Source organism: Carassius auratus, unplaced genomic scaffold, assembly GCF_003368295.1.
Source record: "Carassius auratus strain Wakin unplaced genomic scaffold, ASM336829v1 scaf_tig00214186, whole genome shotgun sequence".
NCBI classification, from domain to species: domain Eukaryota; kingdom Metazoa; phylum Chordata; class Actinopteri; order Cypriniformes; family Cyprinidae; genus Carassius; species Carassius auratus.
In genome coordinates, this window is record NW_020527548.1 from 176,172 (window position 1) to 302,985 (window position 126,814).

The 126,814-nt window shown below is 37.8% G+C and overlaps 6 protein-coding genes across 16 annotated transcripts; 3 read left to right on the top strand and 3 right to left on the bottom strand.

The window, feature by feature from the left end:
- The first annotated feature begins 11,364 nt into the window (after positions 1–11,364).
- LOC113091461 (basic leucine zipper and W2 domain-containing protein 2-like) lies at positions 11,365–33,284 on the top strand. 4 transcript variants are annotated; one of them, XM_026257011.1, is made up of 12 exons: positions 11,365–11,417; positions 13,827–13,897; positions 15,483–15,659; positions 28,584–28,687; positions 29,362–29,427; positions 29,551–29,686; positions 29,772–29,881; positions 30,441–30,611; positions 30,778–30,924; positions 32,374–32,512; positions 32,594–32,716; positions 32,804–33,275. In XM_026257011.1, the coding sequence occupies exons 2-12, from the start codon at positions 13,834–13,836 to the stop codon at positions 32,830–32,832; spliced, it is 1,266 nt and encodes a 421-aa protein (XP_026112796.1). In that variant the 5' UTR covers positions 11,365–11,417; positions 13,827–13,833; the 3' UTR covers positions 32,833–33,275. The 4 variants fall into 4 exon arrangements, with proteins under 4 accessions (XP_026112796.1, XP_026112798.1, XP_026112799.1 ...); XM_026257012.1 differs by lacking the exon at positions 11,365–11,417 and adding an exon at positions 13,578–13,652 and having other exon boundaries at positions 32,804–33,276; XM_026257013.1 differs by lacking the exon at positions 15,483–15,659 and having other exon boundaries at positions 32,804–33,284.
- A 1,346-nt stretch (positions 33,285–34,630) lies between these two features.
- Positions 34,631–39,262, top strand: LOC113091455 (histone-binding protein RBBP4). The gene is made up of 12 exons (XM_026257003.1): positions 34,631–34,804; positions 35,471–35,618; positions 36,210–36,355; positions 36,467–36,640; positions 36,995–37,110; positions 37,237–37,397; positions 37,538–37,664; positions 37,769–37,846; positions 37,929–38,005; positions 38,109–38,166; positions 38,287–38,397; positions 38,604–39,262. Exons 1-12 carry the CDS (start codon positions 34,789–34,791, stop codon positions 38,664–38,666), a joined length of 1,275 nt encoding a protein of 424 aa, XP_026112788.1. The 5' UTR covers positions 34,631–34,788; the 3' UTR covers positions 38,667–39,262.
- Positions 39,263–40,942: 1,680 nt separating this feature from the next.
- Positions 40,943–47,098, bottom strand: LOC113091467 (syncoilin). The gene is made up of 5 exons (XM_026257019.1): positions 46,875–47,098; positions 45,119–45,881; positions 44,031–44,450; positions 43,830–43,954; positions 40,943–41,312 (listed from the first exon to the last, which is right to left on the bottom strand). Exons 2-5 carry the CDS (start codon positions 45,866–45,868, stop codon positions 41,255–41,257), a joined length of 1,353 nt encoding a protein of 450 aa, XP_026112804.1. The 5' UTR covers positions 45,869–45,881; positions 46,875–47,098; the 3' UTR covers positions 40,943–41,254.
- Positions 47,099–61,964: 14,866 nt separating this feature from the next.
- On the top strand, positions 61,965–98,930 carry LOC113091472 (uncharacterized protein KIAA1522 homolog). 5 transcript variants are annotated; one of them, XM_026257024.1, is made up of 8 exons: positions 61,965–62,177; positions 63,455–63,750; positions 92,118–92,273; positions 92,404–92,444; positions 92,776–92,902; positions 94,247–94,354; positions 94,447–98,007; positions 98,092–98,930. In XM_026257024.1, exons 2-7 carry the CDS (start codon positions 63,513–63,515, stop codon positions 97,974–97,976), a joined length of 4,200 nt encoding a protein of 1,399 aa, XP_026112809.1. In that variant the 5' UTR covers positions 61,965–62,177; positions 63,455–63,512; the 3' UTR covers positions 97,977–98,007; positions 98,092–98,930. The 5 variants fall into 5 exon arrangements, with proteins under 5 accessions (XP_026112809.1, XP_026112811.1, XP_026112813.1 ...); XM_026257026.1 differs by having other exon boundaries at positions 92,121–92,273; XM_026257028.1 differs by lacking the exons at positions 61,965–62,177; positions 63,455–63,750 and adding an exon at positions 76,148–76,819 and having other exon boundaries at positions 92,121–92,273.
- On the bottom strand, positions 98,486–105,508 carry LOC113091473 (tyrosine--tRNA ligase, cytoplasmic-like). 4 transcript variants are annotated; one of them, XM_026257032.1, is made up of 14 exons: positions 105,484–105,508; positions 105,126–105,196; positions 104,793–104,939; positions 104,504–104,679; positions 104,164–104,293; positions 103,498–103,578; positions 102,273–102,365; positions 101,292–101,427; positions 101,136–101,221; positions 100,900–101,035; positions 100,641–100,741; positions 100,366–100,559; positions 100,122–100,263; positions 98,486–100,033 (listed from the first exon to the last, which is right to left on the bottom strand). In XM_026257032.1, exons 2-14 carry the CDS (start codon positions 105,180–105,182, stop codon positions 99,923–99,925), a joined length of 1,590 nt encoding a protein of 529 aa, XP_026112817.1. In that variant the 5' UTR covers positions 105,183–105,196; positions 105,484–105,508; the 3' UTR covers positions 98,486–99,922. The 4 variants fall into 4 exon arrangements, with proteins under 4 accessions (XP_026112817.1, XP_026112818.1, XP_026112816.1 ...); XM_026257033.1 differs by having other exon boundaries at positions 105,126–105,193; positions 105,484–105,502; XM_026257031.1 differs by lacking the exon at positions 105,484–105,508 and adding an exon at positions 105,337–105,477 and having other exon boundaries at positions 105,126–105,193.
- Positions 105,509–106,900: 1,392 nt separating this feature from the next.
- LOC113091457 (sodium-dependent lysophosphatidylcholine symporter 1-B-like) lies at positions 106,901–120,322 on the bottom strand. The gene is made up of 15 exons (XM_026257005.1): positions 120,243–120,322; positions 120,016–120,144; positions 117,800–117,925; positions 116,109–116,233; positions 112,206–112,329; positions 112,024–112,102; positions 111,777–111,946; positions 111,591–111,681; positions 110,232–110,350; positions 109,972–110,055; positions 108,869–108,952; positions 108,623–108,735; positions 108,393–108,536; positions 107,961–108,137; positions 106,901–107,677 (listed from the first exon to the last, which is right to left on the bottom strand). The coding sequence occupies exons 2-15, from the start codon at positions 120,100–120,102 to the stop codon at positions 107,626–107,628; spliced, it is 1,575 nt and encodes a 524-aa protein (XP_026112790.1). The 5' UTR covers positions 120,103–120,144; positions 120,243–120,322; the 3' UTR covers positions 106,901–107,625.
- Between the last annotated feature and the right edge of the window lie 6,492 nt (positions 120,323–126,814).

A 126,814-nucleotide genomic window follows, 5' to 3' on the forward strand; every position in this document is an offset into this window, starting at 1 on the left:
CAGTAGTTACTATTATTGTTATTATTATTATTATTACATAGACTTCATATCACACACACACACACACACACACACACACACACACACACACACACACACACACACACACACACACATATATATATATATATATATATATATATATATATATATATATATATATATATATCACAACTCATATTGTATTGTTATTGTAGTGCTGGTTTTAGAAAAGTAGAAAACATCTATTGCGTAGCTCAGTTGATACATGTAAGCGAACACTGCAGTGCAACACTCTCAATCAGAGAGACGCTGTGCTGAGGATGTTGCGCTCTCAGATGTAAACAAGTTTTCAAGCGTATTTAGATCCTCTACATGTGAACCTGGTGCATTGACCTCTAGTGAGGGCTGTAAAGTACGGCATGCATGACAAAACCCATGAAACAGGATAGCCCTGAATTATTTTACCCCAAAATTATCCAAACAGGTGCCTCCGATGAGCTCACCAAATGAATGTGCATAACACAAACGACATGGAGGAAACACAAAAGCCCAATGCTCGCTTTCTTCCACCGAAAACGTGTCCCTCAAAAAGTGTCTAGTTTCACTCTCTCTTCAGGCATTTACGATAAATTCATTCCGCTTGGCCCCCAGCTACACTTCTTTGATTCGGACGAAAAAACACTTTAATATTGTGCTTTTTTTTTTTTTTTTTTTTTTTTTTAAGAAAAAATATATAGGCCCTATATTTCAAAAGCCACTGCTGTCAAAATGATCTCTTATTACCTAAAAAGCACTGTTAGTCATATTGGTAAGGGGGGCGGGGGGGGGGGGTATTGGGATCACTGAATATGCAACCTCAGGGCTTGAAAGAGGAATATCAAAGTCATGCGATACGATGCGGCATTCGCTAATTTCTGCATCTCAAAAACCGGATATTTGAGATAGTTCTTTCATGCACCTGTAATGACCGTGACATGCTCATAGATGGAGACAGGACAGGGATGAATCTCAGGGCAAACAGAGAGGTTACGGCACTGAGTTATGGGTATACTGACATGCGACGTGACAACTGTGTGTTAAATAGACCCTCGTTTGGCCTACAGGGTGAGATAGTCCCCTGAGATGAGGGGATGTGGAGACTGGGAACAAAGCGTTAAGGAACAGACAGAGCCGTCTATAGAATTCTGAGCGAGTGCCTTAGGATGTGTGCAACAGGACCAAGTGTGGGAAAGTCCACGGAGGAGATCCCTGCTCTCTCAAAACTCATCGTGTACTGCAGTTACGACACTGCAGATTAAACTGGACATTTTTCTAACATATTTTGAGAATATGTTAATAGTATATTCTGATTATGATTATGATGCAAATTTATTAAAAAAATGTTTTATTTTTGTTTCATTAGTTGATCATTATTGAAATCTTTTTATTTATTTATTTATTTTTTTTACCTGGAAGATGTTTATGTTGTTATAAACACAGTGATTCTACTAAATGAAGTATGTTTGTAATACATTCTAAGAAGTAAATAGTTTACAGCCTGCGGATGATAATATTGAGCTCACACTTGACCTTCAGAGGATGGACGCTGCCCTCTAGTGGAAAACTATTGAATTAAAATATATGCATTACAAGGCTATATTTCTTTATTTGATCAGTTTAGATAAAAATGAGCCTTCGGTATGAGCTATTTTAGAGGATCTACTTGAAAAGCAAATTATATTGGAAATAGGAAGCAGAATTTAAAAATCTGATGTTATGAAACAAGCAAAAATAGGGGGTGAAAATCTCAAAAACACTTAAAGGAATGGTTTACCCCAAAATGAAAATTTGCTGAATATTTACTCAGCTTCTGGTCATCCAAGATGTAGATGAAATTCGTTCTTCATTGAAACAGATCTGGATAAATTTAGCACTACATAATTTGCTCATCAGTGGATCCTCTGCAGTGAATGGGTGCCGTTGGAATGAGATTTCAAACTGCTGATAAAAACATCACAAGTACTCTGCATGATTCCAGTCCATCAGTAAATGACCTGTGAAGCAAAAGGCTTTGTGTTTGTAAGAAACAAATCTATCATTATGATATTTTAACAGTCTATAATCCATAGTAATGGATTATAGAAAAAAAGTTCATCCCCTTTTGTCCTTTCACATAAAAATCCACCAATGTATTTGTTTAGTACTATTTTAGTTTAGTTTTCCCTTGAAAACGGTGCTTGATCATTACTTATGTCTCTCCTGATTCAGATGAGATGACTTTTTCACTGAAACAGTCATTGGAGTTCTTACAAACATATCTTCTCACTTCACAAAATGGATTGAATTGATGGACTGGAGTTGTGGATTATTTGTGGATTGTTTCATCAGCTATTTTGTGATTTTTTTTGACCAGAGCCAGCTGAATGAAAGATACAAATAAAAAAGAAATTTCAGTATTCAGTGAATTAAAAAATATGAGTAAACATTTTATTCGTTTATTACTTTATTTTAGTGAGCAGAATGAGTACGTTTGGGCTAAATTATTTTTAACCGATGTTTTTAAACATAAGATCTATTCTCTCGTGACTTTGCAAATCTCAGAGTATTGCGTGAGTGGACTCTCTTCTCGTTGTGTTCCCGCTTTAGTCTGCAGAGAAATGCAAAATGGACAAAATGGATGTTCGTTGTTTTTTTAATAAACCCATAACCTAAAAGAGTGGAGAAAATGGTATATATGGTATGTAAATGTGGTCTGCCAGCACGTACCTCCCCCCAGGCAAAAATATGAAATTCTGCCTTTAGCTCTTTGGACTCTTTTGGGACGGCACCCATTCACTGTAGATGATCCACTGGTGAGCAATTGATGTAATGCTACATTTCTTTAAATTGGTCCACATGAAGAAAAAAAATCTACATCACAGATGGCCTGAGAGTGAGTACATTTTCAGGAAATTAGAATTTTTGGGGTAAATGATTCCTTTTAAGTGGAAGAGAAAAAATCTCAAAGTTTTTCTCTATGTCAACAGTTGCCCACAGTCAAAATAGGATGTCCACTGGTCAGAAGTTTGTCATGTTCTCTACATATCCAGTTTTCTGTGTGGTTCTTACACAGCTTAGAATAAGTATACAATCCAACACTTCTGTATCATGGTTTACAGTTTCCTATAAAATGCAGAGCACCAATCACAGCACAGCACGCTGAGGCTGAACTGTATTCCCAGGGGAATTCAACTGTACAAAGAAAAAAAACAACCAAAACATTTCTGTTTCTCAATCCTTTCCAGCATGAGGAGGATCTTCACAGTCCTCGGAGGTTTCACAGTAGTCATCAGAAGGACTGTGCTGAAGTGCACACTCTTGACAACCCCAGACAAAGAGCCAGCATGGAGCCGGCGGCGTTCACTACATCACTGTCATCAGCTGAGAGGAAACAGAAAGCACAAATGAAATATGCTTCATACTTCACTTCTGAAACTCTTATAAGGTAAAATAAAGAACAAAGCTTCTGTAGTATTGACCTTGGTTTTATCATCAGTCCTTAGTTCTTCACTGTCATGACCAAATCCACTGATAAGATCTGGTAAGATCTAACTCAAGCAAATCAAGCATTCCGTAACTAACCAATGACTTGCTAATATGCTAACACTTTACCATTGCTAGAGAGTTCCCTCTGTTTGGGTTGGCGGTTGAGTTGAGCATCTCTCTGTGGCACAGGGGTTTTTGCACTGCCTCTTATGGGTGAACCAGTGCAGCCTCTGTAACGTCTTCCCACAGTAGACCACCTGGAAAGAGAGGAGAGCATTATGGGAAAACAGTGTTTCAGCAACATGTAAAACTCCAATATAATGAGAAAAGGTCTTACTTCACAATATAAAATCATGATCTCATATAATGTAACTCACCAGTGCATTTTAAATTCACTTTTGAAGCTACAGATATCTTTTAATTTTAATTGTATTGCATTTCTAACATCAAAAGAAAAATTGGATTAGGTTGGTTTAGCCAAATTGTCAATGATCTGGGCTTCTTAATTCAAATGCTGTAGGTACAGGATGTGGAAAGTTACGTGCCTGAAGAGAAACCAAATACTAAATAGCAACTTAAAATCATTAGTATACTTTGTAGATGGTCAGTATGCGTGATTAACTGTAGAAAAATATAAGTTTGGCTTCAAAATGATAAAAAATGTCAATATTAACTGAATAAATGTTGACGGCAAGTCATGATTATTTAAGGAAAGAGGAAGCACATTATACCATTTTACAGAAGGAGCACTTCTTGTCAGCACCCCTCTCTCCACATGTAGCACAGTACTATGTCCATAGGCACCATCTGGCCCGTCAATGCCGGGGTCAGAACCGAGAAAGCTGTGGGGTCGTTCCCATGGTAACAACAATGAGATGTTAACAATGAGTTCACACATTTTTATCATTTGCCATCAGTCAGCAAGCTATTAACATCTTTACAGCCATTCAAAAGTTTGGTTTAGTGTGACCAAAAATGTGTAAAATAAATTAATACTGTGAAATAATATTATAATGTAAAATAACTGTTTTTGATTTGAATATTTTGTAAAATTTAATTTATTCCTGTGTTGCAAAGCTGAATTTTCAGCAGACATTAATCCAGTCTTCAGTGTCACCTTCAGAATTCATTCAAAGAAGCTGATTTGCAGCAACAAACATCTTTTATTCTTAAAAATAGCTTCATATTTTTGTTTAAACCGTAATACCCTTTTCTTTGATAAATAGAAAGTCCAACAGAATAGAATGTCTTTACGGTCACATTTGATCAATTTATGCATCCTTGCTGATTAAAAGTCTTAATTTCTTAAAAAAAAAATTTTTTTTTATCTGATTCCAATCGTTTAAACCGTAGTGTATAATCTTAAATATTTAATAAAAAAAAAAATGAAGTTAATTTGTAAAATAGTGATTATTATTGAATATTAACTATTAAAAATATATTAATTAAATATTAAAATATGCTATCTGATGATAATTAGTTGTATATTATATTATTAACAATATTATAAATCTTTTTATTATTATTATTATTTAATAAGTAATTCCACATAATATGACTCCTTAAAATAAAAAAAATTTGTATGAAAAAGCAGCCATCCGAGCAGCAGTTTGTCCTATAGATTTGACTAGATCTGTCTCTGATCTAAGATCATCTCCATTATTTCAGCATTACCTGTGGGAATAAAAGTGACAGTAAAGAAATTTCTTATATTAACATTACAAAATATTTATATTTTCAAATAAATGCTGTTCTTTCAAAGAATCCTGAAAAAAATTATCATGTTTTCCACAGAATGATTAAACAGAGCAACCATTTTCAGCATTTATTATGATGGGATTTAGGCAATAATGAGATTAAACTTTCCTAATGAAAACAACAATGCTTCATTCCCACTGATGTGATTAAGAGCATAATCATAGCCACTATAATCGTCATATAATATGTGACATATGCCAATTGTAATCACAATAAACAGCCATGTGAACATCTTACTGTGATTAATTCCTTACTCGGATTATTGGAAATAATCACAGTATTGGTGCACATGTAAATGTAGTGACTGATAATAAAAAGTAATGTTTCATGAGCAGCAAACCAACATATTAGAATTATTTCTGAAGGTGAATGTGACACTGAAGACTGGAGTAATGATGCTGAAAATTCAGTTTTAATTCAGGGGCAGCTTTTAAAAAAAAGGTATCATGTCAGTGAAACTTTTGTATCTTTAAACGTTAGATAAAATGAAACTTAGTAGCATTTACTATTGACATGAGTTTACCTGAGAGGCCAGTGAACATGAGCCCAGTATAACCATACTCATGCTCATTACAGTTGACATCAGCTCCGTGCTGCAGCTACAGTCTGCACAGGTCTGCTTTGCCCTTATAAGCCGCATGCATGAGAGTGGTCATGCCATACTGAAACGACATGAAATGGCTTTCAACAATTTTTTCGTCTGCATGACTAAAAAGGCGAATGACTTTCAGCCTCTTACAAATTGTAAAAATCCAAGAAATGTGTCTGTAGTATGGAGATTCTGGCAAAACACTGCCACTTGCTGAGAGTGACATGAGCTTGGTGAGTCATTATTTACATTTACATTTATTCATTTAGCTGACACCTTTATCCAAAGCGACTTACAATTGCTATATATGTCAGAGGTCGCACACCTCTGGAGCAACTAGAGGTTAAGTGTCTTGCTCAGGGACACGTTGGTGTCAACCGGTGGATTCGAACCCAGGTCTCTCCGACCAATGGCATGCATCTTATCCACTGCGCCAACACCACCCCATTATCTTTGTTGCTCCTTGGATGAATTCGAAAGACTGCGTTGGTGGCAGAGCGAACAAGCAGCACATCTGATTTTGACAGGTGGGATACACTTATCAACTGCTGTTTCCAATCATTCTGGCCCAAAAAGGACCTCAAGAAGTCTATAGGTTACATCTAGTGGACCACCTCCGCCACTCATGGGTCTCTGCCATATGCCTGAATATCAATGCATAACATATGCCATCACTTCACCAGACTACCAGCCACTCCACTTGTTTACATAAAGGCTGATTGTCACAAAACAACTAAATAACACAATATTTACAGGGTAAGCCCTGTATATGTAGTCAGACTGCAGTAAAATAGCATAAACATTAAGAAAAGTAACAATAAGTATGGGTTGTGTTTGGCCAGCCGCCCTATGTCTGATTTCATGTTTTGTTGTGTTCCAGCTTGGTGAACCCCAATGAGCCATAACTGGTGCTTAAATGGCCTGTAAATTACTACCCATATTCATCAACTTTATGATCTTATCTCATCCAGACAGTTAACACGCACGCTTGGATTGCTGAGGAGCTGGGTGGCCTCTTGCACATCACCTTTTGAGAAAACACAGAGTAGAGTTTACAATCTAAACATTAGGGATCATGGACAAAACATGATGATCCACCATTTTATTTCCATGAATGGTCTACATTCCCAACTGCTCTTTGTATAAAGACACTTAAAGTATATTGAAGGCATTTTCAAGTCAAGATTATGCAAGGATTCAGTAAAATACAGTACTGAAACAAACAGAAAGTTTAACTAAATTGGTTAGTTTATAGATGTGAATGACGTGAATGAATCTTACACGTCTGTATAACGTGAAATGGGTACTTGGATATATTTTGTTATGTTTTTGAAAGAAGTTTCAGCAAGGCTGCATTTATTTGATCAAAAATACAGTAAACACAGTAACATTGTGAAATATTTAAAATAACCGTTTTCTATCAGAATACGTTTTAAAATGTAATGTATTCCTGTGATGCAAAGCTGAATTCTTCTCAGCATCATTACTTTAGTCTTCAGTCACATGATACTTCAGAAATCATTCTAATTTGATGATTTGCTGCATAAGATTTTTTTCTGATTATTAACAGTATTAATTTTAAGCAGAAATATTAAGTAATACATGTTTACAGTATGGAGCCAAAAGAGTATCAATAAAGATAAATAAAGATAAATGCACACACTACATTCACATATGCACACACAGGATACACAAATGCACACAAAATTCACAAATACACATACAAAATTTTAAAAGCACAGAAGATTCACAAATACACACACAAAATTTAAAAAGCACAGAAGATTCACAAATGCATACAAAATTCAGAAATGCACACAAAATTCAGAAATACACACACAATTCAGAAATGCAAACAACATTTACAAATGCACTCAAGATTCACAAATGCACAGGACAAGACTCAGAAATGTATTTCTGATGCACAAACACATATATCTTGATTTACAAAACTGCTTGCGGTCTGTGAACTTCACTGCATTTGTGTGTGAATTTTGAGACTCCCCTGACTTGGCTGGACACACAAATGCATTTTTTTAAACAGGGAATGATCTGCAACCAATCAGATATCTCCCTTGTTTTAGCCAATCACAAGAATGCACCCCACATAGGGGATTGTTTACTTATAAGCTAATCAGCGAACGAACAATCCACTTTCCTCAGTGAACGATTCACTTTCCTCAAGCAGCGAACGACTCACTTTCCTCAGGGAACGACTCACTTACCTCACGCAACTGGCGACTCATTTTGCGCAGGCGGACACCCACTTTGCGCAGCAGGAGACTCACTTTCTGCAGCCAGAGAGTCACTTTCCTCTCGCAGCGAATGACTCACTTTCCTCATCGAACGATTCACTTTTCTCACGAGTCACGCAGCGAACGACTCACTTTCCTCACGAGTCACGCATCGAACGACTCACTTTCCTCAGCGAACGATTCACTTTCCTCACGAGTCACGCATCGAACGACTCACTTTCCCCAGCGAACGATTCACTTTCCTCATCGAACTATTCACTTTCCTCACGAGTCACGCAGCGAACGACTCACTTTCCTCACGCAGCGAAGTTGAGCGAACGATTCACTTTCCTCACAAAGCAATCAACTCACTTTCCTAAGCGAACGACTCACTTTCCTCACGCAGCTGGAGACCCACTTTGCACAGCCGGAGAGTCACTTTCCTCTCACAGCGGACCACTGACTCTCTCTTCATGTAGTGACCTTATATTGTAATTAATGTGACTTCTATATTGCATCCAAAATAATATTTAGATATATTTAAATATTCAAAAAGGTGTCAATTTTTTTTACTTTCATCAAAATATTTCAATATTTTACTGCAGTCACTGGGCTATATGTATTGAGACATTTAAAAAAAAAAAGAAGAAAAAAAATTACAATTGCATAAATAAGTTGGCTATAATATGCTGCACCACAGGCATATCGTGCTGTGTGAACGCGTTCATGTGATTGGCTTATAAGTAAACAATCCCCCACGTGGAGTGCGTTCTTGTGATTGGCTAAAAGAAGGGAGATATCTGATTGGTTGCTGATAATCCCCTGTTTAAAAAAAAAGCATTTGTGTGTCTAGCCGGAGCGGCAACCAGGGGGCAAGGAACTCGACCGGAAGTTGAAGTCGGGTGGGGCCTGCCATCTTTTAGCAGAACTTCACTTGCGTTAGCATTCCCATTGACTCCCATTCATTTTGGCGTCACTTTGACAGCGAATAACTTTACATCTGAGGCGTTTAAAGACTCCGTTTGTCCATTATTTATTTCTAAAGATACACGACAATGTATAAAGGGCTCCATTACCTTCTATGTTACATTATGGCCCCGTATAAACAGTTTTTGTAAAAAATAGGCTAACGATTGCATCATAACCACTCGTCTCTCTGTCGCATTACCGTACAGACAGGAGGAGAAGCTCGCAGGCAATTAACTTAATATAGTGTACTGGCGTTACATTTTAAAATACTATAGAAAATAATTAATCAGAATACTTACTCTTGCTCACTCACGACAAAGAACTCCCCGCTCTAGCTCGCCGTCTCTGCAAGATTAACGATGGCAGTTTGCACGCACAGCCACTTAGAAGATTTACATCTGTCAGACAGGTTGCTGACGTCGTCAAGCTTCGTTTGAGTCTGCGCGTCAGAAACGGAAGTGCTAAAAAACACTAAAAATGGGCTTCACTTGTCTCAATTGAGTTCCAATGGGGTTGCTGTATCCATTTCTTCTACTGTCTATGGCGGCAACCTCCCGCTCTCTCTCGTGAGGCCAATAAGGAAGTGACTAAAACTGCAATTCATCGACAGGCCGCTTGAGGCTGGCTGCAAAAGGGAGTCAGTCCCATAGACTCCACATGTTAAAATGGCCAACTTTACAGCAGAAAAAAACATGTTTACAGCCTGGTTCAAAAAATGATTATGGTCTATATTGCTAATTTTGCCCTTCATGACAACTGTTAGGGGGTTGCATTTTTTTAAAACTCATCCGTCTAAATTATATTAAGCCTTAAAGTTCTGCATAATTAAGGGCGTGGCCACTTGAGTGACAGGTGGATTGCCGCTGCTGACAATGCCGTCACACTAGGTGGGCGTGGCTTCAGCAATCAGCTCCTGCCTTTTTGCCCATTTTCGATTATGCGGGAGAGTCGCACGGTGACGCGCTGCCAAGATGGGCGACGATCCGCTCTACACACTTTAGGCTTCAAAACCGCTAATGAGGAGTCTATGGGTGACGTCACGGACACTACGTCCATATTTTTTTACAGTCTATGGTCGAGCCAAGTCAGAGGAGTCTCAAAATTCACACACAAATGCAGTGAAGTTCACAGACCGCAAGCAGTTCGTAAATCAAGATATATGTGTGTGTTCAACAGAAATACATTTCTGAATCTTGTCCTGTGCATTTGTGAATCTTGAGTGCATTTGTAAATGTTGTTTGCATTTCTGAATTGTGTTTGTATTTCTGAATTTTGTGTGCATTTCTGAATTATGTATGCATTTGTGAATCTTCTGTGCTTTTTAAATTTTGTGTGTGCATTTGTAAATTTTGTGCGCATTTGTGTATCCTGTTTGTGTATTTATGAATCATGTGTGTGCATGTATGAATCCTGTGTGTGCATATGTGAATGTAGTGTGTGCATTTATCTTTATTGAGACTCTTTTGGCTCCATAGTATGATCAGGAAAGGCCTTGTAACTAAACAAAAAGAAAACAAATGAATAAACATCCAACCAATTGAATAGGCTAATACACACAAACACACACACACACACACACACACACACACACACACACACACACACATATAGAAAGAGAGAGAGAGAGATTTGTTTTTGTGAAAAGTGGGGACATCCTATAGGCGCAATGGTTTTTATACTGTAAACTGTATATTCCATCGCCCTTCACCAACCCTACACCTAACCCTAACCCTCGCAGGAAACTTTGTGCATTTTTACTTTCTCAAAAAAAAAAAAAAAAAAAAAAAAAAAAAACTCATTCTGTATGATTTATAAGCGTTTTGAAAAATGGGGACATGGGTTATGTCCTCATAAGTCACCCTCTCCTTGTAATACCGGTGTCATACCCAAGTCACACACACACACACACACACAGAAGAAAACTGAACTTCCAGTACCTGCAGCCGCTACCTGTAACATCACTCTCTCTTCAGCTGTCAGATCATCTTTCCTTGCAGGGGTCAGAAAATGCTTCCTCAGAATAAATACATTATAATAAAGAACACAAAGTAAAAAAAAAGAAGAAAAAAAAGAAAAAAGAAAGCATTCTTGGTTCATACCACTTTGGAAATTAAAAGAGGGGTAGCGTGGAAATCGGAGTGACACGACGTGAAATAGACGTAAAGAATATTTTAGGATATAAACGTCTATTTCATTTTTAAAAACTGTATTGTAAAAACATGTTATTACTTTTTCATTCAAGAAATAATTAATGTCGCGAGAACTGTCCCCCTCTCACGAGTAGATCAGTCCAGCTGTACTTAACTTGCCTGCTCGAAGCCGTCGCGTGAGATACTGCGCGAAGCGGTGCTCGAGCTCATCACAGACAGAGTCACAGACAGGTAAATACAATCACAGGATGCGCAATGTACTGTTCGTGGCTGATTCTCTCGTGCTTCTTCTGAGCCTTTACTAATTTTGAAGCATAACCTGCTGGTCTCGAAAACTGCATGATTGATTTTAGAAGACAAATAAGCACATGTGCAAAAATGTTACATTTGTAAGCAGACGGAGGCATTTAACTAGTGATTAAGTCTTGCTTATTTATGAAACAGTGTTGTAAGTAATTTTAAGTACTTGTCTAAACAGGTCGATAGCTTGTGCCTTACACGAGCTCCCAAAAAAGAATTTAATACTTATCAAATCAAATAAAAGATATGCACCATATGTGTGTGTGCATATATATATATATATATATATATATATATATATATATATATATATATATATATATATATATATATATATATATATATATATATATATATATATATATGTGTGTGTGTGTGTGTGTGTGTGTGTGTGTGTGTGTGTGTATGTGTGTGTGTCTTTTAATCATAAAACATGAATGCACTTGAATTATATGCGTTAAGTATAGTGCAATATAGCGTATTTTTTATAGTAAAATATTATAGTGTATATATAATATTTATGTCTTGTCGTAGCTTCCGTCCTGTGTTGCGTCCCAGCAACTCGTTCTGACTTTGAAAGCAGGTTGCATTCTCTTTCAGGAATGCCATAGTCTGAGTGTTATTCTTGGCACTGACTGAAGCACTTATAAATTTGGACCTGCGACACTAGCACACAAAGACATAAGTGGATGTCATGGAACATAAACCTTCAGATATATGGCTGCACACACAAGTCTGAAGGAAAATGATCTTGTGGTTGCCAAGTGCAGTGTGATGTTTGTCCTTGTTTAATTGGTTTTATGACAAGGAGAAAAGTGTTGAAATCAAAGAGAGCTGTGTAGGATCGGCAGTGTTAACTGGAGAGTGATTGGGAGTGATTCTGATGGTTTGTAAGCCGCACTCACTCCTCGGGGACGGTTGTAATCGAATTAAAACCCGACTCTGACTTTTGACTCTCTGGAGTTTCTCACTGTGTTTCTTGTTTTCCAGCGACACTGGTACTAAGCGGTACTGTGGGGTGTTGTGCTCTGGACATCCTCCACTTGAGCTGATCTAAGAGCAGTTTACTGCATTGTCTGTTGTAATGGATTAGGGTTCGGTGACAATCAGCTAAATCATCCCCCTGTAGACTCATCCCTGGTGAACGTGGTTGTTGATATCATTTATAAATCACACTGGACTTGCACATGAGTACATATTGTTCAGAGCTGCGGGAAAAGGACTCAATGTTAGAAAAACACTGAGCCATGATGTACAATGCTGTATAAAAACATTTGTTCTGATTTCAATGAAATATCACTGTGAGTCACAAGTTCATGCAGCTTTGAGGACACATCAAGGCTATTCTTTGTGTGTTCTGAAATATAAAATATGCTCTGTTTAAAAGGAGGACCTTTTATATCTACAATACCTGTTATTGTAGAGTAGCATTACACAGCATGGGTGAGAATACTCACCTCATCTGAATGCTTATTTAGAAAAATATACCTTTTATATATAACTTTATTTAGAAATTAATATATGTCCCAATAATCTATCTGACCTGAGAAATACTCCTTGTAGTTTTTTTTTCTTCGTTCCTTTTTTTGTATTACTTTAAATTATTTTTAAATTAGATTTATTTAATATTTAAATCAGTCTAATTATTATATTGTATTGTATTGTATTGTATTGTATTATTAGAACATAAAGGAATAAAGGACATCAAGGAACTTTTTTGTTGTTATAGAGAACTCATTACAACTGCCTTTATTTACCCCATATTTTTTGTATATTCTTATCACAAGGCTAGACATCTTAACCCTCACTCAGTCAATAAGTTGTTGAGGCAGCTGATGGAAAATTATAATTTTGTTTGTGTATGTGTTTGCACGTGTGTATACTTTGTAAGTCTGCTTGTATTCACACACACACACACACACACACACAGGAGGCTGTAAGCTGTGATCAGACATTTCCTTGCTGTAATGCTACACGTGTCCCAGGCCTGAGTGACTGAAGTTTACACTGTCTGGGATGAGCCCCTCTATATTTAGCACAGGGCAGCGAAAAGCACTGTCTTTCTGCTGGAGCACTCACTGCATGGAGAGGACCTCTCAGCTGATGAGCTTTTAGATTGCAAGCTTTTTTTTTTTCTCCGTAGTACAGTGCGCTATTATAAACGAGGTGTGTGAGAGGAGGGTGTAGTGTAAAACACAGATTACTGGGTCAGGAGTTATTTCATTGTTTTGTCTTGTGGGGCTTTTTTAATAATGGCTCTGTCATAGCACACAAAATGTGTCATCTATGTTTTTGTTGCTGATTTGTATATATTTTATGTCTGTTTCTTTGCATGTGAAGGACTTTTATGAATACCAGTAAGCCACAGAAGCCAGTGCTTACAGGCCAGCGGTTTAAGACCAGAAAAAGGGGTGAGTCACTTTTTATCTCAGTATTACACATTACCTCATAAAAAAATAATTGTGGGCTTTACAAATGATCTTCTTTAAATTACGTAGACCTTCTTTAACAGTATAATTTAACTTAATTGTTAATACTCCGGGTAAAATGTGATTGGCATGATTGATTACTACGGAAAAAAAAAAAAAGGAAAAAAAAACTTGCATACATACACACACACACACACACACAACACACACACACCTTAGATGTGCACACATGTTGCAGACACTCTCTCAACAATGCAGTGGCCAGGGTCTCAATTCATGTTCCATTAATAGCTTGTTTGTGTGCTACTATGTACTTCATGTCCTACACAATACTGGTACCAGTGCAGACCCTCTGCTGTTCTGACCTTGATCTTGGTTCTTCAGTCTCCGATACACAGAAGTTAACAAATAGCCTACTGCAATAGCTGCAGCATTAGCTCCAGAAACAGAAAGTTTAGGGGCTCGTTATTTTTTCCAATAAAAGCTGTAAATTGGTTCACATTTACTCTCAGACATTTAAACATACAATACACAACTGTTCAAAACGTTCTGGTCAGAAATTTGTTTAATGATCACCAACTCTGTGAAATTATTATTATTATTTTTAGTAAAATCTTCAGCAGCATTCAGTGTCACGTGATGCTTCAGAAATCATTAACTGCTCAATAAATATTTCTTATTATCAATGTTGAAAACGTTGTGTTGCTTAATATTTTTTGTAAAAAAAAAAGTAGTATTTTTTTCTTAAAATAACTGAAAACTTAAAAGAACAGGATTTATTTGAAAAATAAATGTTTTGTAATATTATCTTTTCTTTAATAGTATCACATTACTTCTATAGTCCACTTTAGATGTAGATACGTCTTGCAGCTACAGTACGTCAACTAGCAGTCATCAGAGTATTAGTAGACGTCTGATTAATATCTGCTAAAACTTTATTTTGATGGTCCCCAACAGACATTCTACTGACTAGAAGTAACTTTGCAGGAACACATCAACTTATTCTACTAACCCTAACCCTAACCTAACAGTCTACTAATACTCTGATGAGAGTTTGTTGACATGTAGTTGCAAGTTACTAATTGTTATTGAAATATTACTACTATAAAAATAACAATTTAAATTAAGTGTTACCATTTTTCCTGTCACTTTTGGTAAGGGTTGTTATGATACAGTTGAAAGGTCAACAACTGTGACAAATGTGGAAGTGTTTTCAACAGGGCATTAGAGTTATGCTTCACTGGCTTGTGTGGTAGGTGTAACTGGCTCTTCAAATGTGAGATCTCACAGGAAGACGCTCAACATGCTCTTTAGTGTTTGCTAGAATCAGAATTCCTAGCCAGCAGCGAGGCAAGATAACTAATTTACATAATGGTAGGTACAGTATAAGTGCGGCTTGCATATTTCTGTTTGCGTAATCAAGTGTTCTACACAGATGGATACAAATGAAGGATCAACTCTAAATCATTTAAAGCATTATATTCAACATCATAAGTGGCTAATGTGAATCCTGTATCTCTGCTGGGGTAACCTTCACTGAGAGTCTTGTTTATTTTTTTGCTCTCAGATGAAAAGGAGAAGTTTGAGCCTACGGTTTTCCGAGACACTATTGTTCAAGGCCTCAACGAAGCAGGTGGTGATCTTGATGCTGTAGCCAAGTTTCTGGATGTCACTGGGTCGAGACTAGACTACCGCCGCTATGCCGACACCCTGTTTGACGTCCTCATGGCCGGGAGCATGCTTGGTAAGAAGCTTGCAGTACCTCCAGGCCATCAATTTACAAATCCCATTGATGGTTAAAGATAAGGACAGGAGGGAATAAACATCAAAATTTTACCCTATCTTAGTTGTCTCCTAGGAGCTGTCACAGCCAGTTGGAAATCTTCGGATCTTTTGCACATAAGCAGGCTGAGAGAGTGAGTAGGCGGCTTCACTGTGGGCCAGAAGCAGAGTGTTAAATTTGCTTGGAGCCGATATGGGAAGCCAGTGCAGAGAATGGCATATTATAAGGATTTTTGGAGTTGAATATGCATTTTGTGGGTTTAGAAAGATATGAATTTAAAGAATTGTAAAGCACATATGCTGGCAAATCAGACGGCACATAATTAGATTATATCAGTTTAACTTTAATTTAGTATTGAGCCTTGTTACCCACATAGTGTTACATTAATATAGAATGTAAAATTATATATAAATTTGATCATCCCCTTGGAAAGGACTCTTGCTGTTCAAAAAAGTATATGTTAAAAATATCTGTATATACCTCTGGATAAATCCAGTACATTGCATTAAATGGAAACATTTATGTAAAAAATTTAAATCCCTTTCAGAATGTTTCAAATAACTGCTGTTCACTAAAAAATATTAAGCAGCACATCTGTTTTCAACATTGATCATAATAATAATAATGTTTCTTGAGCAGCAAATCAGAATATTAGAATGATTTCTGAAGGATGAATACTAGAATAATGATGCTGAAAAATATTTTAAAATATATTCAAATAGAAAACATTTTGTGATAATTGTAAAACTATTTCAATTTGACTGTAAGCATAATAAACTTGCAATATTATTTTCAAATAATAATAACAAAATATAATTATAAATATATTGTTTTATTTTTTCTTTTAGAAATATGGCAAATTAAGCAAGTAAAATATGTTAAAATATTTGAAAATATTATTGCATAGTATTTTGGTGAAAATATGGCATCATATAAAAGACTAACAAAACTTCTGACAACCTGGAAAAAGAAAAACGTTGTACTTTGATTTCATTTAAATATTTTGAATATAGTCATTTTATATTGAATATAGTCAATTTAATGCATTCTGCTGTATGAGGTTGGTACAGCCCGGTAGGGGCGAGAACACGTCGGCAAATTTCGGCTGTAATTTCGTTAGATCAGTAAGTTGAGACAGCGAGAGGTGATCTCCTCCTGGGGCCAGGGCAAGGGATTGTGGTTTGACATTTGCCTCTGGCCCGGGATCATCCTCTCCGCCAATCACCGTTGCCAACATCACTGATTCCGCCTCATTCCATTTTTTGAAGAGGTTGAGGTGGTAGATCTGACGTGCCCCGTTCCTATCGGACCGTATTACCTCATAATCGAGATCTCCGACTTGTCGTGCGACCTCAAATGGTCCCTGCCACTTAGCCAATAACTTAGAGCTCGACGTGGGGAGTAATACAATTACTTTCTCTCCCAGTGCAAGTTTGCACAATCAAGTTCCCCTGTTATACAGCTGGCTTTGGTGGTCCTCGGCTTGTAACAAATTCTCCATTGATAGCCGCCCCAAAGTGTGGAGTTTTGTTCTCAAGTCCAGCACATACTGAATTTTGTTTTTGCCCTGAGATGGCCCCTCCTCCCAAGTTTCTCTCAGTACATCCAGCGCCCCTCGAGGCTGGCGGCTGTAGAGAAGCTCAAAGGGGGAAAACCCAGTGGAGGCTTGTGGGACCTCTCGCACAGTGAATAACAAGGGCTCTAGCCAGTTATTCCAATTCTTGCCATCTTCTTGAACGAATTTCCGGATCATGGATTTAGCATGCGATTAAATCGTTTGACCAGGCCATCAGTCTGTGGGTGATAGACGCTAGTTCGAATCGATTTAATGCTCAATAATCCATACAGTTCGCGTATCGTACGTGACATAAATGCCGTGCCCTGATCTCTTTCGGAACCCCCACCCGGGAGATTAGACGAAACAGGGCTATGGCTAATGACTAATGCAAAGCAATGTCCCCGTGCAGATCGCTCTAATGCGATCTGCACCACCTCCGCTGAATGATGGCCCTCTTCAGGTCGTCGAAGACCAGGAGGTTTGCCACCGATAGCTGTTGTTTGGCCACCTGAGACTCGCCCGAGAGCAGGGGGATCAGTCGTACTTGACATTGGTCGCAGGGGCCAGCCCCACGCTTCCACTGACTTTTTCTCTAGGAACACTTCTGGGTCGTCCTGCGGTCCCATTTTGTGGAGGGGTAGGTGAATGGGAACCGCGGGCGGTCCCGTAGCCTCGGCACAAACCTCCCGGTCGATCCAGCTCTGGAACCCCTCACGGTCCTCCTGCTGGGCTTGTAGGATGGTGTGGAACCGCCGCTCCTGATCAGTTCTCAAGTCCAGCAGGGCCTGATGTTGCTCTTGGTGCAGGGCCGCGAGGGATGAATTGACATCCGCAAATGGCGTATCTTCCCTTCCCGGGTTTTGGCACCAGTGTAGTACGTTCATAGGAGGAAAGGAAGAGGACAAGGGGTCAGATGGACTGCTGACAAGTTTTTAATAATAAAACAAAAAGTAATCTTTACTAACACCAACGGTGACTTTTATCATGACACTAGCGTGCACACTATCGCCAAATGCTTCCGGGTACCTCCTTCCGGTTCCAGTCAGCAGTCTGTCTCTATCTCGACTGCTTCTGTCTCTCCTGGTGTTTTATACTCTCTCCACGCCAATTACTGAAACAAGAAACAGGTGTTGATCGTTTTCGCCCAAACCACTCACTTACCGTTCATCTCCTGATTCTCTCTCCCGCTGCCGACTTCGCTAAACCACGCCTCCCCCGCCACATTCCGATTATCACAATTTACATTTAATGATGTTTAAATCATTGAGCGGGTATATAAGAAGCAACACAAGCAACTCGCATTCAAGTCTTCGCTGAGGAGCCGAGCCAGTGACCCGGCCGTTCAGCGGAACAGCGATGTGGCAAGGGGGCGTAACGTCCCTGTTCCCTCCTTCAGGGAACGAGGGTTACATACGTAACCAAGACATTCCCTTTCCGTCGGTCACGTTCGACGTTACGAATGGGGTCCCTTACAAAACGCCACATGGCTGACTTCCAGCGACCCGTGAGAGTGATAGCACCCTTTCGTGAGGCCAGCACGAGTGGGGGCCTATAGCTCACACAGAATAAACTGGGTGGCATATTCCAGCTGGACATATGCTAGCAGGCTGCCTGCCCATGGGAGGACTTACAGAAGGCAGGCATCTACCAAGGTGGTGATACATAAGAACTCTGAGGTACCTAGCCCGCAGGGTGGAAGTTTCAATGACAGAGCTGGCAAGGGGCTTGCCAAGGGAAAGACACATGCTGCGGAGAGACTTACTGTGGACATACACACGTGGGATTACCCAGAAAGGGGAATCACGACACATGGAGGCACCTAGTCCCACACATGGCTGACCAAAGGGCATGTACGCAAGTGCTGGACATCAACAGTGCTGGAGGAACCCAGGGTTCTGACTGAGGAACTCACATGAGGGAAATAGCACACACATTCAGTCCGCGGAGTGGAATGGCACAGCAAGCGTATTGACACCGAGCAGGTCCTTACTGGCCCGAAGGGGCGAGTACCCGGGAGGACATGGGCTCTACACGGTTCGTAAACTGAAAATGCCTGCAGGTCCCTGACCCTCTTCACCGAAGCCAAAGCCGTCAGGAGTGCAGTTTTCAAAGATAAAAACTTTAGCTCTACTGAGAGCAAGGGTTCGAAGGGAGCTCTCTGCAGTGCTGATAGAACCACTGCGAGGTCCCAAGAGGGGACTTGCTGAGGGCGAGGCGGATTGAGCCTCCATGCTCCTCTCAGGAACCTGATGATCAGATCGTGCCTCCCAAGAGACTTCAACAGGGTCATGGTGAGCCGAGATGGCAGCCACATAGACCTTGAGGGTGGAAGGAGACAGCCATCATTCCAACCCCTCCTGAAGAAAGGAAAGCACTGACCCAATCGGGCATTTCCAGGGGTCCTCACGCCGTGAAGAACACCAAGTGACGAAGAGGTTCCACTTCAAAGCATACGCATGTCTGGTGGACATGGCTCTAGCTGAAGTGATGGTAGCTACCACCTGTGGTGGCAAGATACCTAAACCTTCCGTGACCCGTCCAGAACCCACACATGTAGGTTCCACAGATCGGGACGTGGGTGCCAGAGGGTGCCCCGTCTCTGAGAAAGAAGGTCCTTCCTCAGAGGAATTGGCCAGGGAGGGGCTGTCGCAAGGAGTACATTTTCAGGGAACCAGGTCCAGCCGGGCCAAAAAGGCGCAACCACAGGACCTGCTCCTCGTCCTCCCTGATCTTGCACAACGTCTGTGCAAGAAGGCTCACTGGGGGAAACGCATACTTGCGCAGGCCCAGCGGCCAGCTGTGTGCCAGGACGTCCGTGCCGAGGGTGCCCTTGGTCAGGGAGTAAAACAACTGGCAGTGGGAATTTTCAAACAGGTCTACCTGAGCATCTCCGAAGTGTTCCCAAATCAGCTGAACCGACTGGGGGTGGAGTCTCCATTCCCCGGGGTGAGACTGCTGCCGTGAGAGCTCGTCGGCTGCACAATTGAGCCTGCCCGGAATGTGAATGGCACGAAGTGACCTCAGATGCTTGTGACTCCACAGGAGGAGATGGCGAGCGAGTTGCGACATGCGGCGGGAGCTAAGACCACCCTGACGGTTGATGTACGCTACGGTCACAGTGTTGTCCGTACGGACCAGAACGTGCTTGTCCTTCAGCAGGGCCCTGAAGCGGTGCAGAGCAAGACGTACTGCTAGAAACTCGAGGCAATTGACATGCCACTGAAGTCGGGGTCCTGTCCAGGAGCCTGACACAGCATGCCCGTTGCACATGGCACCCCAGCCCGTGGCAGAGGCATCTGTTGATACAACAACATGTCTGGACACTGGTTCTAGGGGCTCGCTGGCCCGTGGAAACGAGGGGTCCAACCACGGGGTGAAGTATCGGTTGGCAGGCCAGAGTGATGGTCACTCGGAGCATGCCCTGTTGCCATGCCCATTTCGGGACTCGGTCGCGAAGCCAGTGCTGAAGCGGTATCATATGGAGTAGCCCGAGCGGTATGACCGCCGCCGCAGATGCCATATGCCCCAGTAGCCTCTGAAACAGTTACAGTGGAACCGCTCTCTTGCCCTCGAATTGTCTCAGGCAATTCAGCAGTGACTGCGCACGCTCGTTCGTAAGCTGCGTAAACATGGCGACCGAGTCTATTTCCATACCGAGAAAGAGATCCTCTGCACAGGGGAGAGATTGCTCTTTTCCCAGTTGACCTGAAGATCCAGTCGGGCGAGATGTCTGAGCACCAGATCCCTGTGCTCGCACAACCGCTCTCGAGAGTGAGCTAGGATCAGCCAGTCGTCGAGGTAGTTGAGGATACGGACACCTTGTTCCCTGAGAGGAGCCAGGGCTCCCTCCACGACCTTCGTAAAGACGCGGGGAGACAGGGCCAACCCGAATGGGAGAACCTTGTACTGATATGCCTGCCCCCTCGAAAGCAAACCGAAGAAACTGTCCGTGTCGAGGAAGAAGGGAGACATGAAAGTACGCGTCCTTCAGGTCGATCGCTGCAAACGAATCCATCGGACGAATGCATTCGAAAATGCGCTTGGGCATTAGCATCTTGAACGGGAGTCTGTGCAGAGCTCGGTTCAAGGCACGCAGGTCCAGGATTGGCCGTAACCCACCTGTCTTCTTGGGTACTATGAAGTAAGGGCTGTAAAAGCCGGACTTCATGTCGGCTGGAGGGACCGGCTCTATCGCGCCCTTTGCCAGCAGGGTCGCGACCTCCGCGCGCATGACAGGGGCATCTTTACCCATTATCGTCGCGTGGACACCCTGAAACCTGGGGGGACGCCGGGCGAACTGAATCGCGTAGCCGAGCCTGAGCGTCCGGATGAGCCAGCGAGAAGGCCTGGGGAGCTCTAGCCAGGCTCCCAGGAACCAAACCAGTGGGGTCAAGGGGACTACAGGCGTACCCACAGTGGGGCAGCGTGGTGGAGTAGACAGCCCCGGCATGGGAGGCATAGCGTCCCTTAGCGGGGGCGGAGTGCGGGCACTCGTCTGACTCCAAGTGGCAAAGAGAGCATGAGAAGCCGAAGCGTTCTTGAGCCGTCTTTGCATGGAAACTGGCAAGGGGAGAGGGGAACGAGAGCGGCGAGGAAGCACGTCGCCAGCTGTCGTTCGTGGCCTCTTGGGACCCAGAGGTAGAGGAAACAGCTCTTTTAGTGAAGGTTTGGGTACCACCGGCCGCAGGGCCAGTGGCGGAACAAAAAGAAAACAAGAACAAAGCATTCACCCCCGGCCCTCCTCCGGGGGAAGGAATGGTCCTTGGCCTGGCGTTTAGCAGGTTTAGGGACAGAGACGGGTTGTGCCGCCCTTCTGCGGCCATCTCCTTGCTGCGGCTGAGGTGAAGGCTGCTGCTGTGGCCAGTGTTGTAGTCGAGTCACCAACTGTCGAGTCCGAGTCGAGTCTCAGTGTTCGAGTCCGAGTCCAAGTCCAAGTCACCAAAGAAGAGTCAGAGTCGAGTTCAAGTCGAGTCTCGAGTCCCGTATTGGAAAATTTTGTTAATTTTTTTGGGAAACAATAGCAACCAACTGAGTTGGTAGGCATTGAAGTACATTATATGAAGAAAACATCCTGAAATGTTTTCCTCAAAAACATAATTTAAGAAAAAACGACATAGATATCCTGGATGGTATTGGGAGGAGTAGCCTAAATGATTAGGACATTTTCATTTTTGTGTGATCTAATCCTTTAACACTGTATTATAGAAATACACTCGGTGTAAAAAGAAACGTGCATTTTACAGGACACTGTATTTTAAAGATACTTAAAACATAAAAATCAATACCATACGCCGAGAGGGAGAGAGAGAGGAGAGAGAGAGTGTGTGTGTGTGTGAGAGAGAGAGTGTGTGTGTGTGTGTGTGTGTGTGTGTGTGTGTGAGAGAGAGAGAGAGAGCGTTTGTGTGTGTGAGTGACCGATTGATTTAGCCTGAGTGCGTTTGTATGTGTTCAAGTGAATGTGTGTGTGTGACGGCACGCGACTGGTCAGAAAGAAACCTGTAACGATAAGGGCCGTTCACAAATCGCGTCTTTTGCGCACTCAAGTTCGTTATTTCCAATGTAGGCATACGGTATGCGCGCTCATAATGGAAGCGAAGCTCACGTTTTTCTCAGGCACATCCGCACCGCATCTAGTTAAAAACATCTCAACTTTTCAGAATGCCGCAATCGCACCGCGGTTCATGTGACAACAACTAATCAATCCAAGTATCCCAGAGTGCAGTCTGGATGATGGGGCGGGGCGACACGTTGGGGCGGGGCGACACGTGTCGCCCCGCCCACCTCAGCGGTTATTGGTTTATGATTAAGATGAGCTTATTGGTGTACAGATGAGTGACGATTTTACAGCTTATTGGTATAGAGAATTATGACGCTATTAGCAGGATTGGAATGCGGAAGTAGACACTAAGATGAATAAACTTTTAATATAAATTAAAAAGTGAATATACATGTTGTGTTTTTGCATTTATTGTTGCATTTCCGTAACATCCCGTATAAATACAAAGAGTTTTGGATTACGACGAACAGAATAAAAATAAATGGTCTACTCCCTCAATGGCTGTAGAGTAGACGCTACCTCGGCATTACTCGCTGGTTTGAAAATGACACGGCAATATTATGCGAAGTATGGTTATGTAGATAGTCATGGAGTACCTTGATTTATATATTCAAATAATATATACATACATATATATGTGTGTGTGTGTGTGTGTCGTGTGTGTAACAAATTGTCACCAGTCTCTGAACGTCACCAATAATATTCGGAACATTCCCTTGGCCCCTACGAAAATTTACTATGGTTCTGCTACAGTAACTATAGTAAAACTATGGTGTTTTTATAATTACAGCTCACAGTAATTAATGTGCCAACAAATATTTTTACTACAATAAATCCATGGTTACTTTTTGCAAGGAAGGAACTATACAGGTTCTAAAGAACTTGCCCAAAAACACTTGTTACTTTCTGTTATTTGTTTTCTGAACTGCACTACTGAAAACCTCATTAATCCTCACAATCCTGTCACAACTAAACTAAGAATCCATTATGAGCAATGCATAGCAAATCATGTTATCATCAAATATGAGAAACCTTAAAGAATGATAGACTGATGTAAATGACTGAAACCTGTTGTCATGAACGTGTTTTCCATAGCTTTTTTATTAAAACATTATACAGTGCAAAGTTTAACTTTAAATTACATCAATTAATAATCAAAACCAGTTATTTCCCTTCAATGAACTTAACACATGTGTTTCATGCCGCAAAAAAAAAAAAAGTCCTTGGAACAAAATCCTGTGTAAACAAAAGCCCAGAAGATCACCACGCCGGTCTCTTCCCTGTACCCTGGTGGGTTAAACTTGAAAAGGGCTCTGCACTGCAAGCGTTCCCTGATGCTGTACATCCGTCTGAACTCGTTCCGGTCAGGAGACAGGAGGACAATTCTTTCAGTTGGCCACAACTTATAGTGTAAAGACAAAATACATGAAAGATAATAATAATAATACAAAAAAAGTTTAACAGCCTTCTACTACAAAATTCAATTGGAGAATGAGCATTAAACGGGGAAATATTACTCTCTAGCCAGGCAAACTGTGCCGCTTTCCGAAAAACTTCGGAGCACAACCCTAAACCATCTGCAAACCAGAGAAAGTGTCAAATATGCAGAGTCACCCGCCGACAAAATAACTTCCCTGAGGATTTCCAGTGGAAGCTGTTGAATCAAAAACATACATAGGTTTATTTATATATGTATATAAAAGTTATTAAACATTATATAAACACTGAATACAGACAACCTTGCTTTAAACAAACTCTCATTAAAAACTCTATAGATTGTTGTCACAACTGCATACTCATTCTTTTATAATAACACTAATAAAATGTTAATATATACAGTACTGTGCAGAAGTATTAGTGTTAGTATTTTCACATTGAAAAAAAAACTGTTTTAAGCCAATTATTTATATCTTTTGCTGCTGTGTGTCAGTAGGATATATTATTTTACATTTCCACACATTCATTTTTCCATTAATTGTAATAATCCAGTGAGATATTTGTATATATATTTGTATGCACGATCCACATGAAGATCTTTTACATTGAATATAAATATTTCTATCTTATATGGTGAACAAAATCCACATTAGATCGCAAACAGAAGTTATTTAAAAAACTTGCTGCTGTCTGAAAATGAATTAAGCTGAAATGTTTTTAAATGTCCTTGATGCTGATGTTAACTGATAGTTATATATTAAATAATCCACAGTATTGACCAATATAGTACTTGGACATAATACCAATTTCACATCTGAACAACTATGTAGCTGTAATAACTAAAATACCTCTGCATGTACACACATATGTAATTATTAGTTCTTAATGAATGTAATAACCTGCTTTGCTGGACTCTGCCTGAAGACATGGTGAATGGTGAAGTTCCTCCCCTCAGTGGTTGAGCTCTAAAAGAACAAATGTCAAGAGGTAGGTATATTGCTAGATATAGTACAGAGTAATGTTTCATGTAGCAACATTCAAACAGCTACATACATTTGCGGAGTAAAGCTGTCCAGGAGAACAGAACACCACCACCTCCCGATCATGTCATCCTGAAAAATAATAATAATACACACAAAAATCATGCATGTCTGTTCAAATAACTTGACAAATGTGATGCCATACCTCTGTAAAATCGAACCTATGAACTAAAGCCATGTACAGAGTGTACGGTTACAATCCACAAAGAACAATAAAATGAGCAATTTATAACAATTATTAACAATAATTATTCAAATTGAACGTACCATGGATAAATAAATGATCGAACATCGCATTTCATATTATAAGATATTTACACAACCACTTTTACTCACCTCAAGCAATCAACGGAATAGCGTTATTACTCTGCTGCTGTAGTTGCCACCGTTCTGTTTGTTTCAACGCAAACTGCCCCTGCTGGCTCGGAGGAAAATGTCAAAGGCGGGGAAAACAAATATGGGCGGGGCGACACGTGTCGCTCCGCCTCGAAGTGTCGCCCCGCCCCATCGTCCAGACTGCACTCTGGGGTTACTCAATCAATCAGCTTCATCCTTTCCCGCAAGTGCCCGAGCGCTTTGGAGAAAAAGTAAAGTGAAAGTAAAATGAGTGATGTCAGTGAGTGTGTTGTCAAGCAAAGAGAGCGAGCGGTAGTAGTGTCTGTGAGGGAAAATAATAGATCCCGGACGGTCTTGGGCACGAAACAGGAAAAGTGTAACACCTTATATATATTTTTTTTATACATTTTTTAGTCAAAAACAATGTGATGAATGCTCAAGTACGATTTTATATATCCTCGAGTCCGAGTCCGAGTACGAGTCATCAGTCCGCGAGTCCAAGTCGAGTCACGAGTCCAGAGAATGGTTACTCAAGTCGGACTCGAGTCCGAGTCCAGGACTCGAGTACTCCATCACTGGCTGTGGCCGAGCGGGAGTGGAGGAGGCCGCAGGGGGGTGCCCTCAGCGACGAGCAGGTTGAGGTTGCGCCGCAGGGGGGTGGAAGCAGCAGTGGGCCACCGGGGCAGGATGTGTCTGATGTCCTCAGACTGCTTCTGGGCGGCAGAGAACTGCTGGGCAAAGCTCTCTACCGCGTCGCCGAAGAGGCCATCCTGGGAGACCGGGGAGTTGAGGAGCTGAGCCCGATCAGACTCCCTCATGTCTGTCAGGTTCAGCCATAGGTGGCGCTCCTGGACCACCAAAGTGGACATCACCTGACCCAAGGAGCACGCAGTGACCTTCGTCGCCCGGAGAGCGAGGTCGGTAGCAGTGCGTGCTTCCTGCAAAACCCCTGGGTCAGCACCGCCCTCGTGCAGCTGCCGGAGCAGCTTGGCCTGATAGACCTGAAGTGAGGCCATGGCATGCAGGGCAGAAGCGGCCTGGCCCGCAGCTCTGTAAGCCTTGGCCACAAGCGTGGATGAGAACTTACAGGCCTTGGAGGGCAGCTTGGGACCACCATGCCAAGCGGAGGCGCTCTGTGGACACAGTTGCATCGCAACAGAACGCTCCACCAGGGGAATCCCAGCATACACCTTGGCCGCCCTGCCATTGAGGGCAGTGAAGGCGGAGGAAGAACCAGAACGGTTTCGGGCAGTTAAAGGTGCCTTCCATGAACTAGTTACTTCCTGGTGCACTTACGGGAAGAAAGGAACCAGAGGGGGGTGCTGGCGATCCCGAAGGGGGCAACGCAGCCAAACCCTCATCTCCCGAGGACTCAAGCCCGCCTTGTGATGCGGCGATCGACATACGGTCCTCTTCACGAGCCCCGAATGAGATGTCAGGAGCCTGAGAGGGTCCAGCAAACTCATCTGGGAACTCAACCGGCTGCGGCGTATTTGAGGGGGGTGTGGCCCGAGGAGGTTCGCTCGTCGGGGAAGCCCACACAGTAACCCTCAGATCACCCTGGCCACCAGCCGAAGTAGCCCTCTTACGAGAAGAAGAGCTAGAACGGGGTGTGGCAGAGGGGACTCTATACCTTTTAAGGTAATCGAGTCTCGATCTCAACGCCGAGATGGTCGTGTCCCCACAATGAGAACATGAGCCATCCACGAACGCAGTCTCAGCGTGCTGGAAGCCCAGACACGTGACACAGCGATCGTGACCATCACGAGGAGCAATATATCGACCGCACCCAGAAACACACGGGCGAAATTACATCTTTAAAAAGACGTAAATTGGCCCGTATCTCTTTTGTGAGACAAATTGTCTCTTTTAGGGGTGTTGAAGCGCTCAGGGGAACGCGGGAGCTGTCACAAGAAACCCAGACGAACCGCTGAATCGCGCCGTCACACCAACACCAGCTTTTGCTTGTAACACTCTGGTGATTGCAGCAAGCGATGTGCTCGGCTCCGAAGTGAAAGCTTGAATGCGAGTTGCTCGCATTGCTCCTTATATACCCGCTCTGCGGGGCGGAGTTCACAATGCAAATTCCGGAGACCAAAGTACTTTGTGTACCATTGGCTCGTTTTGTACCACTCGAAGGTGATTGGGCTCTCGGGATGAGATCCCATTCGTAACGTCGAACGTGACCGACTGAAAGGGAACAAGGTGTTTGCAAGTTTCTCTGGAGAATATTTTATGAATGAACACAGAACTGGAAATAATATGAGGAGGGAGTTAAAACTATATTTCAGAACACAAAGGTTTGTGAATGCTAAAGAGTTAGAATTTTTCTTCAACTCTTATATTTTTTCCATCATGTCTTCTAAGGTGCTCTGTACAAAATCCAGTTTAGTGATTTTTGTTTTTTTGTTTTTTTTTTTATGGTAAGATGGGAAGCATTACATTGACCGATCAGTGGCTCAACACTGTAATCCAGAACAAATCTCTCAAGGGGATCTGAAGTTAACTATGTATGGCATTAACCCGGACACCTGCGGATTACTCCGTGAAACCATGACCTATTTTGGGGTGGAATCAATGCTGTGGTTCAATTTCATTCCCTATTTGTTTAAATGGTTTTTAAATGTATCTACTCTGTAGTACAAAGGTTAATGCTCTTTGAACTTGACCTGCACTACATAACTTCTCTTTATACATAAAGCTGTACAGCATAATACTGTACATAATGCATTATACATAAATAAAACTAAACATTGCAAACATAGCATATGATGTATATGGAATGATGTATTCTGGTATAATTGTTGTGTTGTTGTATAGCTGATTGCTGTGCTGCTGTCTCTATCATAGCTGTGCAGTAGGCGGTGACATTTTCATGAGAAGAGGTTAACAATGACAGCACTGTGCTCTCAAAGGATTTACAGCATTAACCTGTAACCTCACTTTCCCTCTCCCAGCTCCCGGGGGAACACGTATTGATGATGGGGACAAGACCAAGGTGACGGAGCACTGTATGTTCAAGACAGAGGAAAACCACACTGCTGTCCGCAGCTATGCTCAGGTGAACAATGAGATGCTTCTGTATATGAAAAATGAGCAGCTGATACCAAAGTGGGGGAAGGCAGGGGAATCCTGTTTCAAAATTGCATTAGATGAACTTATTCCTAAATCCTCTGGGTGGAACCAGTATGTCAATCATACTGTGTCATTTTGAAATAATCCCTTGGATTACAGTGTCTCTCCATCACCAGAGTTTCTTGTGTCCAGGGTTTTGCTTTTGTCATACCTTGAGGAATAAAATTTGATTTGAATTTAGTTTTAAAGGACTTTGATTTATTAGGCTATAATTAGGGATCTAAATAATACATATATGTGTGTATGTCTTAGTTATTTGGTTATATCTAAAAAAAAATTCTATAGTAAAATATAATTTCACCTCTCGCGGCTGTAGACGGTAATGTGAACTCTTGGTTCTTGGTTTTAAATAAATGCGACTGATAGTCCAGTGCGACTTATATATGTTTTTTTTCCTCGTCATGACGTATTTTTGGACTGATGCGACTTATACTCAGGTGCGACTTATAGTCCGAAAAATACGGTATATACTGTAATATACAGTATATATTTTTGTTGTTGTTGTTTTTTTTAAGGTTGTTGTTGTATCATACAATATTATATGCCCCCTTTAAAAACACCTTGATGCTGTGACTCATCAGTGATTATGTCTATATACAGGTGTTCAATAAACTTATCAGAAGGTACAAATATCTGGAGAAGGCTTTTGAGGAGGAAATCAAAAAGGTAAATAATGTTGCTGATATTCCTGCTATTATCATTAACGTGTTTTACTGTGGAGGGTGTTCCACATAGGTTGATATTGATATATACTGTCTGTTCTGATCCATATGTCTTCTTCCCTCTTAGCTTCTTCTCTTCCTGAAGGCCTTCACTGAGTCTGAGCAGACCAAACTAGCCATGCTAACAGGCATCCTGTTGGCCAACGGCACACAGCCACCATCTATCCTCACCAGCCTCTTCAGTGATAACCTTGTCAAAGAAGGTTTGTGCCATAAGTCTTCTTCTTGAAGTGAACTGTAGGGAAATAAACACATAAATTAAAATTCATTTGATTATCTGCTTCGTAGGAATATCAGCTTCTTTTGCAGTGAAGATGTTTAAAGCTTGGATAGCAGAGAAGGATGCCAATGCAGTGACATCGGCCCTTAGAAAAGCCAACCTGGATAAGAAACTCCTGGTATGACTGTTGATGCTCATCTGTTGTGTTACAGTCTAGATCAGCACTTCTCAAAGTCAATCTGGAAAATGAGTATTTTAATTATTTAAAAATCGCACTATTGACACACTTCACCTACTCAATCTTAAAGCTGCAGTCGGTAACTTTTGACGCTCTAGCGGGAGCGGTAAGAGAAACAACCAATCAGAGCTGCGTTACGTAGCTTTTTTATGTGTTCAAAGTATACAAAATGTATATAATAAGCGAGTACACCATGAATCCATTTTACAAACCGTGTTTTTAGCCTGTCCTGAATCACTAGGGTACACCTATAATAAGTGTTATATTCAGACTATTTTAGATTGCTTCGGGGGCACCGTGGCGGAGTAACCCAGTACCTTTGTGATTCTTCATAGACATAAACAGAGAGAAGTAGCTCCGGCTACAATGTCCTTCCGCAAGACGCAAGCAGTTCTGTTTATTAACCGCTAGAGCGTCAAAAGTTACCGACTGCAGCTTTAAAGGTTCTTCTGCGGTTCTCCTGTAGTTAATCTAATTGTGTGGTCTGCTCTGACTTCAGGAACTCTTTCCTGCCCATAAGCAGAATGTGGAGCACTTCTCAACGTACTTCATTGAGGCAGGACTGAAAGAGCTGTCAGACTTCCTGCGCACACAGCAGTCTCTGGGCACACGCAAGGAACTTCAGAAAGAGCTGCAGGAGCGCCTGTCACAGCAGTGTCCCATCAGAGAGGTGAATCATTCACACATTAAACATTATAGAGAAGTGCTTATTAACTGCTTTTGCTTCCAGACTGAGACTGTATAATGGTCTTTATCGACTGACACAGTACCAAAATCATGTATTATACAATAAGTCCTTAAAATGTTTCATATGCTCTGATGTGAATTGTGCTTAGATTGTGGTGTATGTGAAAGAGGAGATGAAGAAGAATGATCTTCAGGAGCAGGCTGTGATTGGCTTACTGTGGAGCTGCCTCATGAATGCTGTTGAATGGAATAAGAAAGAGGAGCTGGTCACCGAACAGGCCCTCAGACACCTGAAGGCACAGTACACCTAGACTTTGTAATATCACATCGATAGCAGTAATGCTTATATTCTCTATATTATTTTAGTAATTAGATTATTTTGTCATGTCTGCTGTTCTGTCATCAGTAAATCACTTCAGTTATAGTTGAAGCTGTCTACACTGGAAGAGTTTGTTAAAACGGGTGACAGCATGCTGACAAACAGCTTGTCATTTTCAAGTGTGATATTGCGTTCGTACAACAGTTTGATGGCACAAATGTGTAATAATATATGAAAAACAACAACAGAGTGTATTTACAAACCCTCGTTTGTCCGGAACTACTTACTTTCCTCCACGGATTCAAATCTCAGCTTGACAGTTTAACAGCTGAGCAATAATGTGAGAAATCTCATGCTTCTAAACCAATCAGATTTAAGAACCAGACCATATATATATATATATATATATATATATATATATATATATATATATATATATATATATATATATATATATATATATATATATATATATATATGCAAACGAATTGAATGTCTATGAACTGTTGTAACATGTGTGTGACCCTGGACCACAAAACTTAAGTGTCAATTTTTGAAATTGAGGTTTATACAGCATCCGAAATCTGAATAAATAAGTTTTCCATTGATGTATGGTTCATTAGGATCAGACAATATTAGGCCGAGATACAACTATTTGAGAATCTGGAATCTGAGGGTGCAAAAAAATCTAAATATTGAGAAAATCACCTTTGAAGTTGTTCAAATGAATTCTTAGCAATGCATATCACTAAACAAAAATTAAGTTCTGATATATTTACGGTAGGAAATTTACAAAATATACTTATGAAACATGATCTTTACTTAATATCCTAATAATTTTTGACATAAAAGAAAAATCATAAATTTTGACCCATACAATGTTTTTTTGGTTATTGCTGAAAATATACCCCGGCGACTTAGTTTTGTGGTCTAGGGTCACACATATATCTGTGTGTGTGTGTGTACACGCAACACAAATGATGTTAATATTTATAATATCTTAATATCTTTTAAGCCTTAAAAATCCAGCAGTTAAGATTTGCCATGTATTAATAAAGAATATATAAAGCTGTGCGATAATATAATATAATATTTTTGGATGGATGATGTAACAATCAAGATTGAGATTTTAGTTTTTAATTCGCCATGTGGTGATATTGAGAATAATAAAACCTGTGAGGTTCTTTTGTTATATAAAGACATATTTCTACTACTGCATTTCTGTTGACAGTAAAATTGTTTCTTTTGAAAGGATTCAGTTTTTTCAAGTTTCTGCTGCTGAAGTGTAGTATTTGCAGCTGATTGGTCCATGGTTTATGTAGGCAGCCTCAAGCCATTGCAACATATCATGTGCTTCCAGTGTAGATCTGTGTTAGAGAGCGAGACAGTGATGCTGGAAGGATAATGATTATTGTTTCTCCTGTAGCACTATGCACCTCTCCTGGCTGTGTTCAGTACTCAGGGCCAATCAGAGCTGGTCTTACTGCTCAAGATTCAGGAGTACTGCTACGATAACATCCACTTCATGAAATCCTTCTCCAAAATAGTGGTGCTCTTCTACAAAGGTACCCATGTCCCACCTGATCAGTGTTTTAATGATATATTATATGCAATGTAAGATATGGTGTGTGTTTCTCACTCCACAGCTGATGTCCTTAGTGAGGAAGCTATTTTGAAATGGTACAAAGATGCCCACGCTGCCAAAGGAAAAAGTGTATTTCTGGAGCAAATGAAGAAATTTGTGGAGTGGCTTCACAACGCGGAGGAAGGTGAAGAATTATTTCGGATAAAAGTATCCTCTGCCAAACAAAATGTAAATCTCAAGAACATTATTTTTTAAATTTTCTCTCCCACAGAGTCTGAATCAGAGGGGGAAGATGACTAATATTTGTAGGATCCTGAAGATTTTATGGATTTTACACTGTGGCCAGCTTTTTAGTGCATATTTAGGCTTTTTGTCATTACATTTGTGTCCAGATGGACGAGTCGCATACTGCACACTGAAGCCCAATCCAGGGAAAAGCTTCTGAGCTCTATATAAAGAGTGCAGGGAGCTACATATAGACAGCCTTTAATAACAAACACTGTAACGTGGATTTTATATTAATGCCGTTCAGGTACTGAGTTGGCACACATGAGTTTCCTGCGACTGATTTTCATTTGAACAAACACATGTATATGTCGTATGGGACTGCTTTGAATTTTTTATGAATAAAAGGTGTTTTATATGTACTGTAGTTCGAGAAATTGTCTCTTTTAATTTTCTGAATCATCTCTATCTCTTCATTTTTAAGTCACTTTAGATATAGGTGTCTTCCAAATCAATAAATCGAAATGTCTTTTACAGACCTGCCTTTTTATGTTGATTATGACTCTATTAAGTCTGTTTAGTTCTGCAAATTACTCTCACTCACATATTGATTTGTGTGTTTTCAACATTAACATGAAGAAAAGAACTTTAATTTCATCATCGAGTTGGTAGATATTTAATTGACTTTATAAATAAAGTCAGAAGAAAGAAACATATATTGTAATTTTTTTTTTTTGCCCCAAATAAGAACATTTCCCTTCAGTTGTCAAATGACCAGAAGATTGTTGTTAACAGAGGTGTAAGTTTTTGAGTAATTGTAATTATTTACTGTACTTGGGTATCTTTTTGGATCCTATGTAGTTTTAATTAGCATCATAGATATTTGCTAATTCACTACATTTTTGAATAGGTATCTGTACTCTGCTCCACTACGTTTGTAATGAGTGTTGCAATTACACATTACATTTTGCATGGCACCTAGATTTTTCCGCAGCAGTCTATTTCTGCTACTAAGGAAGTGATATCGCCAACTACAGGGCACTGAAAGTACTATCTTTTGTGCATTTTGCCCTCACCCAAAGTTGTCAACAAGGCTGCTTCTCGTGAATGTTAGTTCTCTAGTAACGAAATGAAGCAAAAACCATAGACCGTAAAAAACAAAACCAAAAAAACACGGTCATCCAGTGCGAGTATGCGTTGACTTTTTTATTTTAATTTTTAATTTTTTATTTACATATTATTATTATTATTATTATTATTATTATGGTTATTATTTTACATTTGTTTATATCCATAAATCCACTATACTAAAGATACCTTTTTTGAAGGTTTTTGAGGTTTATTTTGGTTTATGAGTTTTTTTTATATCTCTTTGATTAATGCATCTTTGAACCTATATTTAGTCAAAGTAAAATACTTAAGTACTGTTAAAATCAGATACTCCGAAACTTTTACTCAAGTTGTCTTGAAATTGGTGACTTGTAGTGGAGTAATTTTTTTATATAAGTAGGAATATAAATACTGTGTGTATGTATGTGTATGTGTGTGTGTGTAACTAAATTTAAATAAATAATAATAAATTTAAATAAATATTAATAATAACAATTATTGTATGTTTGTATTATCCATCATTCTTAACTGCAATTCTCATTAGAGTTGCAATACTGTTACAAAGTAATATGTAAATAAATACTATACAAATGTAAAATCATATACAAATACTGTATACTGTACTTTTGTAAATACTACACACACACACATCATTTTTATTTTCTTTCAGTGTGTGGATCCTGCTGACAGGTTTTATTTTGTGGCGTGGTGTCAGCAGAGGGCAGTGTAGTGGCTGCAGTGTGTGAGCGGCTCTTCTTCTCCTCTCCGTGCGTGCTCTGCTGCTGTGTGTCGGTCCGTGTTGGCGCGAACGTGCACGCCGGCGCGAGACAAAGAGCCTCCTGATTTACACTCCAGTGGAAACTACACCGGTCTCCTGTTATCGGCAACGTTTACGAGCAGAAAGCTGTATTTCGAGTCGTTATGGCTGATAAAGAAGGTGAGTGTGGGTTCACGGCACTCGGCGTGCTCTGGTTTAGCGGCTGCTGAGGTAGTTGTTGATGTGAATTCAGCGCAGGCCGAGTCCCGCCATAACGACACAGTCCTGCTAACGTTAACTACATCAGTAACTTAGAGTTTAAATATTAGAGCTTATCATGAGCACAGATTAGCTGTTTTTAGACATGAAAGTATTATTTTTATGATGGTAATATTTTAGTAAGTATCTAAACTACTTAGTTATTTAGTTAAATTAGCGCCGAATTAGCTGCGGCTAGTTTGTTTGGCTTTTAAGTTGAAGCGTGTGAATGTGGGACGCGTCGCTTTATTTCAGGAAGCTTTCAGTATTGATTTGGATTTTTATTTTGTGTGTGTTGCAAACTGGTAATGAAAATATTTGTCAGTTTGCACCTAATTTATAGTTGAGGGGTTTCCATTACATTTTCGGCAATACTGGTTTGCATCTTTATCTTCCTGTAGATTTTACGTTAAATGTACCAACGTTATAGATTAGACGGAAAGCCATTTATTATTGTACAGCAGTTGTGGAGTAAAAAAAAACTTCCTGGTCTTACGTATTTAAGCTGTTATTTTTTTTAGTAACGTTACCTTTGTTGAAGGCGTTTTGACAGATCTCATCTCGTTTTCCCGCCCCTTTTTAATACAGCTGCATTTGATGACGCAGTGGAGGAAAGGGTCATAAATGAAGAATATAAAATATGGAAGAAAAACACACCGTTTCTGTATGATCTGGTGATGACCCACGCGCTGGAGTGGCCCAGTCTTACTGCCCAGTGGTTGCCAGATGTCACCAGGTAACACCTTCACATTTACAGTACAGACATCAGCTTTGAAATGGGACCGAGTCGAATGATTGTTTGATAATTGGTTAATTGAAAGAGAAATCCAAGATTGTTTATTAAAATATTTTGGAATTAATTATTTACAAATTTGTTGTTCCACATCGTGCCCAATGGTGTATCCTTACAAATAAGGATAAAACCTTTAAAAAACGACACACACATGTGTCAAACTACATGGCAAGGCAATGCAAGCCGTGTCAAACTATAAGCTTTAGTTTGAATCACTTAATGTAGTGCTTTCTCATGTTTAAGATCAGTTGGGTTCTCCAGTTTTACTGCAGCAGCTAACTGTGTCCTCCTCGGCTGTTTTCCAGATGTTTTATCCATAAAAATGAAGCCTTTAATTTATTGCTTTAGTAGGTGTTGCTCTACATGATCTTTTCAACATGTTTGATGGGCTTTTTCCCCATCCCTTTTCAACTTTTTTTTAATAGTTTGTGATGTCATGATAATGGAATCAGGTTTGCTGCTTTAATAATGCAAGCTGAATATTGTGTTTATAAAGGTCAGTGTAGATAAGCACTCTTGTCACCTGTTTCACAGACCTGAAGGGAAGGATTTTAGCGTGCACCGCCTGGTTCTCGGCACTCATACCTCTGATGAGCAGAATCACCTGGTTATCGCCAGTGTCCAGCTGCCCAATGATGACGCCCAGTTTGATGCCTCACATTATGACAGCGAAAAAGGAGGTGAGTGGCTTATATATATATGATGTTCTGATCATAAACTAAATTGTGACTGCATCGTCTCCACCTGTGTACTCATCTCATGTTGTCACACCTGATTCTGTTTGTTCACAGAATTTGGTGGTTTTGGCTCAGTGAGTGGCAAGATAGAGATTGAGATCAAGATTAATCATGAGGGAGAAGTGAACAGGGCTCGCTACATGCCACAGAACCCCTGCATCATTGCCACCAAGACCCCCACTAGTGATGTGCTGGTCTTTGACTACACCAAACACCCCTCCAAACCTGGTATGAGCAATTCTGGGAACTTTGTCACTTGCAGCTCAATGTATGTAGCAGCATTGCTTGAAAAGCGATTAGTTTGAAGACGGGTTTTATTTATTTATTTTTTTACTTTTTAAAGTTTAAACATGCAAGCATAATAGCTGAAATATTGCACACTGCTTAAAGCACTGCACCACAAATAAAGTACAGGTTTAACCACACAAGTCAACTAGTTGTTTAAATGTAGTTAAACATGATATAATGGGAGACTTAACATTTCATTTCCAAGCTACTTGCCAACTCAGTGTTTGTGTCATATGTTGATAATATTTCCCTCTAAATTTGTGCTCTCTGTGTTCCCTTCCTGTGGTCCTGGAGACCCCTCTGGAGAGTGCACTCCTGACCTGCGACTGAGGGGGCATCAGAAAGAAGGATATGGTCTGTCCTGGAACCCCAACCTGAGTGGCTGTCTACTGAGTGCATCTGATGATCACGTAAGACATTTGTATATGGAGACCACAGCTCTATATTTGCAAACATGATGGGGTTTCAGGTGTTAATTTTTTTTTGTTTTTAATTCAGCCAAAACTAAATGTTCAAGTTCTTCTGTTTTTCTGCAGACAATCTGTCTGTGGGACATCAGCACAGTACCAAAGGAGGGAAAAATAGTGGACGCTAAGACCATTTTCACTGGTCACACTGCTGTAGTGGAGGACGTGTCTTGGCATCTGCTTCACGAGTCTCTCTTTGGGTCTGTTGCAGATGACCAGAAGCTTATGATGTAAGTACTTTGTCTTCCTGTGTGTTTTTGTGATCTGAATGTCTTTAGCACAACATGTCACTTAACAAGGCATGTAGCATCTATAACTGTGGCTATGTAATGTGAGCAATATTTTAATCTGGTATTTCCCCTTCCTTTAGCTGGGACACACGCTCCAATAACACATCTAAACCCAGTCATGCAGTAGATGCCCACACTGCAGAGGTCAACTGTTTGTCCTTCAACCCCTACAGTGAGTTCATTCTGGCCACCGGTTCTGCTGACAAGGTGAGAACTACACTGAGCAACTGTTTCTGTTACACCTGTGAACACTTAGTAAATGTGCTTCTATATTTAGACCTCTGAATTGTGCTTTTGTTTTTCTCCCACAGACTGTTGCATTGTGGGATTTGCGAAACCTGAAGCTGAAACTTCACTCATTTGAATCGCACAAAGATGAAATCTTCCAGGTACCGAATCCCTTCCTGCCATGATTTGGATGAAATTAAAGATAAAAGAGTGTGATTACATGAACTATAAATGTGTCCACAGGTTCAGTGGTCACCCCATAATGAGACCATCCTGGCCTCTAGTGGAACAGACAGGCGACTCAATGTCTGGGACCTCAGGTGGGTTCTCATTTATATTTTACTCACTACTACCGCTGAAATGTCAAATACTTAATTAGTAGTATCTTTTCACATTCATGAGAATTCCTTGTTTTTCCTGCAGTAAAATCGGTGAGGAACAGTCACCAGAAGATGCAGAGGATGGACCTCCAGAGCTGCTGGTGAGTAGTCATGGTGTACAGTTTTTAATTTAATTATATGTACATGTATGTATTTTGAGAAAATATTGTGCTTTTCTCTGTGGTCATGTTTTTCACATTTTATAAAAAACAAACAAACAGTTTATCCATGGAGGCCATACAGCCAAGATTTCTGACTTCTCCTGGAATCCAAATGAACCGTGGGTGATTTGCTCCGTGTCTGAGGACAACATCATGCAAGTCTGGCAGATGGTAAGGACACTCAGCTTTTAAGCCTATTTCTTAAAATTTAGATTTTTCTGTCAGCTTCTCTGCATTAAATAAACATCAGCTCACTCATGATGCAGCCTGCTTTATTTCCTTTAAGTGTGACCAATAAATGTAGTTGTTGGAGGAAAAATTAGTTTGTACAAAAATTTGCTCTGTTTTACATGTATACTTTTTATCTATTTCTGTAGGCAGAGAACATCTACAATGACGAGGACCCAGAGGGGGCAGCAGACACTGAGGTTCAGGGATAAAATGACTCTTTACACCACCCCACTCTCAGCATAAGACAAAACTCTTCTAAAAACTGTCTGTCTACACTCAAGTGAAGAACATAAGTGCTCTCCCCTAAGTAATGGAAATGGAATAATTGAATATTTCCCCACCAGGCATTTTCTACTGTTTATAGAGTATTTTTCTAAGAAAAATGTCAGTTAATCCTTGATCAGTATCAGAATGTGAGACAAATGACCCTTCTCATCCCTTACCACCATTGTCTCCTGAGGATTTCCATGCAGTTTAAGTATACTTAAAGTATAACTTAATCATAAAAGTATATACAGGTGGGTAGTATGTTGTGACCAGAGTGCAGTGATACAATATTGATGTTCAGTAGATTTTTTTTTTTTTTTTAACTTGTCCTACAAATGCAATTTCCATTCAAATATCCATTTATTTCATTACTAGATGTATTGATAACTTAAGCTCTTATGTACTCTTTTTACTTTGAGCTTCATGTATCAGTCAGGTGGTGTTTGTCTTTTTAATATTGTGACTTTTCAATGTTTTTCTCCTGTATGTCCATACCGTTGTACATAACATTATGAATAAACCGTTTTTGTTGATAAAATTGTTGACACAGCTTTTGTAAGATTTATTTTATTTTAAAAACAGTATAGATATTTTATGTAAATTATCAAGTCCCAAAATATGAGAAACTATGCTTAAACTAAGCAGCAGAAAGTGATTTTTACCGTGGCCCACTTAAAGCATCTCCAAAACTGTAGCTCTTGTGGGATGTTCCTGGTCTGCAGTAGTGCATATCTATCAAAAGTGCTCCAAGGAAGGAACAGTGGTGAACCATCAACAGGGTCATGGGTGGTCAAGCCTCATTGATGCATGTGGGGCACAAAGGCTGGCCCGTGGTCCGATCCAACTGACAAGCTACTCTATCTCAAATTGCTCAAGGAGTTAATGCTGGTTCTGATGGAAAGGTGCATCACCGTTTGTTGCATATGGGGCTGCATAGCTTCAGATCAGTCATAGTGCCCATGCAGACCTCTGTCCACCACCAAAAGCACCGACAATGGGCAAGTAAGTGTCAGAACCAGACCACTGAGCAATGGAAGATGATGGCCTATCTGATGAATCTAGTTTTTTCCTTTACATCACGTGGATGGCTGGGTGCATGTGTGTCGCTTACCCGGGGAACACATGGCACCAGTTTGCACTTTGGGAAGAAGGCAAGCTAGCCGAGGCAGTGTTATGCTTTGAGCAATGTTCTGCTGGGAAACCTTGGGTCCTGCCATTCATATGGATGTTATTTTGAAATGTACCAACTACCTAAGCAGTGTTGCAGACCATGTACATGGAAACTGTGTTTCCTTATGGCTATGGTCTCTTTCAGCAGGATAATGTGCCCTGCCACAAAATGAAAATGGTTCAGGAATGGTTTGAGGAGCACCAGGTGGTGACTTGGCCTACAAATTCCCCAGATCTCAATCCAATCGCTGAACAGATAAGTTCGATCTATGGAGGCCCCACCTCACTACATTGCTACATTTCATATGTAAAGTGCAAGTTAGTAATTTGTATATGATTGCTTCTAGACTGATCATCAAATTTAATTAGTCTGTCTTCAGCAATAGTTATAAATATAATGTTAGCTGAACTAAATCAAGCTCGAAATGAAAGCAGTAGCTCATAGGATAAAAGATAGTAGGGACTTCAGGACGGGTCTATCATACACCCTTCCTCCTTCATGTCCATGTCCAGAACTTGCAGCACATCCCTCGTTCTCAAAAGTGACCACAAAAAGATTGAATTGATGTAGAAATGACAATAAATTTTGCCTGACCACTTGTAATTGTTTCACATGAGAAAGCCAAAAAAACAGAGACTGAACAAAAGCCTCAACAAATACCTTTTATTTAATTTATTTTTGTCATTGCCCATATTCTATTGTTCACATTTGATTCTCCAAAATGTCTTGAAATAGCAAATTATTCAGTCTTAAAAGCAAAAAATAAAATAAAAAATGCATGCTCCCTGTCACACTGACAAGAGTGTTTATCTATTCACAACTAGGTACGACTCCTATAAACAATTTCAAATTTGTACTGGTTTATCTCTGATCTTATTAACAAGACACATCAAATCAACAAAGCACTTATTTAATTTTCTCTTAGTCCGTCTAAATGTTTTCATGCTGTAGGGATGTTTATAGAGCTCTCCTACAGTGCCCATAGAAGTCCTTGTTTTGCTCACTTTCCTTACTCATAAAAGAAAGCACTTAGTTCACAAGCACCACTTGATATATGAGCTTTATTCCCTCTTATACACGCATCAAAAACAGTGTTTTAAGAACATTCTGAGCTATGCAATTTCTTAGATAAAGATAGGAATATCTGACACAATTGGTCCTTGCTGTTCAGAGTGCTCTTTTAAATCTAATTTGACCTTTGAAAAAAGAAACCTGTTGTGCATCTTCAGTAAATTGAGGATACTGTTTTGGCGATTGACTATTAATGAAAAAGAAGACAAGCAGTTTCTTGAAAACTATGAAAATATATCAAAATAATTTTACATAAACTTATAAGACAATAAAACTAACATTAGTTAATTAGGTTTTTTCCACCTCCACACTGTTCTCTTGCTTGCAGGAGCCCTCTACATGCTCTCTGTAAAACAGTAGGCATAAAATAAATACAGATGTGCAGTCCAGGGCTGGCGCAAGCTCAACTGCCAGTCTAGGCAAAACACTTCACAGTCACAATTAAACACAATCTAGGAGCACGTGGAAGACTGAAGATTTAGCTTATTGATACATCATTTCCACTTACATAAAAAAACATACACAAGCATTTCACATGGGACCTGCACTATGGAGCAAAGTTACGGACTGATAAATTGTCGATATGAGTGCAATAATTCCAAATGAATGTCCAATAAAATAAAAATAAAAAATTCAGCTGTCTACTGCTTAGTTTGACTATAGCAATTAGTAGAAGTAAATTGTCTCTCCACACTGAAAGTGGAAATCCGGTTCAATCAGGCCAATAGCGGGCGATGTCACTTTGTAAAGAAACTACATGCCTTTCATCTGAAATGTAAATTTGTTCTGAATTATATACAGGCATATGATATTTACATATTTAACTGACCATATTTTAATTAAAGAATTGTCATAAAATGCTTTCACTTTAGTACATGTGTCGGTCATATAATTAGAATATCATCAAAAAGTTGTTTTCACTAATTCCATTCAAAAAGTGAAACTTGTATATTATATTAATTCATTACACACACACTGATATATTTAAAAAAAAATCTTGTAATTTTGATTATTATAACTGACAACTAAGGAAAATCCCAAATTCATTATCTCAGAATATTAGAATATTGTGAAAAGGTTCAATATTGAAGAAACCTGGTGCCACAATCTAATCAGCTAATTAACTCAAAACTCCTGCAAAAGCCTTTAAATGGTCTCTCAGTCTAGTTCTGTAGGCTACACAACTTTGGGGAAGACTGCTGACTTGACAGTTGTCCAAAAGACGACCATTGACACCTTGCACAAGGAGGGCAAGACACAAAAGGTCATTGCAAAAGAGATTTGCTGTTCACAGAGCTCTGTGTCCAAGCACATTAATAGAGAGGCGAAGGGAAGGAAAAGATGTGGTAGAAAAAAAGTGTACAAGCAATAGGGATAACCGCACCCTGGAGAGGATTGTGAAACAAAACTCATTCAAAAATATGGGGGAGATCCCACAAAGTGTGGACTGCAGCTTGAGTCAGTGCTTCAAGAACCACTACGCACAGACGTATGTAAGACATGGGTTTCAACTGTTGCATTCCTTGTGTCATGCCTCTCTTGAACAACAGACAGCGCCAGAAGCATCTAAAGACAAAAAGGACTGGACTGCTGCTGAGTGGTCCAAAGTTATGTTCTCTGATGAAAGTAAATTTTGCATTTCCTTTGGAAATCAGGGTCCCAGAGTCTGGAGGAAGAGAGGAGAAGCACACAATCCACGTTGCTTGACGTCCAGTGTAAAGTTTCCACAGTCAGTGATGGTTTGGGGTGCCATGTCTTCTGCTGGTATTGGTACACTGTGTTTTCTGAGGTCCAAGGTTAACACAGCCGTATACCAGGAAGTTTTAGTGCACTTCATGCTTCCTGATGCTGACCATCTTTATGGAGATGCGGATTTCATTTTCCAACAGGACTTGGCACCTGCACACAATGCCAAAGCTACCAGTACCTGGTTTAAGGACCATGGTATCCCTGTTTTTAATAGGCCTGCAAACTCGCCTGACCTTAACCCCATAGAAAATCTGGGGTATTATAAAGAGGAAGATGCGATATGTCAGACCTAACAATGCAGAAGAGCTGAAGGCCACTATCAGAGCAACCTGGGCTCTCATAAAACCTGAGCAGTGCCACAGACTGATCGACTCCATGCCACGTCGCATTGCTGCAGTAATTCAGGCAAAAGAAGCCCCAAGTATTGAGTGCTGTACATGCTCATACTTTTCATGTTCATACTTTTCAGTTGATCAAGATTTCTAAAAATCCTTTCTTTGTATTGGTCTTCAAATATATTCTAATTTTCTGAGATACTGAATTTGGGATTTTGTCAGTTTAGTTGTCAGTTATAAACATCAAAATTAAAAGAAATAAACATTTGAAATATATCAGTCTGTGTGTAATGAATGAATATAATATAAAAGTTTCACTTTTTGAATGGAATTAGTGAAATAAATAAACTTTTTGATGATATTCTAATTATATGACCAGCATCTGTAGCTTATTGGTTTTTAATGAAAAGTGAAGATGTACATCTATTTAATTGAATTACTAAATAATAACCATAATGAGTTACAGTAAATAATAGATAAAAATGTGGGGTCATTTTACCCCAGGGGGATCTTTGCCCTTCTTAGCCTATATATATTTTTTTTATATTTAGTATAGTAAACTTTTGGACTAATGACATATCATTGTGGGTGCGGCTATCCAATATAGTGCTAGAGATCTTGCAACTTGTTGCAGCTGGTTATGGATAGGATACATTAACATAGACATTTATTTTAGAAAATAGTTTTTATCACTTGATACACACATGGTGTTAGTATTTTCTCCTTAAATTACTTTGCAGTGTCAAAAAAACCCTTTTTGAAGAAGTGTCTGCACTCGCCTGTAGAACAACAGCTCTTCGGCCATGTTGTTTTTCAGCATATCCAACTCTTCTGTCTTCTTTATCTGGACCTTGAGCTCAGTTTTCAGTTCTCTGATGTTCTCCTCCAAGGCATCAACTGTCTCCTGAAAATAAAAAAAGAACATTAAACTCCAATAACTTGAAATCTAAAATGATCTAAAATCAGTGAACATTACTCACCCGATATTGTTCCACATTTTCATTCCTCTGTCTCTCCATTAGTCGGATCCTCTCCTCCAGACAAGACCTCTGGAGTCTCAGCATCTGCTCCTCTTCTCTCAGCGGTCCTAACTGAGCCCTCAGCTCCTGGCATTGCCCTTTAGCCTTACTGAGGGAATCCATGGTGGCCTCCCGTCTCTTCAGCAGAGACACTAACCGGGGCTCGTAAAACTCTTCCAGAGCTTTGATCCCACCCTGCAGGTACTGCTGGAGGTCACAAGAAGCCCGGCGGCCTTGAGTCACATAAGAGCGGTTCTTTCTCTTGCTGGATTCTTGAGTGACGTTCAGTTGCTTTTGCAGTTCTTGCAGGCTGCTTTGGTGATGTGAATGGATGTTGGCTATCTCCTCAGTCAGCTTAACAGCAAGATCCTTCAGCTCCTCCTGAGCCAGAGGGTTTTGAATTTAGTTAGAGTGGATTTAACACCCATTTATCACAACTGATGTCACATGAACAACAGGGACGGAGTAACTTAAACCATATGATTATCTATGACATTTGTTTTACAAAAGTTCTGCTGGCTACCTAAAATAATCTGATTAACAAATTTTGTTTTTCAGAAAAACAATCAAAACCAATGTTTCCCCACGTATACTATAAAAAATGGTGTAGGAACTCAGAAACAGTTAATTACAAAGAATACAATGTAGAAAGTAAAATGTGGATTAAAATTGAGTAATAAAATCATGTTTTATTTATTTTATTATATATTATATAATAATAATAATTATATATAATTATTGAGTTTTCTGTACAATTTCCAATAATGGCTGAAATTTTCTAAGGAAAAAAATTTAATGAAAAAATATGTAAGATAAATTTATACTGAGCGAAAGAGAGAAAATTAAAGAATTAAATTCATTAAAAAAAAAGATAATTTTTTTTGTTTTAGGGCCATTGAGAATGTTAACAGAGCAAATATCTACTGGCCATCTACTGCTAGACAGTTCTAAACTACTTGTGTAAATCCTCTTTGTAATCGGTATTAAAAAATCCTTTAGCAGGATTTTACATCTTTTCTGTTTCAATGTACTTGTTCACTTGACACTACCTGAGCTTGGTTTAGCTGCTCCACCTGTATCGTCTGTAATTCAAGCTCTACTTGTCTCTGTGCACCGTCTCGGGCCGCTGTAAACAGGTGTCTCTTAGTTTTTTGAGTCTCCTCCTGCAGGCTCTGTCTTTCCAGCCTGACTTTGGACAGGAGGCGATGTTCTTCCACCAGAGCCTCCCTCACAGTTTGCAGCTCTTGGGCCATGGGCTCCTCGAGCTCAAGAAGCTCCTGAACCAACGCATTCCTTCTGCGCTCCAACTGGCCCACTTCCTCAATACAGCTCTCGAATGCTTCTCTGAGTTTTTGTATTTCCATGGTGGCAGACAACTCAGGCCTTGCCTCGACAGGGCTGGGAACAGCGCAATCTTCGACCTCCAACACAGCTTGCTCTTTGTCAGGAAGGCACGTCTCTCCGAACTTATTTGTGTTTGTGAATCCATTCTTGTCCAATTGGTTTTCTGTTTCTGAAAATAACTCCAGTGGTGCAGTAGTTGGATGCATGGCATCAAAAACATCTAATTGTGCCAACATCTGTTGCATAAGTCCATTAAACTCGGCTTGAAAAGCTTCTCTGCATTTTACTGAATAAGGCATGGATTCTCCCGGAAGAGTTAGAGCAGCCTCAATCTCTTCCAAGCAATCTTCAAAGTAGTCTTCATCTTCCTCCTCAATAAATAAGGGTTCAAACGTTTCATCTTTCTCAGATGGAGACCCATAAGCTGGCTCAAAGTTCATTTCTTGATCCTCCATTTTATATGTTGACCTATAGGGTGAACATTGTTTGAATAATCAGAACTAAACTACAGCATGTAGTTTGTATTACTTTTACAAACACCAAACTCATTGATCACTATTATTAACACATCTTGTGGTTAGCCATCAAGTTCATTTTATAGTTCATGTCTGTTATGCAGTGTGAACTGTGAATCCTGAGGGACCAAAAGATGATGAGAAGAAATCTGAAGCGAATGCGTCAGTGAGAGACAGCTGCATAAACTTGTCGAACAGCTGACTGATCATGAACACACTCAAACACAGGGTTCATTTGAAAAGCTTAGATTAACATCTGCGAGTGGTCCTTTGATCAATTATAAAGAACATGTAAACATTTGTACATGCATGCTCTTGCATGTTGCAAACATGACGTGAATAAAATGTAAAAGTTTCTACAGATGGATCGTCTGCATCTTCATCAAAATGCTGTCAATCACCAAAAAGAAATGTGTGCACATAAACTTGCCTGAACCCTGTGATTTAAGCATCTAGAAATGTCCATCTACTGTCTTTCTTTTAGAAAGTATACTGGTATTTCTTATGCCAGACTCAATGGGACACAGAGCAGCTGTTGAACTGGCAGCAAGTACAGACAGAAAACATTCCACCAGTGGCAGTGATCTCAAAATCCCCATCATGAACAACTGCTCATTCCTTCGACATGTTTACTCAAGCATGCTAAATGACATATTAGCAGTTTCACAAGTTGTTTTGAAGTAACTCATAACTGTAATCAAGTGAAAATAAATGTACATTTGTCTTCAGTTAACTAATTTCCTCCGACTTTCCTTTCCAGAAATCCTCGCCAAAAGTAGAAACAGAGAAAGAATAACCACGAAAACACTGCAGTGACTGAGTAGGTAGTGATATGACAAGTCTAAAGATGTATCTAGAGCTAGGATTCTGTGCCCACGTAAATATTCTAAAATCAAAAGCATCTGAGAAAATAACTGTTAGCTCATATATAAATGCATCAACCCACCTCAACTCAGATAACAAGGTTCCAGGACAACCATGAAGTGAACCCAAAGCAAAGAGCTGGTAGCCAACTGAACAGGAGATTTAGGACAGTGGTCGTCTGGCCTCTCTCTGACTGAGTTTAAACATATGCCTCTGGTCTCTCAGGCAACGTTTAATCTGTTTACATTTATTAATAAACAGAAGGGGGAAGAAATATGAGCTTGTACAGCACAGGCACCAACTCAAGCTAATCAGGAATCATGAGGTCCTCTGGGAGGTGTGACCTGCTCTCAGGAACCAATAGGATAGCAAAGAGCAAATTTTATGCAAATAGCTATAATCAGTATCCAGTGGGAGGAAAGTGTAAGGTCTGCACATGGACATGACAGCAAAAGAATCCAAGCAGGGTGGGCGCCCTAGTGAAAAAATAGTATACTTAAGCACAATTTATTTGTATGTACTTTAGTTTAACTAAATGTATTTGTGGCACACTATAAATTGGTGTACTTAAAGTCTGTTAAATTAGAACAACTAATTTTGTACTAAATGCATTTTAGTTATGCCAAACCAGTACTCAAGTACAACTAAATGTTTAATAAATATACTTGTTTGTGCTAAAGTGGAACTATTTTAAGTATACTTAAGTACACTTTAAATATCTTTTCTTGTATTTAAGTTTTGAAAAGCAGAATTCTCTCAGCATAAACTTCAAATGTATTTTGCTGACATTACAATTACACTGTAAGAGTGTTCAACACACATAACAATTATACTAATAACAAATTAAGATCATACTATCCTTTACTTTTAGTAACTTTAAACTGCACTGCAATGGCATTCAAAGTAAACTTGAAGTATGCTAATAACATCATTATATTGTGTGCTTTTAATGCAAATAAAGAATCTATATTAATTATGGCACAGTTCTACAATTAAACTTTTACTAACATTCCCAGCATGCAGCAAACTCACCCGGAAAACATCAGTGACACACTGGTCCCAGACATTTGAACAATACTACATACGGGATTCGAACTCAGGTCACTGAGACACATGCGCACTCGCTTTATCAGATGCGATCATGAAATAAATATATTTTAAATACAATGAAGTATTTTTATTTTTCATAGGGCGCACAAGAGTGGCATGCAGTCCAGCAGGGGAACTGGGAGATGCTTGTGAAAAGTTGTCAATACTTTTGTGGTTTCCTCAATGACACTGACCTACATTCAGGAATGACCTGAAAGTCGGGCTCTCATCAAGCATGGACACGATTGAAATCAATTGGGAACTGAAAGCTCCAAGAGAGACATTTTAGACGAGATATGAGGAGTGAGTGTTTGTTTAGAAGAGCCAACGGCTCCAAATTCCCACCATGCCTGCACATTTTCTTAGCTGCTATAAATAGACATTGCAGATCTAAATAGATGTTTCACAGATCAGTAAAGTTGGTAGATATTTTGAGGCAGCTAGTTTCAACAAATTAATAGATTGGTGCTGTATTAAGGTTTAACAATATTGGTTTATTCCAAATTAATCTCTTGGGGTTTTAAAAACAATAAATCTGAGAAAGCTATGGAGTGGGTAACACGTTAGAATACTGTTCTGTCCTTAATGAATAACTACACAAGAACAAATGACTAATGCACTGTTAACATTCTAGTACCTGATATTAATAGCAAGAAACTGAAATGAATTAGCTTAGTTCAGCTACTCAGTACTGTTTTCTTTTTATATATCTGCCAGAAAACTACTCAGAACGACTTTATACAGGTTCATAATTAATGCAAAAAATGCAAAATGTATAATTAATTCTAAAGTAAAGGTCATGGTAACCCACTGACGATGACTCAAGTGTTGAAAATTATGATAACTCTTTCATTTTAACTGAAGTCATTGTAAGCTTTTGAGATATTTGTAAGGCTTTGATTCAAGTGTTACTACATCTTTCTGCAGGAATCACTTATTATTTGGATCAGTATTCTAAATTGAAGATCATGATAACCTGCTAGTAAAATAAATAAATAAATAAATAAAAAAGTACAAAAGCTGTCACTGGTGCAGTAACTTTTCAAAAGGTACACTTTTGTATCTTTTAGGTACAGATAGGTACAAAGTTATGCCTTTTGAAAAGGTACTGCCCCAGTGGCAGCTTTTGTACCTTTTTTCTCAGAGTGCACAGTAGCGATTGACATTTTAACACTCAGTAAACTTTACGTACCATGTAGAAATCTTTGTGTCTAAATTTAGTTTATGCCTGGTTATGCATGGAATTAAAAACATTATTCAGAGTAAGGATTATTGTGAAAGCCCCTAAGACATAAGAAGGAGAAATCTTGGAGTGGTGAAAAAGATTTCTGTAGTGACTGGTCTGCTGAGTTAAATGGGATACATGTCTAGGGGCTTTCCTGTAATTGAACGCCTACATTTTAAAACTCTGTTTCTCTTAGAACCACAAGGAGGCGCTATACAACATCTTTTCCTAAGTTGACAGATGTAGGTGTTTCTGCATTTTCTTTATGAATGTTGTCTTGGCTAGAATTAGTCATCTGATTAGAACTGATTAGAAGATAACATTTCTAACATTACATCTAGAAGCTTTTTCGAACTATGTTGATGCCCATAAACTCAAGGCTCTCTCTTACAGAAATACAGGGTAACAATAATAAGCCCCCTCTTAGGAATGCAGAGGTACTTGGGTAATAAAGCAGTGTCGAGTGATGCTGAGCTGACTGAACTTGGTAATGACCATTCAAAAATAGTGTCCATTAGCTTCATTCACTCTGAATAGATCAGCTTCTTAAATGTATTTGTTAAAAAAAAAGAGTAATCATTATAATGAATCTAGCCTTCGCAAACACTGCTAATAATTCCAAATAGTGTAAAAAATAATCCCAAGCTTTTCCCTGTTTGGCTTTGTAAGTGAATAAACACTGTTACCATTGGGGTTGGATTCTGCAATTCACATACTTCCACACAAGAGAAAGACTTTAAGCAGCTATTCACTTATAAACTCTATGTATGGTTTTGATTGTATTTTGCATTGTATTATGTCAGTGACTACTCACCTGTTTTTCATCAATAATTTCCTTTTTTCTATTTTTATGAAACCGGAAAGGATGGCTGTGAGCCTCTGGTCTAGGGGTGTTCTGGAAAGTTAAATATTTTGGTATGCCGCTTCACATCCAGTGTTCGACTAAAAGGTCACTTACTGCTCTACAGGGCTTTGCTGCGTCAATATGTGTAGCACATCAGTACATACAGTAAGGTTCAAAAGACCAAAAACAGAAGTACAAGTACACATGGTCAGTTTTTCCAATTTGGACAAATGATTAGAGACAACCTAGAAATAATGCAGAATCAGTATTTGTTTTACATTATAGTTACATTATATTACATTATAATAAATCCTGTATTTTCTTTTGGACTTTTAGAAGTATTGTTTCATACCGCTTCTGAATAAAGTTTCACAGTTTTACAAAATATACCCAGTTTGCCAGGGTTTATCATGCTCAGAAGACCTGGATGGAAGATTTAATCCCAAAGCTCCATTATAATGATGACTGTGATCTGTATGTTAAAGCTATAGAGGATTTTTGAAGTATACTGTATTGTTTTACTTGGTATTTGCATGACTACTTTTTCTGCTGTTCACATCTCAGCTCAGGGTATTCAGTTCAATTCACATGTATTTGCATAACACAAATATTCTTGTAAATATTCGCTAGTGGTGGGCTGGGGACTATAATGTTGTTATCAACCAGTCAGTGTTTCCATGACATCATCGTCATTGAGCAACTCCCAATACAACAAAATGTCATCGGTTAGCTTCACTGTAGGCCTCATATATCCAGTAGAAGGCAAAATATTACTTGTCCATGCTGTAGATGTTTGTGCTTAGCCGGTCGAACAATGCTGTATTAAATGAAATTAACAACCCGTGACTTATTTTGAATTCCGTGAGTGCGATTTTTATTTTTGGTCAGAGTTTCATTATCATGAAAGGCTTTGGAGAGCTATAACTCTGGGGAATATCTGCCTGTGGTGCCAGATGAGAACTGTGATTTTCTTAGATTGTGTTGTTAATGGAAACTCTTAAGTTTGTTCTAAAAAGACCATCTTAAAGAAAATATTTGCTTACATCAAAGAACATTTTAAGATCGACTGACACTGCCTGATCAAAATATGCTTTTCACAAAGACATGTATCACTCTATGGCTCTTCAAAACAACGTTGACGCTTTAGTATCTTGAAAAGGAAAGATGGTTGTGATAAACAGCCTTCATTGTCTGAAAATAACAACCTGAACTGCCACGACAACATTCTCAAACATCAGATAACTCTCTCACGATAATGTTTTGTGTGGGATAAAACTGAAACAAATCCACCTGCCAAGTAAATGGCCCTCCATAGTGTTCCTTTTAAGCTTCACATATCATTTTGATCTAAAAAAAAAAAAAAAAAAGATCACAAAAACACATCTGCCAGACCACTGGGTTTTATGATGAGGACAATAGTGCATTAAATGCAGACATATAATTTAAGTTATATTAAAAATATTGAAATACTTTGGGTCTCAGTAATAGAAAAACATGGCAGGCTAAAAAGCTCAGCTGGTAAGTAACCATAAATGGACCAAAGTCAAAGAATGTTGCAGATGAGCAGATCAGTGTGATCTGGAGAGATTTATGCTCACTGTCTCTGCTTTCAACTGGTCTTCTCAATTTATTTCAGTGGATGTGGATGAGGTCATCTCTCCTGATGGTCAGCTATGATCAAAAACAATCTGCTAGGATTTTAGTGCAGCTGTTTTCATTGCAGTGATAAAATGGCTCATGACAACTGATGTTTTTTCTGCCTTGACAGTGATTGTGTAAGAGGGAATTCGAGAGAAAGGGTCAGTCAGATCAGCCCCCTGACACCTGAATCAGAAAGAGGAGTATCAAATGAGATGAAAGGTTTTAACTCAAATGAAAAGAGAGATTAGAGTTGATGGGATTTTATAAAAACAGCAGACACTTAACATTCCACATACTTGATATGAAAGATGTTGAGTTGATAATGACGTGTTTTTGACTTTGAAATTCTCAAACAGTTGTATATGACACATTTGCACTTGGGCATCTTTGAAAATGTGAATTATACCCCTTACGAAAGGAAAATATATTTACCAATATATTTCTTAAAATATATTGTGATATATTCTAATATATTATTTTCCCTTTTTATTTTCTGATATTTAATATATTTGAATACATTTAATAATATATTGATGATACATATATTATAATATATATATAAATATATTGCAAAATATACAAATGATTGCCGCTTTCAATATATTGCAATATATTGGAAAAAATAAATATAAGAATATATGCCTAATATATTACATGATATTTTCCAATATACTGCAATATATTTTTGTTTCATAAGGGACTACTTATCCGTGTGTAGGGAAAGTCAACTGCGTAAGCTTAGAGAATATTGTACACACAGCGGTCCATTTGTGAGAAATACACACAGCAGCATCTAAGGTCAAAACAAATAGCTCCTCTGACTGGGATGACAATCATCTGTTCATAGACTGAACAAATAAATAAATAATAACAAAACAGTTAGACTCATGTTTATATGTTGACAGTTTTCCATGGATCTTGATTTCACAGCAATAGCTGCTTGTCTGAATTGCGTGGAATATTTTTTTTAAATTTTGCAATGGTTTCTAAAAAGGGTCTTCATGCACCAAAACAATATACTCATGTCCATCACAGATCTCCTTAATCATGTACATTTATTCAGTTCACTATGTGGCTACAAATACAGATGATGTTCAAACACAAATACTAAAATTAAGAAAATGTATTGCTCTTTCAATGGGTCAGAAATTAACTGATGTCCACTAGCCTACAAGAGGGTTTAAGACCACAAAAGCGGTCTATAACATAAACACAGAATTGGCAAATGAAGCAGAAGTCTGCAAACTACTGCAAAGCAAACAATCCTTTCAGACTCCTGACCTCTGGATGTACATGCAACACGCAACGATTGGGTAACTGTGTAATGTATGTATGTATATATGAGATTCCAACAAACCTACAAGATAAAATTATTTAAATGATCAGTATTTCATACCATAAGTGGAGGTTGTGTGCAGTCATTATTGCAAACTCCAAAACCAAACCATGGGATTATTTCAGGAAACCAGCATATGGATCCAGCAAAGCATAAATGGAAAACAGAATGGAAAGAGTGACAAACAGATGTGTCCAAGTGTTTACTGGGATGCTCAACCACATAATGCACAGAGGAGCAATGAAAAGTCAAAGCCTGGGAATATTCTATCCACTTTCTCCCTAGATTTTGTGCATCTGCATACTGACAACTCCACTCTGAGTTGTCATAGACCTCCAGTGTTTAAAAGAACGTACTGTGTGTTCAAAATTCTTTAGTGCAGGCCGTAATTAAACTCTCCAAAACTCTGCACATTTTTCCAGGCTCTTATTTTTAGGTCTGAGAAGAAACACTGACATAAAAACAATGATTGCTATCCTTTCTTTCCTTTTTTTTTTTTTTTTTTTTTTTTGGTATTGTTGTTGTTGTTTTATTTAGTTTTTTGTTTTTGTGCATTTTGGGATCTTAAATAGAGTTGGAAAAAAGAGAGAGACCAAACATCATGTCTGGACCTGTGCCTGTGTCTGAACAGAGCAAACAGGACGAAAAGATAATGAATTAGCTTATCTGACCTCTCTCGAAGACCGTAAACTCAACAAATAACGGACAAGGAAGAAGAAGACAAACGAACAATAAATATTTATTGACAATAATATCTCTGTAATAGTTTCAAGGCTTAGGCTGAATGTATCTGTGCAGTTCCAGCTTTTTTGTCTTTAGTAGACATTGATTTCAGACACATATTTCTGATTGTCTGCTGTGGCAGATGTTATGAATAGAGTGGCGTTATGAAGCTCTTTTGTGTTCTGCCTTCAAGCAGTGGTTTCTCATCACAGCCACATTTCTGTGAGTCACTGGTTTGGCTCTGCAGGCATATACCGCCTCAGACTCGGAGCATCCAGCCAGATGTGCTCCTCCAACCTGGAAGTGGTCGGAAGGCTTGAAATCTTGCTTGCACATGCTTGTGAACATGGAAGTTGTTCCCAATATGCTTTGCAGATCATTATCCTATTACCGTTTTGGCCAAATGAATTTTATGTTGCTGTAGCTTGCATAACAATTTTGACAAGAGTATCAGTTGTTAGGGACTTTTTTTTAAGTATCAAAAAAGTTAAACAGTTGGAATATTTGACTCTTTTTCTTACTAAAATTAAAAAAGGAGATAATTTCACATTTCAGTGTTTAAAGGGTGCAAGTTAAAACCTACTATACAGGATTTTGTCAAAGTATCTGAAACTTCAAAATGACACACTCATCTTTAACAAGGATGGAGGATTCATGCTGGACTGTTTGGGAAACAGTCTGTAGACCTGTTTTGACCAGCCACTGGAAGAATGGTGAATTAATTGAGTGCTAGGAAAATGTTAAATCTGTAATGCTCTGGTAGCTTGGCACATCAGTGCCTTATTACAGACAGAGGCATGAAGGCACGGAAACCTCTAGATCAAAGTCTTAATCACAGGCCAGATTGCATAATTAAAACTCTCCATGCATTTCATTGTGGAGCACGGCTTGATGAAGGAGATAAAAAAAAAAAAAAATGTGGACACTTACCAAGATGTACTTTTACCATGATTCTTGTGATAATTAGTGTGCACTGACACTAGTCTCTTTAGGGTTAACGCTGTGGTACTAGAGCACCCACGTGGAGCCTGCTGGGGTTTTGCTGGACTGCATATGTGTAACAAAAGATTACAATGCATTATAGTTTATTGTCTGTACTTTCACTGTTGTTTATGTCTTAAACTCAAAAATTGTAATTCTGTCACAGAATCACAGCTTTCTTTTATCCGTGGAACAACACAATAGTTGTGGAATATTTTAGAATATTTAAAAAAATCTTTATACCGCTTCAGCATTTGGTCACTGTATTATTCTGCTATAGAAAAGAGCAGCATGAACATTCTTCAAAGTATCTAATTTTGTTTTCCACAAATATAATTGTGGAACAATAGAAAGATGAGTAAATAACACAACAAAGTTTTTGTGTGTGGATAATTATGTCATTGTTGTTGTACAGCTTGGATTGTGGGGTTCTATGCTATGTCCTCTGCTCATATGTGATCGGTTTGTGCAATTGTGTGCAGCTTGGTGGCACAGAAGGAAATCCAGTCTGCAAAGGATAAAGATAGCGAGAAAGGGATAATAGAATGCAGGGAGAGGAGGTCTTAACCCAGTCTACAGGCGGGACTTCCTGACTGTTGCCTCAGCTCACATCCATGAAAATGGTGGAATATTTATGGAAAGCACCCCTGTAAAAGGGGCTTTTTTGTTGTTGTAATTGCATATATGCTAGAGGGATTTAAAGAGAAAATGACAATAAAAAACGGGTGACAAATATAAATTTTTCTGGTTTAAAGAATTTATTTTGACGATTTTGTTGTTTTGGTAACCTATAACTGTTTGCTGTTTTATATTTAATGAATTACTGTTATATGCGAAGCTCATATTTTTTCAAAGCATTTTCATGAATTATTAAGCAAAATATTTCATAATGGAGCTGTAAAGCCGTCTAAAGCCTTGTACATCATTTTTTTCAGTTCGATTAACTTTTGGATATGTGCTACCAACATATTTCTCTGGATGGAGTTTGCTCCATGTAAAAAATAAAAAATAAAAATAAAACACTTTACGTCACATCCTTTCTTGCAAACTCATTTGACCAATTGGATTAAAAAGGTGAATCATTTGCAAATCTGGCCTCACTACTTCTGATTGACTTGATTGTCTAAATATTATCAAAAAAAAAAAAAAAAAACATTATGACAATCTTCATTGACATATAAGGAGTTACTAGTAATGTTTTAGTGGGGCACAGCAGTATTTTTACTGTGGCTCATTCAAGATTATAACCTTTTTATTAAGTTTGGTTATTCTGCACCAAGTTTTAAAGTTTTACAGCTTTTAAATATTTTAATCTCATCACATGAACTTTGCAGCCTGAGAAGACACGGATGGAGGAAAATAACTGTAAATAAGGCCTTTAAAACCCCAGAACAGCCACAAATGCTGGCTGGTTTGTAGACAGTGTCCAACTGTGCTATACTTGTTAGGATATTCATCACAGATGGTTGATGATTACAGCAGCCAGGACAGGAACCCAAGGGAACTGTTTGATTCCTAGTTAAACAATAAATCTCAACACAGTCTCAATCGCAATTCGCAAGTATTTTACATTTTGGCAAATTGGTGGCTAATTTGTATGAATTTGTATGGTTATGTTTAGGGGTGGACTTTCTTGTATACTTTTTTTTCCTAAAAATCATACTTTTTCGTTTGTTGGGATCGTATAAATTAATACAAAATCACCACCTCATAAAATAGTTTTCCCATGAGATCTGGTTGAATAACTCTCATACTGTACATCAATTTTAATGGTTTGTTCAATGGATGCTAGATGGAAGCAATTGTCTTTTTTAGCCATACTGCATATCAAAACGAACTCATCCCTTTATATACAACAAAGCTACTAACATTATCACCTGTATGATAAATTCCTCGTGCTTTTCTAATTTGAAAATAATTTTTGATTAAAACTAAAAATCTTTTTTTTTTTTTCAAACCTTGAGAAAGACTTGATTTATCTAGCTGGGAATGAGGAAATGTAAATTTTTTCCAATGATCAAAATATCTGGCAAGGCTGAATTAGTGATGAATGATTGTGTATAGTAATATTCAAAATATGCCCACAGATTAAGCTCCATACTTTTACAAAAAAAAAAAAAAAAAAAAAACTGAGGCTTTTGTGAAGGCAAGAGATTGACTGTTTTTCTACGTAGTTGCTACAGCAACATTTAAACATTTCAATGTGTTCGTAGGGACTGAGTTTAAGTCTGACTCACAGTAACCCCACCCAATCCCCTACAAGTCTTCCCTCTCTCTCTCTCTCTCTCTCTCTCTCTCTCTTTCTCTCTCTCTACAAAACATAGGTTGCTTACAGATCATCCGTGTCATGTTTTAACCTTGCTTTAAGTGACAAATGAACTCTGTGGTTCTGCAATAGTTAATAATCATGTCTGTTTCAGTCTGTGGTTGGCTGTGAGCATGTATCTTCAGTCCATGACCCTTGATATAAGAGATCCAGATTGTGATCCCTAGATAGTGCTGGTTTACTGGATCATAGCTGGTCCAACCCAGTACGAGGAAGGAGGCCAAGGGATGAAGTTCTGCATCTGTGCTTTTCAAAGCAGAAAGAAAGTTAAACACACTTTGAGAATAAGCAGGCTTGTGTCAACAGAGCATATTGAGTGGTCTGGGGACATATCCTGTCACACATGTCTCCCTTATCTCTGTTTACGGTTACTAAATTTTCCTGTTAATGGCCATGGCATGGTGGAAAATACATCAACAATACATTAAACATAGTTCATGAAAGGTTGTTCCAGACAACAAGGCTTTATTTCTTTGCAGAGTCTGAAATAATACTGTCATTTTAGAGACACTCAGAGGTCTCCCTTTAGGCTTCAGACAAAAGGAACTCTTTGGATCGTTTGTCAGACTGTAGAGTAAACATTGACAGAACGCTTTGACACATCTCTGAAGAATCCCACAGGACGAATTAAGAGCCCCACAGTTTCACAGTCACATATATGAATGAATCAGGTGGCAGAGCACATTCATTCAAGAATGATATGATTAAAGCAAAGACTAAAAATATCTCATATATAGACTAAAATATAATGCTATCTTTTTTTAAAGGGGGGGTGAAATGCTCGTTTTCACTCAATATCCTGTTAATCTTGAGTACCTATAGAGTAGTACTGCATCCTTCATAACTCCAAAAAGTCTTTAGTTTTATTATATTCATAAGAGAAAGATAGTCTGTACCGATTTTTCCCGGAAAAACATGACAGGCTGGAGGCGTGACGTGTGGGCGGAGCTAAAGAATCACGAGCGCGAGTAGGCTTTTGCGTTGAAGCTGTGACACAGATCCAGAGGCTGAAATTTAACAAGAGCAGCATCAGCAAACGACGTCTCTATGTGGTATGTACTAAAACTGTATATATTTGCTTAGCGGTTTTGGAAAATGACTAAGTTCCACTTTATGTCGTCTTTTTTTTTTTTTTTTTTTAAGCTGTACATGTGTAAAGTGCAGTTTGATGCCAACATCGCATGTTGTTTACTTGATGTGCTTATGAGCTTAAGTAAGTTAAGTAAGTTGATGTGCTAAGTTAACAACACAGAGATATTTGAAGCAGTTTTACTCACCGCATGCGGTTCCAGCACACAATCGTGACCCTTTTTCGTTGGGACTGCATTATCCTTAAGAAATGAACGATGTGCAAACCCGGCGTCAAACTGGGCCTTGTTTGTAAAACAAGCATCTTCGAAATGCAGGGAACAAACAAAAACACTTGCACAACTCTGTTGATGCTCTGTAAAAAATAAACTCCATCCACTGGTCCCTTAATGCTGTTTTTTTTTTTTTGGTAATCTGTGCAGGGTTGTCTTGCCCTGGCAACCAAAAACACACTTCTGTGACATTTCGCGACGCTCTCGCTCTGATCAGTGAACGTCTGTTGTGCTCTCAGTGCTCTGGGAGCGCGCACTCTTCCGGCAGAAGAGCCCTTAGGACCCATATAAGGAAATTATGCTCCATCTAACGTCACACAGAGCCATACTCGGAAAAAACTTTCCGAAACTTGTGACAAACTGGAAGGAGTATTTTTGGAACAGAAATACTCCTTCAAACGTACAACTTAATTTTTGAAACTTTGTCCATGTTTAGCATGGGAATCCAACTCTTTAACAGTGTAAAAAACTCAGTATGCATGAAATAGCATTTCACCCCCCCCCCCCCCCTTTAAGTATTATAGATAAGTCAAGTCAAATCAAGTCACCTTTATTTATATAGCGCTTTAAACAAAAAAGATTGCGTCAAAGCAACTGAACAACATTAATTAGGAAAACCGTTTGTCAATAATGCAAAATGACAGTTAAAGGCAGTTCATCAATGAATTCAGTGATGTCATCATCTCAGTTCAGTTTAAATAGTAACCGTGCAATCATTTGCAATTAAGTCAACGATATCGCTGTAAATGAAGTGACCCCAACTAAGCAAGTCAGAGGCGACAGTGGCAAGGAACCGAAACTCCATCGGTGACCGAATGGAGAAAAAAGCTTGGGAGAAACCAGGCTCATTCGGGGGGCCAGTTCTCCTCTGACGAAACCAGCTGTTCAATTCCAGGCTGCAGCAAAGTTAGATTGTGCACAAGAATCATCTGTTTCCTATGGTCTTGTCCTGGTGGTCATCTGAGACAAGGTCTTTACAGGGGATCTGTATCTGGGGCTCTAGTTGTCCTGGTCTCCGCTGTCTTTCCGGGCAACAGAGGTCCTTTCTAGGTGCTGATCCACCATCTGGTCTGGATACGTACTGAATCTGGGTGACTGCAGTGACCCTCTGATCTGGATACAGACTGGATCTGGTGTCTACGGTGAACTCGGAATAAGAGAGAAACAGAAAAATATTAGCGTAGATGCCATTCTTCTGATGATGTAGCAAGTACATCGGGTGTTATGAGAAGTGTCCCCAGTTCTGGTTTACTTAATTAATGCAGCCTAAAAATCCTTTAACGGATTTGGATATTAGAGGCATATTAGTGTGTTATGTGTATGCCAGGTTAAAGAGATGGGTCTTTAATCTAGATTTAAACTGCAAGAGTGTGTCTGCCTCCCGAACACTGTAGGGTGCTCATAAACACATGGATTACCATTTCTGCCTTTGACATTGAGAGCATAGGCCGTAATTTAGATACATATTTGAGATGGAAAAATTCAGTTTTACAAATGCTAGAAACGTGGCTTTCTAAGGAAAGATTGCAATCAAATAGCAACACCTAGGTTCCTAACTGACGTCGAAAAATTGACAGAGCACTGAGAGCAGCCATCAAGCCATCTTAGACAGCGTTCCAATTTATTACATGCAGAGTTTTTAGGTCCTATAATTAACACCTCTGTTTTTTTTTCAGAATTTAGCCGTAAGAAATTACTCGTCATCCAGTTTTTTATATCGACTATGCATTCCATTATTTTTTCAAATGTGTATGTTTCGCTGGGCCGTGAAGAAATATAGAGCTGAGTATCATCAGCATAACAGTGAAAGTTAACACTGTGTTTACTAATGATATCTCCCAAGGGTAACATGTAAATCGTGAAGAGTAACAGCCCTAGTACTGAGCCTTGAGGTACTCCATACTGCACTTGTGATCTATATGATACCTCTTCATTCACTGCTACGAATTGATGGTGGTCATATAAGTATGATTTAAACCATGCTAATGCACTTCCATTAATGCCAAAAAATAAATAAATTCATAATTTTTTATATATTTATTTTAAAATGTAATTTCTTCCTGTGACACAAAGCATCACTACTCCAGTCTTCAGTGCAACATGATCTTTCAGAAATCATTCTAATGTTGTGATTTTCTGCTCAAGAAATATTTATTATCAATGTCGAAACAGTTGTACTGCTTTATATTTTTGTGGAAGCTTTTTTTTTTCAGGATTCTTAAAAACTTAAAAGAACAGAATTTATTTTAAATAGACATATTTTGTAACACTATGAAGGGCATTATTGTTTTGATCATTTTAATGCATCATCACTTCATTTAAAAAGCAGAATTCTCATTTGTAATTGTTGTTTCTGAATAAAATATATGCTCAAACATTAGAATACAGAGCCTGCACAATGAACATGAAACCATTCGCAACAGACAGGAAACATCATCTCAGAAGATGTTGTCAGAGCAGCAACGTTCATATCTCTGTGTTAGCTCACCATCAGCCAGGATTTAAAATGAAACCAGATGATCCTGGTTCCCACGGGACATGACATCACCATTAGTTCTGCTATTCTTAGTCTACTTTCTGTGGCTTCTCTGTGCTGTGAAAGAACGAAAATAGTGAATTCATGGCAAGCAAGCCCTCAAAGTTCAAGGGAAAATTCTCTAGAGGGCGAAGCACCATCATAGTTTAAAGAAATATTCTGTACTTTAAGGACACAAATCCCTGCACATACCCTCATCTAACCGTTGCCACTGCTTACCAGACCACATTTAAAGGTAGACAGGTTCCCCAAAGTATTTTGACTTTTGTAATTTGGCCACTCTCTAAAATGTATGGATGTCACTATATTAGCTACACAAAAAATATACAAAATAACCTATAAGATACAAATATAAAAGCATATAAAAATCGGTCGTAGAAAGATTCTAACAGCTGACCTGAAGATAATGATGATTTTAGTGGATGTGTGAAGTCGCATTCCTTCATGTTCACACAGTTGTCCTCTCGGAGAAACCTAGTGTTATAGATACTTGTCTTATTTTTGAACAGTATTGTTTTATTATATATTTTTTTTTAAAATCAGTTTTAATGGTTTACTAGCATGTGGCTGAAATCTCCAAATACTTCTAGGAGGCAAAAAGAGGACATTTTTTCCATGTTTCTATGCTTTGGTTTATTTCTTTATTTTTAGCCTCACTTTCATAGCTACTAGAGTCCACATGCCTCTAAGCCTGTCAGTCATGTCAGAAACAAGCTACATCTCAGGTTTCAGAGCCCATAAATTACCTGTAGCTCAAAATAAATGTGTTGCATATGCAGCGTTTGTCTGTTTTTCATGTTGAAAACAATGATCAGCCCTTTACCATCATGTCAGTTCTTCGAAAACCAAAGCCAGCAACCTCTTTAGGGAACAGGTTGGTGTCTCTCCAACACCTCTGATTAGGATGAGATACTAAGTTAACAAAAACCAATGAGTGGACATGGAAGAGAATCAGGAGGAGTGGATGTCTAAGGGGGATAAGTAAAGGTGGAGAGGAGTGAAATGATGTGTACAATGTGGTGAGAGCGTGAGAGAGAGAGAGAGAGAGAGAGAGAGAGAGAGGAGGAGGAGGAGAGAGGAGAGAGTCGGGGAGGGAGGGACAAGCCAGCTTGTTACTTTGAAATAGTTGGGTGGAATACACGTGTGAACTGCAGTTCCTCTCTGCACTGCGCTGAATGGTGAACTGGAGACAGGACAAGAGGGGGAGGACTGACCAGTATGGAGCTCCACTCACCCAAAAAGAGCTGAATAAACAGTACAACACAGCACTGCAGCAAAGACAAGAGCCACACTGTGAAACACAGGCAAAAGGACGCAAGAAAGGTACACTCTTGTGTTTTTATGTGCTTGTGTGTGTAGCCAAATAAAATGTGTTTGGGAATGTGACGACTGTTTTGAGTTGCACATTGTAGTTGTGTAAGGTAGTGTGTGTTGCTACATCCAGAGATTTGGTTGCTGTCGAATTACAGTACTGAGGTGTCCAAAAGATTGAGAAAGAGATTGAGAAATTGAGAGAGAAATACAGAATACGTCCAGCTCTTGAGTTGGATATAGTGGAGTTTACTTTTGCATATTTTCTCAGAGGGAGAGGAACTGCACTGCCTGCTTTTGCATGAGGTAGCATGTCCTCCACCCCTACACCCCATACACTTTTTTACTTTTGTTTTGTCTCTTATACCTTCAGTTTTCGCACCATAAGATTAGAAGGCTTGGCGAAAATAAAATATTTTCAGGTATAGACGCTATACATTTGAGTGTGAATTCTGAAATGGGACTTGCAAGTACCTGATACAAAACACACGTCAGGCATCTTTGGAGAGGGAGTAATTGTAACTTTGCTCGGATTTCCCTGTTTCTATGGGTACTAAGAGTTAAACTGAAATATACACAGTAGCTGAAGTGACTGCTGACTTCTGGCCATTTCTCGTATTACACAGAAGTGTAGCGTAATGCTAATGAAAACGTTGAAAATGTTGTGGGTTCGGTTTCAGTTTGTGCCTCCAGATACAGGTTGGACTAGAACAATTGTACTGCAATTTGATTTTGATAACTCAACTAATTAATAAAAAGATGGTGACTGGGATTCTGCCTAGTATAGGGCATTTTCCTGGATCAACATACTGGAAAAACATTTTTGGAACAGATTTTGGGTTAGGAGAGCGGATTAAACATGGACTGAACATTATTAAAAATCTGTCTTTGTTAGATTTTATAGGTAGGTAATAGTTAGGATTTAAAAACAAGGTTTTTTATTTGTTAGAAAAAAATATTTTAAAACTGCTGAGCTGCTTATTGATATTTGGAAGAACATTCAGTCACCACATCAAAATCATGTGGTGCAAACAACATTCAAAAACAGCATAAAAACTGGATATTATATCGCCTTCTTGACGGTCTTTCAAGGTCAATAAGTCTTTTAAAATATCAAATGATTTGATATAATTGTATGACAATGTAAGTTCAGGTTGTAAAATGTCATGTAGTGCAAACATCAGTTTTTCAAAACTACAGTATATAAAACGTTTTAAGCTATACTTTCCCAGTATTGCTTTAAGGAATTTAGATGTTAATGTTCCTCTCTTCTCTCTCTTGATGTTAAGGCAGGTGTTTTGAGTGGAATACGAGAGCAGTCAGAGATCAGTGGTCGTTGGTCTCAGGATGTCCAGGAGCAGCTCTGCAGGGGATCTGGTGCCCAAAGACATTACTGAGATCTTAGCCCTGCAGCAGGCCAGTAAGAAGAAACAGGGTTCATCCTTGGGCCGGGCTTTCAGCTGGTTGAAGGGCAGCAAACGCAAGAGGAGTCTCAGTAATGGGAATAGCAGGTCAGGAGGTCCATGTGGACGTTCTGGAGAGAGCACTACAGCCAAACAGATTCATGCCAGTGGTGACTCAAAAGGTAAGTGAAAACTCCTTGCTTGCTTCAGTACTTATAAATGCAGTGTATTTATAACCTGTTGGAATGCAAATTAGCGGGTTTGGATTAGTTGATGCTAATCAAAGATGCATGATTTTGACCTTTAAGCAGGGAAAATATATCTTTATATGAATGATCAATATATTAAATGATTTAACAATAATATATTGTGTTAATATATTACAATATACTGAATGATACATAAGGAATTAGCACCTTCCTTTATTGAAAAATATTTGAGAATATATAGTATATGTGACAAAATATGTCTGCCCTAAATTAATATTTCTATTATTTATTTATTTTCAAAACACATGAAATAACACTTTTTTTTAGCTAATTTTAAGATGTACTCCCCTTTAAAGGTCAGAAGCAAAGCATGTTGGGAACTAGAAATCTGATGTAACTCAATCTGTGAATGTTTGTATACATCTGTGTACATTCACATTTAGATGGGAACATGTATGTGCAATATATGTGCACAGTAAAGGATGAAACTTTATAAAATATCCATATAATGCTATTTTTGTCTTCATTTCTAAAAAAAAAAAAATGTATGCATCAATATATAGCCATACATGGTCAATGCATATATGTATATACTGAAAAGTATGTTGAAAAATATTAGCACTAGTTTCCCATTTATGGAAATGTATTATGTAATATATCACATTATGGTTTGCAGTATATTCCTATAATTTTTTTTCTTTTTACTGTAAAGTGATACTATGGATGAAAAGTTTTCAAAGTACCGTTTGGTTTTAGCCATGCATGTTCTCTGGTGCCAGTCTGTCCAAACCTGGAACATGGAATTTCTTTTTGTTTCATGCCTTTCTACTTTACACCAGCTATTGGGTTCAACTTTTCTACTGCAAAGACAACGTTGATGTGCTCTGATGTGTCTCTGATGTGACATCAGTTTGAATGCGACATAATAATAATTGTCATACTCAGTACTGTATCATCCAGCCACTGTGGGAAAGTGAATTACTCCAATATGGCAGGATAAATATACAAGGTCCTGTTGCTAATGTTGGATGTTGTTAATCAAAGTTGCAACATGTGTACCTGTTTGATCTGTTTGGCCCACAACATGCTAGAACACAGCAGTCACCTAGCAACCACTCAAAACGTCTTAGCAATGCCCTAGCAACACCCAAAGGAAACAACCACAACAAGCAACACCCTACAATGAAACAAAAACCTATCAACCAGTTAATGCTACCAACCACAGAACTTCATGGGACACCCTAGCAGCACACTAAAGCCCAGTTCACACCACCAGAGGATTTTTCTCTCTATGTTTCTAGACTCTGTACTGTAAATACACTTGTGGGCATTGCTAGTGCTGTCTAATGTTATTGGTGGACAGCACATCTGGGCATATCTTTAAAAAATTCAATCACAAACTTTATATAATACAGGTAAACCTAAGATGTCATTCTAATCTGACTCAGAATTAGACTTCAAATAAATAAAAGCAATAGCATTCTGGTGTTGGTGAGTGTTGTTTTATAAACTACAGCAGCGCTCAGTGCATTAAATTCTTAACCAGTACTAAACTCAAACCATCAATGTATGAATCAAACTCACTAATATAGTGTCAACTGTCAACAGTGTCTTTTCCATGTATTATTTTTAATACCCGTGCAACAACAAATAATATAAAACAAATCGCTCCAGAACTCTGTCCGGTGTGAACGGGGCTTAACAAGTCATAACTTCCCAGCAATGCCCCAGCAACCATCCAAGGCAAGCTAGTAAAGTCCTAACACTGCACTTAAGCAAAAACCTAGAAACCACCTAGAAAAACCTAAGCAACACCCAGAACTTCTTAGGAACACCCTAGCAACATTTCAAAAGCTAGCAACACTCTAACAACCACCCACTCTTAATGAAAAACCTTGCAACCAGAAATTTGAGGAAACAACCTATCAATGCTTTAGCAATCAACTAGCAACACCATAGCAACTATCCAAAAGGAGGTAGAGACACCCTATAATCAACACACAAAACCCACAATAACTCCCTATCAGCTGTCTTAGAAATAAAGTTCGAGAGAGATGGGCTGTAACTGGACTCTGCATGAAGGCCTCCAGCAGGAGGACTCAGGATCTCTGCCATATGGCTTCTGCTCATAAGTCCCTATGTGGAAGATTGTAAGAACAATATTGGACACTACATTCAGCTTTATATCCCCAGCGTTTCTACTAAGTGGTCTTGGGAAAGTATTGCAAAGCCAGTCCCTGAGGTCCTCTTAAGACACTGACTTCTTAAAACCTGCTGAACCACTTTTATGTATAGAGGTCCAACCATAAGAGCAGAAGACTATGTAAAAAAGACTCAGATTCTGGATTTTTCTCTTCCTGCCCCCACAAGTCTCACACTCCCTCTGTTACACTGAAAAAGCATGTAAACTTTGAGTTGCCAAGAGTCTGCGAGTTAACAGACAAGTGGGACTTTAGCTGGACATACACCGAGAATAACATGACATACAGAGTCTTCGAGTCTCATGTTCTCTCTTTCTTTAGACTCCATGATTTGAGAGGGAGACAAAGTCAATGTGTGGAAAGGGCTGAGAGATGAGACACATGCTGTTTTATTGAAAGATGACAGATTTGTTTCTGAAATGCTTTGTAATATTACATCCTTTTCCTTGCCTGAAAATCTCTTTTTTATCTGTTTTCAGTCTCCAACCCCCAAAAAGTACATTTAATTTTAATGAATGGGTAGTTGTAGTGTATTTCGTATCTTAAAAGTATTTTTTTTATGTAATCAGTTTTAATATTGTGTCATGCTTTACAGAAGTCACTAAAACACATAATTATTTATCATTACATTTAAATTAATATATGTTAAATGTACTAAATTACACCATCATTGCATGTCTTATTACAAATATATTTAAATACACAAAATACAAGTTTCAATAGAAATTATATATGTTTTAGTTACCATACTTGTTAGTACTTTCAACAGTAAACTTTATTCACATTTCAGAGAAAACAGAGTAAAATTATATATAAATGTGTACTTAAGTCCTACATAAGTGACTTAAAAAACACTGACTAGTGCAAAGCAAACAAACAAAACAAAAACTAAAAAAACACTCTATAAAGTTCGACTGATTAATTTAATATTAATTTAATCTAAAATACATTTTAATTTAATTGAAATTAAAATACATTTAAGTGTCCAAAGCCATTAAATTCAGTTTGCATTTAAGTGTATTGTTGTAAAGTGTTTAATTGCAATATTAAAAAGTTACATCTTTTACAGAGGATGGTGTGAGTGGTGCTTCTCTGTGCTTGGTTGATAGCACACATTGCTTTCAACAGTTTCTAGGGTGTTGTGTGTAGATCTTATAGGGCATTGCTAGATGGTTACATGAAGGCCCACGAGACTCTATGATATTCCCGTCTATATACAACTCAGGTTCTTCTTCAATCCAAGTCTTTAGGATTTGGGACACGCTGCTTCTTGTGGGCCCTTCCATGAACAAATCAGGTTGGCTGTCCTAATTCAGGACATTTCTGGGCTTCGCAGCTCAGTAGTGCAGCACTAACTCCTTGCGTCACCCGTCTGACTGAGCTCAGCCTCTGTCTACCCCCCACCCTCCAGTCAGAGGGCTCTATCAGGTCCGGAAGCTTTTTGAGGGGTGAGATCACCGTGCATGGGATTCCCTCTAATGCAAAACATTGATCCTTTATCACTCGAGTGAAAGTGGGGAAAACACAGAGCTGCGTCTCAATTTAACCAAAGTAAAAGCTGTGGGTCTTTGGCCATGTGGACATGTAAACTCTCTTAAAGAATAAATGTATTATAATTTCCATTAATATTAAATACAATTAGCTAAATGTAAGAGTAAAAAAGAAAATCTATAGATTAAATACATTTTAAAAGTAGCAAAAATAAGTAATAAAAGTATGGTTAAACACTTAATGTGACCATCATAATGTATCAAAATGTTTTTTTTTTTTTTTTTTTTTTTATTAAAATCAATACATAACAGTTCCTGTAGTTTAAAAAAAATATGGGATTCTTATCACAAGCATATTAGAAATAAGACAAAAGTGAAGACAGCGGCAGATTTTGCTTATCTGGTCATTCTTATTGTGGAGGCCAGACATCTGTTACCGATGATCTCGAATGCCAACACAGAATGATGACTTGTGGTCAAACAGAGGACGGTTGGATGAAACGTGAGCTTCCTGTAATAGATCTGAAATAAAGAACATGTGAATGTTTAATGGCATTTGGAAACACAAAAGAATAGAGTGACAAAAGACAGCAATTTAATGTTCTGAACGCTTCCCTGCCCAGAGAACAGTTAAAGAGCACAAGAGGTCAGAATGGAAAACTGTGATAGACATTAGGGTTAAACGGTCTTTCAGAGTAAAGGCATATGATGACAGGTTTAATAAGAAGAAGTATATTTTGTGTTGCTAAGAAGATTGTGAAGATAAGCAGGCCTTTACAAAATATACAGCCACCGAATTCCAGAGTAAACTTTGCAGATTTCCACAGAACTGGAACACCAGTCATTCAAGTTCAACACATGCATGATCATTTAATGAATATATTTGCTCATCAGAAAGTTTTTTTTAGCAGTACTTGATTTTGATTGGTCAGTTTTAGCATTTTGAAATCAAATATTTGTATTTAGTGACCACTAAATGAACTCTCGATTCTGGCTGACATACAGTACATTTACATTACAGTTGAAAATCACTTTGCCTTATTGTTTCCAAACCAGTAACAACATCTTTGTACGGTTTGTAAGTTGTATTTTGACTCACAAAATCGTTTTAGTGCACTGGAATGCTGAATATATTATTAAATATGAATGTACTCTGAGGTGTAATTTCCATGGTTCGTGTCATGGCCGCGTTACTAACTCAGGTGTACATTAATAATCAATTAGTTTACAGTCAATTATTGCAATCAAAAAAAAAAAAAAAAAGAGTCTAGTATTATTAGCTGCATTCAACACATTTTACAACATTGAACGTCTCAGTTCTCAATTTTTTCTCGTAGAAAATGTGGTGAAAGGTGTGTATTAATCTGAATAATAATAAGAACAGAGAATATTAACCTGAAAAATAATCTGGGGAATAATACCCACATTTACATGACTTTACAAACACACGCGCGCACACACACACACACACACACACACACGCACACACACACACGTTGTGGTTTTCATTATGTAACTCACAGTAATGAATACTCCTATTGACATGTTTGTTTCACTGTTTACTCCAACAAAAAACTTGCCCTCTCTCCCCTCTTCCAGCCTGTGCATGAACACAACCAGGCAACTCTCTGACAGCTTATGAACGGCCTCTCACTACCATCTTCATTTACATAAGAAAGCATTAAGTCTTTATCTTATTACCAGGAACCTGTCAGGGAGACTAACGCACACTTCTCCCACACTTCGTTTAAAGTCAAGATAAGTGGGCTAAATCAAAGTCACTAATCCGTTTGCAGTAAGATATAGCTTCAATACTTTTCTTACTACTGAACCTTTTACACTGACTGTTTAATGTCTCCTGTGGCCGTGATGTTAGTGTGGTGAAACAAGGACACTCTGACTGCAGTAATGGATCAAATTGCAGTTTAGAGCTCCAGAGAGAAAGTACAGGAATAAGGAGAGTCTAAAAGAAGCTGCCAAGGTCACGAACAAGTTCGCTGACCTCAGTCTGGGTCATGATGGTTACACCCAACTGTCCGACAAACACACACAAGCTCAACAAGGGGTGCTGACACACCCACACTCTGCTGCTTTCAAACCAGATAACAGTGTGGGGACATTTCCTGTTGTCATGGCAGCCAGCACATGACCTCTTGACCTTCTTAACTCTTCATTTACATCTATTAATACCATTGAAGGTGGAATACACCATTGTGTATGTTAGCACAGCAGTACGAGTTAAAGAGATACTTCTGTAATGTGAATGGAACTTGATATTATTTTGTTGCTTTTCATATTCATCTTGATGTATATCATTTAAAAAAAAAAAACATTAAATTATTGCTGTAAGCTTTATTATTTTGGCTTTAAAGGGGTAGCTCACCAATGAAAGCATCATTTACTTGCTTAAAGTAAATGCCCTTAAAATGACCCACTCCCTGATCTGAACTTGGGAGCTGATTGAGATGCACCCTATGACATGGTGGCACTCCATAATTTTCATGTCAAACATTCATATTGGTGTGAACAGTCCTTTACTCCACATAGCTGTACAGTTCCATAACAATAAAAGGAAAGTTATTTCAGTGGTAGAAAAACTTATTTTGTGAAATATTACCAAGACAGCATTTTTTTATTTTTAATAATGTGCACTGAAGAGTTGTGCACCACAAAACCAAGAACATAAAGTAAACAAGATAAATTAGGATTCCATGTTGACGTAATAAAACCGACTGATAGCAAAAGCTTTCATAAAACGATGATGGAATTTGTTCATACCCAGAGGTGGGTAGTAACGAGTTACATTTACTTCGTTACATTTACTTGAGTAATTTTTCGGGGTAACTAATACTTTTCGGAGTATATTTAAAGATGGGTACTTTATACTCTTACTTGAGTACATTTTTTGGGGAAAATCTGTACTTTTACTTCGTTACTGTGGGCGACGCCCCTCTCGTTACTTTATCTTAATGCAATAAATGCTTCAGTTTATTCCAAACGCGCCGTCTACTTTTCTCTGGACAATGAGCGATGCCCATTCGCGAATGATTCATTCTTTTGAGTCAACTCTGTTCAAAGGCTTGATCAAACCAATTGGCAAACGAGTGAATTGGTTCATGAATCAGTTTGATTGAGTCGTTCAGTTCCATGCTGCACGCGCTGAGCGTCTGAAGCGGTTCACTCAGAGTTGTAACGTTTAAGAATATTAGCAGCGTTGAAAACGGGGCTATGGAACTGCACTGAATTGAAAGCTAATCTGCAAAGGCTATTATTTGCTTGCGATGAAGATCCTTATTAGATGAACGCGTGCTGTCTACTGTTTAACAGGTAATAACTTGGGCTACATTCGATTACAGTACACTATACCACTGTGACATTAGTTTGTTGTACGTGTGTGGCTTATAACAGGTTGAATGCAGCTTCCAAAAGACAAAGAATAGCCGATTAAGATTTTATTAATTTTAATACAATCACACCAGTGCGAGTACGTTCAGCAAGTCATATCATGAGCTGCTAAATTCAGATCTGTGATCGCTTGCTGGCGCTGAGCCAGAGACAGACGCGTTTTTACAGCGCTGCGCATTAACCAATCACACACGGTTCTGTTGAGCTTTTGAATGCAATCAGGCCAATCAGAGGTGTTCAGATGAGTCATCGCTGAAATGCCGGTGCTTCCTTCACTCGCTCACTGACTGAATACCTCTTTCTGCCGAATTCTCTCGTCAGAAACAACAAAGTGCAGATGTGTGTACGAATCTATAATTAAGATATTGATTTCACAGTGTTAACAGTTTCAGTGATTTTAATGGTAGTTTCTGAGAGTGAATGAAATCTAGACTGTCAGTGAAAATTATGTTTAATAATGTAAATGTTATTTGCTCTCTTTCTGAACAATGAAAGATTAGTAGCAATATTTATATCACATTAACTTTCAATGTTAAATTCACATTTAAAATAAAGTCAGTCGTATTAAAAATATGTTATGGCATGACACCTATATTTGTTACTTAAATAAACAGACAGGGTTTTATACTAAATTACATAAATTGGATTAAAGGCTGATGAAATATATACATTTATACACACACACACATACATTACATACATTTTTTGTCTATATATCTATATAAAAAAAGGCTCCGTATATATGACCCAAAGTAACTAGTAACTAACTACTTGAGTAGATTTTTTATCCGATACTCTTTTACTCTTACTCAAGTAACTATTCAAGACTAGTACTTTTACTTTTACTTGAGTAAATATTTCTAGAATTACTTTTACTTTTACTTGAGTAAAGTTTTTGGGTACTCTACCCACCTCTGTTCATACCCTTGCGAAAGTTAAAATGACAGTTAACCGTGCTGGATTGCAGAAGCATTAAGGAAGTATCGACATGTCAAAAAGCTGTGCGTCATCACTCAGAGACAAACATCACACTAAAGGCATGAATGATGAAAGAATTCATTTAGCTTTTGTTATTAAGCACAACACCTTTAGCTTTCCACCGACAGCCTTCTCACACCTTGAGTTTTGCTTTGTCTCCTTCCACCTAGTTGATGCTGAGATAAAATTATTCTGAGTCTCTTTTGATTTCTTATAATGGATCTTGACTCATCATCTCGCCTTGACCTTGAGTCTCTTCTGCCTCTTCTAGCCTCTTCATAACTCTGTGAGCGGCATGCTAGGAATGAAGACAGAGAACAATGAACACATAGATGTACTATGAAGGTTTAGGCTGTGCTACTTCTAAGATTAGCTTTTCCTTCTTTTATAACCTGCAAATAATACTTGTCCTGAACAATTAAAAATGGAGGAAACAATGTTTAAACAATCTGAAAAGACAAACAGTTCCTTCTAAGAGAAAGTGAATTACATGTAGGCTGGCACTGAGGAAACTGGCCCTGCTGCCAAGTGTTGGAGGAATGCAGGTGGATGGAATTCGACTTGATGTTTGGATTAAACCCCTCATTCCAGGTTAGCAATATCCCAGCAAATCCAGAACAATTGCAGATTTGTGGAAGAGAAAACTGCCAACCTAAAGAAAATGTTCTCAGTATGGTTTTGTTTTTTTGGAGCCGTTTTGTGCTCTTAAGAATAGTGAGAACAGCAGGTTTGAGTCACTGGCCAGTGGTCTAATAATGCATGAGCTTGCCAAGGTGTGTTCATCTTCAGCCACTAGAGGGCAATGTGGAACAAAACGCTTATTTCCCTCCACAGTATTGACGTGCTGTGACAAAATATATATTTATTCTTAACAAACAGAACATAATTTTACATTTTACAATGTGTCTGTGTGATTTACTTGTCCGAGATAGTAAGTTATTGAAGAGTGAAAGCAAAACGCTTTACTTGCATTTCAATGCATTTTGATGGCTGTTGATTAATTTTACCAGTGAGGTAGCCTATAGAAGCGATGCTAACTAAATGGGCCAATACTAATCGGCCTATCTCAGCAATAAGATACATATGAATAATAACTGTTGTCCAGGATTTGAAAATATTCCAGTCTTCTGCTAGAAAATATAGTACCTGAACAATAATAAAATGTTATTCTATGGGTGCTATATGGTGATATACACAGTGGCTGGTGGATCAGTATTTTGTTTGTTACTATAGTGGAGGAATTGTATAATTAAGCTATTTGGGGGAAGCTACTGTATTTGGTTCAGAAAATTAGAAAAGAAAACAACATTATTTTTTTTAGGGCTGTCTGCATGTTGAATATTATGATGATGATTGAACTTAAAAAAAATGCTTTAGCATTATATTTATTTTGAAAAATACTAAATAATGAAAAAATAGAACATTACTTTTAAACTCAAAGATTAGATTTAAATTTAAGATTAACTGGATAAATTAAATTGTTTTCAGATCAAACAGATTTATGGTGATTCAAAGCAATTTGAATAAATGCATTTTGAAAATATGATGATTTAATCAAATAGATGCAAATAGTTAATCATAATCTATGACATGATTGTTTCGAGTGCAGAAACCTTACCCATTTTTCACTGGTTTCATAAAGCTCTATAAATAATGAAATTCAGTATGTAAAACAACATTTAAAAAAAATTTGAGAAAAGCAAGTTTTTAGCTGCGAGAAAGTTTCTTACAAAAAAACTGAAGTGTGACATAAAAACAACTGACACACTTTAGTCACTTCAGCAGTGATGAATGAAGCAGGTGGCAGCTAGGAAGCCAGTAATATCACTATACCTTCAGGGCATTATATTCCTGTCAGGTGAAAGTCCTCACTTCACATCACAAGTCTCTAAAATAGCGTAGCGTGTCCCAGAGCACATTCACAGGTTCAGGAGAGGAAGAATCAACAGAATTCAGATGAGCTGAATCACATGGGAAGAACGGTGGTGTGAGTCTAATGCAGAGCCAAATAAAGCCAGCATTGATTTATACAACATTATTATCCATTAATCTTTGATGATGCCCTCTGAAAGCTTCTTGCGGTATTCAGACTACTTCTAAGTGTCTGTAGGTTGATATATGATGTACTTGTCTTAGTCAAACCTGATATTAAACCTGAGGCTGTTCTTTGTCCAAACATGAGAGTGATGTTGAATGTTTTGTCCTTCTGTAATGATAGTAGTTTAAGAACTGGTCTTTTTAGTGGAGAATGATAACCTGTGCTAGTTGACTTGCTTCATTGTGTTTGTGAATAACAAATGATGTAATATGGATAATGTTTCAGAAGAGGAGTGTTTCAGTTTGACATGCAATGCATAAGCCATGAATCTGGCTGATTGAAATGGCCGTCACAGGTTTTGTTACAATACTGTTCCGTTGCATGACTCATAAAGTGTTTCCCCTGCCAAGTTACAAGAGGATAGCGTAATTCCCAGGAATCCATTATCTTTGGGTCTGCTTATGCCGGGGCCTCCTGTGTCTTCTGTCTGTTTTAGATTAACAATGATTTGAATACTTTCAGTATTTATAAAGCCTGGACTCTTGATTACAGCGAGAGGAGGATGGAGGAGTGGAAACAAGGAAAGGGGAGGCCCAACTTGTACCTGGAAAAGGTCAAAAACATTCCTAAAATCTCCAGTGGGCATTCCTTTTCTTCCAGATCATTACGTAGTGTATGAATTAACGTTCTAAAGTTTTAGTTACAGCTGTGTCACACACAAATACTAAATATTTAGCATTTAAACATAAAGGGTTACATCATAATATATATATATATATATATATATATATATATATATATATATATATATATATATATATATATATATATATATATATATATATATATATATTAAAGTGTGCATAAAGACTGTTAACTGTAATCACTTTAATTAACAGGAAAATCAACATGACACTGTCTTAAAGCCACCAAATCCATATTTATATTCTGTATATTCAGCATCTCCCAGCAGTGTTATTTTGGCATCATATTGTGATTATATTGTTCTTAATATTTTTCTTTATTTTTAATACTTTCTGTTTTTATTTTAAGTTAAATTTTTTAGAAGCTTAGTTGTGTTTTTGCTTTTATTATTATTAGTATTTTTTAAAATATATTTTTAATACATTTTCATTTCATATTTAGATTTAGTTATTTTAGTACATCAAGTAAAGCTAAATGAAAAGAAATGGTGCCTTCACGACTAACTGAATAAATAAAAAAATATTTGATTATATTCAGTTAAAGTTTTATTTATGTATTTATTTATTTAACTATAATAAGCCTGACTTTATATATATATATATATATATATATATATATATATATATATATATATATATATATATATACATGTACATGTACAGTATAACAAAGGGATACTGTTTTTGTAAATTAATTGTAAATATGTAATTCATTTAATTGCTATTCGTAAAAAATAGGAATAGCAGTTTATACATCATATGTTGATTGCACATTTCCTTCAATGTATGTTTATTTGAAAGGTACAGTTAGAGCAGCTGAAACAGGCTGTATCCTGCCATCAATGCACTTCTCGGTATAGATCAGAGTCAAATGAAATATTAGGTTACCTGATAGAGAGAAACAGTAAAAGACAGCGTGAAAGCCAGTAAGCTGGGGGAGAGAAACTTGGAAACACAAGAAGAGTGAGACACAAGAGGACTGCTCCAGAAATAGGACAAAGAAAGAGATGCTGGTGGAAAAAAGAATAGTGGGTAAAATATGCAGGGTTCTTGCTATATCCGTGGTTGAGATGGGATGAGGTTTGAGGCTTGCACTGTGCAGCAGTTGAAGTTGTTTATGTCTGGTGTAGAGATTGAATTACATGCCTACAGCTGTAATATATCAAGAGATATCATCTATGTTTCCTCATACTGTATGTGGAATATAAGATGTAAAAAGTCATGACTATTATCCCGGTCAAGTTTTTACACACACAATAATAAAAAAAATGTTTTAAATATATAAACAAAATTTATTTCATTTTTTTATGGAGAATTTTATGTTTATTTTAGGAGAATTACAATATGTCGACAGCTAAGCACGTTCTCTCCAAACTGTCAGTACATCAGTGAAATAAAAAAAAGCAATTTAATTCATATAACATAGTAATAATAAAATAAAAAATAAAAAAAAACATTAAAAATTTAACCGTCGCATTTTGTCTTTAGGCTAAGGCTACTGAGGGCATGCAAATAAGCTTCATTTTCCAGTATTTCTTTGGACAATTCTTAACAGCTTTTATAAAATTCACCCAACTATGGTTTAGGAAACCTTGTCATTGGGATTCAGTGGATAAAGGCAAAGGGAAAAAAAGCAGGAATTCATGCAAACAGAGGTATGAACTGCCTAAAGGGAGATCTATAAAGCATAAAAAGTGGGTAACAATACAGTATATATTCAAATATGTGAATCCTGATAGTTAAACTGCATCCATTAAACAAGTGTGAGTGCTTTAATGTGTGTTTGTGTGTGTGTGAGTGGCTGAAGCAAGCACGTATCCCTCCTTCCTCACATTCCAAGTGGCTGGAGTGAGCTGTGACTGATCATCTCTGAGAGCGGTGCGGTCTGAACAACAGAGGCGAGGCGATGAGGGAGGGTCTTACACACACACACACACACACACAGCAGAGACCGGGACATCTCTGTCCCTGCTGCAGCAGCTGGAGTGCTGAACGGGAACAGGAGTATACAGGCATTGGGAGGAGGAAGAGAGAGAGCGGTGAAGCAAGGGTCCATATGTGACAGTCCGGTGGATTTGAGGAGTCTAGTGCCTTTGGGCCCTGAGATCAATGCAATGGGGAACTCTAACAGCAAGAAGAAAACCCAGGCTAACATTACCAGCAGTCACCGCACTAACAAAGTAAAGTCCATCTGGCACTTTAGACATGTGGATAAATATAAAACAGGTAGGAAAAGATGAAAATGCTGCATTTTGCAATTCATAAAGTGTTTTGTATTGCCCAGCTTAGATACTCAGAATAAGTTGTCTGGCCGTGCTTTACTTCTTTAGATTTAGATTGATAAGTGTGCTGATTTGAGATTGGGTGTTGATTGATTTCAAATGTGATATGGACAAAAAGTACTGTGATGGCATCATGTTATCAGATGGTAATAGCATGGTACTTTGAGATATACCATAGTGCTGAATAAAATACATGGTACTTAAAAGTATTTCATAGTCTTCATTTTGAATCAGGGTTATTATCATTAACTAAAACTGAAACTGAAACCATTCTGCATTACTTGAAATCATGTCAAAGACTATGACAGTATTTGAGACAGTGGCTGAAATGATCAGAGATGTAATAAATAATAATAATAATAATAATAATCTGTCATTTCTAATGCCTACACGTGTCCAACAGTTTTTGATGGATTTCTGTTAATGTGGGAATCCGGAATCCTGAGAGATCTGAGAGATCTAGGTGTCTCTTCCTGTGTTCCAGTGAGTTGTTTCAATGGCTGGGAAGATTTGGGAGTGGGATTGAACCGGAAAATGCTGTATACCCATCAAAAATCTATCATTTACGGCTTGTTATCCTCAAATTCCCTGCAATCACGGTTCTGTTATTAAGCGTCCAGACTCTCTGTTTTGTGCAACCTCTTATTTTCCATTGCGCACTACAGAGGAGGTATTTGACGAAATGTTTGGTATTAATGTGCAATAATGGTATTGCTGTATCTGCAAGCTTCTGTGACTTCAAGCTTTGTATGTTTGCGTTGCTTTGAGACAGTCAGTTCTCTGTCATTTAAAAGCACAGGGGAATGTCAGTGCTGAGACACTGGACGGAAAATAAAAAAAAATCAAAAGTGTACGCCAAAAAGAGCTGATGTTTTCAGAGATGAACAAATCTCCTGTCGAACACACCCCTTTCATCTTTGTCTTGGTTATGTCGTAATAAAAAATAAGATGCCTATCCTCAAGTGGATTTCACTAATCTTACTTGCTTTGTAAGGCACCTCACCTTTCATGCGACACAAAGACTCCTACAGCAAAATATCACTGTAGAGAAAATGGGAAGAGGAAATTTGCCTATTAGCAGTAATTTCATTTGTGCATGCATGGCGCATTATGTCCAAATACTAAGACGTCTCCTTTCTAAACATAAAGAAAAAAATATATATAATATTTTCCTAGAGGATGAAAGCGTTTTTTGTTGTTGTTGTTTTTTTATCATTTCAATGATAATAAAGACAACAAGTACAATAAAAAGATATTGTGCATTATGGAAATGAACTAGATAATTTTAATGAAAACAAATCCACCATTCTATTTTGCAGCATGGAAGAAAGCTTTAAACACTTGAGACATCATATTAATTAGACGCTATAATAACTAGAAGAATAACAAAGAGCAGTAAATGGTAAAAAATATTGGTGCTACTAACCAGTGTGTTCATGATTATACTATAGCTCAGCAGGCACCTTGATATCAATTTGACGTCAAATATTAGTCAAGACTTGATCAAGATGCTGTAACATCATTTTAAATTCAGTTTAGATGCAATTTCTTCCAGTGGTAATTGGGGGAAAATTGGATTTTAATCCTACACTGAAATTGGTTTAATATATATCTAGGCCAATATGTTTGACATTCAATTTACATCAAATCAAAAGTCATTTTGACTTCAATTTGATTTGACCTGTTTTTAACATCAGTTTTGATGTCAAACTGATGTCTTTTCAACATCAATTGCCCACAGCGGGCATAGTGGATAGATTTTGTACAGGTATAACACTGGAAGCCTTGCATATTCAAGTCGAAAATTAGTCTGTTCTTTCATTAAAAAATAAGGGTTATTCTGTAAATACTCAATCTCCTTTACTGACTAGTTCATCAGTGTGCAAGGTATTTTTCAATCCAAGTGAAAAAGTAGTCAGATTCAAGCGTATAGATGTTTTTATTTTTCTTTGTTTCTTTTTTTCTGTTGATCAAATTATTTCAGACCTCTTCCAACCCAATCTGAATTAATTCAGACTAAGCTCAATTAGCAGTGTGTTTCCCAAAAGCTTCATTAGCAAACTCTGGTCACAAATAGCATTGTTACCAACATACTTGGTTCAGTGTTTCCCAAAACCATAGTTTAAATGAACATTCACAAGCAGAATTGGAAGCTTACATGGAGCATACACACTTGACTGTGGTTGGAATCATAGTTTCTTGTTAGCATGACATGAAATTAATAGATCATGCATATTCTGTATCGTTCATTCCATTTAAATATCCATTTTAATCTACATATGTTAGTGTGTCAACAGTTTTCGAAGAGTTAATGTGTAAGTTATTAGTGTGTGAGGGAGCCCCGTAAGATCTAAGAATGACAGAGGTGTGGCCATGTTACTATGGATTGGGGAAACAATCAAGGTTAGTTGGATAGTTTCTCCAGCAACGCATCATACTATGGTAGTTAATCAGCTAATTGCATAGGTGTTTACATCAAGGCTTTTCAGTATGATTAAGCAATAAATATAAAAATTTGGGGGTGCATTTAATGGTATTTAATGGTATAATAAGTAAAACTGATTGATTCATTCAGTTTAATATTCCCAACCAATGGGATTAACATACTCATTACTGTTCACATATATACACATTCTGTGCATGTCCTCATTTTAGCCCACCACCTCCCCAGCACCACCTGCCTAGATCTGCAAAGGGGGATCTTCCTTTTTGTAGCAGCAGCAGCATGTTTCCTTTCATTTTCTTTTAGCAGAACTGTAGCAAACAGTGTAGCAGCAGATTTAGTTTGCCAAGACCAAACCTACGCACAAAATCGATGAAACCGTGTAAAAATGAGCACTGACTGTGGAGCAAAGGTTTGAACGCTATAATACAGCATTGAGCGACTGTTGACTCTTCCTTGGATTGTCTTCATGCATAGCTTTACTCATTCATCGAGCTGTTTATTCAGAAGAGCTGAATCTGAATGCATTCCAGCATACCAGTCTCTCTTCTCACACGTGACTGGGCAGAATACACAACAGAGGGGTCGGCCCCTGTGGCAGCAGTGCTGCATACGTGTGTCCAACGGTCTATAGCGGTTTACATATTTACAGCAAAATAAGTGTTCTTTTAGCTGAGCTCCACCTTGTGTGCAGGAAACTATTCAACCAAAGATGCTCAAGGTCCTTGAGACATAAGTGATGTTAGAGATTGATAGATGGACGTTGGATAAAGGAGAATGTGTTCTCCTCACTTCATCAGTGCCTGAGCTGCAGGAATCGTGCACTGGAGAATCATGGCTCACGGTATGTTAGATCTCTCTTCAGGGTCACGTGAACGATGATTAACACTGGACATAACTCTGACATATCGCACATCCCAGTGAACAAGGCTACAGTTCAAGTGACATTGGGGGAGGGTCAGCAGACTGCTGCAGGAAGCAGGAACTGAAAGAAAGGCTGAGCTATTGACCTTTCTCCTGATAATACACCTGTCAGTGCTGCTACGGTGGAACATGTTTTGTAGAGATTTGTCAGGCATCTTAGAGAAGACAACACACATTGCATTAGTTTGCTCAACAAATATTTATGCATCTATGATGAATGTTCAACTAGAGTCGATGTATCGTTGTTTCATATAAATCCAGCAGGGAATCTTTACAGAACATTCTGCATAGGTTCATACAATGCAGTATATTTTCTTTAGATGTTCTTTTTTTTTCTTTAGATGGCTTATTACCACTTAATTTCACCATAAACAAAAGCTAAATTGATGAAAGCTAAATTATGATTATGATTCTAAAGAAAAGATTCTTCTTTCTTAAGAAAAAACTAAAACATTTTGTTAATCAGTTTAATTTAGTATTAATAAAGACTTCTGTGGTCCTTAAATGTTTACTGTGACATCTTTTTAAAAGATGCATCATATTTTCATCATAATTACAGTACATACAAACCCCAGAATAATTTAATCAGTCAGTAAAGCCAGTCAGTATGTGTTCTGCATATCAGTACTCTGGTGTCGAGCGAAAATACTATTTAAACACATTTGATGAGTGTCATTTGCTTTTAGACAAACTTAACAAAACAGGTTTAAAACTTGAAACCATGATTTTCGATATGAACACTTCAAATAAATAAATGACATATGCCACTCGTGGGTTAAAATGAACACTGAAATGACAGACTTCACTTTTAATATGCATGACATCTATGTGCTTTTTATGCAGATGAGGGTGAGAAACGTTGATGTGAGAGTTTGTGTCCTTGTTTATGATCAAATGTCACAATGTCCCTTTCACATCAGAAATATCACATCATATCTTCTGAACAATACAAAAAAAAGCTGACCTTCAGGAAACTCTAGAGAGGGAAGAAAGCAGAAGTACAGCTGAAGAATAAAGGAAGAGCGGGTGTGCTTTTGTTTGGGAAATCCTCTTACTCTGGCAGTGCTGTTATAGCCTGTTATTCTGCAGAAACTCTGTGTGTGGTCCAAACTGAATGCTCATCAGGACCCAGTCTCATTTTTAATTTCATTTTAGCAGTCAAAACAAGTTTGAAAAGAGTTTGTGTCATACTCCTGAAATAACTTGCGATGCTTACACAATAGACATAAGATTTTGTGTGACTGTCTTTATTTCCTGAAACCTACAATTGAATTTATAGCAGCAGTGGATAGTAACAATTTAAATAAAGCTAAAAGTTCCTAAAAAAATACAACCCACATTAAGTGCTGCTTGACTTCTATCTCCCAGTTACATTTGAACAAGATCAGACAAAATATAACAAAATATTGAAAATTGCTAATGTATTAAAACTTACCAACAGCATAACAAAGCAGCCCATTCGTTAAAATATCTGGACTACTATACTGAATCACAATAAAGAGATAAGTCACCCAAAATGAAAAGTCTGTCATAATTGACTCGACTTGAATAATCCCAGCAGATTTGTACTATTCGGTGTTCAAACTTTGCAACTGTTAAAGACAAAACACGGTGAGAAGCCACTCGGATGTAGTAATGAATAATTCCATACCAACAGACTGAAGTGGGCGAGGTATTACATTTTTTATTATCCCATGAGCAGCACTCAACTAATCCCTTTAAATTCTGTGACTGGCGTAGGTGTGTGCACATCCTTCGCCCTTTGAAGTTTCAGTTAAAAGTGCTTCAATCAAGCACAGTCCAATGAGAGTTATAGAACAGCAGGATAGTCTGTGTCAGCGGAGGGAAATCCTCTCATACTCCAAATAGACATAGGTAACAGTTTAAATGTTAAAAGACCTCAGGATTGGATTTGTTCTCAGACTGGCAAGGGTTCCTCAGTTCCCTTTATTATTTGGAGTTGCAACTGAAAGAACCCGCCAAATGTTGTTTCAAGAATCCCTGCCAATGTCAATCTGTTTTCTGAACTAAGATAGTTATTTCATATCATTCAGAAATGTGTTTTAACTGGAGTTTTGTTTCTATTGCCCTCATCTAGAAGGTACAGTAGCACTAGGAGAAATAGAAAAGGGCCCAATGTAAAGCCATTGTGACTGAATGTAATAGTGCCTGGTTCATTCATTTCCTCCATAATAGATAAATTGATTTACTATATTACAGGCAAAGAGACAACACTAAAGCCATCTTTTACACTTTTCAACCAACAAATATCATACAAATATGGGAGCTTGGATAAAATGAAGTTCTACAACACCGAAAAATTTGCATATAATGGGACAGTTCACTGAAAAATTTTCTGCAGAACACAAAAATATATTCCGAGCCGATGTTTCACCTGTTTTTGCCCAAAGTCCAAAACACTGGCCCCCAATTAAATGCATAGTAATAGGAGTGTTGTAATAGCCTATAGATTGTGACCCAACTTCATCTTTGTCAAACACTGATTTGAGTCCACAAATTGTGATGAATCACAGTTTTTCACTTGATGCGACGACACTGTCTTCAGCCTTGAGAGTGCTTTGATGCTAGTTCTGTTAATGAAGTAGGTCATTATGCTGAAGTTGTGCTGAATTAGCATTCACTCTGTGTAAGAAAGCACACTTGATAATGCACTGCTGCTTTATCCTAACACACTGAGGGCAGGTGCTATTTTTCTTCTTTTGTGCAGCATTAAGGTTTTAATGAAATTGTATGAAATATTCACATATCCTGCAGACAAACTATAATTAAGCAGGCATATCACCAGGCTTGACACTGCATATTTCTGCAATGAATTCTCAAGGCTATAGAAGGCAGCTTGTATTGACTGGATAGTGTTTCAATGATAGCAGTACAGTGGCTTCTGTATATGTGTCAGAGGAGAGCATGTGTGTTACAGTGAGACTGCAGTAAAGTACATGTGATGTGTTTATCCTAATGCATGCTAAGATAAAATTATTAAAGCAGTATGGGAGATTTCTGTAGCCTATCAATTCAGAAGCCTCTGTTGTCCAAGCAGCATTAGTTAAAACTACGTTTACTGCATTTTGCAAATACCTTTCTGGATGGCTGTCTCCTCCACTCATAGTAATTATAGTAACTACTGTAACTAGGGTTAGGGTTGAATTCAGCTAACAGTCGTCTGATGGTTAACCAAAAAAATGAAGTTTCATGCTCATGTTGTTTCAAATGTGTTTGATTTCTTTCCTCCATGGAACACAAAAGAATATGTATTTTGAAGATGTTTTTTGCTGTTAATTTCCATACAGTGAAATTATGTTTTGTGACCATTTACAACAGGCCAGCTTTGCATTAAGCAGCTAACAAACTCTGCAAAAACCTTTTAATTTTGTGTTCTGATAAAGAGAGAATGTCGTACAGGTTTAGAGAAAAACATGATGAATATGATAACAATTTGTGGTGAACTATCCCGAACTCGTTGCATGGTGGAATTTATTTATTTATTATGATTTTTTTTATTTATTTGCTGTTTAACAACAAACACAGATTTGGCATTTAACTCTCAGTACTAACGTAACAACATGTAGTGTCTGTTTTCAGAAAACCTCTGTCTGTTCTGTATCAGAATCACACCATGTCCATTAGCATACACAGAACTGCTCTTTGTGTTATTAGCTTGTTAAAGTAACACACACACACACACACACACCAATAAGGGAGCTGTTTTTGATTTGTAACTGCTCTTAAATCAAATTCTGCTCAATCAAAAATTAACAGCTCTGTATAGGCTCAAGTTTATGTAATGTCACTGAGTCACAAGACTGATGTTAGTTCAGAGCATATATACCATATGACAGACTCCAGATACTCTATACTTACTTCCTAATTTCCCTAATGAAGTCAATATGTGATGTGATTTAGTGTCCGTGCTGAATTGTGATGATCTTCAACTTCAGTTCACTAAAATGCTGCTGATGATGGTCTTCTTCGGGTTGTCAAAGTCAGCCGTATTTATGTCACAGCAGTAATCCAGGTGGCATCTTTGCCTGTCATTCTGTCTAACAAATTAGACAGCTCAAGACATGAGCAACTCACTTACAGCTTCTGCTTCTTGTGACAAATTTAGCTCGGTAGCACCTGACAGGGAAAACTGCATGGACTGTGTCAGTTGATTACAAGCCACCATTGCCATTGTTTGCAGTCATTTCTTAAAATCAATAGTGAAAGTGTCTTTATGTGGTCGTATTGAACAGGGTTTGCCTTGTTTTAGGAAAGGATGGTAACTGACAAATGGAATGCTGATAACATTTTCACAGAATTTAGTGAGGTAATATAGCACACATCCCCCATATCAATCTCACATTAGAATAATACCAAAGAAATGTCCAAACTTATCAACTAGCTGGAAGCACATACATAGTATTTTTCCATTTCCTGACAGCTTTCCATTGTCCTATAACTTAAAAAAGGATGTTAATCAAATTGCTGACAAATTTAATGGCCAAATGTTTAGATGGAGTTTCATTCGATGGAACTTAACAATAATGCAGTTTGATGTGCATTGATGCAACTAGTTAGTAGGGATGATTGGACCTTAATATTAAGTGTTACCAAACAGCCACATTTCTGTAGCTGAAAACCATTCATTGTTAGTTCATGTTAATTCACAGTTCATTAACTAATGTTAACAAGCACAGCTTCTGAGTTTAATAATGCATTGGTAAACAAGATTAATAAATGCTGTAGAAGTATTGTTCAATCTTAGTTCACTAAAGTAGTTAACTAATATCAACTAATGAACCTTATTGTAAAGTGTTAAAAAAATAGCTTCTTTTGTATTCAACAGAAGAAAAACCCATACAGGTTTAGAACAACTTAAGGGTGAATAAATGATGACGGAATTTAAAATGTTTACTCAGTATTTATATCTCATATACAGGCAGCAGTTTGTTAATGGGAGGTGTACCATTACGTTTCTAAGCAAACTAAAAAAAAAAAAAAAAATCAAAACAAAACAAACTTAGAAATGATTGTGCACTCATGCAGTGTTTCATTTTGAAATATAATTTCAGCAAGATGTGACAAGTTGGTCTGTTTTCTGTCAGTGGGGTCAAAGGTTAAATGATGGTTATAAAGCCTTGGGTAAGAACCTGTTCAGCTCCAATATCTAACACAACTGTTCACAGAAAGGAAATAATACATGTTTTGTTAAAAACCCTACAGGCCTAGTGATAGCAGACAAAATAATTGTGTTTTTAGTTACCAAACTATTAGCAATGAATGTTTTTTAGTTGTTGCAAGACGCTTCCCCTTGGGCAAAAAACATGACAGTAAGGTTTGAAAGAAACTGCTTATTGTGCTTTGAGCTCAATTTAATTAATGTAATCATTATATCATGGAAAGAAGCGTGTTTCACCCACAGAGCCATGCACAGGTCATGCATCCTGTTTTTCAGTATGTAAAGAATGTGGATTTTCAGAATATATAATGTGCATAGATGGCATGAGGATCTACTTTCACTGTGAGCTGTTAATTTTTTGTTCAAAAATAGCAATGCAACTTCTAGCTACTTTTCAGGCCACAATAAAAGCATCAAAACATTTAAATGCATTGAAAATCAGAGGGCACACAGACTGTTATGTTTATGTGAATATGAGTAGCTCACAGAGCTTGAGCGTTGAGGCTTGGATAGCTCTCCTCACGGTCCACAACAGCCTTCTGTGGTGTTAAAGAATAAAAATACCACTGAACTCAAATCCCTCTCAGAGTTTTTGCATTCAGCATGCATTTGATTTAACCACAGTGGAAGGATATTCACTATAATGTTTACATGTTTTTGGTTACTTTCTGTCTCTTTCTTTGCCTTTCTTGGAAACGCTTGGAAGTTTTGACCACAGACAGCATTGCATAGCATTCCCAACTCCTAGATCCTAGATTAAATCCCTGGCAGGGATATTGAAATCACTTCATAAAAATCATGTTGAGAGAATGTTTTCTGAACTTCTGAATGAATAAAAATAAATTATATGAAAGACTCAGATTCAGCCTCACAATGATGTGTGCAGTATAATCCTGCCCTGTATTTATCGTGACAATGGAATTGACATTGTTTTGGTCAAAACGGCATGTTGCCTGGAGATGTTTTCACTAGTGAATGATCAGATGTGATAAAGAGAGAGAAAGCCTTTGCTCAGGGTCACACTCTACTAACAAACACTGAAAACTGATAAAAAGTCTCCCACCATTAAAAAAAAAACAGTCTTTATAAGCAAATAGGTTAAAGGCCATGCCAAGTCAAAAAAGTTAGATGGATAAGAATAAGGATATGTAAATGGTCTGTGTTTATGTTTATGGTTAATGAAGAAAGATTTTAAATATATTGCACTTCCATAAAGATTGATTCAAAGGTTACAGACTTGGACTTGTATTTTGATTTAATCTGGTGATTCAACAACCCTCCCAACACAATATTTAATTTTATATAATTCATTATAATACACCTCATAAAGAGACAGAATAGTGGCCAGATTGAGATCCAGTGAATATAAATAACAGGAGCATGAGCAAAATACACACATAAACGCTGTTATTGCTTTTATGCAATAAACAGAAACAGAAGGTGCTTTTATTTGCATGGCCTAATTTTACCTCAACATTTAGTCACCGTAGGGTGCCTTAAACCACCATTCACACAGATAGTTATAGTATCTGTTTGAAAAGAATATTTACGTCTTCTATAAACAAAGTAAATGAATCCATCTTCTTGTATATTAATGAACCCAGGTTACTGGAAAAATGTGCCTGTGGTGACATTTCTTCAAAATGGTCATGTTGCTTCTTGATAAAACATTAAAGCTTTATCGTGTTTGAAAATAAGGTACCGTCATCACTAAGCCCTACCCTATATCTAACTGATAGTGCTAACAAAAGCAGGTTTGCTGAACCAACCGTACCATTTTAGATCACTTCTCCAAGTCTTTGAGCGAGTGTTGTGGCGTGTTTCATGGGACTCATACCTGCTACTCTATATTGCATGTTCATTGTGTACCGGGTGAGCTTCGAAGCAAGTTTACTACATTAGAAAAGCTGTAAATATTGAGTTATGAAAATTAGACTGATGTTTGGGATGAGAGCAATATACACTAAATAGATTTTCTGAAATCAAATATTCCATATCTTATTAGGAATATATAAACCTATTAATTTGCCACTACACTAATAACCCATGCATCAGTTTGTATATGAGAGGCTTGGGTGGGGATTTTGAGCCAGATTTTTAAAAAATCATGGAATCCTGATCTTTTTTTATTAAATGCTTTGTTCGAAAGGTGTTCTTGTGCTGCGTTTCTTTAAAACAAAAGTCACTTGATTTGCTATTTTGGGATCTATTGCAGTGCCGTAGTTATACCTTTTAAGCAAACTTTATGTGCCACCATTTCTGTGGCCATTGTAAATTTAGTACGGAAGACTGAGTGTCTGGAAGAATGAGAGCGATCCTAAAACATCATAACAGCTGCATAATAAACCCTGCAAGCTTCTCAACCCTCATGCTATTATTAGTAAGTATTGATGGAGCTTTCAGGCAGGGATTACTTTGCATAGTGTTTTTTTTTAGAAGATTTATAGATGCTTCAAGGGACTTGTAAACACTGATAGATGCAGAACTCCAACACAGACGAGAAAATAAACTTGTCTTTTGCTTCCTGGCACTAATGACTTGAGGTGGTGCACTGCAGGGTGCTCTAAAATTAACCAGATGATGAGGAGGGGAGGGGAGGGGAGCAGAGCCGAGGAAAAATGCCTCATCATCTCCTGAGACACTGAAAAGACGCCCTTACATCAGTATCATCTCCTCCAGTCGTTTGGTCAGATTCCTTGAAAACAACACAGAGGCAGTTTTATCAGAGAAACCCATTGTCAGAACGGGAGATTTGGGTCTGATATCCAGGGCAGGACTCTGTTAGTCACACTTAACCAACTAAAGCAGGGGTTGCATATAAAAAATACATATAATTCAACAATTGACACACTTGTTGGCAAAGGTCAAACTAATGCTGTAGTTGTATAACAGTAACAAAGAATGATCGTGTCTAAACATTTATACAACTTTTATGGAAGATTTCAAATGACTAACATGCATTGTTTGTTTGAAGCTTACCTGTGATCATTCCCAAATGCAGTCACTGAAAAATGTGGAGAACTAAGCTCAAACAACTGTAAGGTACATAAACCTTCTATTGGTGTTTATTGGTGATGTTGAAAGCCCCGGGACAAAATTATCCCTCGTTTATAAGTAACTGTATTAGCACATAGTCTCAGTGGGTGTAGGATAGAAATATTTAAGGGATATTGTAATTTTCAAATTTGCATTGTTCTCACACCTACAAACTATACAATATGCATGTGCATCTATTGTATATATGTACACACAAAGTCACATAGACACAAAAACGTTTGATTTAAATGAGGACAGTGATCTGAGAGAACGTTGAGAATAGTTCTGGGTTGTGAGAACAAGTTGACTTTATGGGAAAATCAGAGCAACAACTTCTGAACTAAAAATGTTCCTTTATCCAGCTGCAGTCGAAAAACTATTTATATGTTTATTGGTGAGTTGCATCAAACACGCCTGTAGATATATTATTATATATATATATATATATATATATATATATATATATATATATAAAATAAAGATTAAATAAAAATAAATAATTTACATAATAAAAATAAAATAAAAATTAAAGCTAAACAAAAATATTTGATTTTGTTTTATAATAATAAAAGTTAACTTTGCTAATGGACCGAATTGTTAATAACCAAGTAAACTGAGTGTTCAGGTTATGCTTCTGTAAGTAAGCATAAAATGACCTACATTTCATTTGCCTTCTGTGCATCTAGGAATACAAAAGTGTGAAGAAACTCAAGGGTCTGGTGGTGGTTTAAAGGCATGCATCAACTCTCATCTCACACCATGTGCCAGATGGTGTCTTTTGGCTCCCCTGATAGATATTAATAGGATTTCTGGAGTTGGACAACAGGCAGTTGATAGACTGGATGCAATTTGAATGACAGACTGGAAAAAGAAAAAGATCTATGGGATTAATTTTTTTTTTTTTTTATATCAACTGATTAGAAACATAATAGCACACCTTTCAACCATCTTAAAGAGATATGATTTATGCATGCAGATGTGGTGAATCTCTGTTCAAAGCTAAGAATGGGAAGTTTGCCAGCCGAAATAGTGACCTTTATATCTCGGTTGGAAGTCTCAGCCAACTCCACTTGAATCTCTATTCAGTGCCAAAACCAGTGACTGTGAAGCGAGTGTAGACATGGGACGTCTGATAAATGGTTTAATGGTAAAACACTGCTGCACCCCTGCAGAGGTACATGAAACATACCAAGTAGTAATTATGTTACTCTAAACCTGAAATAATCAATTGAAGCTAATGTTTCTGACATCTGCTATTCTTGCTCATCTCTTTGTGCAATAGCTCATGTAACACACCAATAATAGTAAACCATTTAGATTAAGTATTTGATTCTAGACACAGTCCCTATATGTTTATAACAAATGATTGAAGTCTATATTTATTTTATTATTCATAATGTTTACTATGGGTCATGGAGCATATGCCCTTATCTGAGTAAGGCATGTTTCCAAGCAGGGGTTTAGGGGTGGCAGATTAGTGTCATGGCCAATCTCAAATTCAGTTGGTGTACAACACAATGGAGGAAAACAGCCAACGCGTTGGGGGACAGCACTCTGTAAGATGCTGACAAAAGCCGGGGTAAGGGGGAGGAGAAATTAGGAGGGGTGGGAAAGATCGGGGCAGCTGCAGGATTGGTGGCACACAGTGTCATTGTGTCTGACCTGGTTATCCTTCATGAGAGACAGCTAGTTGACATCAGTTAGTCTGCAGCCACAGAAGTGGACAGTCTGTCATGATGCTGCTTAGGAAAGACTTTATCTCTTATCATTCAAGTAAAAGACATCTTTAAACTACAGTGATCTCTGCCTGCACTGTCATCTCAAGACAGATATGGTGGTCTTCATAAGAAAAAACATTCAATCTCTGTTGTCGATATTTAAGAAGAAGGGTGAGTAGTTTCAAGAATTTATAGGCAATTATTCATATTCAAGATAGTGTCAATATATTGTCTCTCCGATGTGAATATATATATATATATATATATATATATATATATATATATATATATATATATGTTTTCTGTGTTCACCTTCCTGTATCTGTAACAAGTGCCTTCTCTTTGCTTAAAATGTTGACAAAACTGAGGGACTTTTGCAATGAAATGCTCATTATGACGTTAACAGTGTCAAAACGAATGCACCCAAACAGATAGAGATCATTATTACAGAGTAAAAATAGAATAAGGTTTTAAGTCCATAACCTTGATGTAACTTTTACTGTTTACACCTGAGGTAACAAGGTCAGAAGCCGCATACAGTTAAATCATTAGCATGCACACTAAACTTCATTTTACAAGTATAACTTTAGGATATATTGTTTGTAAATGTTGTCTTCATCCAGTACTCTTAAAATAAACAAAATTAAAGGAATGTTTCAGGTTAAATACAAGTTAAGCTTCATAAAAACATTTCATTTTTAAAATGAATGTGTTGACTGAAATCCACTTGAAATGGAAGTCTACTGAGCAATTGGTGAATATTTGCTGTATATTGGAGTATAAAATATATAACTGTTAATGTTTTGTTTTTTTTCTTTTATGAAAGAGATCCGTGTATTTAACAAAGAGCATTACTTTAATTTTAAAACTTGCCTACACTGTGTTTTGACTCTCTGTTGTATCACAATGCCAGTAGTCAGTGCCAGGACACCTGACTCCCCCCATGGGGTGGACTAAGAAACTTATAAGGTAATTTGACCGATTTAACAGTTAGAAATCTGCATAAATGGCAAAGAGGCTGAGGAGATCTCTTTTAAGGAAAGTTCCTGTCCTAAAACACCCTTATTAACTTTTGGAAGTAGTTTAAGGCATCCAGGAGGTATGTAAGGAATAGGATAGGGGTAGTTTGAGGCTTCTCCCTGTTCCTTTGAGAGTGCCTCAGTCTAACGACAGGCCATCTCTGGTATTTTAAGGAATTAAAGATCAGAAGAGATTACCTGGTCACAGAATGAGTGTGAAGCCCATTACTATGTTGGAAATCTACAATCAACATGTGCCACTATCATCCGTCAAAATGTGACTAGAATTAGCAGCCAGCAATAGCAGGTGTTGCTGTTGGACAGAGAGAGAATGAACATGGCATTTTACCGCAAGATGTCTGAGCTTTCACTGCACCTCATTCACATAATGGTTGTGCAGAAATCTTCAATCAGTCATGTTTCAAATTTTTCCCTGAAATAAAAAAAGGAGGTCAACTTTAGTTTGGGGAACAATTCTCACTATTAAATAACTGTTAACTATGCTTATTAATATGCTTATTAATAGTAAGGTAGTTCTTAAGTTTGGCTATAGGGTAGGTAGGATGTCTTCGATTAAGGCATCTAAAATATGGTCATGCAGAGTAAGGCATAAATATGTTCTTTATTAGTACAAATAAACATCCCATATGCTAGTAATATGCATGCTAATGAGCAACTAGTTAATAGTAAGAATTGTTCCCTAAACTAAAGTATTACAAAAAATTTGAAGGGGTATTTTGTATGATGTTGACTTTGCTGATGCATCACTGTTTTGATTTGATTGGAAGAAACGGTTCAATTTTCCTTAAATTCTCCTTAATAACTTTGATAATCTCCTGCTTCATGTTTAGGAGAAGTTTGGGGTAATGACTGCATCAATTTTTACATGAATAACAATACGTTGACCTTCCCTCTATTTTTAGCAGGCCAAAAGCAGAATGAGCAAGGAAAGCTGACTGTACACTACACAGCCTCCCAGCACTACCAGGAGAATGTGTTCATAGAGGGAAGCAGGCCACAGTACCTGGAAGACCTGCATTCTGAGGCCCAGGAGGGACTGAAGATACTACAGCAGGAGGGTGAGCTTTACTCCCACCTTAAACCCATATTTTTTTACACAAAACATACTGATCTATGACGACCTTAATGCACTGCTTAATGTACAACTGTGTTTTCTGATGCACCTCACTCAGTCTTTCTTACATGCAGAGAACAAAAATGGAGTGGACTTTCAGGATGATCAGACTGTGGTAATCCTACTAAGATTATATTTCAATATACATGGCAATTTCCAAAAATATGGAATTTTTATAGTATTAAAAATCCTTTTTTTTTTTTTTTTGGTATGTCAGATGATGCTTTAATCTAACATAAAATTAGACTAACATGAAAAGTTAAAATGTTTTCAAAACCCTTAAAATGGCAGTTTTGCCCAATCTCAGATCTCCTAGGTCTGGTATTGAACTTTCGACTGGATCTATAAAATCAAGGCATAACACTAAATCTATAAAATGAAAACATATATGCATAACTTGAACCTTTAATGAACACTTTTTACTGACGGCTTCCATTTCTCCACAGTCAGAGGAAAATACAAGCTCAAAAGAAAGAGATGAATCACTTGAGACTGATAGTACTGCGGGACACTCCGTCATTTCAGTGTCAACTGTCTCAGCAGTCTCTTTACGTCCAGTACTTACACGTCAAGGTATACAATGCTGACTTAAGAAGGTATAGAAATAAAACATGCTTAGTGACACATACTGCCTCTTTAGTTTTTTCCCTTTAAAGTGATTTCAGGTTCAATGATACATTTGTTTTCCACCATTATAATCTACACTGTAGTGGGGCAGTTGGAGCAAAACATGGCAGTGGTATTGCAATGCAAAGACAAAATCATACATTTTATAAAAACTAGCGATGGTCTGTTCCGTTATAGTTTCAGAGAAAATGTGACATCAATCAAAATTATATCAGTTCAGATTCAAACAGTTCAAACTTTTTTGTTAAAGGGGGGGTGAAATGCTCGTTTTCACTCAATATCCTGTTAATCTTGAGTACCTATAGAGTAGTACTGCATCCTTCATAACTCCAAAAAGTATTTCGTTTTATTATACGTTTTACATTGTTTGAACAAGAGCAGCATCAGCGACGACGTCTCTATGTAGTATGTATTGAAACTGTATATATTTGCTTAGCGGTTTTGGAAAATGACTAAGTTCCACTTTATGTCGTCTTTTTTTTTTTTTAAGGTGTACATGTGGAAAGTGCAGTTTGATGCCAACATCGCATGTTGTTTACTTGATGTGCTTACGCGCCGATAGCTAAGTTAACAACACAGAGATATCTGAAGCAGTTTTACTCACCGCATGCGGTTCCAACACACGATCGTGACCCTTTTTCGTTGGGACTGCATTATCTTTAAGAAATAAACGATATGCAAATCCGGCGTCAAACTGGGCCTTGTTTGTAAAACAAGCATCTTCGAAATGCAGGGAACAAAAACACTTGCACAACTCTGTTGATGCTCTGTAAAAATAAACTCCATCCACTGGTCCCTTAATGCTCTTTTTTTTTTTTGGTAATCTGTGCAGGGTTGTCTTGCCCTGGCAACCAAAAACACACTTCTTTTGTGACATTTCGCTTTCTCGCTCTGGTCAGTGAATGTCTTTGCTCTGCTCTACGGGAGCGCGCGCTCTTCCGGCAGAAGTGCCTTTAGGCCCCATATAAGGGAATTCTGCTCTATCTAACGTCACACAGACCCATACTCGAAAAAAAACTTTCCGAAAATTGTGACAAACCGGAAGTGACAAAACGTACAACTTAATTTTTGAAACTTTGTCCATGTTTAGCATGGGAATCCAACTCTTTAACAGTGTAAAAAAACTCAGTATGCATGAAATAGCATTTCATCCCCCCTTTAATGTAGTGTACCTATCACTTTGAGTATGACCTGAGATTTAATTGTGGAATAACAAGACAACTGAAGAAAACTCTATGATATATTTTGTCTTGGTATTCAATCTCTGTTCTGTTGTATCATTCCCTTTAGGCTCCACATTTAAGCCCTTGGACCCAGTTAAACGACTGGACAAGACCAAGAGGGGAAGTAGAAGAACAACTATAATGGGAATACCACAACAAGTACAAAGAGAACTGGGCAAGTAAAACTATGTTATTGTCATATATATATATATATATATATATATATAAACAAAATTTAAACATTAATTTGTTTTACTTCTATTGAAGAAATGACAAGAGGAACTACACTCCAGCAACGTCCAAGTGGAGAACATGATGGTGAAGTTGATTCCTGTGGCAGAGTTGCCCTCCCAACAATTGATGGAGAGCGCCCCTCAGTAAATCAAAAAGGAGCTCGTGTACACCTGCAGAACATTGAAGTTTTTCATACATCAAGAGATGAGGAGTTTCTAATAAACCACATCCATTCTGTCTACCAAGATGAGTTAAACCGAAAGCTTGGGATAGGAGCGTGCCCTGCAACGAGACCAAGGTCTCTTGCTGTGCCAGGGATGACCACTTACTCTTTCCTGCATGAGCCTCAAGGTCCCGTTATGTCCATTTCACCACAGGCAACTTATTTATCTAAGATTATTCCGAACGCAGTTCTGCCTGTTGCAATAGACATAATTGAAATTAATCATGATCACAGCCAGTGCAGTACGAATACAGTTAGCAAGAGTAGTTTAGCATCAGCTAGTCCAGCTTCTTTACGATCTGGAGGTGGCACAAATCAAGATCCAACTACCCCTAGCCCAAGCAGGAGCCATTCACAATCATCTGAGACTATTGTCTCGAACTCCTCCACAATCTCTTCAAAAGCAAAGTGTCTACCAACATTTGATGCCGACATCACCAAAGAAATTTCAGATTTAATCCCAAAAGACATAAATGTTACAAGCTCAAGTAGTTGTAAAAGCTTGAACAGTAACAGTACAAATCACAGACTGGACCACAGTGAGATCGGTGAAGCAGGGGTAAATGTCAGAAACAGCCATTCATTCTATCGTAATCTCTCTGTAATGAAGACAAAATTACCCCCAGCACCACCTCAGAGAACCTATTCCTTGCACCATGAAAAACTTAAGTGGAGATCAAGGGAACTGGTAGACATAAAAGATCTCAAACATATGTCCCCAAATGATGGGCAAACTGGTAGAGATCTTAGCAGTGCAAAAGACCATCAGTCAATCAGTAATGAGAAGAGTTCTGCCCATTCTTCAGTGCTCAACTCATCAAGAGACTTCCAGTCAGGTAACTCATCCCCACAGAAGACTGGAGAAGAATCTGGTGAAAACAAATTCGATAGGACTTTGTCTCCCTCGAGTGGATACTCAAGCCAAAGTGGGACACCTACGCATTCCCCTAAAGAGGTCAGTCCCACCTCACCAGGAAAGAGAAGAGTAAAGACTTTACAGCCTGAGAGAACAAGTGTACAGACCTCGCCGGTGGTTTCAGTCTCTTCATCAATGACATCTCTATCTTCAGTCACATCAGACACGGCACATCATGACATTCAAACCAACACCACCCCATCAGAGCCATTAAAGTGCTCCCCACCTGTTACAACAGTGAAAAACAAGGTGACACCAACACACCCAACTATTGCCCTTAGGGAACTGTTCAATGTTCCCCCTCCACCCAAGGTAAAAGCCCCATCTCCCCCACCCCCTGAAACCTGGATTCACAATAAACGAACACTTGAACTATTATGTGGCCCAGATCCAAACCACCATAGGTTACATCAGCTTCAAAAACAGCAAAAAGGGTCATTAACAGGTAAAAAACAAAACACAAATTCAATACACATCACTGAACAAACTTTACCAAAGATACAGACAACAGGAAAAGTACAGTCAGGGACCCAACTGGAGAACAAAGAAGCTGTAAAAGAACGAAATGAGTCCATGTCACCACAAGTGTCTGAACAAATGCTAGTAGACCCGCCAGATTTGAGGCAAAACAAAAGCTCAACATTACACAATGAATTAAATGAACTAGAAAGTACAAAATTCCTCAAGGAGGTCAACCAGAACATTCATACACAAGATCAGAGAACTGTAGAGGATCAAAAGGAAAAAGGAAGCCAAAAACTCCTTACAAAGAAGGTACCAACTATCAAAGTTGATCAAAGTATGCTGGCACAAACAAACTGTGAAGTCAAACCAGATTCTGAAATCGTGAACACAGCATGCACCCTAAAGAATGATCAAACCAGTGAGGAGAACAAAGGAAACTGCATTAAGGACATTCTCAATCACAAAAAATTGCAAACTCTCGGTATAGAAGTACCTGAGGCCAATGGCATTTCTCCTCCTCCTTCTCCACCTCCAGAACACCACCCTCCACCACCACCAACTAAAAAGATGTTAGGCTTCTCAGTATCTATACCACCATCTGATGAAGATGAACAGAAACAAGAAACAGAGGAACAGGTGACTCTCCTGGAGTCTACTTGGCCTCCACCACCTCCACCAGAGGAAGAGTCAACTGACTTGATATTTGAGGAACAAGATGAACTTAACTTCCCACCACCACCTCCCTCGTTTATCCACGAGCCCCTTTCAGAGATATCTATCAATTGCAATGACGAATCATGTGAACAGCCTGACAATATAGAACTGAGGTCATCGAATGCCTCAGATATGGCCAGCAGTTCAGACCAAGATTCCGAAATACATGCCATTCTGCCAACAGGAACTGTACAAAATGATATGGAGGACAGGCAACAAGATAAGCCTTGTAACAACGTGTCACACTTCTCTGTGGACGAAGATGGCATGGAAAACACAACTGTAGCCCCTCCGAGAATGTCCTCTCTTTTACCAGATGAACTTGTACAAGGGGAGGAAATGGCATCACATGATTCATCAGAGCAAACATCACTTGACACCGAAGCAGAATACACTAACGTGCCACTTGCAACTCCTCTTCCAGTGGAAGACCAATCCACTGTTAACTTCCGAAGACACCAGTGCCTCATAAACAAAGACAACCGGAGCAAAGAACTGCTGTGTCATCAAAAAAGCACACCCATTCCAAAGGAGGATGCCAACATTCCCCTCGTCACACCTTCCTTACTTCAGATGGTGCGACTAAGATCTGTAATTGTAGATGAAGATCAAGCTAAAAATGATAGCAAACCAAGTGTTGAGTCCACAACAACGGAGGATCACAGTATTACTAGTCAAGCAACTCCACAAAAGCCTATTCGCAAATCCTTGACCTTGAAGTCTAACTCACCTTCTAAGTCAACTCCTGCTACAACCACAGTCCAATCCATGCGTCTTCAAGAGGCCATACGTATGAAGACCGCTGCAATGTCCTCTAGTGGAGTACCTGCAGTGCTTAACACACGCTTAACCTCAACTAGTGATACTGGTCCACCTGTGCCATCCCCTAAATCACCAGATGGCTGTGACTTGCATATGTCCCCTGCATCTACAGCCAGCTTTATCTTCTCCAAAAGCACAAAGAAAGTTGTCATTGAAACACCCACTTCTCCAGAGGTCCAAGCAATCCTCAAACAAAGTCTTGCAGCTGAGATAATACAGATTTCCAACCAAGCCAAGACAAATGGGACAAAAAAGCCAATTAAGGTGCCGCCACCTGTTGCTAAGAAACCAGTGCATGGAACAAATACTCCCAACAGGACGGATAATGTAACACTGGACAAGACTGGGATCTTGACAAATAAACAAATGATGAAAGTCGAAGTTAATGGGCAAAATGATCAAGTGCATCCTGCTGGTCAGTAAGCACACTCATCAGGAAACCAGAAGCAAGCAAGTAAGGAACCATTCACGGGTTATTCTAGTTTGTGCATTAAATAAAGATGAAACTATGTAAATGATGATTATATTCATTTTTCAGGAAGTACAGAGACTGCATGTTGAAGAGTCAGGACACATGAGTTGAGTTTTGATTGGACTGTTTAGTCACAGTATGGCAAATACAAGAGGACAAAGCAAGTGATGAAAGCCCAAGATGGATCCTGTTCAAGGATCCATGGATACTTAAAAATACCATGGATACTTAAAAGCCTTAGCCTAGAGAAATGGCCTTCAAATGTATGCAAAAAAGCTTTTTCCCAATCTGTTTCATACAATAGCTTTATTACAGCTTTCAAGTATTTTTCTACACAAGTTTGTCTGCTCTGGGAAAAGTCACTTTTACGTTATTGTTGACTTATAAAAGGTAACGACTGCAAGATTGAACTGACATCTAGTGGTCACTAGTGGTAGTAATCACTGCTTGGCGTAAAAACCTGTGTTATAATTTTATTGACATATCCACATATGTCCAAGCACATAGATTGATTACTAGCTTTTAATGAAAGAAGTTGATTCTACTAACAGTTTTGAAAGTTTTAGTGCTACTGCAGTCAACTTTCAGAATTTGCTTTCAGAAAATATGTATACATGTACAGAACCATCTGTTACTTTATGAATGTTGCAGTATGCTGACCATAGCTGAAACATATACACACAAAACATTTACATATTTACCTTTCATTAGATAAAAAAGCACTTTGTAAGCTAAATGCTGCCTTTATTTTTAAACCAGCAAATAGGAAAGAGTATTACTGCTGTTTCTTCTAAAATTGATGTAAAAGTATGCATACACAAATTCTTTAAAATCGATTTACTTCAAGGTGGGAGTAAAGAGAATTACTACACTGTTTAAAAATAAATAAATATGCATTAAATATATTTATAGATTTACTTTTCTTTTTACTATTTTTAAATTCTTGGTGCTTTTCAACATCACTGACAGCCATACAAACATATCATATATAAGCCCCCAAACCACATTATATTTTTTTTCTGATGGATGGAAATCCTTTTCCTGTTATCTGGTAAAGCTACCACACCGCTTTTTTTCATATTGTACAACACAATACATACGTGAATTGTAATTTACATGATCTTCTATCAAGCATTACATTTAATTGTTCATATTGTGAAGTTTGAAAATAGGCTCCCAAACTTTTATTGTCAGTTTCATATATTTCAATATTTCTTTTCAGCAGATCAAGCTGTAAATGTACTTTCAGAGACATTTCCATAATTATATCCATAATGACATATTAGAAATAGTGATAAATCATTGCTAATTTCAGTGAATTTGGTTAACATCAGATGAGTTCTGAATGTTATATTACATGAAATTTCATGTTTGTTTGTTTTTTTCCTGTGAAGTACTCTTCATAAAATATGTATCCGTAACAGTTTATTGTGTATAATATCTCTAAACCATGGTTAAATCGTTTCATTCACTGATCATTGTAACCAATTACCCATTTCCAAACATGGCACTACAGGAGAACCTGAGTTTTAGGATAACAGATAAGCTCCTGCAAAAGTCTTCATTTGTCAGTCAAACAAATGAGCATTGCATTATTTACTGCAGTACTTTGTGTAAAACATCCTGGACGGCAATACATGCAATGTAAAGCACAGACAATAACCATATGTATTCTGCAGCAGTAATCATGTGCTTTTAGATTATTCACAGGTTGATATGGCTGAATGGGACTGTTGAATTTAAATAATGTCATTATAAGCCATTTGCTTCTCCATTAGTCAGTTAACAGTTTTGGATGGCAATGATGAGCAATACCTGACACTGTGCATGTCACAGGGATACCTGGCTGTCATGGAAACTCTAGCTTTGAAGATTTCAAGAAAAAATTTGTAGACATCTAGCAAATATTTCCACCCTTCAGTGTTTTGCAGGTGATCTGTCCAAGTTTAGTCATCAGATTTTGATCTTTCCATTGTGCAACACACTCGTCTGAGATCTTCAGATCCACCTGAAGAGATCAGTCAAATCATCATACTACCAAGAATGAGACACAAATATGAATGTTTTAAGAACAAAGATATATAAAACTCACATACCTGCAACTTCTCAAACACCTTTTTCTTTGGTTTCAATTCATCATCTGGTTTGCCTGATTCATATCCTTCAACATAAACACGGTCTCCTGGTGCTGATCCTTCTGGTGGATCCAAAGGCTCCACTTTCCTGGGCTCTTCCTCACTGAAGGCCATCACATTTAGAAACATAAAAAAAAAATAACTATGAGAAGAACTTAGCTGATTGAATGGAATAGTTGAAATGTGGTTTATCAGTTCTACTAACATTGAAGCACAGAGCAGCATGGCTTGGGATTCAATCCCCCTCATCTTTTGGGGCTTTAGGTTGCATAGTAACACAACAAGACGGTCCTGAAGCTGCTCCTGAGAGAGGTAGGCCACCAGTCCACTCACTACAGTCCGTGGCTGTTCCTCGCCCACATCAATCCTCTCTAAATATAGCGAGTCTGCATCTGGATGCTAACAGGTCAAGACACAGAGTTATTTAAACAGCTCCTTACTAGTAACATTAATTGTACAAGTATTGTTGGCTTTCTCTACCTTTTCTACACTGATGACTTTGCCCACTCTGATGTCCAATCTGGATGGGATGACGTCCTCCTCATCTGCGGTTTGTTTAGGGTTGCCCTTCGCTCCTCCTTCTGGGAGGCAATGACAATTTAAACTGTGTGTAAATGGATGTGCAAGTTCCTCCTTTCTCTAAAACTCAATCTAGAACTTGAACAAGCACTACTAAATGGCTTCATAAGCGTAAATGATCATGTCCAAAATGTTTTAGGCATTGTGTATTTTCGCTCACTGTTTTTAGAGGGCTCTGGGTAAGCTGATGCTGTCAGCTTCTTCAATTCTGGGGTCTCAAACTTCTTCCTGATGGGGTCCAACAATTTGTTAAGAGCAACCTCTACTGAAGCCTTCAGGTCACCAGGATGGATTTGCTGCAGGTTAGCAATGAGGGGTCAACATATGATGCTCAACTCAATATAGGTAAATATATGTAATTTGTACATTAAGTAAATGTAAGTAATGTTTAAATACTTCTGCAGCAAAGTCCCTCTCCACTTCCTCATAGTCTGTGTAGACTTTGTCGCCTCCCCACTTTGGATCCCTTTTAATAATAAACTCTGAAATCATAACACAACAACATTAAGCACTTCACTAGATGTTCTTGTTTCCAAATTTGCCTGAGCTCACCTGAGTGCAAAGGGAATAGCACATGTTTAACAAAGGACAGAACTCCATTATTCTCCACATTTCCAGGCTCACAGAAGGCTTTCTTTAACTTCTTCTTCACCTCTTGGTTCTTATCCAGCAAGTCAATCTTGGATTCCTGTAACAGATATGAAAGTTTGAGAATTATGAATGGGAGTAATATTAATCCCGACACCTGGAATATAACTTGGTAACACACACCTTTAACCACAGTTTTCGGTTCAGTTTAAATGAAATAGCACATCAGATTATTTTTTGTGATTTATCATGTAATTTAAAAAACCTCCATTACACTTTCATTACACTGTAGAAAAAAATTGATTATCATATGTCTACTTCAAATTTCTTTGGAGTGAAGTATTGATTTTATGGATTGCTCATTATTAGGGACTATAAATAGATGTAATGATTGTTTCATTCATACTGAACGTGGCAAGGGCGAGAAACTCCACGTGCGCATCACAGAAGTAACAGAACTAATAACACTTCAGGAAACCCCTTATTTAGTAAAAAAACATTCAGCTATTCATGTGAATAAATTAAAAGATAGAAATGCTTTAATTGATGAAACTTGAAGACATTAAACACTCAGCTGCACCAATGTATAGTTTATCTATGTTCTTCAAGCCATCTTGGGTATTTTCATAATAATTCTGTATATTTTTAATCCATTGCTAATTGATATGGCCTCTTTACAGTTTAAAATATATTGTCTGCCTCATTCTGTGATAAGAAGTCGCATCAGATCATGAGAGCAGGTCATTTCAAACATTCAACTGGTTTTGTAGAGTAATAACATGTTCTCTTTTGTTGGACAACAGGTTTAGAAATGCTTCTCATTACATAAGCCTCTATCCCATCACGTCAAACCAATAGGATTCTTTGATTACATGAATCAGTGTGACTGTTAAGCTTTATCTTACAGCTTTCTTGAAATCTCTGAAGGTGTGGATGCTACAGTACCTCCTCAGAGGAGCTCATCTTGCCCCCCGTCAGTCCAGGCACCATTGGGTTCATCATGTGGATACGTTTGGTATAACCGAGAGAGGGCAGATACTGAAAACAAAAGAGAAAAAAAAATATTTGTGAAAAAAAAAAAAAAAAAAAAAAAAAACCTAAATGTATCCAGCAAACACAACATTTTTCTCTCTCACAACAGACAAGGAAGAGAAGACAATGCTGAATAAAGTCGTAGTTTTTGCTATTTTTGGACCAAAATGTATTTTCGATGCTTCAAAAAATTCTAACGGACCCTCTGATGTCACATGGACTACTTTGATGATGTTTTTCTTACCTTTCTGGACATGGACAGTGTACCGTACACACAGCTTCAATGGAGAGACTGAGAGCTCTCGGACTAAATCTTAAATATCTTAAACTGTGTTCTGAAGATGAACGGAGGTCTTAGGGGTTTGGAACGACATGAGGATGAGTCATGAATGACATAATTTTGATTATTGGGTGAACTAACCCTTTAAGGGGACAAACACAAATAACAGATCATTTTGGCTCATAACCAAGTGGCAATTTCAACAAGCTATAAAATAATTATCTGTGGGGTATCTTGAGATAAAGCATAATATATACACTCTGTGGAACAATTTTAAATATTGTATCAATGCATTCTAAGGCACCTTTAATAAAAGTTATATTTTTAATATAAGTGAGCCATTTTGTTGTCCATTCAAGCAACTAACGCCGAATTAAGCTAATTGCTAATTGATGCTAAAATGGGCACAGGCATTTATAAGCTATTTAAAAGCAAAGGAAAGGTAGGAAACCCCAACAAACCCCACCTTCCGCTGATAACAGTATTAACGGTGTCATTACATGTCAATTAACTGCTGGAAACATTTCCTCACCATCACAACCCAACTTGCCAGACATATCCGATGCATCAGGAACGATTTGTTTTAAGACGGATTAATATATTTCGCTTTGGTGTATGATTACAAGGAAATAAATACCAGCTTTAAATACTGAAACATCTTTTTACAAATATAATAATAGAGTTAGATTTATTTGTATTTCCTACTGGTAAACTAAAGCAAAAGAAGAAGATAAAAAAAAATATTAAATCAAATATTTTTGAGAAGCATCTATTGTGCCTCCTTCACAGTACTGCATAGTTGCACATTAAGTTTAAAACTGTCATATGGAATAAGAAATGTGTAAAAATAAAAAGTACCTTCTCTGCTAATGTGAAGATCTTCCTTTGGTCCACACCCCCGAACTGAGCATCTACTTTTAAGTACTCCTCGTCCAGTGCCTGATAGAAATAAAAAACAATGTCACAGTGTCTGGAACAAGCAGCAAATTAGAATATAATATAATATATCCACTTATAATTAAATGTAGTTTTAAAAAAAGAGAATAAAGTATTCAGAAGTACTGACAAGTACACAGTAACCAATCACTACCGTTTTTTTTTTTTTTAATACAGTAAAAACAGTAATCTAGCAATATATTAATTTAAAATATTGGCTCATGTAACATTTCACATAATCATCATGTTGGAAACAGTTTTTGTGGAAGAATATTCAGTTTAAAAGAAAAAAAATAATGCATACAAATTATGTTAATGTCTTTACTGTCACATTTGATCAAGTCAAAGTGCCCTTGCTAAATGAAAGTATTAGGCCTAATTTCTTTCCAAATAAATAAATTGTAGAAAGTGTAGAAATACATAACAAGTAGCATCTTATATTAATGGGTTGTTTACTGGCATTTGCACCAATAAGGGAAAAAAAGCAGGTTTTGAAAACGTTCACATTATTAGTTAAAACAAATACATACAGACCCTCTCTAGAAGACCACAGATATGAGGAAAATGTCAGCAGAAGAAGATCTGCACCTGTAGTCCAGGATACAGCAGGCCACTCAGAAGAGGATGCTCCACCTGTTTGACCACCTCAGCACCTGCTTTCTTGGCATCGTGTTCAGTGACCATGGATGAGAGCCGGTAAACATCCAGAGTGTACTCTCTACAATAGATCAACCACACAAAACAGTTGCCTTCTTCAACAACAACAACTGCAAACAGCTGGTAAAATGTCTAATAAAAATAACTTATACAATCTGTTTCCCAGAACAATGACTAACACTTCCTAAAAACCATGCTCTTGGTCAATTATCATTCATTGTAATTGTTTGAAATCCATAGGTACACCATTTCAATAAACAAGAGCAGCTACCTGCTGAGCTGATAGTCTGTGCCTTTAACGAATCTGAGTTTGTCAAGGGGAACCCCAATGCTCTCCAACATGGCCTTAATGACCTGCTCATAATACTGCACCCTGAGCTCCAGCAGCTCCCAGGGGGCCTTCATGTTGTCCAGATAGGCATGGAGATCAGCAAAGAGGATGGTCACCTACAGAACAGAAACATTAATAGTTGTACACACCAATGCCCCGGTCCACTGTTCAATCATTAAAACATGTACAAGTACGAATATAAGTTCATATCTTGAAATCAGAAACAAACCTCGCAGCCTGCTTTTAGGAAGTCAGCGATCTTTGACATGGGGACAAAGTAGGCTACATGGGGTTTGCCAGTGGTTGCTGTCCCCCAGTAGACCTTCAGTTCCCTCTGTTTTAGGATCTCCTTTAATCTCTCTTCACCAAGAACCTCCTGAGAACACAACCGAGGCAGAAACAGTTAACAGAAACTGACAGAACAGACTCCTCATTGACGGTGCATGCAAAAATAATGACATAAATAATTTTACATGGAGATCTACAAAACAATAACAGGTATATTTCAGATGTTAAATGTGTTTATTAGCTGTTGCGGCAAATTTAGGAATATCTTTCTCACCTGAAGGTTTCTGGTGATGAGCTGATGCTTCTCATCAGGACTCCTCTGATCTCCCATGATGTCTGCTGCTACTGTGCGAATTAAGTAATAATTACAGGCGTATATGACAAATAACTAAGATAAACTCAATTTGTGGCCATATGTCAAAACTGTTATGTTAAGGATTAACTTAGTTATTCAGCCTTGCTCTGAATGAACCGCTGAGAATGACCTGTCTTATCCATTTCAAAGAGCGATCGAAACACTTCAACACAGGCTGTGGGTCGGTGTTACAAGTAAAACTATTTCTACAAAATGTCAGTGATAATAGATGGCGAAAGTTCAGTAATATTATTAAAAAAATCCTATGAAATCTCACCGGTGTAGCTCTTCCGGTTGAAAGATTTCATCCGGTATTTCATAATAAAAGCCCCCCATAAATATTTATTTATATGAATGAAAGTTAGTTTATACATTTATATACACTAGTTTACAAAAATATGCATATATAACGGTTAAATAATATATATATAACTAAATGTGTATTATTATAATCTATTTGGTTTTGTGACGATAGTGTTGCATCAGCTCTGAACAATCAATGGTCCAGCTGTTCAACAGCAGGAAGAGTAATCGAGTGAGCTGCTGTCTGTCTCCTCCAGGGGGCGCTCCCAGACCGAGCGTGTTGAAACCGCAAGCTTTTTCAGGCATTCTCTCCTTTTTGAATTCAAAAGTATATGAATTCAAATATATGAATTATATGAACACTTTGAAAACGAATAGATACCGCAGTCCATATTGTGTTTTAAAACTTATACTGATATTTTCTGTACACTGAAGGAAACCACAGTGAAAAGGAATTTTGATTTCGTACGATTTGAATAAAACTTATTGTCCAAAATAAATAAAGGATGCAAGCTCTCCTTCTCTAAATAAACAGATATATAGACAGACAGACATATATTTTTATATAAATGTTATATGTATAAAATGTTTTCATATTTTATTGTATAAGATGCTATGTGTGTGTTTTGGTAACATCATTTCTTTTCAACAATTACACACAATTGCACTTAGAACAACTCCATCCCACCAAAAAGCACACACATCTATGTACAAATGTGTATAACAAATTTGCTCAATATATGTATTCTTTTTTTTTTTTTTATATCAGAATACGGAAAGTGTAACAGATCACCAAAAACCAGTGTTAATGAGAATAGGGGACAAAAATGTTACAGATGCATCAATACAAAATTGACACGTGTTATAAAATGCTATTAAACATGCACTGAAAAAATTTCAATGTGCATCATATGTACATATGCACAACAGAAGACATTTACACATTATTTACAAGCCATTCCATTTCACCAAACAGAAAATGTAAAACATGACTTCATATTTTCAGATGTCTATGTACATACAGTATATCACAACACTTACAGATGGTATAGAAACCCTTGGCATTCAGATATTTGACAAAGATGTTACAGGCAGAGAACTATACAATAATAAAAGCCCTTTTGAGATAATTACTGTACCGACACTGACACTGAACAAACTAACAGTAGTGTCATCTGTAAATACACTGATTGGCTTTTCCAAAGGAATTAATGGCATAATAGACATTATTCTACATACAGCAAATGCCCTTTTGTAGGTGATGGAGGCCCTTAAACAAGATAAATTAAGGAAGATGGGAGAACCAGACAATCAAACCAAAATATGATTTAAAACAAAAAAGTAATAAATAATTTTGTACGTTTCTCCCTCAACACATCCCTCTGAAAGAGTAAACCCAGGGGGAGTAGAAATAGGTTTAAAAAAATAATAATACAAAATACCAGAAGGTGTACATGAAGGAAAGTACATGAAATAAACAATAACCTTCTGCGCACAATACTGAAGTCTGACGTAATCAAACTATTCTCAGGTCTCTCAAGATTGCTTAACCAATAAGATGCACAAAAGCTTATATAAATATTAAATTATAAACAAATATTACTCGCATTGTGTACGGTTTCACAGATATCCCTCCCAAAATGTACCTTTCAATCATGATCTTAATGCATTTTTGGTTTTGGCAAAAAAAAAAAAAAAAAAAAAAAAGTTACTAAATGTTTCAAGTTTCATCTTATGGTAGACATGTCTCGGATCATTTTTAGTGCACTTTAGAGGTGTGCTTATCGAAAGCTGGCTTTTTTGGCCACTGCTTTGAGACCCTACACCAGCGAGCAGCACAAACACTGGCAACACACACACACACACACACACAAATTTGTACATACAAATAAGCCTTTCGGTTTTGTACAACTCAGGGAAACGTTTCTAGCATCCATTAGCACTTGCAACCAGAAATGGCAAGGCACTTTGAAATGGAGCTGGACAAAGTCTGTTTCATGTTGATTTGTGGTTGTGCACAAGGCTGCATGGTTGGCTCAAAGCATTTGCTCACTTGGTTTCATCTGTGTTGATGTGACACAAGTGGCACAATGTTCGGTCTAGGGTTCCGGTGCCCTTAAACCACATTGAGCTCAGTGGAGTCTGTTTCTGAGTCAATCTCATGTTCTCTGAAAAAGAGTAACACAGGACACAGTTAGAATATTATATATATATATATATATATATATATATATATGTGTGTATGTGTGTGTGTATGTGTGTGTGTGTGTGTGTGTGTGTATGTATGTATGAACTGTATTTTTTGTTTAAATTACAAGAATGCCATTTAATCCGCTTTAGAGGTTTAAAGGTACAGTGTTCATTTATAGATTTCAAGAATGTTGAGCAGGCTTAACGTCTTTAAGCTAAACATGTGACTGGAAGACTGTTGAAATCAATAGGTGGCTTTACCGTTGTTCATTAAGTAGTTTGCGGTTGCCTTGTCTCTTCTCTTCATTGATTGGATACGAGATGAATATCAGCAGCCCAATAATGATCAAGACTATCGGAGCAGGAGACACCAGGATCTTCAAGGTTAAATCGACTTCGGCGGGTTGCGTGCAACCTCTTGTCACATAGCCGGCAAAACTGTTTTAAATAGAAGAAACCAGAGATTAATGTGATTCATGTTCATCCAGATAAATCCAACCTCATGACTAATCACCGAATTTCACATTCAACCACTATCCTACACGGTCACGTCTCCAAACCCAAAAGACCAGCGCTAATCGCATTATATCTGAAGATCAGGAGGACAGAACGATTCTCATACAGTAAAACAAAAAGCAGTGCTTATTGGATCATGCAGACTGTAATCCAACTTTACAGGACTGTGAAACTTACTCAAGGCTAAGAGTTGAGACCCCCAAGGAAACTCCAGACGCAAACTTGGTGAAGAACACATAGAAAGAGTAGAAGATGGCTTCGTGCCCTTGAGATTCAGGATTTTGGATTTTAAAGTCATCCACAACATCGGGAAGCATAGACCTGAGCATACAGCAAAACACATTCCATTAATAAAGTGCACCAAATCTGGAACAGCACCTACATTTGTGCATTTCTCGGGTACTTACCATGGCAGGAGGAAGGCCGCTGCAACGCTGACTCCAGCTGCAAAGGACACGACGTATATCACAATAAGATTGCTGGGCAACAAGACCACGGAGACCAGGAAAGGCACAACAGACTGCAAAGAGGATATAAACCATCAGTAACAGGAATCAAAAGCATCAATTACAGTAGATGACAGAGCAGAAGCAGCCACTGTTGGTCAGTTAGTGGAATTAACTGAAGGTTTGTGTGCCGCTGCCAATACTTACTGTAGTCCCAATATACACGGCAGTCTTCTTGCCAAATTTAGTGAGGAACCACTGCCAAAATGGGATAGCAAGCGTGGCGGAGAGCTGAAATAGAGGAAATTAAAATAGGATTGGCTCAAAGATAACTAAGAGGGTGCAGGTTTAAAAATAATTTTCACTTTTGTCTAAAAGTTGGTCACGCCACATGGTGAATTGGTGATGATTTAGAAGATAACATTTTTGATGATCAATGCTGATAGAGACAGCTGTTTGTAATACAGAAAAAGCTTATCATGACTGATAATGCGTGCAAACGGCATTGGCTAAGATTAGGTTTCTGTGAAAGAAATGAAACGGTCTATGTGTATAGACATGTTCGCATCAATAATAATGCTTCCCGAAACAGCTTTCCAACAACAATACTGGATTAGGTTTCTGTCAAAGAACTGAACCAGTCTGTGTGTTCACACAGGTTCCCACCAATAATAATGCTTCCCAACACACTTTCTCAACAACAATACTGGAATGTTTTGTATCTTATCTAGCACAATGCCTGAAAACATTCTATTCATGCATTTGCCGTCATAGCTCCCTGAACGAGGGTTATTGTAGTCTGAAATAAAAGCAGTTTTTTTACAAGTCTACGATAATACTTATTGTATTCTTAAAGGAATCTAGGATTTGAATACACTGAATCTCAAAAACAAAAACACATGAACAAGACTTAATTGTTCTTTGGAACTGGATGAACAACTTTGTCTTCCTTAAAACAATAAATCAAGTTGTTGATTGACAACTTTTCTGCGATCCTGAAGCATTTCGTGGGAATGCGGTGGGAAAGCAGTGAGTTGTGGCTTGGCTAAGGTGCGATACATTACTGGAAACATTAGTCTGTTCACATGATCAGCCCAAATAGAACTTGTATTATGCAAATGTATTATGTAATGTACCCATTAAACACTTTCTTTTTGTACACCTGCCCGTCAAAATGTCAATCATTCCATAATGAATCCACACCTACCTTTACAGACCATACAGAGTCTTTGCAGTCTTTTAGTAGTCAAAAAGTCAATTTAAAATACATTTATGATTTAAAACAAACAAGAGACATTTAGTTTGCTTACCATAATGACGAGAAGGATGTTTTGGAAGTCGTTTCTGAAGCCAAGGGTGTAGCTACAAAACAGTGCAAAGTTTCCTTCCAGAAGCTGCAAGAAATGTTTATAGAAATAATAAGCTGCACAGTAGAGACATTACCAAAACAAATAAAGCGATCGCTAAAGGCAAGAGTGCTCGTCCATGATGATCACAGCTTAAACAACCCAGACGGCTGGCGGTGACCATGGCTCAACATGAAATGTGTATAATTTGCACAAGAACTCACCATAAAAGCCAGAGAGGTGAAGAGGAAGCCCATGACCAGCTTGACATATGCACCGTGGCCCATCACCATACGAATACCCTGAAAGAATGACATGGACCCGGTCCTAACCCTGCAGGTCTCTGTCAAAGAGAAGAGAGGGGCAACATGAGATGATGGAAACAAATGGCAGTTAATGGTGCTACATTAAAAGAAAAAAATCTAAGTGAAAAGGAAATTGCTGTAACAACCGTATACATTTTGATTAGCTGCTGAAATGCATTTGCATGACAAGGAATCCACCAAAAATGTGTCGTTTAATTACTCATACACTTTCATTTCTAAGCGTTGAGAACCACTCTAGAGAACACCATTTACTGTACCATGAGCTCCATTTAGACAGCCCTCTCTGTGCTGTGAAAGCTAATCACCCAGCTAAGCTGATTCACTGGCATTTCCCTGCGGCCAGCTGAGCTCTGCTTGTGGGCTAACTACGGACTCAAAGAAACCCGAGCTGTGTGGAAATACATAGTTACATCTGCAAGCAACCACATTAGATTTACAGTGTACACACTCTTTCTCACTGAAACAGAACGATTGGGTGAGAGATAGAAAATGCATCATTTCCCTGTTTTAAGACAGCCAATAGGCTTTAGTTACAGTTCATGGCTGTGATATGATTTGCTATTTACTGGTCACTTTCAGATGTAGGGACTTGTTTTGGAGAGAACTGGAATGGACAAAAATCACTGATGTGCAGCACTGGTCATCAAAATTTCTGTAAAATTACAGCATTTATATTTCTTTTTTTTTAAGGTTAATCTTGTCAATTTTACCAGCATATTAGAAGAACTAACAGCTAACTGCTTAAAAACATTTAAAAAAAAATAAAAGAAAAGAAAGAAGAAGCTATACTTTTTTTTTTAATAAGAAAAACATTACTTTTATTCTGCCAGGAAGAATTAAACTGTTCAAAAGTTACTGTACAGTTAAGACACTTAAAATGTTACAAAAGATTTCTATTTCAAATATGGAGTGTTCTTTTGCACTTTCTATTCAACTGAAAGAAACTTGGAAAAAGGGTAATGCATCGGTTTCCACAAAATATAAGGCAGCACAACTGTTTTCTACATCAAATCAGCACATTAGAGAGATTTCTGAATGATCATGTGACTGTAATGATGCTGACAATTCAGCTTTGCATCACAGGAATAAATAATATATTCAAATTGAAAACAGTTATTTTATATTTTAATACATTTTCTTTCTTTTTGACCAAATAAATGCAGAATTGGTGAGCATAATAGACTCCGACCCCAAATATTTAAACACAAGTGCAATGTTAATTACATAACGTGTCTTTATGGTAGTAGTAAAACTTACCTTTTTGTTCTTTCACACCAAGGAACAAGACCATAGCACAGACGACATAAATGCAGCAGATGACACCAGATGCGATCATGTAAGCATTTCTCTGTGGGAACCATATGATACCAGACATTTAACACCAGTATAGCAAGAGTTTACATTTTGTCAATCTTTAAAAGAGGAAAAAAAAAAAATCCTTACCAGATGCTCCAGTGAAACATGAGGCTCAGTGATGTTGACGGTGGAAGCCACCAGCAGACCTGTGGAGTTCAGCTCCTCACCGGAGCTGATACAAGGAGCGCTAGCCATTCCCACAATCTGTCCTTGAACAGCAGTGCCAATGAGCGTGCCCAAAACCTCAACAGTCATCCCTGAGATAAGAGATTAGCAGTTAGCTGTCAAATTCATTACAGTAGGCATATCTAGCCGGAGGTGCTTTGAAACTCACGGTAGGCTGTGGCCGAATCCCTCTCCTTCTGCTCAGTGCTGATAAACATGGTAAGTGCAGAATACGGTACGTGGAAGCACTGTTTTTGGGGAAAAATTCAATGCCGAAAGGTTAAATTAAATTATGAGGAACTACAGTATAAACACGCTACAACTTATAGTCATAAAAAGACGGTTACTCACTGTCTGTAATGTTTGGAAGGAGCAGTAGAAAATCAGGTACCAAATAACCTTGCCTTGGTCAACAGGTGGCACGTACCAGATGAGGAAATAGCTCAGCACGGCCAACGGGGTAGACAGCACAATCCTGCATGGAAAAGATGTGTGACATTAGAAGAAAGGTACAAAAGGTAAAAAATTAAGTATAACTAGATCGGTATTCTGGTCCCCCATGCTGATAAATGGCTTGGAGATCAGGAACATATAGATGAGGTTTACTAGGTGTTATGTCACTGAACCTTGTCACACTCCAAACCTGTCATTACGGTTCCCTCTCTTCTGATGATGAGAGATTAGAGAACTCCCTGTCTCTGTTCAGTGACTTGTGTGGCCAACAGGATGCTGAAGTGCAAGAACACGGTCTGTTTTTAATCTGTAGCATCTGTACCACAAGCAAATACCATTTCAGTTACGTTACACTTGACAGAACTGGACAGTTTATGGGAAAAGTGGAGTCTCACTTGGCAGTTTTTCCCTAGAGCAGACCTTAACAGCATCAGAGCTCACAGAATTCCCGTAATTTAACCAGAATAGAAGTGTTTGTTCCGCGCCCCTCTCCACCCCCTTTCTGTTTGTTTATTAAATATTTTGGCTAATTCAATAATGCTTTCATCTAACAATAAGACCACAGTAGGACCACACATGATTTAATCATTAAAGCTATTTTCCAGAAAACTTTGTCAGATTTCACATGAACCTGTCTGGGTTACATTTCTAGTTTAAAAAGGTATTATGGTGAATTTTGATACTAGAGTCATGTTATTCAAGAGAATCTAATGTGCAAATATGCATGTCAAATGTTTTCACTGAGCTACAGGATACAACCGTCATTATACATTTTTTGCAAAAACAATTTTTTAGCCTCCAATTATAAATGAATATTTCACTTACAGAAGTCATCATTTTGATTAGATATTGGACCTTGTCTGCACTAAACAAAAAATCATTTGTCGATACAAAACTAATAAGACATGAAGGTAGGACTGAGGTTACTGAAGTGCATTTTCAATAAATGCACCTGAACTGAAGTGCATTTTCAAGATGCAAATCATCTGAACTGATGGGGGAATACCCTGGGAACTAAAAAGTACAAAACTCTTATGACAGCCGTTTTGACCTACATTTCATTACCATGTTTTATCCCACTAATATACTAGGGTACAATATCATTTCTTCAATCGATTAAAACATTTGTTATGAAAATAAACTGCATTCATTTTAGATTTATCAACTGTTTCTTGTATCTGTTTGTAATTTGAATTCTTCAGAGCAAGAAAAAGCAAAAAGGTGCAACTAGTTAACAGTTCAAAATATATCTCACTCTACCAGCAAGGGTGCCATTTGAACTAAAATAACCCCAGTATGCCGGCATAGTTTTGAAGTGGATGTTGTCTGCCTCCCTCTCACTCTGATTGGACGACAGAGGTGGTGTGTTGTGGGTTGGACCACTCGAGTTGCTGCATATTGCATAAACCAAACCCCCAATTCATGCAGCACAAAAAAGGAGTGCCATCCTTCTGAGCCCAGCAGCACAAGACAAATGTGTTATTAATTCCATTCACTGAATTCAATCCACATGACATGAGTCGCTTATAGACAGAAAATATCCCATGTATTACAGAAGATCATAGCCACTCTTAGCACTTCAGAACTTCACGTTCAACTATTGATACTTTCTATACAGTTACCCAGTATTTCAGCTCATGTCATTTGGAATTGTGTCTAACCTTTGCGATGAATTCCCTTTCAGGATTATGATAGCTTAACTCGCTTGTGAGCATTAATAATGCATGTGATCAAGAGTCAAGAAAATTTTATTAGACAGGCTTGTGGTTTATATGATTCCCCATGGGGATAGTTAGGGAAAACCCACATATACCCATAACTACACCAAAAAAAACAGTCTCATGCGCTCCCAAGTGACATCAAAGCACAAATCTGGGCGTCACTAGGGATCTTGTAAACACACAGTCCTGAGAGGATACAACCCTCTTGCTCGGATCCAGTGTGACTGAAATGAGCTCATTAGGGCATGAACTTGCTCACCAGCTTCCTACCAGATTCCTTCACATGCACCGAGTCCAGATAGAGAGCAGATGTAACCCCCTCCCCACTTCCCATCACTTCCTCGAAATGGTTTCCCAATTATTCACACAACGAGTGACCTCCCATTTCTGAGAACTTAAAAAAGCCACCACAGCATACTTCAAACAAACCATAATTTGGAAAATAAGATGGAGAAGGTAAACCCTGTACAGTGCTTTTGATGTTAGCCTGACCGCCTATTTTCTGAGGCTAAGAAAATACCAGCTAAGACATGTTAAACTGGTTATTTGCTTCATTTGGGTCAAAACCCAATAAGACTTTTTCATCAGTCCCGCAAAAGCCTTCATTGTGTAGAGAACCACACAAGCATTCTATAAAGCATTTTCTCCATCATGTCCTCCATCGCTGTGGACATCACTGTCACTACAGATAACCTTGTTGTGATCGTAGGGTGAAGGGGCACTAGTTGCAAAATTAATATCTCTCTGTTTGGTGTTGTTGGAAAGAGCTGTTCATCAGTCAAATTATGTGCTGAATCTTCAGAAAAATACTGGTCACCAAGCCCAGGTGGTCAAACTAAATACAGTATTAGTTATTTAATTTATGATCATTTTCTGACCACATACACTTGGCTCTCTCACTTAAAGACTACAACTCCTGACATTTCACAATGACAGAGAAATGGGTCAAGAGAGAAAGCAAGTGACTGAGCAGAGGGATTCATTTGGGCTGCTTTTCAAATGCAATCGAGGAAGCTGCCGAGTTAGTGGAGGGTAGAATTGTAAAACTAATCAAGCAGACAGTTACTACAAGCAACATGCTCCTTAAACAAGAACGATTCTGAGTCTTGTTCAGTGTTTAATGGGAAAGATGGCTCAAGACAGTAAAGCGCTGGATTACTAGACATTAGGGGTGTAATGGTCCGCAAAAATCACGGTTCAGTATGTACCTCAGTTTTAAAGTCACGGTTCGGTTCATTTTCGGTACAGTAAGGGAAAGAAAGGCAAACATTAAACTGCAGGTTGTTTATTACTATACACTTTTTTAAAACACTAATAATAATAATAATAATATTATTATTTATATTATTATTATTATTATTTATTTATATATATATATATATATATATATATATATATATATATATATATATATATATATATATATATATATATATATATATATATATATATATATATATATAATTAAAAAAAAAATACTGCTGCAAAGTTCTACACTAAATAAAATACTCTGTCTCAAACCAATATCACATAATAAAATATAATGAAGAATATAAATAAATAACTGATTACAGTGCAGCATTACCAATCCCAGCTTGTAGGCCTGCTCATATTTATATATAACTTTTTTACACTTAAGTGTAAAGTGCAGCATCAACAGTTTCATTTTTTAGAGCTGCTCAGATTTCGTTATTGCGTTGGACCGATCGGAATTAAGAGCAAAGGTGTGTTTAAATGCAGACGGGAGCTGCATTTGAATTACAATAATTTTTTTCCTAGTTGTTGTAATGTTCACACTCGCGTGATGCCTTTTGAAAACATCAGAATCAGCTGCAGATTCCCAGGCGGGATTTGCGCTGAACGCGGAAACTTCTGCCAGTTAATATGTTTGTGTGGAAACACGAAAATGTACCCATGTTCCGCACACAAAATATTGCATTTGGTCATTCGGTACACACGTGCACCGTACCGAAAGCCCTGTACCGAAATGGTCCGGTACAAATACACGTACCCTTACACCCCTACTAGACATTCAAGCATTGGAGAAATCCAGTGAAACTGCAGGTGAAGAAAGACTTACCAGGGCATCATTCGTCCAAATCTGGTCCAGGGACTCCGGCTGACTAGAAAGCCCACCGTGGGGTCTGTGATGGCATCCCATGCTCGACCCACAAACAAGATGATGGAGGCATAAAATGGGTCCAACTATCAAGAAAAGAGAAAGAGCAGAATGTCACCATCTTACCTAAAACACATCACAGGATGAGCATTTCCCAAAAACTTTTATTCAGCATCAGAATGGACTAAATAACTCAAATTAAAAGATGAAATACCAACATGAAAAAAATTAAAGTGAAAGAAAAGTAAACTTTTTGAAACAAAAATGTCTGCTTCATATTACTTATTTATATTGGTGATAAAGAAGAGATATGAACCACAGCATATCAGTTGCAGATATGACTTCTAACGATAAATTAGCAAATATTTATGCTATGTAGAGGACTAAGCAGCATGTAAACTACAACTACTTTTAACAGATATCAGGAGGAGCATGGGGCCTGCTCAATGACCTTTAGATACATGAGTTACTCCGCTGAAACTGTTTTACTTCCAGTACAACACACTTGCAAAACTGCTGGAGGAATCTGAAATGTTGCACAGATCGAGTGCTTCATGCTGACATTGTGTATTGTAGGAATAACTGTTAATTATAGGATTAAACAGAAAAAAAAAAAAAAGAGAGAGAACTCACACTGGGAACCTGTCTTCCGTAGTTAGTGGTTACATGATAAATACTGAAGACTATTAGAACAATCCTATTCAGACTGTTTAATCTGGCCAATCGGCATGCCAAGACTACAGTAGCTCCCAAAAGTTAATGGCATCAAAGACCTTTGCATATCCATTCATTTTCCAGTACAATTCCCCCTTTTTGACTGCACTTGTCACCTCGGACTTTGTGGGCAGAGGGAGTAAAGAAACCCACTGGCCTCTGAGGATCGCAATCAGAGTCTACATTCTGCATGTCGATCTGATCAACAGTTCCGAGGCACCCTCCACAAATTCAAAACAGGACAAGACTTTGAAAACATGGTAAGTACAAGTAAACAAACCTGCTGCCCTCTGAGGATCGCAATCAGATTCTACATTCAGCACGTCAATCTGATCTTCAGTTCCAAGTCATTTTCCACAAATTCAAAACAGGACAAGATTTTGAAAAGATATGAGGAAGTTCTTCTTCACAAAAATGGCATCTGAGGTTGCACTAAATATTTACAAATATTTATTTTATGGGTAATAAAAATAAACATTTTGCCAAATGTAGCCAAAGCAACAATATTCATAAAATAAGATTATTTACTCATCTTCCATTTTAATATTGCGCTTTAGTCATTTACATTAGTTTATTATTATAATTTTTTTCAGTGACTTCAATTCAACAGAAATCGGTTGATTTCAATTGTTGTGTACAGTCAATATCATCAAGACCTCTGAAGTGACACAGAGGTCCAAATTATTGGCTGTGAAATACTGTGTTGTGAACTGCTTATATTATGTTAATTTTATGCTATATAATAACTTGTTGAACGAATGGTTTTCACACACACACAAAAAAAGTAATGAGACACCAAGTGTAGCACATTCATGGAAAGTGCCATAAAAAGGTTAAACAGACATTTTAAATTAAAATTCACAGTATGATGAATCCGTTGATTGATCCATATGAATAAGATGTTAGTAAAAAAAAATCAATCACAAAGTTTCACTCACCAAAGCAACGTCCAGCAGGTAGATCTGAAGGAAGAAGCCGATTGCACATCCCGTTATCTGATATGGTGCTCCACCAATGGCATAACACAACTTGTTGCATACTGACAACCCGCCCCTTGGTTCACACTAGTTTTTTTTTTTTTTTTTTTTTTTTTTTAAGAAAAAGGAAGAAACAAAATAATTAAGAATATAGTACAGATGCTATATTCATTCAGGTCATACTAAGTTCTCAGTGGCTTGGCTTGGATTCAAACTAACCTAACTGTAGTGTAATTGAGCACACTGTGGCCAGACACGCTTGAAATTTGGCTTAAGTTTTGAATGGCTAGGATTTCCACTCTCAGACAAGCGCTGGTTTTAATTATGCTAACACTATATACATTTCTGCTTGACTTGCTGTTGGGTTCTAATCCGAAACATAACTTCATTCTCAATTATCTGCCAGCTAGTAGATCGAGGACCTGTTGGTCCATGTTGCATGAGTGGGGCTTTCATTAATCTTGGAACACACATACAAACTTTGCTTGTGATGCAAATAAACAGCTTGGGGGTAAATATGGTTGCTAAATGCTCCAGGAAGTATATAAACTCAATGATTTTGCAATGACACCAAACAGTGAAATACTGCCGTCAAACGGCCTTTTCTACAAGATAACTAATCGTTTCTAGGAAGTGTGATGCCATCCTTTAAATGTCAGGTTTTCCCTTTGACTCCAACCAGTCTCAATTTTAATGATGGTGTTTAAACCATTTACACAAAATAAGGAGAGACAGATCATCTAGAGCAGTGGTTTTAAAACCAGTCCTGCAAGCACCCCTAGAACCTCACATTTTGTATGTCTCCCCATACAAACACACCCATTTCATATCATGCAGTCTCTACTAATGAGCCGATGAGTTGAATCAGGTGTGATAGATGAGGGAGACACGGAAGATGTGCAGATCTGGGGGTGATGACAGGACCTGTTTGAAAACCACTGATCTAGAACTATCAGGAAAACTTTTGGGATGCAAAATCTATGAATCTTTTGGCTCACCTACATCAGCGATAAAAGCAGGTCACGTTCCACACAGCAATAAAGCCATTTTGCATAATATCAACCTCATAAATCAAATGATTACGATGATTTAATTTAGAGTTGCATAGATTATCCATTGTGATGATGTGGCATGTGCACATGTGGAATCTAGACTTATCTATTAGGGGGGTCAATTAATTAGGGCTTTGTGTTACACATCCAAAAGTTCAAAAACATGTAAAGCTGTTGGGTGATTGGTAGAATAATTGCTATATATACACATTTTTATTGAAGGAATAATTGACAGTATACATGAAATTATTTAAAATCAATGCAAATTCTTAAAATAGTAAAGTTTTTTTTGACAATTCACAAAACATTGGAAACTTAAACGGTGTATGCACTTACTGGGCAGAGAGAAAGAGCTTTTATTTATTTATAATATTGTTTGGTATTTGTCCTAGGTTTTTTTTTTTTTTTTTGCTGTAATAAGGTGTCAATAGTGTAGTGGTCTCTTTGAAATCTTTACAAAAAAATACAATAAAATCAAGACCTTATCTGTCAGCCAGTTGGATGTTAGTAAATATTTTATTGAAATATGTTCTACTCATTTAATTAATTTCACTAGATTTAACAGTTAGCCTACTTGTGATATTGGGTTTAGGGGAAATTACACCCAAATATGATTTTATATATATATATATATATATATATATATATATATATATATATATATATATATATATATATATATATATATATAATATAATATAATATATATATATATATATATATATATATATATATATATATATATATATATTTTTTTTTTTTTTTTTTTTTAGATACTCTCAAGAATTCTCATTTAATTGAATATACTTTTGTTCAATTCAGTCATCTCTGAAGGAGGAAAAATGGAGCCATGTAGCTATATCACGATGAAACGTGATAAAATTGCTCTCGAGTTGAACAGTCAAAGAATGCATGTGTAATCGGTCTAATAATAGTTATTTAAAAGGCTACGCGTCGCGAGCAGAGCGTGCTCAATTCAACCTGACAAAATGACACGTCGGTCAAGCTCTCTCTCGCCGCTATGTGTCTGATCAACAGCGGAACCATGTGCATGTGAAACACGTAGTCTGCGCTGCTAATTAACGTATAGATGAATGGAAGCATAAATTATTTTCAGTTTCTTACCTTTGCAGCCCGTTTGATTCCGTCTGGGCTGGGTGTTTGAAGCAGACTGGCATTAGAGTACTGCTCTGCGCCCTCTCCTCGTGCCATCTCGTTCTTGGAGATTTACGTTTAAAGTCGTTAAGACCTTACCTATGAATCCAGTTTTTGAATGATATTAAATAAACAAGGGAAACACATAAACCTGCTTAATTAAAACAACAACAACAAAGCTGCTACTGTTTGCGTACGCCGTGTTCTCCGGAATCAACCTGTGTTTCTATCGATCGCTGTACCAGACAGCTGTAGTGGAGTAGCACTTGAAGACTTGGAAACTCCACCCACTTCTAAGACTCATTCATTCTAATCTAACTCCTCCCTTTATCCTCGTATGATTTTTCACCCTGTGTCAGGACAGGAGTCAGGACGGGAGTGTTGCAAACTGCTTTCAATTAAAAGTAACTAAAACTTGTGTCTAAATGTAACTAGCATAGATATCATATGTTTTTTTAGATCATTAAAGGGTTAGTTCACCCAAAAAGGAAAATTATGTCATTAACGACTCGCCCTCATGTCTTTCCAAACCCTAAGATCTTCTTTCATCTTCGGAACACAGTTTAAGATATTTTAGATTTAGTCAGAGCTTTCTGTCCCTACATTGAAAGTGTGTGTACGGTATACTGTCCATGTCCAGAAAGGTGAGAAAAACATCATCAAAGTAGTCCAAGTGACATCAGAGGGTCAGATAGAATTTTTAGAAGCATCGAAAATACATTTTGGTCCAAAAATAGCAAAAACACGACTTTATTCAGCATTTTCTTCTCTTCCGTGTCTGTTGTGAGCGCTTTCACTGCAGTGTGTGTAGTGATATCCGTTTCTCGAACAAATCATTTGATTTAACCGGCTCTTCTTGAACCAAATTGGACTGAATCGTTTGAAACTGTTTGCATATCCAATAATCCACAATTCACTGATCTATATAAAGATGAATGTAGATCAGTGGGCAAGATGAGAACTTAGTTAAGGTTTGTCCAAGAAGTTTCTATATTGGTCCCAGTGAAGTCGCTAAATTGTCATTCAATGAAAGGCTGTGCTTATGCTTTCCATTCAGCAATACATTCAGAGAAATAGCTGTCATTGGAGTCACGCAGAGTATGCATGATATATACCATGCCACGTGGAGACTGTGACTTTATTGTTTACTCACACACACATATTGGTGGGCATCCATCCAACATAACTTGAAAATATACACAACATAGTGTTTAGAGAGTTTCAGGTTCAATGTGTGTCAACAGAAGATAAGATAACAGGCTGTTTGGTGAAGACTTTTAGAGTCAGATGTGTTTGGGATTATTCACATGTCGTTATTCACCAAAACGCCAAAACACTGGGGCAGAGGCACCAAGAGCCATTACATTACTATCATTAAAAGGTGATAGTCTCAGTAATCTGGTTCATTTGACTAACAATAAGAGAATTATTATTATTGTTATTATTGCTTAAGACAATCATTTGTCTGATGTCATCATATTTACCTTAAATGCTCAATACTCTACTTCACCTTAGTTTTTCATGCAATGCTATGTCAGAACATAGGATCAGCATCTTTTAAAAATGATTCTTAAATTTGTAACCACAAAGTGATCGGTTGAAAAAAATTAAAGATTATTTGGATACATCTGACTGATATAGCATGGCCATTTGATTTACTGGCCAAAAAAGAAGTTTATTTATAACCAGTTAATTAAATTTTTTTATTCATATCAACCTTTTAAAAAGTGCATTCAAGTGCAGTTGTGAATAGATAAGTGTAAAATAAATGAATAAATAGCATGTAAAAAATGGTAAAACAACAGTACCATTAGTTAATGTTAGCTGCAACTAACAGTGCATTTGTTGCAGTTGCCTATTAATCATTTTAGTAATTAAAAATATTGCTTAAAAACATTGTTCATTGTAGTTGAAGTCCTTTAAGTAATACAAACTTTAGATTGAAATGTATTAGTGAATATTGAAATTAACTTAAATCTAAATATATTGTCACTATAAATCATTGTCAGTTAATGTTTGCTGAAATTACAGTAATGCTGAAATAAACATTAACTAAGACTAATAAATGCTTTAAAAATATTTTCATTGTCATGTTGACTAATGTAGTTCACTAAGTAAACAAATGGAGTTTTAAAGTGTTCTAATGTTTCCCAACAAAAATAGAATTCATAATGTTAACCAATCTGAAGTTGATTTGTTAACATTTCCTTCAAATAAATATAATCTTAATATTAGGTGTGCACCGATAAATAACAGCTGTTCTGTGTGAAATCACACACCTGATGGAATTTACCACTGATTAGATAACCGGCTTTAGATGCACATTAATCATCGGCCGATATATATCGTGCACCCCTACTTAACATGATAGAGGCTTTAGTTGATGTTGTGTGTCTGTTTATGAGGCATTTTAGTTTGCCATTGAAAGACACAGTGCTGATTCTTATTTACTTGTCTGGGACGAGATGACAAATGTCAAAGTATGCTCAGATATCATTCTGCTCTTGTTTGCACAATCGCATGGAACCTATGCCATGAAGCATTTGTTATTGGTTTTTCACATGGGGGCCTTGAAGTTTTACTGCTCCCCTGTACTTCATGACATGGTCACCCTGAAAACATTATCTTCAGGGTCACATGACCAGAATCCCTGACATTTGCCCTGACCTTGACTCAGTCCTGCATTCACTTTCTGTTACAGGATCAAGCAACAATGAGCTTTTGTAGCTCACGGTTATAATCACAACAAAGTTTCATGTTTTCATTAGTGGCATTTCTTTGACCGATATCCCACTGGTTTTATGCAGGGAAGGGTTGTTCATGAATGAAAACTCTAGCTCTCTCTTCTGTAAATCAGTGACAGATGCTCGTATGCTTTCATTAGCTCATGAGTGTGTTGTCAAACACACTGGTACGTAATGGCACTGATGATCAGCCAGACCACTGTTCTGTACTCGATATAGGCACCGGTGTTATGGAAAGTCACAAGCAAGGGTGTGGGATTTATATGTGTGTTTGTACAGTATGTCAGAAGAATTGTTCTCATTGTGGCAACAGCTTTGAAGCACAGGCACATTCTGTACCCTTCTTAGTCCAGCTTATCAGGTTCACAGCGTATAAATTATTTTTTTATTAAAACAAGATGTAAAATACCAGTCAATATTCAGGACACACCGGACTGTTTATCCATGTGAACTAAAGACTCGTTTTTGATTGATTTGACTTTGATGTTGACCTGAGAAACAGGCTTAACACTCACTACTGCTTGGGTTTTAAAAATGTGTTTTACAGGCCAATTTAAACTGTGCCAATATTTTTATGTCTAGATGTGGATCTATCTGTCTGTCTGTCTGTCTATCTATCTATCTATCTATCTATCTATCTATCGATCTATCGATCTGTTCATTTCTTGTTTATTTATTAATTTGACTGGAGGAAAAGCAACTAACAAGACACACATGCCAACTCTAAGACTGCTGGTTCATGAAATGAATAAATATGAAGTTGATAAAATACCAAGCTGTGCAGAGCAGTAATCTAGGCAAAGTTTAGCTGCTATTTTACAGGACTATTTAGGAATCTAAAATATAAGATTTATTTTATTTTTATTTTTATGATGATATATAATTTAAATGATTTTGTTATTTTTCTGATGATTTTTCTGTAATTCTAAAATGTTGTAATGACTCATTAGGTGTGTCCAAACTTTTGATTGGTACTTTATACTAAACCAAGCAAATTAGTCTAGTTTCTCCATATAATTGGATGTGGGTGTATTAAGGCTATCTGTGAAAGTAGTTTTCCTCTGTGCCTTTTTTTTTTTTTTTTTTTTTTTTTTGACTGAAAACCACTACCATAATGGTTGGTTAAGAGTAGTTCAGTGGTTCCTAGCACAAAGTAAAACATAAATAGAAGACATCTCGTAGCGAGGCTCAAGCAAGATCAAGTGAAGTCTGCATGTCAACACATAAAGTAATGCACACCTAGCCACTACATACCTAACCAAGATTTTTTTAATCACTCATGAAGACAAAAATAAATACTATTAGCTGACAGATGCAATTAAATGTTGTACTAGTGCACTATGTGCAGTGCTGTACTAGTGCACAGTGTTCTCTTCTTACGTCAGTCCATGCACCTGCCTGATGCCCTCACATATATGCTAAAATTAAACTGCAGTTTCGACATTTAAGCCATTTGAAACTTCTACTTAGATGTGAACTGCAAAAAAACACACACACACACAAAAAAAAACATGCCCTCTGGAAGTTTAACAGCTCACATACACACACTATTAAAGAATCTCTTCTGATAGTTTCAAAGTCCAGTTAAACTGTCTATGTGGCTCTAGGTCAGAAATACAAAATGTTGGGCCATGCTGGGTCTGTTTAATCTAAGATATAGCATGACCTCAGACAGTCTGAGATGTTATCCCTCTGAAAATGTTGGTGAGGGACATGTCATGGTTAAGAGATCTTTTCGATGTGGGATGGTGCAATGCACTGCTATCTTAAAGAATGGTATTTGATTAAATTATAGAGCATGTCACAACGAGAATGAGCTATTTATTGTATGACTGCCAAACACCAAATAAAAAGCATTAAAAATATATTTGTCGGATTGCTCACAATTTAAAATTTCATTTCAAAAACACATGAACACCTTTATTTACCAGTATACTCAGTTCACTATTATAAGGATAAGACTATGTAAAGGTTGAGTTTTAAGGCTATCACTTTTTTAACCCACTGGTGTGCTCCTACACTACTCATACATTATGAAACAATACCATACCACATTCAATTTAAAATAAAATCTGTGAAAAATGTTGGGATTAGTTAATATACGTTTTGGTCATGAATGTGTGTGTGTTAGCTTTATTTTTGATTGTATATATATATATATATATATATATATATATATATATGAAGTACAACAAGATAAATACATACATATCATAATTGTCTGTATATTATACTTTGTGGTTTTGCTTTTTTTGTACCTTGTCTATTTTGTTTATTTTTATATAATTATTTTTATTATCTGTGTCCTGCCCCCCCCCCCCCCACTTCCAAAACAACAGTATGTCACATTTGCATATGCTGTATTTCAAATGGGGTCATTAGGTGAACCAATCATTTTGCTCTCTGTTTTAGAAACAGCTCCATCACACCCCTATTATGATTCCTGATGCTCAGTGTAAGCATTACTCAATGTCCAGCTGACAGCTTCCTGTCTATTTTAACTCTGCAGTGTTCAGACATGCCATTGACATTCATAGAAGCTCTTCACCTCAGTCATGAATTTTTTATCCTGACCCTGAGAGTGTTTAAAGGTGTCAGAGAAAGCACCAAAGTTGACTTGCATGTAACTGTTGTTTATTTAAAATATAATATCATCATTTGGGTGTGAGTTTTGTTTCATTGGTAATTTTGTAGAAAAATCTTCAATTAAAAAGAATGAACAACTGCAAAAAAATCTTGTAATCTAACTGAAGTAGGCCAACATCCTGTGACCTAATATCCTCCCTAGCTGGATTCCTTCGGTTTCCCAGCAGCCTTACCAGAACTTTCTGTGATAGTCAAGCCACCACCATTGCCCAATGAGAAGTTTAAACTAGACTGTATATTTAATTTTGCTTCCTGGTGACTGTACAGTAAATGTACCACACTGTCATTTTTTCTCCCGTGATGTCACATAACCAGCAATTCAGGATACAGAAGACACATTACCAGGCCCGTCGCTAGTGGGGTGAAAGGTGGTGACGATTGTAGTAGCCCACGGCTGAGAGGGGGCCCCGGAGACCTCAACAGTCTGGCTGAGGCCAGCCTAAAAAGACGATCAGTGGTGCATTTCCCAAAACCATAGTTGCTAACTAAGTTAGTAACTTTGTTGGTTCCAATGCAATTTTCCATTGCCAACCAACTAAGTTGATAACAGGTTAGCAACTATGGTTTTGGGAAATGCACCCCAGGACAATTCACAGGTCACTGTTGCGTGTCGTCACGAAAGCTTATCGTTTTCATGTGTTTTTAAGCCTTGCCACTTGACAATTTAAACATTCAAAACCGTTTGAGGCATTCAAACAAAGTGGCTGGTCACTCGCACGCTGTGTTCGGTACGCAGAGAGTCGCGACTCACAGACAGCAACACTGGACCGAGCTCTCCTTTGCAAAGTTCTCTTCGAACTTCCTCTTGCAGCTGAACGAGCAAATATAAATCGCAGTTGTTAAAACAAACAGAAAAGAATGTGAAAGAGCCCATTTCAGCACCGCGGTGTTCTGTTGTTCAGGCTCATGCAGAGAGAGGCATCTCAAAATGCTTGAACACTGAATTTACCTGTTCTTGCTCTTGTACCAACAAGTACATACAAAATATGTCAAAATACCTGTCTTGGAAAATCTGTTCGAAAAAACTGTTGGTTATGTCTTAAGTGAAAGTAAACAGTTTAGAAAAAAATGGGATGCGTATTATATTATGGAATTACATTTGGTTCAATAATAATGAACGTAACTTTATAAAACTGAACGTAACTTTTTAAGAAACTATCAAACATATGCCATTACAAAAGAAGAAAAACACAATGAAAATGAAAAAAAAAATGAACTCAGTCGCACAAATTTAACAGGCTCTTCAAATATGCTTCATTCTTTGTTAGTCTTTCTCAAAGATTCATTTTCACTAATCGTAGATTCTGAATGCATTGCCACAGATTTCGCTTTTGCTTCACAGTTTTATCGTTTGGTGTTTTGACACAAACGTCTCGTGG

What these genes read in the sequence shown, in the direction of transcription:
- LOC113091455 (XM_026257003.1), top strand. An exon ending in TGAGTGCATCTGATGATCAC is followed by an intron (nt 37,111 to 37,236) that starts GTAAGACATTTG and finishes GTTTTTCTGCAG; the next exon opens with ACAATCTGTCTGTGGGACAT. An exon ending in ACAAAGATGAAATCTTCCAG is followed by an intron (nt 37,847 to 37,928) that starts GTACCGAATCCC and finishes ATGTGTCCACAG; the next exon opens with GTTCAGTGGTCACCCCATAA.
- LOC113091457 (XM_026257005.1), bottom strand. Translation starts at nt 120,102, where the DNA reads ATGGCACGAGGAGAGGGCGCAGAGCAGTACTCTAATGCCAGTCTGCTT. An exon ending in TGGTGTGAAAGAACAAAAAG is followed by an intron (nt 110,351 to 111,590) that starts GTAAGTTTTACT and finishes TCTCTTTGACAG; the next exon opens with AGACCTGCAGGGTTAGGACC. An exon ending in TCACCTCTCTGGCTTTTATG is followed by an intron (nt 110,056 to 110,231) that starts GTGAGTTCTTGT and finishes CATTTCTTGCAG; the next exon opens with CTTCTGGAAGGAAACTTTGC.
- LOC113091467 (XM_026257019.1), bottom strand. Translation starts at nt 45,868, where the DNA reads ATGGAGGATCAAGAAATGAACTTTGAGCCAGCTTATGGGTCTCCATCT. An exon ending in AAAATGTGGAACAATATCGG is followed by an intron (nt 43,955 to 44,030) that starts GTGAGTAATGTT and finishes TTTTATTTTCAG; the next exon opens with GAGACAGTTGATGCCTTGGA. An exon ending in GAAGAGCTGTTGTTCTACAG is followed by an intron (nt 41,313 to 43,829) that starts GCGAGTGCAGAC and finishes ACTGTTTTACAG; the next exon opens with AGAGCATGTAGAGGGCTCCT.
- LOC113091473 (XM_026257030.1), bottom strand. An exon ending in TGCTGTATCCTGGACTACAG is followed by an intron (nt 103,579 to 104,163) that starts GTGCAGATCTTC and finishes TATTTCTATCAG; the next exon opens with GCACTGGACGAGGAGTACTT. An exon ending in TCTTCACATTAGCAGAGAAG is followed by an intron (nt 102,366 to 103,497) that starts GTACTTTTTATT and finishes TTTTGTTTTCAG; the next exon opens with TATCTGCCCTCTCTCGGTTA.
- LOC113091472 (XM_026257024.1), top strand. Translation starts at nt 63,513, where the DNA reads ATGTCCAGGAGCAGCTCTGCAGGGGATCTGGTGCCCAAAGACATTACT. An exon ending in TGCCAGTGGTGACTCAAAAG is followed by an intron (nt 63,751 to 92,117) that starts GTAAGTGAAAAC and finishes CTCTATTTTTAG; the next exon opens with CAGGCCAAAAGCAGAATGAG. An exon ending in TTCAGGATGATCAGACTGTG is followed by an intron (nt 92,445 to 92,775) that starts GTAATCCTACTA and finishes ATTTCTCCACAG; the next exon opens with TCAGAGGAAAATACAAGCTC.
- LOC113091461 (XM_026257011.1), top strand. Translation starts at nt 13,834, where the DNA reads ATGAATACCAGTAAGCCACAGAAGCCAGTGCTTACAGGCCAGCGGTTT. An exon ending in TTGAGGAGGAAATCAAAAAG is followed by an intron (nt 29,428 to 29,550) that starts GTAAATAATGTT and finishes CTTCCCTCTTAG; the next exon opens with CTTCTTCTCTTCCTGAAGGC. An exon ending in AGCAGTGTCCCATCAGAGAG is followed by an intron (nt 30,612 to 30,777) that starts GTGAATCATTCA and finishes AATTGTGCTTAG; the next exon opens with ATTGTGGTGTATGTGAAAGA.